This window comes from Epinephelus lanceolatus, chromosome 5 (genome assembly GCF_041903045.1).
Source record: "Epinephelus lanceolatus isolate andai-2023 chromosome 5, ASM4190304v1, whole genome shotgun sequence".
NCBI classification, from domain to species: Eukaryota; Metazoa; Chordata; class Actinopteri; order Perciformes; family Serranidae; genus Epinephelus; species Epinephelus lanceolatus.
Window position 1 is genome coordinate 19,523,538 of NC_135738.1, and position 117,228 is coordinate 19,640,765.

Sequence of the window (117,228 nt, forward strand, 5' to 3'; positions counted from 1 at the left end):
TGTAAGGGACAAAACATTTACTGGGAGCAAGCTTCTACAGACTCATGGGTGCCCATAGAACCCGTTTTCACTCAGAAACCCTGAGGTGAGAGTTCTAGAAACCCCTTCGAAGATGGCCATGCCAGTTGTTCACTGGCGTTATTTATCCCACTTTCTGACAAGCTATTCAGACATGGCTGGTACCATCAGATGTCTTAGGTTGTCTAGTTTTACCTCTACCATGGTGCTATCTTAAAAAATTAGCAGGCCACAACCTAATATCAGCCTCTAATTCATTTCTCCAGGCCAAGAGGGGGCATTTATGTCAAATTTCCACAGTTTTCTTCCCAGGGAGTTCACACACAACTCCTATATTAGCCCACGGGTAGCGCCCTTTTTTTAAAAACAATTTTTTCAACTTCTCTGCTTCGCACACTGGTCATTAGTGAGGAGTGACCCAAACCATGGGGTGAGGGGGCACAAACTGAAGGATCCAAAACAGCTTCAAACACTCGATGATTTATACTATGGTGAACACTTGACCCAGAATCCAGTAGAGCCACCACGTCACAATTTGCCCTTCTCAGAGTCTCTGCACACCACTGAACATTATCCACATGGCTCAACACTGATGAAAACACTGTCCTATTAGCTATCAGGGCATTAACCACAGTTTGTTGCGTTTTCATCTTTGCCGTGGGCAGTGATGATTTAGAACAGCTAATAAAAGCCACAGCGTTCATGCATTACATAGCTCATTAAACTGAAAGATGCTGGGCATGTTTGCTGGATTTCCCTAGAAAACAGTCACGCTCTCATTTCTTCAGTATGTGTCTGACCGCAGATGTTTCAGAACAAGATTACAATGTGCTTTCATGACATGTTGATGATAAAATAAACAGCACATACCAAAGAGACACATGAAGTGCACTATGTCATTTTTCTCAATTTAATCTACTTCCCATTCAAGGAAAAAGACATGAAGGAGGCACCCATGTGACACTTCATGAATTAATCAATTCTAGGGGATCAGTTGTCATCAAGTAGATTATAATACTGCATACTGAACTCTGCTGCTCTCATCACTTATACGTGTGGAATTTACAGTATAAATAATACAGTTATAATGGCAAAAGTGTACTTTTTCCTGCAAGTATGTCACTCAGTTACACTTAAACAAACCTACTAGGGTAAATGACATAGTAGTCCATACCCAGATGACAGATCTAATTCAATATTAGGCTAGTCTCATAGCTAGCTGCAGTTTTACTATCATACCTTTGATCATCTAACTCAGTGTGCCTCCTTCAGAAGTGAGTTAAACCTACCTGAGGAGCTGCCAAGACCCTGTGACACCTTGACTTCCATTGCATGAGCCTGCGCCTTCAGTGTAAGTCCCCCATCAATAAGTGTCTGAGTGACAACTTGGACAACTACAAAGGGCTGTGCAATCTCATGATCCTGCCATTCCCACTGTGCAGCACTTTGAGCTGTGAAGTAGCCCGGGCTGTGCAGCGAAGATGGATGGGTGGAGTTTAGAGTGTTGTCGGGTAAAGCGGGGTACAACATTAAAACTCTCAGGTCTATTGATTGTAGAGTATTGATTGGACGGAACTGCTGTGTGGAGAATCACTCACTTCACATGGGAGCTTTTTCTCGTTAGCCTAAAGTATGAGACTGACAACAAATAATAATCAGAGAAGACAGACACTCTCTTGGAGGGCATAATCACTTGCACAATCTGCTATGTGATTACACTTGTGACACTTAGCTTATAGTTTCGGTTATTTTGCGTATTTTTGTATTGTAATATTATTGGCAAGAAGTCTCACTTTAACTTCTATGCACTGTTTACCTTTTGTCTCGCACAATATAATATATGAATGCAGGACATCTCTATGATCAGCTATAATCTGATCTCTGCTGTAAGAATTGTGCTTGTTGTGAATGAATCGTACTTAAACCATCAGTATGTTGTAGTCATGGATGTATTATATTCTCATCGTTACCATGGTGATTATAACATTTGTTTCATCTTCCACACGGTGGTGGTGTTGGACCAGCTACTGAGGACCACAGTGGAGCATCCACCCATCACTTGTCACACTGAGCTACGTTCACAATCACGATACACAGACTAAAATTTAATTGCGTTAAAACAAATTTTAACGCGGTAAAGTTCCTTAAAGTGTGTTATTATTGAGTTAACCCCTGTTTAATGATTCATTAAAACTCAGTTGTAGCCTCGCAGCGTCTTTCTAGCTGACATGACAGGATACTTTAGTGTTTGTAGCGTGCTAGCTGAAAACCGTAACGTTCTTGAACGTACCCTGACAGATTTGTCAGCCAGTTGAACTCTGACCAAAACAAACTCAGGCGGATAAATATTTGTCTTTGACGTCTGACTTTAACACAGACACTTTCCAAATGCTTAGACGACTGAACAAGAGGTGTGAGGGGAATTAATGTATTAGCTGGCTTGGAGAAGTAACTGCGCTTGTAGCTAGTGGTAGCTGAAGCCGTTAGCCGTTAGCTAGAACGCCAACGTTACCGCAAGCTAACAGAAGCCGTTAGCTAACGGTAACGTTATGCCAGACGACCCAACAACCACAGCCGTTGGGAGAAGAAGCTGTTGCCTCCGTTGCCTTAACTATCAGCCCAGCAGATTGACACTGGCTTACCTGCTAGTTAGGTAGCTAGTTAGGCTAAACACTGATAACTAATTTTATACGTTGCCTTTTTTACTGCCTGGGATAACAGCTCCAGTATGGGGATGTGCTTACCGTGCCTTGGTGGAGCAGCGGACGACGTTGTTGTCACTCCAGATCCGGTAAATTAATTTACCAGAACTTTTATCAACAGCTGTGTCACTCGACAAATCACAATGTCGCACATGTGCTGCGACATTTAATGTGATTTGACGCAAATTAATTGAACCTAACGGGACGTGAATGTAATCAATCGTGTAGGACAGCAATAGGCCCTACTAGGTAATGTTCAGGAGGCGTTGCCTGTGTTTAGCTTCTGTAAACACTGGCATGTCAAGTATGCTCCAGGCCTCACACAGAGTACCAGCTAGCTTTATACTGAGACTGTCTGCTTACTGCTGGAGCTTACAGGCTTTCTGTTTTTTTCCAGGAGACAAGGAGACGACAATTAGCTGAGGCCGCAGAGAAGAGACAAAAAGAGGTAACTAACTTATATTTTAAACACCGTAAAGACTGTGTTGTAATACACGTTGTTTTCCAGGTTATTAGGTACATCTAGCTAAAACTAATGTATTGTCTTATAACATCTCTGCAATAAATCCTGTCATCACCAAGATGGGATTTATTGTAGGATGGACTTTGTACTGTTATGGAATTGTTTGTGTTATTTTATATTACTGCTCAATATAAGGCTGTCCAAATTCAAAATCAAAACACACCACAGCCTTCAAAATATCCAAAAGCAACCACTTACCTGAAACAGTTAATTCAAAAACTGATCATTAACCTTTACAAAGATAGGTTTTTTTTTAGATTGCATTGGCTTTAGCTATACATTCACTGGTCACTATATTAGGTACACCTGTTCAACTGCTCACTAACGCAAATAGCTAATCAGTCAATCACGTGGCAGCAGCTCAATGCATTTGATATGTAGACATGGTCAAGACGATTTAAGTGACTTTGAGGGTGGAATGGTTGATGGTGCCAGATGGGCTGGTCTGAGTATTTCAGATCTACTGGGATTTTCATGCACAACCATCTCTAACCAACAACATGTCCAACCTTGAAGCAGATGGGCTACAGCAGCAGGAGACCACACCAGGTACCACTCCTGTCAGCTAACAACAGGAAACTGAGGCTACAATTCACATAGGCTCACCAAAATTAGACAATAGCAGAGTGGAAAATCGTTGCCTGGTGTGATGAGTCTCGATTTCTGCTGCAACATTCAGATGGTAGGGTCAGAATTTGGTGTAAACAACATGACAGCATGGATCTGTCCTGCTTTGTGTCAACGGTTCAGGCTGGTGGTGGTGGTGTAATGGTGTGGGGGATATTTTCTTGGCACACTTTGGGCCCCTTAGTACCAACTGAGCATGGTTTAAACACCACAGCCTACCTGAGTATTGTTGCTGACCGTGTCCATCCCTTTATGACCACAGTGTACCCATCTTCTGATGGCTACTTTCAGCAGGATAAAGCACCACGTCACAAACCTCATATCATCTCAAACTGGTTTCTTGAACATGACAATGAGTTCACTGTACTCCAATGGCCTCCACAGTCACCAGATCTCAATCCAATAGAGCACCTTTGGGATGTGATGGAACGGGAGATTCACTTCATGGATGTGCAGCCGACAAATCTGCAGCAACTGTGTGATGCTGTCATGTTAATATGGACCAAAAACTCTGAGGAATGTTTCCAGCACCTTGTTGAATCTATGCTGCGAAGAATTAACTCAGTTCTGATGGCAAAATGGGTCCAACCTGTTACTAGCAAGGTGTAACTAATAAAGTGGCTGGTGAGTTTAGATGTACCTAATAATTTGGGAAGAAAATGTTTGTATGACTGTGTAGCCTTCTGTTACATACATACACCCCAATCAAGGTAGATGCACATGATAGTGTAGTGAGTGATTTTTTTATTACACAGAAAAGCCACTTGCAAACCCGTAAGAGTCGTGCTAAAGTTTTAGCAAGGTAAGTAGACATTGAATCAGAATTGAAACTCTTCTTGGCCAGGTGAATCTTTTGGATTGGCTGGTATCTCAACAACCACGTTTCTGCTCCAAGTCACTGTTTTCTCTTTTAAATCTCGCAGACACCCTTCACATTCACACATTCACTATGCAGATGAAAGCACTGAGCTGTAACCCACAGTCACATTTCAGCTAGCTACTTCATCCTTCATCTGAGTTGCCTTATTTGGCAGTTGAATGTCCTTTTGCTAATTTGGACTGAACATGGTTTGTGCTTTTTGAAAAGGTTGTGGTGTTGATTTTGAAACACATGCATGTTTTTAAGACTGTTTATATGTGTATTTTTTAACATATCAACAAGATAAAAACACTTTTATGAAACTATGGCTGTTGCTTTATCATATTCCACTCTGTTTTTCAGACAACATACAGGGGTGTTAAAAATCCAGAAGCGGTCGAAAGAAAAAAGAAAAAACAGGAAGAAATGGAAAAACAGGCAATGACCACCTCAGTGTCTGGTGGTGGTGGCGGCGGGTTGAAGGTTAGTGTTGTGTTTGTCCTCAAGATGTGTGACTCTAGAACAACAGGAGGATCTTGAATTCATGTCATTCATGAGGTTTAGTGCAAGTTGAACAATCTTTTCTTTGTGAAACTCACAAAAGCAGCTGTAATCTGCTTTAAACCCAATAAGCAGTCAGTAAGCATCAGAATATTACACCAACTTAAGAAGACTAAGGGTGTTAAGGGTGGGCCTGAGGATCATGTTTTTATTTTATCAGGCTGTTCTGGAGAGTGTTGTCAGGTATGGTATAGCAGTGTGGTTTGGGAATCTGAATGTGGAGTTAAAATCCAAACTTGCTCGTCTGGTTCAGACAGCCATGAAGGTCATGGGGAGGAAGGAACACCAATACTTCCAGACACTGTATGAACAGTCTGATCTCAGACAAGCACAGAGAATACTGTCTGGCTATTTCCACATTCTCCACGCTGAGTATGAGCTTTAGATTAAAGTATAAAGTACATCGTATCGTAACCAAAATTTTCAGGCAACATCTAGTCTAATATGTTGATAGGTATTATATTAATATATCAGTTAGAACAGTGTCTCAAAGACTAAAGATTGTTCTGATGATTTTCTCCTCTTTGTTCTCCAGTGGCAGGTGGGCTGAAGAACATGAAGGTAACACCTGAAGTCTTGACTCTGAAGTCCAAAACAACATGAAGTATTGTGACAAGATGACTTGAAAGATGTTTGAACTGCTGTCCAGTTTTGTTTTTTCTTTTCTTTTTTGCCTAATTTATGATGTTATGAGACAAACGACTACATGCTTTATGCAAAACAATCTGAAGCGACTACAAACCAGAACAGCAGGACTTACCCCCTTGTTGCCAAGTTATACAAGTCAGTTTGGACCTTTGGACACGTCAGGGATGAAACAGAAATGTGCGAGCATATACAGGTCCTGCTGTGTTAGTTTTATTTGACAGCTGATTAGACAGTTTTATGGCGACCAACATTATATAACACTAAATTAATATGATTATAAAGTCCAGCAGTATCTCTGCTGACTCGTCATATTAAGACAAAGCTGTCCTCAACACTTTTCACCTTTTACACTACACTGCTTTTGGTTTTCATTGTCGAAGGTCAATATTTACTGTAAATCCACATTGGCCACATTACTTTTTGTACGACTTCTCAAAAAATCCGTTATGCAAATGAAGTAAAAGCAGTTTATGTTTACAAAATGTAAGTGTGCTTATTAGTATACAGTGAAAAGCACAGAGTTAATACTCATTTCACTTTATTTCAGGCTCTATTTGTTGGCAACACAAAGACTCGTGCAAACAGTGCTTGTTGGTATTTACTGAACCTGTAATGCGCTTTGCCTGTCTCTGGGGTGTTTTCGTGACCAGTGCAGTGTGCACGCACATGGGAGTCCTTGTTGATGATGAAGGCAATGTGAGGTGTTGTTTCTTTGGCTCAACTGACCTGTTCTCGGTGCAGCGTCATTTAGTCACTAATTTGGTGATTGTCAAAATATGCAGCAGCTACAGATGCTGCTGAATAATGTAAAACAACACTTAAACATTCTTCAACCAGTAAAAAAAAAATTAAAAAGGAGGTGCACAAGGATACGCCGTTAATTCCTTTGTGCACAAGGCCTACTGTACTTTGCACTGGTTTTTGCCACTACTCCTTTAATAGAGTCGGGGTTTTTTTTTTTTTTATCTCTGCACAGTTAGAGTTTGTTCCATTTTATTACAACATATGCAAAACACTGATGTGATGCCTGCTTAAATTAAATCATATGAAATGTGTTTGTGAACTGCCATATTACATACAGAAGCTTTTGTTAGACATCTCTTTGCACGCAGTTTGTCAACATTTGGTGAACAGCAAACATGCCTGCTCACACTCCATGTTGGGAGAGATTCATGTAAACTATATAATGGAACCGGGAAGAAACTGAAGGAAGAGAGCAAGTGAAGTGTGTACAGTAGTGAAGTATTTACTTTGACTTGCTTAACTGAGTGCATTTCTTCACTTCAGCCTTCACTTGATCCTTAAATGCTTCTGGTGCTCTCGCCATTTTGTAGAAGAGGAAATCTAGCCAATGTTATTTGCTACAATAAATCACATTTCTGCTACTGATGTGTGGATTTCATTCGAACTACAGTTTTATAGAAAGATAATTCAAGTTTAGATGCAGCATGCTGCATTTGAGACATATTGTTAACCTGCTAAAACATGTTACACTTAGTTACAGACTGATCTGTCAAATAATAACCAATATTTTTAGTCTTGCATGTACTGAAAATCCAAAGCAGACTCCTCTTTAAGGTTTGGGCTTAAGGTCAGAAAATATACCCAGTCATTCGGAAAATATTGACAGACAAAGTAGATAATTCAATTTATGAAGATTGAAGTTTTGAGAATTTATTGAAAATATACATCTTTAACAGAAATTGGACGTATGTACTTCACATACAAGCCTGTTTGCATAGAAAGTGACCTCACACAAACTCACAACAGTCGCACAAATTAATACATTGAATGATAATGTGAATGTATTAAGTGTAAGAAACTGAACAGATGATCAAGTTTCAATGATTGCACTACCTCTAGAGGTCAGTAACATACAACAAATTGAAGAACTGCAGCATCTCAAGTGAGTAAATCTGCTCTACTATCAATCATAAATCAACAAGGTTCTGATTGTACTGCATCTTGTACAAGTGATTGTCCATGTTCTTACAGTAAAATCATATAAAACAGGAGCTGTCCTAATAATGAATAATTATAAAATGATAAGAGTATAAAAATGCGTTTGATAGAATAGTTATTCAATGTGTAAACAGTCTAAGCATTGCTTTAATTTGAATTAACCTAGTAAAAAAGTACAACGTAAAGAAAAAGCCATAACATGACTCATGTTTGGTTTCTAGGGGAGATTTGGCAGTTTTTCTAAGAATACTACACAGTGGACTATCATGTAAAGATTTGGTAAATGGCATTTCTTTGGACTTATTCTTCTAATGTTATAGTTAAAGTTTAATTTGCAACTTGAGTGTGGTGACTACAGGAGCCATCCATGTATTAAAAGCACTGTAACGCAGTTAGAGTAACAATATCAGATAAATGGCAAATTAAAATGGGAGGGAAACCAATACATTGCCTTCACTGAAAATATCTACTTGCTTTTTACTATCACAAAAACCAGGTTGCCATGAAGACTAGCTTCTTAAAGGCCCTGAAACCTCCACCACCTACTCAGTTTCATCCAGAAGTGTTTAACATACAACGTACAAATACAGCCAGGTCCGTAGCCACATACCTGATCCACTAAATTGTAATTATATTGTAATGATTGGCATACTCTTCAGTTCTGTAAACTGAATAAAGTATATTGTTAAGGTCTGCTAATGTGTTCACAAACACCTACTTGACTGAACTCTCTGCTTCCCATGTGTCTGTAGACATATTTTATGTAAGAACAGGGATATGTTATATTGCCACGTCCATTAGGGAGTAAACAATGTCCGTTAATTGATGGCACATTAGAGTCTGACCTCTTTACTTCTTGCTGCGGTAGTGGGCTGCCACCACCAGGTAGCTGTCAGGGGTGAGGTCCTTAATGTTGGGGGACTTGCTGCTGACAGGGGACGTCTTGCCCTCCACCCGGGAGATCTGGAGCATGCGGCACGGGTCGTGTTTCAGCAGGTAGCTCTCAAAGGTCTCCCAGCCTCCGCCAACACGCACCATCACGTGCTTGTTGTGCAGCATCTGCAGGGAGACACAGGATTATAGTGTCACTTGTGATGTCTGTGTGTCAAAGGAGAGCTTTAAACTGTTGTTGCTGAGCCCTTCCCTCTATAGGACTAATTTCACTGATTGAGGCTTTGGATTTCAGGCAGGAGCTGAATGAACATTTAAGCATGGCTTTGATGTCAAGGGTTGTCGATTGATGTTGAGGGGCTCAGACTGGTTGATGTCTCTGGAGGGAGGCTCTCTCCATCTTTTATCAGCCTATGTTTGACATCTCAAATTAGCAGGCTAGAATTTGTACTACACAGCTAAGGCTGGTGGGAATGTCATTAGTTCTGCAGGTATTTGATCATTACCGAAGTATCCTGGAGTACTGGACAACTTTTTTTTTTTTTTTTTTTAAACTGATAAGGGTGTTAGATAATGGCAGCACGGTGATGCAGTGGTTAGCATTGTAACCTCACACCAAAAGGGTTACTGGTCAAGCCTGGAGGTGAGAGGTTCGAACCTCGGGGTGGGGGAGCCCTTCTGTGCAGTTTGCATGTTCTCCCCGTGTCAGTGTGGGTTTTCTCTGGTAGTCTGGTGTCCCCCCACAGTCTAAAGACTTGCATGTCAGGTTAAATCGTGACTCGCAATTGCCCATAGGCATGAATGGTTGTCTGTCTCTACTATGTGTCAGCCCTGTGATAGTCTGGTGACCTGTCCAGGGTGTACCCCGCCTCTCGCCCAGTGTCAGCTGGGATAGGCTCCAGCACCCCTGTGACCCCCAACAGGATACGTAGTTACAAGTAAAGGAGTGACTGAATGAATAAATGCTAGATTAAAGGCAGAAATTCAACAAAGTTATTACAATTCATCTTGAGGAGGGCATGAATGTCTTTTCCAAAGGCCATGGTAATTCATCCAAAAGCTGTTGAGATATTTCACTCAAAAACCACAAATGCACTATAAGATCTTCAAGGTCATTCAGATTCTTCCTCTGGGGACCATGAGCATCTGTACAAAGTTTTGTGCCAATGAATTTTGCAGATGTTCAAAGTTTTCACTAGGTAAGTGAAAACTTTGAACATCTGATGTTGCTAGAGTTGACAGCGGTCACAAATGTTATCAATATTCATCCTCTGGGGAACATGAATGTCTCTACAAGATGTAACTTTCATCTTCCGTAACCACTTATCCTGTTAGGGGTCGCTGGAGGGCTGGAGCCTATCCCAGCTGACATTGGGCGAGAGACAGGTTACACCCTGGACAGGTCACCAGACTATCACAGGGCTGACACATAGAGACAGACAACCATTCATGCTCACATTCACACCTACGGGCAATTTAGAGTCACCAGTTAACCTGCATGTCTTTGGACTGTGGGAGGAAGCTGGAGTACCTGGAGAAAACCCATGGTGACACGAAAAGAACATGCAAACTCTGCACAGAAGGGCTCCCCCACCCTGGGGTTCGAACCAGGAACCCTCTTGCTGTTAGGTGACAATACGAAACAGTTTGTGTGCCACAAAATTTTAATGCTAACCATCAAAAGCTGTCAATGTTTTTTAAAAACCTTTTCAGGAACAAAAATGCCTCATGGTGGCAGCAGAGAAAAAGTCAGAGCATCAACACCGTCAGTAGGATTCATCATGAAATTCATTCATTCATGGGAACCAAGAATACTTGTACAAACTTTCATGGCAGTCCATCTGATAGTTGTTGAGATAATCTATTTATGACCAAAGAGGTGGACCAAGTGACTGACTGACTGACTACACCACAGACAGACCGATGTTGCCATCCCTGCAGTCAGGCTGTGAGCACGGCTAAAAAAAAATATTCAATGTCTATTTTAACATAAAAGTACAAAACAAAACAAAAATCACCATCTGCACTCTGTTTAACTAAGGAACTATATGCATATGCATGTTCCGTCTTTTTTCATCATTCAAACTGCAACATTTGCTTCAAAACGATGCCACCTGCCACACATTCTCAAGGTTGGGTACCATGGCAACATCGGCCATTATAATAAAGAGACGAAGAAATAAAAGGCTCTGATATATTGGATGCTCAGACACTCACATTCCCCAGAGGCTGTGCACATAAAACATGTCTGCCTCACTATGGAGCCTTATCACCCCCCTACCTCATTAACATGACATTACACCTCTACTAAAACAAGCTTGTTTACCAAATGCCTTCCCAGATAAAATACAAGATAAACAGGAAGTTGTTATTAAGACTATTTGGAAGCTGTATTTGCCTTTAAAAGCACAAACAGTAGGAGACAGAATCTGACAAATATGAAACTAAATCATTTGATAAAAAGGGTAAACTACCTCTTGAGATTGTCACCTCAGTCTGGCCTGATATGAGGCTTTCTGCCCTCCAGCAGCAAAACATGCAACATTTATAAGCTTCTTAAAAGAATCAATCAGGAGTGCACTGTTGGGGCAGTGCTTCCAATCACCAGCTTCAGGCCTTCAGGCTTTGTGACTGTGGATTTAATGGACCTGTGTGATGCAGAGGGGTTTCAATCACGCTGCTTTGGGACGAGACCCTTGCCTGAGCCCATTCCCTCCTCTCCAGCCCAGAGAAGGACAGGGGCCTGGGGCTCAGCTTGGACAACACTTCTCACAAACACTGTGATGTTGCTCTGCCCCCTCGTTGAGGCTACAACCACCTCATTTATTCCAGGAGTTGAGAAGGTCAGTCTCCCAGGCGTGTACAGATAATTGTGGAGTGGACTCTTATATGTGCTGCATGCCAGTGTTGTCCTCGCTCAAGGGCTGCCAACAGACAGAGACTTGGCCTTACTGTATTCATGCCTTTTCAGTGGAAGCAGCTGCTGCAAGGCAAAAACCATCCCAGGAATTTTAATTAAAGCATTTTGACTGTGACAAGCGCTGGCTGAGAGACAAAGGAAGAGAGGTTTAACACTTGTTTTGGCCCGATCAAATGATGGATCTCACATACTCCAACTGTGAGTACACGTGGTAATGCATGGAAATAAACATGTGTAATGTTCCTGTCGTTAACGCTGCCGGTTCTGTGCATACAACGGCTATTGCGGAAAAAAGTGATACCTCGATCTAATTTTTTCCCCATTAAAAGGTGTTTTGGGGGAGCTGTTTTTCTTATCCAAATCAAGGGTTTACACATAGAGGGAGTCATTTGCTGTACAGACTGTAAAGGCTAAAGGTTCAGCTCTATTGTTACTGCATTTACAATGCAGGATGGCACAATGAAATCAGTTTTAGCCCCCCCAATGATATACACACAGAAAATGTGAAGACAAATACAGATATTTTAAATTACAATTGATTCAACTGTAAAATATCCAATCAAATAAAACCAATTATGTTAAAAAAAAAACTCTAAAAGAAGAAATAAAAAAAAGGGAAACTATATTATATCAACAAGATTACAGCCCTTTGAGTCCTGTAAATAAAACTGCCTGGACTGGACATGTAAGGTGGTGTATACTAAATACTGTACAGCAGCCTGCAGTGGACCAACACTGTGATGCTCACCATTTGTCCTTGGTTGCTCAGCAACACAACGAAGACTGAATCATTCAGTCATTGAAAAGGCATCAAATGATGATAAATATTCAGATTTACACAGTATCTCGTCGTTTTCCTCAGTAATGTTTCAGAACAGCTGTGAATGAGATATAGATAGATAGATAGATAGATAGATAGATAGATAGATAAACTGGACTGACTGGACCAGTAAAACCATTGCATAATATCCTATGAATAACAAACACCTTCAAAATTTTTACATGAGCATTTTCTATACATGTCCACTCCTGAGTAGTAATCCTGACTTCACCACACCAAACTAAACTTAAGATAAAAGAACTGTATTGTGGTCCAGTGGGCCGGATTGGACCCTCTGGACGGCCAGTTCTGGCCCCCGGATCGTATGTTTGACACCCCTGCCCTATGTTCTCATAGAGGACACAATGATGGCTTCTGCAATTGCCACCTGTGATAAAGAGATATATGATACACTGCATCAAGGGGCTTAAGTTTACCGGCAGTAGCATGCATGTAAATTACACCTGCATAGTCAAGCATGTAAATTACACCTGCGTAGTCAAGCTGAACAAAGGTTGCCTGAACAATCTGCAGTCTACACTGCTGAAAGTGAGGCACTGATTATTTCTTTAAAAAAAAAAAAAAAAAAAAAAAAAAAAGAACCTAATTCAAATTTAAGCTTCTTCAACATGACTTTTAACAATATATTTTTCATCATTTGACATTAGTAGTTGCAGTTTAATGTACCGACAGCAGAGGACATCCAAGAGTAAATTCTCCGTTGAAGGTCTCCACATCTGAAACACACCGTCGGCATGAATCGCATTCTTAGAGGTGTGAATCCTGGCTGTGGGTTGCCAAGTAACCAGGATCCCAAGGGGGCCAGAGCTACTTCTCTAATCTGTGTTAGCCTCCATTTATCTCTCTCCAGTATCCTTTATCCCTCCACTCAGAGAGAGTCCGGTAACATTTCCTGGGCTGATGGATTCAGTGTGATTGTAATATGTAATTAATGCAGCTGGTCAGTACTGGGTGATAAAGGTTAGTTAAATATTTTCCAAGTAATAACTTCACATCATATGGAAATGTGTGGTTGTTAGTTTCCTTTTATAGCCAGTGAGCCACATTATGTTTGGCTGAAGATGGACATTGTCGGAATACCATTACCAGTAAATGAGACCTCGAAGCAAAGGCGGGCTCTGCAGACACAATGGGTTACTTTCATCCCCAAGCCAGCTCCAAGTATCAACACACTGCCATATGCTGTGTGAATGGAGAGGGGTTTGCACTGCAGTCTGAGACCTCATTGTTATCAACCCCAAACTAATGTGAAAAGTAATAGAATAGATGAAATTCGATTTGCTAAAATTGTCATAATTGTGTCATTTTTGTGAAGCTTTTCTTTGTCCTCATGTTATGTTGTAAAATAAATCAAACCAATAAAATACATAGAGTAATAAACCACCATTAACTCATATGTTTTCACTCACTGGTGTCACTTGTTTAACAGCAGAGATGCAGAGTAAATGTCCAGTCCAGTTCAGTTTATAGATAGTGGCACTTTGCTTGATCGTTACCAGCTTTTTACTCTTATTTCACTACATTTCAGAGAGAAATATATTATTTTTTTCCAGCATACATCTAAACCTTATTGTAATTAACTCACCCGGATAAAAAGCATCTTCTCCCCAACACGGTATCGACCCTGTGACTGTCTCTCTACACAGAATTTGTTCAGACATCTGCAGGGAGGATCATCAGCGATATGTCTTACCTGGAACACACACAAAGGAGATAAAAATATTAATCAGGTTTCCCACCTGATATTAAAAGCAGAGGCAGAGGTTAACTGCTGTGAACTTACAGCATCATCCAACAGCTTCCCTGTACTTTTCTTGCTGGAGCTGACTTTGGTAGGAGTCGGAGAAGGGGAAGGAGATGGGGAAGGAGACGGGGAGGGAGATACAGAGGGAGATGGAGGGAGGGGCTGAGCTGGGGACACAGGTGATGGAGGTGGTGGAGGTGCTGTTTCTTCTTGTTCAATCTCTTTCTCCAGTTTTATAAGGCCAGGAGGCTCCACATTGTACCTAGGCCAAGGAAATGAAGAGTAATATCAGTCAGTAATCCCAAAAAACATACAGGAAAATAGTCATGAGTGAATGACTTAAATAAAAAGAAAATATGAAAAAGAAAGACCATACCGTGATGCTATCCGTCCCAGCTCTAAAAGACAGAGGCACACCTCTCGTGGCTGCTTATGAAGAACTACAGGAAGAGATAAAATTTCAGCCATAGGAATAAAAATGGTTTCAGCATTGGGTGTTTCCAGTATAGTGACACTGTATGGTATCTGGAAAAAAGTAATGAGTGAAAATGAGCGGTTGTGTGATGGTAAGATGCACACAAAAATGAGCTCATGAACTTCATGCATTCAAATGTTTCCCTCCTCTGCAATCCTGTTTATCCCAAATCAAATGAAAAGGCATATTGTTCACACCTGGAGTGCATAATTAGGCTTGAGGCGTTTATTTTAAAGGAATAATTCACCTCTCAAATGATCATTTGTATGTCAGTTGATCACCCCATGTTATGCTGAATTTGGGATGAAAACTTTCTTTATCTCGCATGCCTCCACAACAAAGAAAGAATAAAAAAAAAATATATATATATATAACATTCTTGATGAATTGAAGTCAATGGGGGCCGCATGCAGTATAATCAGAGACCACTGATAAACCGAAACAGCCCACTTCCTGTATCTGCATCAAATGGGTTTTGCCTCTGCCCCTCCCTTTTAGAAGACTAATTGCAGCCTTGAGTTTATTCATTACAATGAGAAGTGAATGTGGCTACAGATAATGACCAATTCTTTCGCGATATAGTCATCAAAGTAAATATTGGACCCAGTTTTCACAAGCCGCATATCTTCCGAACATTCTAACACTAAAATCACATTTTTCAGAAAGACAAATCAGGAGAAATTTCAACGTGTTCAAGGCATTTCCCTGTCTCACCAATCTACTCTCACCAGATCTGACAACACAGAATGTCCGCTCTTTGACTCTGAACCATCGGTCTGGTTTCACTGCAGCGCTGCCGACATCACTTTCCAACCGTATAAACAGAAATTAAAACAGACTTAGACATGAAACCATGAATTAAAAGTCTTTGCTTAATAATATTATTTTTGTAATTATTTAACTGATTTTGAGGGGGAAAAGAGCCCTATTAGATATGAGCTTGCACTGGGTTGATATCAGACATTAAACCAGCAGATAAAAATGAGCGGCAAAATAAAGAACATTAAATTTGTACTGTATTGTTTTAAGTCTGCTTTCATCCATCCACAACACATTTACAGCACTTCAAAAGTGAGGTGGGGGGATAACACTGTAACACTTGATCAAGTAGTCCGCTTACAGTGTTCATTTTGAATCATTTAATCCTATTCATGACAACATGCTCCCATGATACTTGCTTCACAGTAACCTGTTGGCTACCTAAAGCTAGTACTGCATGTTAAAATCATGACAGGACAAATAATGTAATTTTCTCTCAATGAAAACACAGTTTCCTTGAAGCTTATGACAAACTACCAAAAATGAGCCGACGAGACGCAGCAATACTTAACAATACTCAATATTTAATATATTCATGTGATAAATATACAAATATCAATTAGACGTGATCACTATAAGCTGTTTCCACTGTGTCACAGTTTTAGCAAAAATACATGTGTTTGGGAGGTAGTGAGAGTACGATAAATGAGACTTGGATTATACTGCACAAGTTGTATGAGAGTTTGTAAACTGATGTTTTTATCTAGTTTTGCAGTTGTTAAATGTGGACCCCTTATACCTCAATTCAGCGAGAATGTTTTGATGATTCTTTATTCACTGTGGAGGCATGCCAGAAAAACAAAGATTCAAGGATTCAGCGTAACACAGGGTGAGTAATTGATATACAAATGATTATCTGGGAGGGTGAAGTATTCCTTTAATATAACCAAATATATGACCACAGAGTGAGACGAGATGTATGATACATGTGACACAGCACACCATGCATTAGAGACAAAATATCCACTGCATGATAGCAAACCTGGTGTTGTTACATCTACTGCTGAACTGATAAATCCATCCAGAGAAATAACACAAGAAAGAGAGAGAAAAAGAGAGAAAGAAGTAAAAGTTACTGTTTCCTAAAGTATTTTTACAGCATTTCATATCACAATGACACGTCCACTGCATGTGAATGTGCAGCGTTGATGAATTACTGTGTGTGTGATTTGGCCTGAGAAATGATTTGCATAGCTGAAATTGCTTAGCGATGGTCGAGCAGCCATTAGTCAGAAATTACTGGAATGTCTGACTATCCTTGGTATGTCAGTTACCGGCAGGGTCACATACTGTACATCTGATTGTAAGGACAATATTTCAGTCCAGGCATATCTTCACTGCATATTTTAGAGACATAACGCACAAAAAAATCTTTGCAATAGATTAGAGGGACATAGATAGCATAGTGAGTGTGTGAATGAGGAAGAAGAGAGAAGAATGTCCCTACTCTGTGCTCAGGAAAACATTTGCATAGCGTTGGCCTACTTTCACTAACTCACACCCTTCTGTCTTTGCTCCCTTTGTTTTGCTCCAAACATTTTGTGCATGAGCGCAGCATTCAAGATGCACACATCCTTATTGTCAGGTAGAGCTGCTCCCGGCAGACTGCTGTCCCTGTCAGCTTTGTGTGAATGTCAAAGGAGTTGAAGCGCAGCCTGGAGATGTGAGTCCTCTGAGCCTCAGAGGGGAGGAGAGGGAAGCCGTCCAACCTGCGTGATACTCTACCTGCATAATCACGCCATTCATGGGAGATGGAAATCTGAGTCCAGTGCCCTGGCAGTGTCAGTGACAGCCAAAGGCCGAGTGTGTTGTATCTGAGGTCTGTTTATACACTGCGCTGTTTGTCCAACATTCAGGTTTTCTGGTGTTCTGGTGTTTATGGCACAAGAAGAGTAAACTCACCTAAATCCTCTGACTCAAACAGGCATGTTTCTCCAACTCCAACCTTGCGACACCAGGCCAGGAAGTTAGCTGTGTTGTCCCGTGCAAAAAAAGAACCGGAGGGAGCGCTCTGCCGACATGGTATCCTCCGATGGGGAATACTCTGCTAGAGACACAGAGAGATAGAAGATGTCCTCATGCACACACAAATAAACCTGAAATAAAGAAACTCATTCATGAATGGCACAGAAGTTTAACACTGTGTTTGACAGAGAGAAAACAAATGTCTATCAGGGTGACTTGTCCAGCCCAACCCCCAGAGTTTCCATCAAAACACAGAGCCACACACTCTTTATCTACACTGATTTCTTCCCCATCTGCTGCTTTCAGCTCAGGATCAAGGTCCTTTTCCATACAGATCAATATGGGAGATGGCGGGCAAGAAAACCGGGCCTACTTTACCAGGCCTTCTATGATTCGGGATCAAATGACATGCTTATGGGTCTCAGCCCCCACACGGTCTGTTCGGGGAGATTTATGCGCCTCGCTGTGGTTTTATACAGGATATGTGTGTCTGTGCTATGAGAAAGGTGCAATGAGCTCATGCTGGAAATATGCAGGCTTTTGTGGGTATTTTTCTTTTCTTTTCCAGGCTCTGCTTCGGACTTTTTTTTCTGGGATCCTTTCTGTTGTTGAATTACTTTGCATTCCTGGAGAAATAATGTCGACCACATTGCCAGTGTCGTTTGATCTGACGATTAGAATGACGGGTTGTTATTTCTGTGGTGGCTCGCATTTGAATTATCTGCACCTTTACATGTCTAATGGCTGAGGCACAGTCCTTTTGGAAGTCATTACATTTAGAGGTAAAGGAAGTACTTTGCATAAAAAATCACATAATATTCTTTCTCTCAGGAAGATTACAAATTATTTGTGTAAATTCTCAACATCCCTACATTCACAGCTGTTTGTGCACACTTTAAAGGAATAGTTCCACATTTTGGGAGATGTGCTTATTTGCTTTTTGTGCTGAGAGTAAGATGAGAAGATTACACCACTGTCACATCTATTAGCAGTAGCCAGTTAGCTTAGCTTAGCTTAGCTTAGCAGAAAGACTGGAAACACTATGAAATAGCTAGCCTGCCCAAACACCCCCCCACCCCCCACAGTTACAAAATCTGCACACCAGCACCTCTGGTGCAGAGGGTTATGTGCCAAACTATTTCCAGCGCTGTCCCATAGATGTACAATAACAACTAAATACTGGATGCCAAGATGGCACCTATTTAGTCGAACGGAATTGCTCACCTGACATATACTGTATGTTTCAAGCTTACCCTTCTTCAGCAGTGTGTGGCCCATTAAATATGCACTTGTGTTTCTCCCGCTTGGTTCTCAGACTTTATATGGTGATGATGTCATGGATTTTTTAAATTGTTTTTCTTGACTCAATGAAAGTTTTACAAATATAAAACCTCCATGGATCAAAAATTCATGATTGAAAGAGTCATAATTGACCTTGTTTGCAGTTCAAAGTGTCCTGTCTTGTTTTACAGACGTCTCTTTTATAATCATGGCCTATCAGGAAAATGCTTTGTGGGCTGCAGAGGACTTTTTCGCTGCAATACTGCAAGTGGACACTGAGAATATTGGAAGCAACCCTGTGTAGCATTCCTAGGGGCGTTGCAGTAACTTCCTGGAGTCTCAGCTGGTTGCCTGTTCCAGCCAAGAAATAAGCAAGTCAGCAGAGAACCACTTTAAAATGCCAAATTGTCATTTTTAAACCCTGTTTTTTGTACATATTACAGATAACAGGTTAATTAGCAGGGATGGCCAAGAGTACTCGAGTACTCGATTTGGACATCAGTATTTGTTCGACACACTGTACTTGCTGCCCAACCTCCCACATGTGAACATGACTTTATTTTTTACTTTTCATTTTAACTCTTATGTCATTGTAGGGCTGCTTCGAGTGTACTGTGTACTGCTTCGCTCAGCGCCTCCCTACCCTGCTGCAGGAGTGTAAGCTCAGCACTGAGGGACAGTTGGTTAGAGTCTGCCTGTGCACACACAGTAACAGGGCTAACTGTAGGGGTGTACATTAGATCAGTTTGGACTGATAAATCAAGTCAGTGATCAACGATCCAATATCACTGATGCAAAGTGAAAACATTGATACATGTTGTCATCTTTACGATTCCCTTAATATGTCTCTGTCACCATTTCCATCCAAAATGGCAGACATTTAACTGACTGGGAGAGGGGTTTGGGACTCCAGAGACAATCATTCAGTCTGTGTTTGACCTATGTAATGGCAGCAACAGAAGGTTTGCTACTTTTTCTTATGTTAAATTTGAATTTATGGTATAATAGGGTTATTGAAGCCTGGTTGTTCAATAAAGGAATTACAAATTGCTCTTGTTTCGCTTGTTGGCAAATCTATATTCCTGCTCTTATGTTGAATTATTTATTTATCTATTTATTTATTTATTTATTGCAAGTACTCAATTACTCTATAATAATTTAGTACTGGTACTTGAAATTGGAAGTCACTTGAAGCGCCCATCCCTATTTATTAGTAAACACATGCTGGGAGGTAGAATTTGTTATCTTTGGATGAAGCCAAGAAACATAGCTGCTTCCCTGTTTCTGTTTTCCGTGCTTTGCTAAGGAAGTGCTGCTGTAGCTTCACATTTAATAGACAGATGTGAGAATGGTATCAATCTTCTCACGTAACTCTGCAAGGAAACAAACAAGGGTATTTCCTAAAATGCTGAACTTCTGCTTAATTTTCAGTAGTATGGTCATAAATTTTATCATTTAATGAGGGGGTGGTATTGATCTTGGCACATGGAAGTAATATGACAAGACTGAAATATCATCTTCAGTCATCTGCAGTTGATATTGATTGACGTGCGAGAGACAGCATCTACAAAGGGATTTATTGTTTCTCTGCTGGAATCACTTAGTCCCACTCCACACACGCAACTTATGATCAGCTTTAAAGCAGATGGAAGTTCTCTTTAAAGTGGTCCAATGTAACGGTAAACAACTACAGCTTATAAAGAGCCATGATGAGCTGATATAGCAACAATTGTTTGATACGAATTATAAACTTGACATGAGATGAGGTACAGACATGGAGAACGTGATTTATCTTTCATTGCTCATTAACTTGAAGGCCCTTAATGTGAGCTGTAAGAAGCTATTAACTTGATGTAACTTGGTTTGATTTTAAAGCTCGAGTTGCAGTTCAAGATAGAGCACTCTCTCTTTCTTTCTCTAGAGCTCCCATCTGCCTCAGGACTTTTGTCTGTCTGTTGGCATCCAACAATCAATAGGCTCCTCTATTTCAGTAGATCCTCTGCCGTCCCACGGTCACTGACCTCAAGCATTTCCTCACATCTGTGCTGCTGCACTCACACTGAGATCAGGAGACTCACCGTCATCAGCACAGTAATGCCTCAGTGCAAACATCAACAACTCACACTCAAGAGCCAACAAAAGAGTCTTTTGCTTCTTTTCCCTCTGAATAGAAACATGACCAAATAATCAGCGTTTCCCACTGTTAGAGCACCAGACGTCACCTCAGTGTGTACGTACAGAGACCCATAGTCAATATCAAAAAAATATGCATTTATGTCTGCAAGATAATTATTTTGTCAGATATTTAGCATTATTTCAAAGTTTTCGGTTTTAAGGCTTTTACAAAGTCAACACTCATTATTGTAGGATGTTTCTGTGGACGTTTATAGAGGTGCAGATATGAGTCCTAAATCCCAGAAATAAGTTAGCATTTCGGCACTCATGGTTCCCTCGTCTCAAAGTCACTGGGTTATGTGAATGTGTTTTTGATTAGATGCCTGAAATAAAGTCTTTGCTTAACAAAGCTTAAGAGACGTTTTGTTCTACGACATCAAATACAGCAGTAAATACCTAAATCATTACATTTGAGGCTTTTAGGCATTTAAAAAAAAAGATAGCTTAATGAGACTAAGGAATGTCACTACGCCAAATGCGGCTTTATGGCCTTTTTGTGGTCGTGACGTTAAGTCATGCGGTCACAATGTAGTTCATTTACAGTTTAACATTAGCTTTTTACTTCTAGCGATTGCATTTACACTCAAAAATCATAAAAGTGGTGGTCATCTGTGAAGATTATTTTGCTGAACAAAACATGCATGGATCATAAACTTTCATTTTTCACCGAGCTCTGCAATAATACAAAATCCAATGGAAAATCTTATTGACGAGGCAGCCAGGGTGACGCTTTTGCGTCAGCCTACAAAAAAAAGGTGACCCTGCTGCAGCCTATATGCTGCTTCAAATGAAACTCGTACGTTTGTGTTTATGACATGGGAAGCCATGTACATGAACTTGGAGCTCTCGGAAAATTTACACTTACAAAGTCAGAAATACCACAACGGGGGAAGTTCATATGAACTGTTCTTGTGAACAGAGTAAACACATCTGCATTTAAAGTCAACATTATACTAGCCACCACTAGCTCTCACCGAAAAAACAACCACAACAGTCGACTGAGCCAGCAGCTTTTAACGATTAATGCTCATGTTTATTGTAAGGTCATGCCCTCTAGTGACTGTAGTAATTATTACAGGAGGCAAACGTATGACTTAGCATTAAAAGCAACAAAGTCAGTATAAGGGTGTACAAATATCAAAGAAGCCCCTGTAGGATGGCGTGAGCGGTTGTTGATGGGTCAAACAAACTCAGGACTTTCACCCAAGAGACTGGTGTTCACGTCCCGGAGCAATAACAGTGTTGCCTACTATGTTGGTATGTGTAGCATGCTGCCCTTGTGACATATGTGATGTGTCATATGTGACGTATGCCATGTAAGATATATAATATGTGTAAAATACTTTTTATATGCCAAACCATGATGTTTTTCCTAAAACTTACCACACAGTTTTGTTGCCTAAACCTAACCAAATATGAGAGGAACTGCAACCGTTTCAAGACGTTAAGAACGTGTTTAAAACTGTTTCTTTTCCTTTGATTTGAAAGTAATAAATGGAAGACATCAAACCTTCTGCAGCAGCTCTGACGCTGATACAATCTAAGGCTTTGTACCCCAGTCCCTTTGTTTTCTTAAGCATTGACCCAGCAAAATATACGATTACAACTCACAAGGTTACCCTTAAATCTTGTAAAATTCATTAAAGCCTCCCACAAGGCTCACCAGAAATGAACATTTAACGTAGTTCTGCCAGTTCTCACAGGGGATGTGGGGCCCCATCAGTTAATGTGTCCTTGCCAGCCTTATTTTTTCTCTCTTTTTTTTTGCCCTGCTGAAGGCTGCAGGCCCCCATCCCCCACCCTGCCCTTTGTGCACTGCTTTCTGAAATTATGAGGCTCCTTGCAAAGTTGGGATTCATGGTTGCTGCTGAGCTGACAAAACCAATCAACAAGTAAGATCTAAGGACTTTGTTTCTGTGTGTCTGAGTGTCTTTCTCTCTCTCTGTTACTCTCCAAGGTTATGATAAAAAATTCTTTGAGATAGGAGGGACTCTGTAAGTGTAGCTTTTATTGATCTTGTTGAGGGAAACACAATATCAGGGTATAGCGGTTTCCTGTCTCTGGGAGAGTCAATAAAACTTCAACGCTGATGTCCTCACGCTGTCTGGTTGCAATAAATTATGCAAAAAACAGGATTTGAAGGGATAATTTATGGGGCAATACTGAAAACTGAACATGTATTTGAGTTTAAAACAAAACATGTATTCAGCAGGGGAGCAATCCAGGCACTAAGAAGAAATATATTACCCAAGAAGGAAATATAAAAAGTGTTTATTGTAGTGGCTAATCATTAAAAGAGCCAACATCTTTGGACCAGTGTAGGTCTTTGTTAGGCTTTTTAAACCTTTAATATTTTCCTCCTTGTTGATGTGTTTCTTTGCGGAGGTGGGACCAAGTCATTGTTTTGCAAGTCACAAGTAAGCCTCAAGTCTTTGCACTCAAATCCTGAGGCAAATCCCAAGTCCAGACCGACAAGTGCCAAGTCAAGTCCCAAGTCCTAAACTTTGAGTATCGAATCCTAAACAAGTCATAATGCGCTCTTCAGTCAATGTAATACCATTTGAACAATAGAGTAATTATATATTATGTGAACAAAAAATCATGATTGTTTTTTTAAATTATTATTTATTTGTTAAAACAAGTTTGTTACAAGTGCGACTTAATCAGAAAAAAAGTAGTACTAACAGTGCACTTTCATATAGCACAATTAACTAGAATGAATTTTGTATGTTTCTGCAGAAATCCGGCACTTGGGCAGTGAGTTGCGCCATCAGACATTGACGATAAAAGCCATCCTCTAACTTAGGCATGATATGCGGCCAGTTGCCATTATAGTTTAATGGCACGTGGCGGCGTCAGGGGGAAACGCAGTGGGACAAGAACGAAAGTTAAAGGGAAATTTCGGTTTATTTCAACCTGTCTCCTATCGTCCTAAATTTGTTTCAAGTGACTAGTGACATAAAAATAATAGTTAGCATGTTAGCCGTTAGCCTAGATACAGCCAGGGCGCATAGTAGCGTCAGACCTGTTAAAACGTAAGTGAACGGGCAACCTTCAAGTGCAAAGTTAATCCACTAAACAAGCTTTTTTTCCACAAAGACCGCCTTATATCGTTAGGATAAATGTCAGAGAACATATAGAAAACGACATGTAAACGTGTTGTCTTACCTTACCGGTGTGTTTGTTTACCATTTAGCTCTGCTTTCTAAAGCGTGGCCGAAATATCGCGAGAACAAGCAGCGATGTCATACCGTGCCTGAAATCTCGCGAGCTCTAGATAAAGCCCAGCCGGATACTACTCCAGGTGGAGGTGTCTCGTCCTCGGTCACATCCAGACCTTGAAAATAAGGCTGCAACCGGTCCCATTCCTTACAACAGAGGCATTCCTCTTCTGTGGGCACTGGGGCACAGCATTCACAGGTACACCACCAATCTCCAGAGCTACGCAGCCTTCCAGCAGCCATTCCTCCTCTCTCATCCTCTACCTGTTGCGCCTCTCTCTCTCCTCCTTCTCCGTTCTTCAGTTTCACGAAGCTCTTTGTTAGTGTATTTTGGTTCAAATAAATAAGGGCAGCCATAAAACTCTGCAAAATCAAATTCCTCGTCCAAAAAGTCGAAGTCTGGCAAAAAGTCAGCCATTATTCTATAAATCTTTCATAAAATAAATGAATGAACTTTTCAGGCTACTGTCCGGTTCTGCCTTCCAGCTGTTGCTGCTCGTTCTCGCGAGATTTCGGCCGCGCTTTGGAAAGCAGAGCTAAATGTAACCAAACATGGCAGCACACCGGTAAGGTAAGACAACACGTTTACATGTCGTTTTCTATATGTTCTCTGACATTTATCCTAACGATATGAGGCAGTCTTTGTGGAAAAAAAAGCTTGTTTAGTGGACTAACTTTGCACTTGAAGGTTGCCCGTTCACTTACGTTTTAACAAGTCTGACGCTACTATGCGCCCCGGCTGTATCTAGGCTAATGGCTAACGTGCTAACTATTATTTTTATGTCACTAGTCACTTGAAACAAATTTAGGACAATAGGAGACAGGTTGAAATAAACCGAAATTTCCCTTTAAGGCAGCGAAAGTCCAAGTAGGGTGGGCAGGAGAGGTGGTGGTTCCATCCAACAGACACCAACCTTCACCCACAACAGCAGTGTTTGTGTCCTGTGAGCTTATAAAGCCAAACCCTGTTCTTTTTTCCTAAACCCAACCATGTGTTTGTTGTTGGAGGAAAAACATCAATTTGCGTTGTTCTACTGACGTAGTGCGTTTATTTTGAATGTTACTGTGTGTAAATGTTAAATTTCCTGTGAAAATGGAGGTGTAGACAATGCATGTAACAGGCAGAACTTGACACGTTATCCTGGAATGTCAACATCCAATGCACCCAGGGTACCTTTCACATCCTATCTGGACGTGGAAGGTCCATGACCAAACATTGATATGTGATGAGGTCAGAGTGAAAATGTGTTGGTTTTGGTCCTGTCCTGTTGTATTTTTATCATCTCGAACTGGAAAAAATGTCTATAACTTTCCTCTTTCCAAATTGACTTTGGGTAAGGTATCAAGTATTTTCAAGTCTAAAGGCTCAAGTCCAAGTGAAATTACGAGTCACTGGTCTTAAAGTCATAGTCAAGCTGTAAGTCTTTTTTGACTCTGTTTAGTCTAAAGTCATCAAATGTGTGAATCGAGTCTGACTCAAGTCTAAGTCATATGACTCGAGACCACACCTCTGTTTCTTCTTATATTTTGCAGTGCCTGGATTTTTATTCTGTCTTGATCCTGTTTTCCAGGAGCACCTAACAAACTATTTTGATATATTTGATTATTCAGAGCAACCAGTCGTCTCTTTTTGTCAAAACAGGTTACTTGGTATGTCTGAATTTCTCTTCTAATCAAGCAGGAAGATTGTTCAAATAGTTGAGACCATTGCAATTGTCAGTCAGAAGAATCTAATAAGTTTCTCTCCCCTCTCAGAATCAATCATCTGTCGAATCACTCAACCTCAAAGTCAGTCCAAGAACACTTTCTGCCAAGACCTGGCTCCCAAATTAGTGTTTTCATTGTAACCGTTATCGCGCCAGACTACTGTAATCCTCAGGTTCCTCTGTACCTTGCTGTTGCCAGAGACAGGCAGGTCTCCGTTACTTTGCCTGAACTTCTCCTGTAGTGTCTCAGCCAGCTGGCACAACAGGAAGCCATTGTCTAAGCGATCCATGAAGCTCTCGGCGGTGATTTCCAGACCTGACCAGGGGACACATAAAGAAAGCAGAGAACCCAGCAATAAATTCAAGTAAAAAAAATGCTCATTTTAAAGAATGTGTACAGTATGAGGAAATACAATGTATTCTCCAGTCCATTCCCAGTCGAAGCTGAACCTGATGCAATGTTATTGACTCTCAGAAACCGCTTGGCTGATTGAGCTTGGCTTGTGCTGCTGGGTTTCGGCAGCTCTGCAGAAGCCAAATGTTCACATATTACAACATGACTTGGGGGAATCTGGGGGGGATTTTTCTGGTAGTACACCGTGGGGTGGCAAAGACTAGATCACATAAAAAGGGGGCATCTGATTGTGCACATTATGCCTCATTATCCTGCACGATTGCAGAGATAGATTGGTGATCAACATGTGGTGTCCAGTTGACTGACTTCCAGAGGACCATTCCTTCATAGTTAGATCATTGTGAAATAGGAGGTGGTGGCAGGGGGGTGTCTGTGGAAAGAAACCGGAGAGTTTTTTTTTTTTTAATCCCTTTCTGTTTCTTATAGGAGGAGGGGTCTGGGGGGTTCGGCGTTTAATGAGTTCCAAATGTTGTAATTGAGCCCAGAAAAGAGAGATTGAAATCTTGAGAAATACTCAGTGAGCGCCCGTCTTATATGCTCAAACTCTCCCTCGCTGTGTGAGGAAAAATATATTCCAGAGGGCTCTCAGAGCATTTCAACTCAAATACTCACTCCTATAAATTGCTCAGCTCCTCCAACCTCCCATCACAACAACAATATGACTCATCAGAGTAACCAAGCGTCCGCCTCCTACTCAATCAGTGGACTTGTTATGCCGGAATGCTCCTCCCACCTGAAACTGTAAACCCTACTAAGTATATCAGCAGTGTCTTTCCTAGATTTGTAAGGTGCTGCGTACACAAGACAACAGGACATGGCAAAAAAACCAACAAACTGGTTCGACACTTGGTATTTACTGGACACACACGGATGCTCGTCTTTTTCATCCTTGATCCCTCACTGCAGCAGACCAGCTGGTTCCAGAGCAAACACACAGACCGCCAGAGATAACAGGGGAGATACTGAAGTTGTTTCAAGTTGTTCACACACAGGCAGGAGTCAGTTTCAGGAACTTAACTGGCTTCCAGCTGATTTGTGAAATGATTGCTGGACTGTGCGCAGTGTGCAAGATGTCCCACGGAGTAACTTCCAGTCATTAGGCGGACAATTTTAACCACATTCAGTGCAGCTACACAGACTACAAAAGCAAGTCCTCAGATAACGAGGTTCATTAGCAGACTGCTTTACGTCTTAAACACTACATGTTCTTAAACAAATCTTAAAATTCTCATACATAAAACACAATATAACAGACTGTTAGCCTTGTGGAAATTCAGCAAACAATTGCTGAATTGTGACCTACTCTGGTGGAGGAATTGTAAGAATTTGTGTTTCGCTAACAAATGCATTTTTGTGCAGACACTGGTTGGTCACTGGTGCCACAGTTAAACCTGCAAATTTAAAACTGAGTCTATTATGTGTTAACCTGAAACTTAAAGACGTATTTCACTGCTGGAAAGATAGTCTTTTCATCAAACTAGGCTATGCAGCCGAGAGATATTATATTCTTTCGACACTGGTGCTATATGATCAGAGAAAACAGGGGAAAAGGGATTTGGAATTCGTGTTTACTCAAGAAAACCTAGAACTACCGGAATACACTGTGAGTCACCCCACCAATAAACACTCTCACTGGTGGGTGACATAATGCTAGCTTGCCAGTTTTTCCACAGGAGATAATATAGTGTCCAACTGGCCGAATTACAGTTAAACCATAATCTAAAATATGTTTCTGAAAACTGAAATAGGCAACACAGTAACAGAATCTTAGTTCATATTTGATCGGGACTCCTTAGTTTCACCTTTTGACCATTTTTTTCAGCCTCTGTTTTTATACGGGAAACAGTATGGCACCCACTTCCTGTTCGCAAACTCTCGTATTACAACCAAACAGTGCACTGCAATATGTTTCTGAGGACATCTTCAGCGAGAACTAACCAACACAGAAACAGAATCTTGGTTTATATTTGAGCTGCACTGCCTAGTTTACTGTTTGATCGGAGTTTGACCTGAGTTTGAGTGATAGAGGGGCGGTTCTCTCTCTCTCAATCCACTTTATACTCTTTGTGTCTACGGTGGGCATTCAAAACTGAAGAAGTACAATCTGTAATTTGAGCAACAGCCCTAGAGCCAGTGAAATCACATCATTCATTGGATTAGAGCTGAAAGATGAGCAGGGAGATCTGGATGCTGGTAAGATGGAGAGAAATTTACCACAGTTCATTTACACAAACTACCCTCATTGTATCCCTTTAACTAACTGCATACATGCCCCATTTAATTTGAGTCACTGAATTCAAATCAGATCCTCACAGTGTTTCATGCATTGGATTTGTGACTGCACTGTTAAGAAATCCACCACACAGGGGGATTCATTATGCAACAGCAACCTTGCACAAAACTTTTGCTGTTGTTCCCTCTGCTGCTCATTCTCCACCACTGGCTGCGCATTACTTCAGAACTCTTAATGACGGCCATTATTCAATTAAGGAAAATCTATGGGAAAGTGTGTGAACGGGGAAACTGATTCACACATTCTCATGACTTTAAAATTGTTGGTAATGAGGTTCAGATTGATTCCAGTCCCCTGCAGAGGTGTTTACATCAGCATAGCCAGTTCAATTAATGTTGAAGATGAAGGAAACTGCAGGATTTTTCAGAGCCAAGCCATTTTCTCGAACAGTGTTTTGAATTAATCAGCAACAGCACCTTGTATGTGTTAGCAAAGTTAGCAAGGTTTATGGGGAAATGAATGATTTAAGTGCTAGTGCAATGATATAAAGTAGACCTATTTAAAATCCTGTGCATTGCAAGATATTCTTCTAATACAACCTGTTCATGGCAACAAATACCAACACATTAAAATCAACATTTCAACAGGACATAGGTCCACTTTGTTGGTGTAACTCAATGATCTATTGCTAACTGGGCTGAGCTTAGTTCCTTTCATTTAATTTTACATTGATAGAGATTTATAAAAGTATGTAGAATGGCAGGATTATTAAGCATCATGCATTTTGCATTAATTATGTGTGTTTCCTACCAAGAATATTAGTGAGCCACAGAGCCAGGTCTTCCTTCATGGGCAGCAGGCTGGCTTCATGTCGACTGGCCAGCCACTGGTGATACTGCTGCATATCTGTGAGGCCGGGGCCACTGGGCTGTTTGGGGCTCAGGGAGCTGCACATTGTTCCCTACTGACGGCCTAAGGAAGGAGAAGAGGAGCATGAGACACACAAAGATGACACAGACAGTGACAGAGTGAGAACCTTGAATGGGAGTTTGCAAAGGGAACTTCAGACATGTCTAAAATGTTCCTCAGCGGTTCTTTGGCGTGGATCGAGGTGCTATAGCACTGCTGCCACACAAAGAACTTTTTGAGCTCCTGTATGTTTCTTTAGAGGTTCTCTACTGGTTCCTTCCCATCCATCCATTTTGAATCTCTTATTTGAAGCCGGGTTGTGGGGGCAGCAGGCTGAGGAAAGTATTCTAGATGCCCCTCCAGATGCGTTCCCAGGCTAGACAGGATATATAATCCCTCCAGTGTGTTCTGGGTCTGCCCCGGGGCCTCCTACCAGTGGGACATGTCCAGAACACCTCTAACGGGCGGTGCTTAGGAGGCATCCTGATCAAACCCCCAAGCTACCTCAACTGAGCCCTTTCGATGCGAAGGAGCAGCGGCTCTACTCTGATCTCCTTCCGGATGTCCGAGGTCCTCACGCTATCTCTAAGGCTGAGCCCAGCCACCATTCAGAAGAAGCTTATTTCTACCGCTTGTATCCGTGATCTTATTCTTTCAATCACTACCCAGAGGTCTTGACCATAGGTGAGGGATGGGACATAGATAAACCAGTAAATCAAAAGCTTCTCCTTCTGGCTCAGCTCTCTCTTCACCACGACAGTCCGGCACAGCGCTGACATCACTGCAGATGCCACACCAAACTGCCGATCCATCTCACGCTACATTTTACCCTCACTCATGAACAAGACCCTGAGATACTTGACCTCCCTCGCTTAGGGCAGTAACTCACTCCAAACCTGGACGAGGCAATCCATCATTTTCCGGCAGAGGACCGTGGCCTCAGATTTGGAGGTGCTGACCCGACAGCTTCACACTTGTTTTTTCCTCAGTAAACTAAACTAGTCTAAGCTGTAGAACCAGATAATTTTTTAAAGCCCCTGTATGGTTCTCTAGAGGTTCCCTGGTTTTTCATCTTGAGCATGGCCCACACTGAAAGACTTTTCAAATCTTTCCTGATGTTAAAGATGTGAGAGACTCCACACATAATGACATGTAATGATATATTTAACAATTCTGTTTTTAAAGTGTGGCGAGAGCAATGCTTTGCCCAAAAGAGCACACCACAAACTAACAGATCCCATTCATGAACAATCAGAGTCCCGACTCTCAAAACCAGAAATCCTGCGCGATCAACTGTGACTTTAGAGTAAAAAAACATGGCAAACGACAAACAGGAAGTACCAGACGTTAGTTTTTGCACTACTTTTTACAGGATATGAACAAAGCTAAAGGTCAAATGTGGATGAAGTCAAAGAGACAGCATGAACATGGACTGTACATGTTACAGCGTGAGCTGGAGGTGAGTAAGTTCTGAGCTGAATCCCATTAAATTGTATTAAAACCCTCTGAGACCTCAAGGATCACTGGAGAGCCTTGGGGTTCCCCACACACAACAGGATATCGAAAATACTGAACATGTTTGAAATCATTTTAAATCAGTGCAGGCAGGATGGACTTCCGAGGAGATCGGAGGATGTAAAAAAAACACTTTTTACATACCTAACACCACATAAAACTTAGGAAGATGATCTTTAGAACCACACAAAAAAAACTGAGGCTTTGGTTGTCAGAAGGGGGAAAATTCAGCCCTTAATTGGCCATATTCTTGTGCAGTGTGCCTGGCATTAGTTTAGTTTAGTAGGGAAAGATTAGAAACACTACATTAAAGTTGCCAACAAAAGTAATATTTGGGCAGCTGTGGCTCAGAAGACAGAGCAGGTTGTCAAGATCAGTGGTTCGATCCCCGGCTCCTCCAGCCCACATGTTTAAGTATCCTTGAGCAAGATATTGAACCCAAATTTCTCCCGATGGCTGTTCCATTGGTGCATGAGCGTGTTAAAAAAACTGAGTAGCAGGTGGCACCATGTATCCTCGGCCACCAGTGTATGAATGTGTGCATGAAAGGGTGAAAGTGACTCATAATGTAAAAAGCACAGGAGGACTAGAAAGGCACTATACACATGCAGGTCTATTTACCATTTATGAGAATAAAGCAGTGACTTTCAACCTTTTTGCCACCCTGGTGCACATAAATATTCCAGGTTTGAAAAGGTAATGTATTGAGTTCAGAATCCTTTAAGCCATTATTTCATTTGAAATGATCAACAATCATTCATATTTTAAGTAAAAGTGTCATTTAGAGGCATGTTAACTCATGCATGGTTTTATCTGTCCTCATTTAAGGGTACCCAAGTACAAAAAATCAAAAACAACATGGCACCTTTAATGGTTCTTTATAGCTCTATTAGATAAAGGCTCTGTTCAGCAACTTTAAATGATGGGTGCCATGTAGCGTCAAAGTAGGTTCCTCTATTATAACAAGTCAGAGAGCCACTTTTGGGTTGCTGTTAACACCATTTTTGTTGTATATAGGAAATCAATATGGAACACAATGAAAGTAACATCTGCGTAATAGAATCAGCAGATCTCAAATAAATACTTATGTGGATCTTATGTTCAAGGAGTTGATTCAACTCCATGGACATTTTAAGGCCATGCTTGTGTCGGTTAAATTTACTTTAAAGGTGTTACAGATGTTAAAAATCCTGGTGTCCAACCCTTGTATGCTTATGTTGGGGTATGTACATAGATGTATGATGTATACACTATACCTGAATACCTATAAGCGTATGTAAATACAGAAAATTCTACATACTACTATCACTGAGCTGTGGCTCTTAAGAAAACAATCAGTAGTTATAAAGATGATATATTATCATAACAGAAGGAAACACTCGTAAAATAAAGACCATCTGAAAATTTTGGTTTTACACTTATAATCTAAAATTTCATGACAGTATTCTTCAAAAGGAGCAGAGGCGGATCAGATGAACACAAGAGAAGAGAGCTTTTGTCCTCTTGGCCAAATCCTGGTTTGGTTTACAGTCCACCTGATGACATGCGACGGCCTCTTCACTGGACAAGAGACACTTTTATACCAGCCAGAATCATACAGTGGGACTTCTATTCAACAAACAGCGGACACAAACAAAGAGCTCCTTCAGATTACAGATTCAGTCTATCATCTACAGTACATCAGTGCGATCCAGCAGACGCTGCAGCCGGCCTTACATTACAGCCTGATGGAGAGGCTGCGTTTGAAATCAATATTCAGAGTGATATTTAACAGCTACTCACGGCCTGCAAACTGAAGTCAATGAGTAAATGAGACATTTCTCACAGTCTTTTCCAATATGGTGCTGCAGTGTGCCAAGCGCTCGCTGTCTGAGCTATAATGTGAAAATCTTTCACGTCTCAGTCCAGTGTCACTCCATTAGTGCCGGGACAAGTGAGTAACTGACAAAACAACTGGGCACCAGATGTAAGCCCTGACATGGAAAGAGCATATGTGCGGACATCATTTCACGAATTGAGAAGAAAGAAATAGAAATAAAATGGGCTTGATTGCTTGATTGTTTGAAAAAGGGGGCTCTTACAATAGAGAGGTTTTTAATGTAATAAGTTTGAAGAGACAGCAGAACTTTTCTATTGTTATAGATAACTTAATAACATAGATGACTGATTTTTGTTCCACAGCATGCTCTTTGTTCAGGCTTCATTACAGAAACAGAAAGTGGGTCGAGTCCAATACCAACTCTGACAATGACATCAAGTTGCTGCACCTAAAAAAGTTTTGCCTCCAGCTTGGACACAAGCAGGAACATCTTCCATGGTACACAGTAGGCAAATAGCACCAGGACATATGATGCAAATCACAAGAAGAGCTTATTCAAACAAGGAAGCGAAGCTGCCATGAACAATTAGTTCACAGTCTGTGATGGCTGAAAATTTCCTCTGAATGCCGAGGGAGTGTAACACAATCTGAAGAATCTGACCTTTAAAGCTGTGTAACATTTCAAGGTCCCTCTGGAGGTGGCCCCAACCAGATCACACTGTGGTGTCACGCCGGACATCGGGACCTTGATGTCCGACCAAGGTCGTGTTATCTTCCTGAATGCAAGAGCTCCTTGCTGCGTACACAGTAAACTTTGGAGCTCAGCACTCACACACAGGTGCTACATTCCCACATCCACTGTGGGGCAGGCTGACAGACAGAACAAGGGCACTGGGACAACTTCTCATGTCTCAGTAGAAAGCTCATTCACTGCTGTCAATAAAAACATTTGTATTTGACATATCTGTCATGGACATTGTTTTTGATATGCTGTATTTAGATATTATTGCTGCCCAATGAAAGCCATATAACTCCAACTTTCTCCTACTCCTTAAGCTAAATAAATCATTTTAAATTATTCAGATTAGCTGAAAGATGCATTGGAGTTATGGGTAAACATCTGCCAATAAGCAACAAAGCAAAATACTTCACCTTATCTTGAAAAACCTGTATTGTTCCCGACAGGATCATTAATAAACACATGGGTTCCCCTGTTTTTCCCAGGAAAGAGTCCTAAAGAAACAACCAGCTGTTGTTAAACATACCTGGCTCCTCTCACCACACTGCAGCCTGACCTCTTCCACTGCAGGCCAAAAACACAGCCCACACCACCACCACCCTGCCTGGCTTTATGTAGCTTGCACCATCTGCTGAACTTGGTGCTCCATCTATGTCATGTAATTTTCCAGAATAAGATTCACAATCTGACACCATACAGACTCAAGACTGAGATCAGGAAAACATTAATTTATAGCTCAAAGGTATTACAATACACAGAGATGAACATACACATTTCCTTGTACGAAAAGTCTCATGACTTCAGTGAAAAAAGTCATAACCTGCCACAGTTGGCTGCAGATTGCTCCAGGAAAGGCATATGGATGGGAACTTGGACACATCAATTAGAAAAAAACAAGAGTGGCTCTGTCCTCCTCACCCTCGCCGCCCTTTGTGCCTTTCTCCTCCACAACAGTAAACTGATCTGGAGGCTGATTTGTCCACTTAAACGAGGGAACTCAGCATGTTTCCACTGCAGATAAGTACTGTGAGTGTTGTGAGTCAGTGTCATATTCAAGTATCAGATAGTGTCATCAGCTGCGGTCGCTTAAGTACAAAGTCTGGTTGCAAATGTCAACAAAAGCAGAATATTCCCCTGTAAGATCAAACATCAAACAACAAGCAAACAGCACGATGCTTGTTTACATATCCACAATATCATATTCCAGCAATACTGCTCTTGTGTTTATTAGTACACCACATGGTGTCATAAATCCTGCACTGATTTATTCTAGACTATATAATTTTTCAAATCTAACAGGCACCCTCAGGCCTGCATTTCTTTGTTGTAAACATTTTCACCATCAACAAACTGCATTCCAGACAGACAGCACATCAACATACTTATCCCTGCAGCATACAGATCTTTTGTTACTATTTCTAAATTTAGTCCAATAAGTTGGTTTGTTTTTTTTGACTGGTAAAACACTCGGCAGCACATTTCATTTACAGCCGCTCTAATATTTTAAAGCTGTCTCCTCCTTTACAACTGTCACAAATAAAAACAACCACAACAGACATATAACCACTCTGGAAATAGGATCAAGGGAGAACGCCTGATGAGTTATGACTGAAATCCAGCAGAGCAGCCACTAATTAAAACCAATGAAAAACTGAGAGCTGCAACTGAAGAAAATAAGTCAGATTCTGTGTAATTAAATATGCCTGGCATTACATTTGTGAGGAATATAAAAAATAATTACCAGTTTTTTTAACTATCAAGAAGTAACTGAGCCCCAACTTTTAAATATAGAGCATGACATTACTCTGCAATGAGAAGAGAAAGAGACTATAAAGTACAAGTTACACCCCACAGCTTAAAACTGAATATGCATAAAGACATTCAAAAGTCAGACATTTATTTGGCAGCAGTAAAGCAGCAAACATTTCTTGCATGAGTCCCCAAAAAAGCTTCTTATCTGTGCTCACCCTCAGGGTTCAGCTCGTTGGTGCGCACCTTCCTCTCACTCGTCCTGAGAGCTGCTGGATCCCAGCGTTCATGCTTTTTCACCGCGGTGCAGCGACCCACAGGTTAGGCTCCAAAACACTGAACCAATGTGGACCGGGGAGGTCTTTCTCACTGCGCATTTGCACAAGGATCTGACTGCACACACACACATGCACACACACATGTAGGCTACACTCACAACACGCTGCTGCTGCTGCTGATGGGAGGGAAGTTTGGTCCTACTGGCAGTGCCTCCCACCTCTCTCCGCTTTGTGTTGCCTCAATGTGACATTTCTGGACTGAATTCAGCAGGTCAACCCGAGAAATTCAATACGCCGATACATTTGATTTAATGGATTTTTTTTTTACTGTGTGCCCGCATGTAATGCAGTCTGATCCAACTGGTAAACCCTGGCAATGTCACATCTACAGTTACGTTTGTAGTGAGAACTAATTTTAACAGTTTGGTGGTTGTAAATAAATATCTTGAAGCAGACACAATCACAAATACATACATTGCGAATTGCTCTCTTGTCAAAAATGCATGTTTTTTCTCTAATCCCAGTTAAATAGACTTTGTTTTAAGAATATTTTTAACTATATAATAAAAAAGAATGTATCACATACATTTGTATAAATAGTCAGAAAATAAACATTAGAAATAAAATAAGAAAATGCAAATGTTTTATCATCATCATTATTATTATTATTATTATTATTATTATTATTATTATTATTATTATTATTATTATTATTATTATTATTTTATCATTATTATTATTGGCAATAAGTTACTCGGCTTTTATTTTGAAGGGAAAAAAGTTGGCTGCACTCCGGCACACATGCGCAGTAGTAAAAGCGGCGCAAACAGGCAGTCGGACGAGAGAAAATGAAAAAACAAGTGAGTAAAACGATGTTTATTTCTCCTAAATATCCCTTAACTAGTGTGTTATACTGTGTTTTATGCATAACGCTGGATATTACCTTAAACATAATTCGTTAAAAATGATTTTGTTTTGAAACGGGCCACAGGAAGTACTGTTGTTAGCTAACCTGTTGCTAACTGCTAGCTAGTTCAATAAGGTTAGCAGCAGTTTGTCGGCGGCAGAGGACAGTTTAAGTGAATGTCTTTCCTCCGCAGTGAGCGACCACCACCGGCGCTCAGGAGCTGAAGTCTGAACGCGGAGAGCGCCACATGGAGGCGGTGCTGAAAAACTTGGCGAGCACGGTGGAGCTGCTGGCTGTGGCGGCGCACAGCAGTGTGGTGGAGCAGTGGGATAAACAAACTCTATCCAGAGCTTTTCACTGGACCCAGTACTGCGAACACCTCTTCACCAGGTTCCACAATAACCCCTCGATAAGGAGGATCATGGAGAAGCAGCTGCAGGTCACAAGTGAAAGTTTGCGAGCTGCCTTCCCTGGATACACACAGGTTTCCTTCTCGGACCTCTCCCGGTGTCAGCACCTGTTGCTTGTTGGGCTGCTAAAAAATCCTGAGCTGCCCATCTCCATCATGAAGCAACTCTTTGACACGACAAGTCCTGTAAACAACCAGCAGAGTGAGTATCAGGATGTCACTGGCCACTGCAGCCACATCATTCAGTGTAAATCTGCCTGTAAAGTCCTGAGTCCTCTCACCGACCTGTCAGCTGTTGGTGCTGATGCTGAGGTGCAGGGGTCGATGCTGATGGAGAGGCTGGGTGCTGGCAGTGAAGCCTGCTGGACAGAGCACATTTTAGACTCCGTCCTCCAGGGATGTGGAGGAGCGACACAACATTTCTGTCAGGTCATCGCAGCAGCTCTGCTGACAACAAAAAACTCCGCTGCACAAACTGCTTCACAGGATTTTCTGTTGGACTGGCTGCAGAAAGAACACAGTGTGCTGCAGCACATGTGCTCTGCACTGCCTACTACACTTATTATAGACCTGGTCACACCACACCTGAAATTTAGAGATGCATATTGTGATGTGCTGAAAAAGTTGGCCTCTGATATGGAGTACAGCATAAGTGAGGGTGAATGGGTTCAAAGTGGCACAAAGCAAACAGTGTCCTTCCAGAGACTGACGGAGCACTTTCTGGCCTTGTTTGAGGCCTGTCCCTCTCTGAGGGAGGATGTAGAGAAAGAGCTAAATGCTTTGAAAATTTCTGATGGGGACTTTGATGTCAGAGGTCTGAGTGTGTGGGGAGACCTCCTGTCAGCATTTAATAAGTGACTGCCAGCCTTGCGGATTCTTAAGAGCTGGAAGAAATGTCAAATGTATATTTCTGTCTTTGTCTTTATGCAATGTTTGACTGTGGCTGGGTATTAAACCTCAGCACCACACATAATGTGTTCATAGCACAGATTTTTGGAAGTTGCCAATAACTAAAAGCTGGTATCCAATTTTCGCTCAGATTCATATTCCTCCTTACTTCTGATCAGACTGTTTTAATCATAACTTTGTTGATTTTGTTCATATTTTAATAGGCAGAGTTCTTATATGGCTGCTTGGGTTATGACACCATTCAAAAACTTTGGTTTCCTCTTAAATGAAAAATCTGATTTTGTAGGTAAACATGTCCATAACTGGGGAAGATGTCAAAAAGTACTATTGGTGTCTGTACCGATCTCAGATATCAAAACACAGTCTTCTAGTTAAAAAAAATACACATAATGAATGTTGACCAGTCGTTTACAGAGGTTTCTTTTCCATTTCTGTCACAGAATCAGAAACACAACTGGATAAATGAATAGGATAAAAAACAAACAATTAAAACACAATTGATGACAACATTTTAGAACTGCTCATTTTAGTGGATTTGGGAGCCTTAAAATTTGTTGCAGTAGCCCTTTTCCAGCATAAACATTTTTGTTGAAGCTTATCCATGCAGCTTGTAATAATGGAATTAATTAATTTATTTTTTTCATCTCAGTGCAACCGGATGTTAAAAATACCCAGCTTACAAGGTTTGGACAGATGGTACCCTCACATGCTGCCTTGTAATAAGTAGCAGCAGCACGTGATTTGACTGAATTAAATTGACAGTAATTGTCAGGCAGTGAATAGTTTACACTTTATAAATTGGTCTCCGGAGATTCAAGGCTTCATTAAGCATCATAAATCCAACCTTACTCCCAAATTACATTTTAAAAAATAAATCTGTAGCTGCTGATTTATGAGGTCCTGACAAATTAGTTTTAAAGGACAAGGGGCCATAAAGACACTGCAGACATCAAAGAAAGCAAATCCTTTGCAATCCAATTTTCCCTTTTCTAACTGTACACACCTAAAAATCATTTTCTCACACACCATCTGTCAATATCGCCTCTTCGCCACAAAGCTGCGTTTGTCTGAATCTAAAAATTCTGATTGGCTTAATGCCAGTCACGTGACTCGACTGCCCATTCACACATCTCAGACCTCGCCCATGTGTCAGAGCACCTCTGTGGCGAGGGATCAGTTAGTCAGATCAGGCGTCTTCAATCAAACGCTCCACAATAGCTAGTGTGTGACATAACTCTGGCAGACAGCGGATTAGAGAGCCGGCCGCTGTGCACAGGAAAACACCAACACGACCACGGCTCGTTTAACACGCCGTGAAAGCAATTCACGTTGAGACAGACAAGGGTCACTGAGTAAGGGGCTGCATGTACACAACCAATTTATTTCCATCCAATGAAGAACATATGCATCTGACTGGAGGGAAACCAACAATGATTGAAGGGATCTCACCTGCTCCAAGGTTACAAATATATGCACATTCATTTCATTTACATCTTCATCATGTCAGATCAGATTGTAGGTTGGATTTAGAAATGATTTAAGGACAAATTTCTGGAGTTAATTCAGCAAATGGATGAGAATCTTCCTCCTCTACATGTTACCAAGCAGCATGTTAGCATTCAGCCTCTGGGATTGAACACTGACAGATTTTTTTTTTTTTTTTTAGATTTTGTGTTTCTCACTCTTCTTCACAGCCTTACACATAAGTGGCAGAGTGAGTTAGCAGCCATGGTGATGATTCAGATGTGTTAGTCTGACTCCGAATGAGAAGCCTACAATTTAGTCCTCTGGCTGTGTCTATCTACACTAAATGAAAACATGTTTTACCCATTATTTATGTAGGATAAATACCCACATGTCTGAGAACTGATTAAAAAACAAGAGGTAATTGCTGTCAATCTTTTATGCCAACAAATGTTTAGTTTTCTTTGACACAGAGCTGTTATTTGACTATAATAGAGGGTGTCATTTGCTACATCTTAAGACCACCCTTCTGATATAAAGCAGCTATTTAGTTTTTGTCCTGTAAGTGTGAACAAATTGCACCCCGCTCTTAACCTGCGAGGTAAAATTACAGGGTTGTCTAATTGTATCACTATAGACATCAGGAGGTCGACACATCCCCATAATATCCACCACCAGCCTGATTTAAACGCGTTAGCTTTGCTTAAATCTGCTCACTGAAGTAGCAGCCAATCTCTTCAACAGTGAGTTGAGTGTTTGTGGGAATATGAAGCATCACTCTCTTTTATAAAACCACTTTATTCAAATATGGATGTGAAATTAGAAATGAAACGCACATTATTCTCTGCTCTCTTTTATTCTATCCTGTGTATTATTGCTGTGTGTCAGCGTGGGGTAACAAGCTGCAGTGAGACGTGCTGAGGGCGACTTGTTCTGCGGCTCTCAGAGGGGTCGTGAGGGATAGCATTCATTAAAACTCAGATCCAGCCCCCATCTGGTGGTGTGAATAGGGAGTCCTCCGAGGGGCGGGTGGAACGGGGGATGGAGGGGGAGTAGAGCCCTCCCTCGGCACGTGCCTAAGCCGCTGCAGCCTGGCCCTTGTCTGGCCTCGGTGACGGATCACAGAGGCAGGAGGGCCCCGCCGCACACCTGTGTCCCACTCAGAGGATGCTGATGATCGGTGGCCAACATCATCAAGCGAGGAAGCGGGATTGATTCTTTCATTTGGGTTTCTCGCAGTGAGGAAAAGATGGATGCTTTATTAAGACAGGAGGAGTGTTGGGTTTTTACTGAGTCATATGAAATGTCGGTGCAGACTGTGAAGAATGGGATCATAGAAGTTCACATCGTCCTCTACAGGACATCTCATAAAAACTGCACTGTCAGACACTCCAGTGAGATGCTGTCGTTGCAGAAACAGTGTTGTATTGTGGCACATAAGGAGAAGGTAGGGGTTGATTTGTCGAAAAACAGCCAGTGACTAAAAAGGCAAAAGAAAGTAGAGCTCTATCAATTATGTTTAGATGCTGCCCTAATAGAAAAAAAAAGATGCACTATAGGCTGTAAAATATGTTCCCATATCATCTGAAAATCCATCATCATCATCATTTCATCCAGATTTCAAAGCAAAGCACTGGCAGCAACAAGAATATTGTGTAAAATCTTATCAGCCTCTCATCCTTTGTCTGCGTGTGATCCGACGATATGAGCATGCTGTAGAGAGGAGGGTATGAAGCCGTCAACGTAATGTGATATGGGGGAGGGGAGCTGGAAGGACCTGTGATAGATTACCTCACATGCAACTGTAGGAAACCAGTTTTGTGGAGGAGAAACAATTGGATGTAGCAATCTGCCTCCTCTTCCTCTGATCGTGGAAGATGCAATCCTCACTGCGAATAAGGCGGGTCACCGTTTCCTGTCTCAGTACTGTGCTGGTAGTTTGGTGCTAATAAATGTTTCAGTGCACAGATGAAAATAATGATAGCACACAGTTCCTGTTGCTTTTGGGAGCTAAACAAGATGGAGATGTTTAAGAGTGGGTTCCATTTGCATATCACAAAAAACAGAGGAGGGTTTTTCAGTTTCAAAGTGAGCATCTTAAGCAGGAGCTCACTGCAAAAACATGAGCTTCTTAAAAAAAAAAAAAAAAAAAAAATCAAGTGGGGGAGATTCAGAAATCCTTTTAAAAATATTTGTTTCAGTGTGCACATGTGTGGCAGTGGGAGGAGAGCAGAGACATATAACATGTCTGGTGAGACAGACTGATTTGAGGTGCCAAGCTCTCCATTAATAAAGCAATTAGGGAGGAGAGAGAGGCGTTTATAAATTCAATTGCCCTGGGGTAGTGTAATGTCATGCTGGAGGGTGCCATAAAACAGTAATTACTCCAATGCTGCTTTGAAATTTTGGTTTATAATCGCTTGATCTTTCTGCATATGAGGGAGTTGAATTTTAGATAAGTTAAAGGATATTCAGGGAGCAGGGTGAAGAGATGGCTGTGTACAATTTGGACTGCAGACTAGAGAAGAGAGAAGGGATCAGGAGGATAATTGCATGCAGGCAGAGTCCCAGGGGAGGAGTGCAACCCCGTCATCAAACACTCATTCTGGCTGGGCCTCATCCCATTACAGTCCCTCAGGAGCCAAACTGCACCTGCCCCACAGACTGTCAACTACTCAATCCTCCTTCGCTCGCCCTCACCGTTACAAACAGCACCAGCAACATCACAATGAAAGTCTGGGATGCAGCAGAGGGTGGAGGTTAGAGGCAGGTGAACGCTGACAGAATCCCCACCTATGAATGAAATGTCGACAGATTTTGTCCAATTACGGCACACCCCAGCAGGCACGTCACCAGTGCAACAGCCGTGACCACCCCGGCTGGTTAGGCATGAGAAAACATGTTCCACGTGGCTGGTGACACAATTGTGTTTTCTGTCAAATTAACATGTGCACTGAGGAGCAGGCGGTGCTGAGCGTTAATGGTTTCCCTCCACAGCCGAGCAGATTATCGGAGGAGAAGCTGAGATTTATTGTAATTGCTGCCACTGCTGCTGCTGCTGGTTTTAGACATGAAGCTGCTTCCTGTGATCGAAGCATCAGTTGACACAGACAAGGCTACTGTAGACTGCACATTGAACTGATTCAAACTGTCCGTCATGTGCATAAAGCCCATGGTCAACACCTTAACCCCCACCCCCACAAACTTCTCGCCTGTCAATCATTTCTTCTCAGGAGAGAGCAGAGCTGCAAAGGCTTCATTTGCAAACGGCTGCAGAGATTTTTCCTGCATATATTCACCCCGGGCCTACAGTCAGAGGGAGGTGGAAACCTACCACATTTAATAACTACCAGTTGGTCACACTGACATCATGCGTAATGAGGACCTTCAGGGAGCCGGTCAGACCTCTGATGATGGACTGCTCTCATATTCTGTATCTGCTCCATATGACTCATCCCCACCTGCAGAGGCTGGAAGGTGCCGTCAGAATCCCAGACTTTGATTTATCCAGACTCGAACACACCACGAGCCCTTCCTGCTGTAAGAAAAAGCTGAGAGACGCATGTGAATGGATGGACGCCATGTTTTCTTGAATTATTCACCACCTCACTAACAGGCTGCAGTTTGTGGGCCTCCAGAGCGGCGTGTTTGACACACTGCAGAGCAGCACAGAGGCGCCACAGATTGTAATATCACCTTTGTTGTTGGCTGTGTGCATCTCTGACTTCAGATTTAACTGTGAATCATAAGACCGCCATCCAAGGGCGTAGGTTTTGTTTCACCATTGGGGGCGGACATATATGACTCAGAGGTACTGGGGGTTCAAGCATCAAACACTTTATTTCCTGCATTGTGGTGAATTTTTATGCATCAGTTCATGGTGTAAATGTCTTCAATTTTGTCAAAATAAAAGCCCCCCACTACTGAATGTTGTTATTGGAGGAGACAAATGCACATGTTCTAAATATTGAGGAAATATTGTGTCCCCTGCATCCCCCCCAAAATCTGCAACTATGCCTCCATCATCTCCCTCACAACTGCAATGATTACACAGTGAGGGCAGTATTGGTGAATTCTGTTTTCTTTTCAAAATAATTTCTTTGGTCAAATAAGTATTATAAAACCTTAACAAACTCACCCTGATGTGAAGCCAGTGGAGTAGAAGCATTGCCCAGGTATTTGCGTCAGGTCTCATGGTTCAGAGAGAAGACCCAAATGCACAACACCTTGCAAGCAGGTTTAAGGAGCAAAAGACAAACTAAAATAAATTGAGGCTGATATCAAAACCCAAACAGGGAAAACCTGAGGGAGCTGGCTGGAGTTAAACAAACTACAAATGTAATCCGGAAACACAGGTAAGGAATCTAACAAGGAGCACAGAAGACCAACACGGATGAACTGACAAAACACAAAGGGAGCACAAACACTAAACACATAAGGAAAGGAGAGTGATAATGAGGGACAGGTGACAGCAGGGTAGATGAACAGGTGAAACAAATCAGGGCGGGGCAGAAGTCACACTAAAGACAGGAAGCAGAACCCCCATGAGGAGTGAACCTACAAAATCAAAACAGGAAATAGACTAAACATAAATGTCCTCAACGTAAGTGATGATCCGTAACACAGCCCAGTCTGAAACAAAAACTCAGAGGGCAATGAGAGCCAAACTGTGATCACATCCAGGTTCTCTTTGGATACTTCAGGTGTACTGCATTTATTCCATCTTGTGAACACCTCCTGCATGTCTCCTTCAAAACTGTAGGATTTGTGCAAAATTAAAAGGCCTTTACCTAACATGGCAGTATGTGTTTAAAATTACCAACATGTTGCGACCATCATATGCTTTCATCAGGTTCATCGTCAGCAGTGACTCACACACCTGCAATCCTATTATGTGTCACACTGATGAGCAGAGTGAGAGGGTGGTACTCCGTCCAGGAAGTGATACATCATTAATAGAAGGGAGAAAGAAAGAGAAGGGAGGAGAGGAAGAGGGGGGGCGGATGAGGTGTTGGACGCAATGCGTTGGTCATTTTAAAGGTGCAGTGTGCAGGATTTAGAGGGATATATGGGCAGAAATGGAATATAATATAATAAGTATGTTTTCTTCAGTGTATAATCACCTGAAAATAAGAATCTTTGTGTTTTTGTTGTCTCAGAATGAGCTGTTTATATCATGCAGAGTGAGTCGTTGTCCACGAATTCTGCCATGTTATTTCTACAGTAGCCCAGAATGGACAAACCAAACACTGGCTTTAGATAGGGCGACATTTTCTCGTCAGCCACTGTAGTTCTACATGCCTGGCACAAGGGAGAAGTTTCAGTTGATTCCAGATGCCATTAAATCCTACACACTACACCCATAAATACATGCTGCCATGTAAAATAAGGTCTTTTTAATTTTGCACAAATCCAACAGTGTGCCCTGGATATTTTTTGGAGGAGGCTTGCATTTCATATTTTTTATTGAGACCATATTCCACCCATGCTAAGAGCCTCTCACAAGACGGAACAAACTTATCTTAGTATTAAAAATAAAGTAAATGCTGTTGCTGATTTTCATTGGATGGCGTCATCAAAGACCAAAGCTACAAGGAACTAATGTTGCATTCAGGTTTCACCTTGTAACGTCAGCATTTCAATTGTGCATCATCTAACGGTTGCTTGTAACATTAATAATGTAGGAATCAAACCATATTCTACAGCTGCACTCATTGTAAGTTAAATTGAGGATTTTATTAAAATGTAAATTAATGCAATGTAATGAGCACTGATGTTTTATATGTGTTTAGTGTCGACTGTAAAGGCAGCATGACCTTTCTTGTCACCAGCATTTATTCTGAATTCAGACTTTCATTAGAGGCATTTTGGTTTTAAAAGTCCAATCTGCTCTGGAGTTAAACAGTATTGATTTGTCACGATTTAATGCAGGAGCTGGGTCAATAGTGGAATATGTTCATGTAACACTGGTGACCTCAGTCGTGTAGCGGAGGACACACTGAGGAAACGGTGTGCCACAAGTATAATATTTCACATTACATTCTCATAATGTGTTTCTTCTTTTTCAGTTACGCCTCTGATCTTTTTCCTGTACGTTCCAGAGAAGTGTGAGATGCTGCTGAGAGGTTTAATTAGTTTATCACACTTTCATGCACCTACACTGACACCTCATGTACACTGCATATTTAAGTCTGTGGGGAGACAGACAGTGATACTGGTTTGTTGGGATCTTAAACTCCAGTAATAGCATTAACATTGCTGCTTTCCTTTTATCAGTTACTGAGCTCTGGGGTCCGATACTCTCCCTTGGACTCCAGAGACCTCGGTCATTGATTTACTAATGAGAAAACGTGGAGGGAATTGTAGATGCACGACACTGATTGGAGAAGGTGGTTCATACTGGTTAGTAGTCTGGCTCCAGTCTCTGAGGACCAGTAACCTTCAGATAAACAGCTGGATATGCTGCAGTACAGTATGGTGCAAAGATGGCAAAGAACGACAAAAAACATGACTTTTGGTTGGTTTTTTTTATAAAATGATATGAGTATTTTTTATAACACTTTTTGACATCAACATACCTCTTCATTAAACACAATATTAGAAGCCATAAAATCACATTAATCTGTTTTACATAAACTTCAGGCACAAAGCCGTAATAGCATCTTTTGGTCATCTTAAAACATTCTTAAATATTCATATATTTTTAAACATCCTTGCAGATTTCATACAGCAAATGAATAAAGTGTTCAAATAACAAATAAAGTCAGGTGGAAGAGCTGTCTATTAACTCATGTGCTCCACTCCAAACGTGACAATATCAAAGTGTCAACAAGGTGACGATGAGAACAACCAAGAAACACCAAGAAGATCACAACAGCCTGGTTGTTCACATACATTACTGCATTCCCCGCTGTCAAAATGTAACATGTCCTGCATCATGAGCACTAAAGCTGGATTTTCCAGACTAGTAATTTGTTAAAACACACACCTTAATGTTGAGCATCACATGACTCCAAAACAATTACAGTTAGATACAGCAAGCCAGTGTTACATTACAGAACAGAATGTGATGGGTGGTGGCCGGTACACAGAATTTATTGCAGTGCACACCAAACATCAATAAACAATGTCTTCTGAACAATCGCCTTCAAAACTTCTTTTTTTTTTTTTGATTTGTCTCACATCACGACTGGCACCTGAAAGTTCGTTTTATTATTCATTATGGCAGAAGACGCTTATCTAAGAACAAAGCAGTGAGCCGTATGAGGACTATCCATGACTGTGAGGCGGCTGCATCTGAAACATTGATCTGAGCAAATTCATGCAAACAAACACACACTAAAACTCTACGGTTCAACTTCACTCACGCTATTTTTGTCTTATAGTGTATTACAGGCCTTGCTCTGGGCAGAGGAGACCTTTTTTGCAAGCAGACATCTCCCTGAAAAGGTACTGTCCATGAAAAATATGGCCTTTTATATTAATGTTAACACAGATCAACGACCCAAAATCCACAATAGTCTCACAGAAACAGTATACAGGTATATACAGTACATAAAACACATTTGAGAAACAGAATAGAATCTTGTTTTTAGAATACTTATAGTTTCAGTGCAATCAGAGTGGTATTAGAAAGACCCTATATGATGGTCAACTGCAGTGTCATCTGGCTCATGTTGTTCAAGTAGATTGATGAGGTTTGGGTGTCTAAGAAGGACAACATATGCCTGCAGTGTTCTTTGCTCTCTGTATAGTGAAGCCCTACAGTAGGTAGATGTGATGAGAGACGTGTGAGAATCTAATGAGGATTGTTCTGCATTGCAATTAACTATTTCTTTACATTGGCTTTTTGAAACTAGTAACCGTTTTACTTGAATACACAGAATGGATTTAAATATCTAAGATAATGTTGTGCAATCCATGATGGAGAGTCTTCGAGCAGACTCACCACCACTGTCTGGTTTAAGAGTAGCCACGCTCAGAATACATCTTTCCGGCCGGCTCCTGTACATACTCCTCTGTCTTATCCCAGTCCTGCACCCAACCTCCGTTGAGCTGCGCAGTGGCCCCGTAGCTCTTAGCTGGGCCGCCCATTGCACCGTAACCCTGCGTGATGTCACCGGTCTCCTCGGCCAGCTCATCCTCATCAATGAAGCCGCACTTCTCTTCGCTGGTTTCTTCAGGGTCAGCCCATGGCTGTTTCTCCCCAGATGCAAAGATCCCATAAAACACCACTCCCCCATAATGCACCAGGGAAGCAATGAGGAAGACATACTGCCACTCTTCCCGAGTCTAGGGACAGAAAACAGTTGCATCAGGCTGAGTCACTTCTTTGAAGAAGTTTTTCATTGCTGGAAACGTGGTCTTTTTACAAAACTAGGCTGTCTGTGCAGCAGAAAGATGCAAATACTTCTGAAAATGGTGCTACATGACCAGAGAAAACAGAAGAAAAGGGCTGCGGCATTAGCTTTTGTTCAAGAGGTAGAAAACCTACAACTACCAAAATGCACTGCGCTGCACTGAACCAATAAACACCCCCACTGGTAGGGGGTATAGTGTGAGCTACTTATCCGAAAAAACATGGCGGCCTGCTGTTAACCAAGCCTCCAGGAAGTGCCGGTCTGTGAAGCCAATTTTACATAGTGACCAAATGTGGAATTACTCCTTCCAAGGCTGTCAAGTGAAGCCACTGGGCCCAAAAAGACTTTTCCCATAGACTAACATTGTGATAGAGACTTCTGTAAATCAGTTGATACATTTTTTTGAGCATCTCATCCCTGCAAAATGACTCATTTTACTATCAGTATTTGTGCATTGGGTACGATAACATTTTGAAAGGTTAGATGAGCTGCAAGATTAAATCTTTCTACTCCCATTCAAGTTAGCGGAGCACTTAACCCAAAGTTGCCGGCTTGGCTGGCAGAAGTCTCTAGTGGGTTTGCTCTATGGGCCTGATGAAGTGGAAGCAGTGCCAGTCATCCGGGTAATTTTATAGGTGGCAGTTGAACTTTTTGGCTTCATACACCGCTGAGCAGCATTCATAAGAGTGAACAGGATCCCACCTCCAATGCTGCATTCAAAAAATTGAAAATTTGCAAAGTATCCCTTTAAGTCCCTGATGATGTATTGTCATAACTGACTTCTTAGCATGAGCAATTTTCCACCAAACAGCTTTGGTTTCACATGACAGATTCCTGTATTGGTGTCTGTATAGTTGGACAAAAGTGAAGTCATGTGTCCCCAGCCCAGTCTTCAAAATAAAATGTTGGCATTGCACATTATTGCAAACCACTGTTATGCCACATTTGTATGTTTTATCATGTTTTAGTATCATATCAACATCAACAGCTACGTCTAAACTGACGTAGCTCAGATTACATGTATATGAGCTGTGGCTCTCATCAGGAGGAAGATAAAATATAAAATGTGCAAATGTAACATATCTGTTATTTGCAGGGAAAAAATAATGCCAGCATTTACACTGTTGATTGGGTTGGCATCTCTTTGTATCTATTGGTACCACACTATTGTTCCAACAGCCCATAATTATAGAGCCTTAATAGTCCGAAAAATGTCCCTTTGGACCGAAAGCCTATTTGTACGACAGTCTGTTATCCCCCAAAAAAATGTGCACTGCTCCGAAGGGCCATTTCTTCAAAGGTGTGTTATTCACTCCAAAAAAAGAAGCACACTGCTAACAAGTCACCGGATCATCCTACAATGGCAAAGGCATGACCTGTACTACTCTGCCAGTGACTGACTCACTCTGATATTCTTACCCTAACCCTAACAAATCTCACTCCTCATGCCTGAACCTATCAACCCAAGGCAATGGGTACTTGCCAATCAGAGGAAGAGTAGGGTGGGTCATGCCTTCACCATGGAGACAAAGTGCATTTCAGTCCCAGCCCCACTAGAGGGGAAAACAATCCATCACTCTCCAGTAACTTTGTATTGCTAACGGTGCTTCCTTTTCATTAACATCTGCTAGCAAACAACATAAAAAGCTACATTGTGGTGGGATGCACAAGATCATGGTAAAGACTCCATAACTAAGTTTTTACAAGCTGGCAAACCAAAAAACGGAGCTTTGAAGCAATACAACTTGAGGCATCAGCAGGAGGATAAGGGAAAACTGTAAGATCCTGACACTCAGTACATCTCCATGTAGCAAGCATTTGCTAACTTGGCCAGAAAAACTGTGAAGGTTGAAGCTAACTAGTGAGGCCTGGTTTTGATCTTTGTTAGCTTCAATGCAACACATTCTCACTCTGACCTCGTCACATGTCGACAGTTGATCATGGACTTTCCATGTCCAGATACGACGTGAAAGGTACCCTGGGTGTGTTGGATGTTGACGTTCTGGGACGCTGTGTCAAGTTCTGCCTGTTACATGCATTGTCTTCTTTCTAAATACACTTCCAGTTTCACAGGCAATGCACTTCTTACATACTGTCTCTTTCAAATCTCTTTTGAATGATGATCTTACCCGCTGATTTGATCAAATATTTGTAAATATCAAAGTATGCCACCACTGGCCATTCAGTGGGATCATTTTTCCAGGATAAGCAAAGTAAAGCGAAAGGACGCTGAGACAGATACACCGACAATATTGAATTAGTCAGTGTAACTTTCTTCTCTGGTAGACATAAGGTGCTAAAATAATCCCAATAAAAATAATGAGAAACAGTGTTATGGAAGATTTAAAAACACTTTTCAGAGCCTTTTAAAGTTCCTATCTGCATTAACATTCAAATTACTGTATGAATAGCAATGACTCACCTTGTGCTTAGTCATGGCTCCCACTATTAGAGGGCAAACCATCCCTGACAGGGTACCAACACCGTTGGATATACCCATGAGGATGCTGGCATAGCGAGGAGCAATGTCTAGATGGTTGACATTGAAACCTGCAACAACAAAGAGTGAATACTTAGAGTTTTATGCTCTTATGAACAACACAAAAGGACATGAACTAGAATCCACTGTGTTGAGACTCACCTGATATTGCAAAGCCGCTAAATCCCACCGCCAGAACTAAGAAAGAGATGGCCACCCCCTTACTGTGAGAATAACCCACCACTAACAAGAGGGTGGCCTCCATGCCGAACCCTGAAAACAACAGGACAAGAGTTCTGTGGTGAGGCATACTTTTACAACATCAAGGAAACCGACAGAGAGCTGATTATCAAAGTCTCACCTCCGCAGTTCATGATTTTCCGGACCATGGTGGTGGACAAGATGTTGTGGGTCCGCAGGTAGTCCGCTAACTGGCCTCCTAAGGGCACGATGATGGTCATGACCAAGTGAGGGAGCGCCGACACTATTCCAACCTGAGAAAGCATCAAACACTTGTCTGAAGCAAATGTGACAACTCCAAAGAAGCTGTCAAAACAAAAGTGATTCTTCTTCTCTTCTGGGACCCAATCTTTGTGTCTGTTTCAACCTCTGACTGCAGCGTCACATCTGAGCCATAATTCAGCTGCAGTAATCACAGCAGCCCATCCTGAAGCCGAATTACACCTGCCAAACCAGCTTGATTCATGCTTCACACTCTCCAGCGAGGGTTAAGAGTATGATTTTTTAAGATTAACTAGAATCTTTGTCTGACACATTCACTCATGGACAGCAGGATCAGAAAATGACCAAACCACAGCACCTTCAGAAGCAATCTTTGCAAAATACACTCAATTTGTTTTAAATCAGTTTTCTTAAAAGAGGTGACAAATTATGCCAAATGAGTAAGATTATTCCAATTAATGTTTTGTGAAAGGGCTCAGTAGAAGAATTTTAAGCTTGATTCAACTGAACAATTAAAGTAATGATTCCCACAGCTGAGGAAAACCATTTAAGACAGTTAAGCAAAGTATTTGAATTTTAAAATGTCTGCCTCTTCACTATATGTCCTGAGCATGTCATCATCCTCACAGTCTAACCACAGTTTGCACCTAATAACTAACAACAATGGAAGCAGTGGAGCCATTGTTCACCACAATTGGAAACACAGTAACACAGGCTACAAAGCAGGAACAAACATAAAATGAGAATCATGTCTGTGAGTCTATTGTCTCGGGGCATGCTAAGACCAAACTTAATTTTCAGCCCAGTCGCCGGAAGAAAATGTTTTAAGTGTGTTTGTGCAAACCACAAATATGTTACATTTATACATTTCATTTGTATCATATTGTTTCTAAAGTGACATAGTATATGAGCCATCTTTGAGATTAGGAGGTGGAGGGGATGGTGGATGACGAGACACCAGCCAAGTTCAAGACCAACAAACGAAAACCCTGGTTGATTTTTAGTGACCCATCACTGTTTGTCCTGCCTCTTTTTAGCAGACAAACGTGGGTGTTTGTAACGACCCGTCACTGTTTTTCTATGAGTAATAGTGCCACAAAAAGCAGTTGTATTTTACAGTGACATCGCTGTGTTTCCAGCTGTTATTGTGCCCAGGGGATTTAAAGCCAAAATATGATCTTTTCCCAACCATAACCAAGTGTTTTTTGTACCACTAGCCTACATAATAACATACAAATGTAAAGTATCCACGGTTTGCAGAAGTGCACAATGGCAATATTTTTTTGTGGTGACTGGATTGCCATTTCAGTCAGGAACATTTTATTTTGATTTGCAGTATTATATTTGGCGGTATTGCTCTGTACTGGGGCCTTTTCAGCCTTTCCTAGGCCTACACAGAAAGCCTCCTCCACGCACCTACGTGGAAAGCCTAAACCGGAGAGAGCACATTCTCCACCTTTCCACATGCAAACGAAGAAAGCCTGAGGCAGAGAGAGCACACCTCTCTGCCCTTCCATGCGCCTACATGGAAAGCCTTAAGCATGGGAGCAGCAGCAAAGAACCCTTCCCGGGAACAGAACAGCGCAAACATCAATGACAAACAAATGACATTGATAAGTCATACACAACATGAAAAGGAGGAGCTGGTGTGGCGGTTGGTTGCAAAACGGCTTGCAGAGGAAGCAGCAACAGTAGGCAGGCCAGAGCAGTTTAAATAGGGCGCCCTGAATGAGGTTTGCCAATTGGTTGCATAGAAAGGAATCATGTGATCTATCAGCTGACTCCCTTCCATAAATCAGCTGCTCCATCAGTTGATGGGGATGTTTGAGATTAGCTGATGTAGCTGTGAGCTGAGCTTGACTTCGTGTCCTGTCTGAACTTACGCTATGCTCAATTTTAGTTCGACTCTAACACTGGTAGCAATTTTTTGTGAAAGCAACACATTATAAAATGAGCAACAGCACTGTGATACTTCTGACAGTGACAGTTCATAGCACTAGTATCAAGAAGGTTTTTAATTTACAATTCATATCTGGGAAAATCACAGCTTGTAATCTTAATCACATGACATTAAAGGATATTTTTAGGGCTGACACCAGGGATTATAAGGGATTCATTTACCTTGCTGATTTCAAAACCAAACACCTCCTCAAAGTATGCAGGCTGGCTGATGAGGAGCAGATAAAAGGTCCAGCTCCTGCAGAAGTTGGCCACGATGATTGCATAGACGGGCATGGAGGAGAAGAACTTCCTCCAGGGGGTCTTAAATTTCTGTTACGACAAACAGAGAATCAGCTGAATGCACAGCAATCGTCATGATGCACACATCAGTGGATACATACTGAGAACTCACCTCCATTGCACCCATCAGCTGGGCACTTTCACCGATGCTCTCCTCGATGTAACGGCGCTCCTCGTCAGTGATGGTCGGGTGCTCCGCTGGGCTCTCATAGGACACAAAGATCCAGAACATGTACCAAAATATCCCAAAGCATCCTGAACAGATCGACACAGTGATGAGCATGTTAGTCATAACAAACTCAGGCTGTGCAGCCAAACATTTATCAGACCCCCAGAACGTGACCTTAAATATAGTGGAGATTCCAAAGTTTCCAAAGATACCAAACATGTCAGACTGAAATTTGGTAAAATGTGTATAAAACGAGGCAAATTATATCTAGAATATTTCTATATGATAGAATGGTGCAGCCATAACAAACACAGAGTCTTATATTTGAATATTTCACTCAGTTTAAACGTCATATAACAGCTCTGATGATGAGCTGATACAGACTATGATGCTGTCAGTGACTAATAAGATGATTTTTCCAATCTTTGCCACCTTTTATGTGGATGTCCAATCAGTGCTGATAGTATATGTAGTTAGCTGAAGCAATAAATCCTCACTCGTGACCAAGAAAGCTGAGTTCTCCTGCTCACTGAGTCAGGCCGGCAGAGCCTACATGTACCAGGATGTATTGACGCAAGCTTTGTTGACCAGAACGTAGCATTAGGTGTCAAAAGTCCTCACTCACAGTGGCCATCTGCCCTCAGCCCTGCTGGACTTGGTTGTCTTTTCAGTTTATCTTTGGGATCCTGAAGAAGGTCTCCAGCACAGCTCTGTCCAAGTGAGGAGTAAACTTTCATGCATAGTAACACACACATGGGCTCTCTTTGGGTTGGTATTGGCAACAGCATCCAACAAAAAAGGCCCATGCTAAAATTCATTGCAGGAGAATTATTCCCTCCTGGTAGCTCAGATTCTGGAGGGTCCCTGCCGACCATATCCTCTTGCACAGCTCATGCAGCTACAGCCACTGTAGCTCGCTGCATTTCTTCCTTTCTTCCATTTCTGCCTTGAACAAATATGGCTGAATATGTGAGTCAGCCAAAACACTGTCAACTGTATCCTCATTCTCTGCACTCATATTTTGGGATGCTATTTCCGCTGCTGTAAACACAGCTAGGTTGCAATACAAGCAAAGAGAACAGGGAAATCCTGTTTTTGAACGATATCTAGAGGATGCCCCCTGGGTACCTGAGGCGAAGTAGAAATCCAAGATAAAAGAGCCTGTAGTTCTCCCTTATCTCCAAATGCGTCACTGATGCATCAGATGACGGCACTGGGTGCAGGAAGAACAAAAGATATCAGAGCTGCAGCCTTCTCAGTCAGTATAGCAAACACTGAGGAAATTATTGCTTCAGTCAGCTTCATTTAACATCACCAGTGGTTGGTCATCAACATAAAAGTGAGAATTTTCCCCGTAATGGTACTTCAGAAGAACTAAAAGGTGGAAATGGTGTGTTAAAGCTAATCAATTGAACAGCAGCCACACACAATAATAGTACCTGCTAAAACTCAGTGTAACAGTGGCAAAGAGAAGACTCACAAAGACAGTAAACTGACTCAGTAATGTCAGTCAGCCCCTACAGATGTTGGGATCACAACAGTTAATAAAAATTCAACCAATTCCTGTGAATACTGCGCAGCCATGCAATTTTGTCCAATCACCGCAAACATTTTTGATAAACTGACCAATCATCATAGTTTGCCATTAGGTTCACTGATCATAGCAGTCCCCCCACACAACATCACCAAACTCACTTCCTTGTTTCTGGTTGTGAAGATGCAGACATGAGCAACATGAACGTCTCATGACAAAATTACTGCTCAAGACCATGCAAGGCAATTTCCAGATGTTCTGCATAAAAGCAGGGGTAATCTGTTTTACACACAACATTGTGCTGGAACACAAACAACACTGGTTGATGAACACTTTACTAAGGTTACTGCATGACAGAGGCTGTTGCAAGTGCTGAAAACATTTTAGGTGAGTTAGATTAAGTATGGATAATTAGTGGCAACATTAGTGTAGTATAAATCACAAACTCTCAATTGATGCCTTCAATTTTTTGATTAATTATTCATCTTATTGCTTTCTTTGCAAAAAAAAATAATAAGAAGAAGCCTAACACCCACAGACTGTAAAAATCATGGATGTAGCTACCATGACGTCACCCATTGGGTTGTGGACACCCTTTTCAAGCCTCAAATTCAGCATTTTAGCTGTCGCCATTATGGTTTTTTGGAGCCAGAAATGACCATATTAGGGCAAAAGTAGATCTGACTGAGAAGCTGAGGACGCAGACAACCTGTCACTTAAAGCAGTCTGCTGTAAAAATATGTAACTTTAAGCCTTAATAAAATACAAACAGGTGAGTTACATATAAAAATTCACCTCCCGTACAGTTGTTGTGAATGTTTAAAAAACTAAAGTTGGACAAATTAAAGGGCCAGTGTGTAAAATGGAAAACTGTTGGAAACATTGACATCCATAGACATATATGTCTATGGTGACATCAGTGGTCAAATTCTAGATTGCAGGGCTCACTCGCTCACCCCTCCCGTCGGGTAAATGACGGTGGCCTCGTAGGGACAAAAAGCCTTGCGCACGACTTTTTCAGGAGTAGGTCTATCTAGCGACGAGGTGAATGTTTATTTAGAAATCTAAACCATGTTATGATATTGTAATGAATCCCTCACGAGCAGGAGACCAGAGGAGCGTTCGGGGAAAAGGCCAGTTTATTTGAGCACTCCAAAAACTCCGGTAACACTCCACTCCGTCCCAAAATCTGACTCTTCTGGCGTAACAGACACACTTCATAACTTTACACACATACTCGTTTACGATACCGAGTGGGCACCCCCCTCCCCTCTCTGCTCCACCAATCTCCAGCCCGCACACTGACTGACAGCGTAGCCGGTAAACAGAGCTCAGCTGTTTATTTAGCCTAGCAATATCTCCGGACTATAGTAGCTGCAATGGACGACTTTGAACGCGATTTTGAAGAGTTTCTTGTAGCAGACACAGATCCAGAGCCATACCTGTTTGAGCCGGAGCATACAGATGAGGAACTCCATGTGTTTGATGCTGAGTGGGCGAGAAGAGAGGCTGAATGCACAGAATGGGATTCGGTGCTACCATTGTTGGGGAGATATCACCAAGAGGAAAAGCGCCACAGAGAATGCATCACAAGGAGTGAAGTTGCGTCTTCTTTTCCTCGCAGATGACGGTTCGGGTTCATTCTCTCCTGTTGCGTGGTAAGTGTGGTCCATTCGCAAATTTTATAACTAAAAAAACTTCTCACTACTCTCTATCGACGAACTACTAACACTCTCTGCTGTTTCTTCCTCCTTCTTCCTTCCTTCCGCTGTCTTCGTTGGTTCATTTATACACACGAAACGCGTTCTCTGGCTGGCTGGATTGTCCACTCAGTCTGCCGTACATACATGGCGGCGCAAGATGGCGACCTCTCTAAAGCAAGGCCCTTGCTATATATATATATATATATAAAAGCATAATTATAAGGCTACGAAAACCAAACGAATTTTATTTTATAGCGATCATACACTTGTATAAACATATTAATGGGTAGAATATTCAGATTCAGATTCAGATTGACAACAAACCATGCCAAATATTACACACTGGCCCTTTAACATGGGAGTCTGTGGGGACTGACTCGCTCCTGGAGCCAGCCTCAAGTGGCCGCTCAAACAACTGCAGTTTTGGGCACTTCCTGTTGACTTCCTTTTTCTCACCAGAGGTTGCTGCTTGCTACAAGCCTAGCAACATGCATGGCAACTTTTTTAAAAGACTACCATCTGTCTGGAGCCGCAAAACATATTTGAGTTTTATCTGAAGATAACACAGCCTATTAAGTCTGTATTAGCCTATCAGCATTATTAAAAGGTCTAAATGAGCATTCATTATATGTTTTACCACAAGGTGGCTACTGGGCTCTTAAGGACTATTCAGTACTTTAACTTTGCAGCATTGGCGGTAAAAGCATACAAACCTGTCCACACCCTATTGAATACTTTACTCCAAGACTTTTCCTCTTTTGGATTTGGAATCCATAGCTAGTCTAGCTAGGGAGACTCAAGACGAGCTACTGCCATTGAGATTTGGCAAAATTTAGAGGAAAAGGTGCTAGTCCACAGATGATGCACATTTTAGTTGATGAAATGTAAAAATATTTTTCTTACTTGGTGTATAGGCTACACATTTTTACAGCTGACGAATGTAAGAACTTCTTAAGGTTTATACGGATGATAAATGGAAATTAAAATGTTAAAAAATAATCATTATTATTAGCAACTGGAGAGAGGCAAAAGAACCGCATGTGGCTCTGGAGCCTAAAGTTTGCAAACGTTAGCCACCAGAAGCTATTGGTCGAACCAGTCCATTTAAGGCTGCAGCAGCAAAACTCCTGAGTGTGTTGAATTTTGAAAAAGGGTGCGATTAATTGCTTAGGAACTAAGAAACTGTGTCAATACTTTTTTCAAAAGTTACATAGTCTCCCTTTAAGGTGTTACAGTCAAAGTGATACTCACCATACACGTAGAAGACAGAGGACCATCCAGTGTACTGCACCAGGATCCCAGCCAGAGGCATGGCTATCACTGCACCAGCATAGGATCCTGGACAAGATAGAAATATTTTGACCAGGCAGAATTTGATCCCAGCTGCTTATTCAGAGAACTGCTCCGGTGTTTCATGTCAGATGTGTTCAGCACACATTTACACACATTTTAGGAGCAATATTGTGTCACTCTAAACCTGTAGTTCAGTGTGTGAAGTAATATGATGATGAAATCAACACAGAAAGGTGACAGTGTGTGTGTAGATGTTGTACCACAGAAGGAGATGGTTGCCAGACGACTTCTCTCCAGCGGTGGAGCCCATTTACTCCAGATCCCGTGGCAGGCTGGATAAGTCACTCCCTGCATGGTGACAGATGACATTACACTCACAGTCTGAATACACGAGTATCATTTTCTGTTAAGATGTATTTTCTCAATATGACACAAATAACTTCTATTTTACTCCTATTGTTCCGCTTTCAGTCAACAGAATTTACATAATGTAACTGATTCTGCCTGATTGACGTAGTCTGTTCTTATTTGCCGACGACATTCAAGACAAATTGTAGTTAATAACAAACAAACTGACGTGCATTGTAGCTGACCTTTCTAATAGAGACTAATGAGTTAGGTGTGAGTCGGTGCAGATTCAGCCTGACTACCCACTTCATGAGGAAAAAAAACTGAACTGCTCCTATTAAATCTTCATTACGCACTAAGTGGCATACAATCAACTATTGATAGACATAAATTGCTGGGGCTTGCAATGGGAGACACCCTGAAATGCTAATGTTTAATTTGCAGTAATAAGTCGGTGGGTGCTGAACACAGGCGGCTTGCTCTCTCTGCGGTCATGAGCTGCTATTGAAATGGCAGCAAAACAAAATCACAAAGGAGGATGACCTTCAGTTTGATAATAGCATCTCTCGCTCTGAAATCTCTTCTGTTGGGCTGAGGGAGCCGCCCGCATCAAGTGGGCTTTATCTCTTTTGTTCTGTGTTTCTATGTGAACATGGAGCTGTTTCAGCCAGGTAAACCAACATACATGAGCCCTGCTATTCAAGGATTTCATGCTGTGTGTTATTTGTAGGCTAATCTGACAATTGTATACAGTATAATGAATGGAGCCTCTCAATAATGGGCTTCATTTTCCTGTGCCAATTCAAACAGAAAGCCAGGGAGTTCAGCACAAGAGGATTTCTGTAAATTGTGGTCAAATACAGAATGTCAGGACAATTTCATTAGGGGTTGAGTTTAGCTCTCAGCTTGATAATGAGGCATCAATTTTGAGGCTTTTTAAAGGTCAGGATCTGACGTGCAAACTGTGCATCCGTACCTCCACCAGCCCTTGTAATATCCTCACAAAGATGACACATCCGTAGTGCGCCCGGGCGGCGGTGGGAATGAACATGTTCAGGGTGGATGTCAGCAAGATGGCAGCACCAAAAACTCTGGATAAACAGTGTGGAGTATTTGTCAGAATATTATCAGAGTGAGATCATCTTATTCAGCAAGATAAACGGCAGTGATATTGATTCAAGCACTTCAGATAGACTACAGCATCAGATAAGTAATAAAATATCAATACAGTGTGACAAAAGTGTAGGTTTCTTTGGGGGGGGACATATGATCCAGGGTTTGGGGGTCTTATGCCAGAAAATTGTGAGCATCAAACACCTTATTTCCTGCATTCTGAATTTGTATGTACCATTTTGTGCATTTTCTGCATCAATTTATGGTGTAAACGTCTTTAATTTTGTCAGAATACATGTCCCCCTTTACAGTCATGTTTTATTAGAGGGGGAAATGCACAATTTAAATATTAAGGGGGACATGTCTTCTACACCCCCCCTGAAATCTACGCCTATGCAAGTTTATACTGTATGTTTCTTTGAAGGAATAAACTCTGATACAGATTTGGACACGCACACACATTCACACACAACAGGCAGTTATTCAGTTTCTATTGAAGTGAGGACAGGAGGTGTTTGGAGCAGAAGGCCTCAGTGGGCTCAGCTGACTTGGCATGATGAAGCTCTTCAAAGATTTGCATCTTATTTAGCCTCCATTTCCCTCATGAGAAATCTAACAATCCCATAACATGGATGGTCACTGCAACATTATACTTTGATTGCTCTTTATTGTATCACTATTAGCCTATATTTATTTTCTATAAAAGATTTTGCAGGTTTTGTTGTTATAATTTGATGTTCTCCAGTTTTTACATATTTGTTGCACATTTGTTCTGCTTCTTTAGTCTATTTGTAGCTGACTAATTTGTTAGTGTAATAATGTGATATATAGAGGCAGGATGGTCATTGAAATCGCGCTACAATCATCACTTAGAACCGCATTTCACACATACACACACACAAGGCTTTGGCTAGTGTGGTTGCCATGCCTCTGAATATAAAGGATTAGACACGGTGGTCCCTCGGGAGCTCATTAACATGAGGAGGCACGCCTGGTGGGCATCAGCCAAATCCCCAGTTTATCTGCTGTAAGGTCAGCCTCCACTCTTCATCCAAACATCACACCTACATCACAATTATAGATTAAAAATATCAGCATATCTACAACAGATCTCTTCATACCCCCACCCACTATTTATCGGCGGAGAATTGGGAGAGATGATCACGTGCACAAGGGCGTAAGTTTCAACACCGAAAATTTTGAGCATCAAACACTTAATTTCCTGCATTCTGATGAATTTTACGCACCGTGTTGTGCCTTTAACGCATCATTTTTTGTTGTATTTTTAACTTTTATCATAATAAAAGTCACATTTTTATTAGCACATGCACGTTTTAAATAATGAGGGGCACGTGTCCCCTGCACCCCCCACCAAAATCTATACCTGTGCGCGTGCAGTTACCTGTTAGCAGCCAGTCTTGAAGAGATATACCCTCCTGGAATCTGAGTAACTATGTAGCCCCAGAAGAAGGAGCCATGAATCATCCCCACGGTCTCTGGGTCCCAGTTGAATTTCGCTTTCTTTCAGACAAAAATAAAAAATATAAATCATCTTAAATGCCTTTAAAACGATACAAAATGGTTAAAGATGAGATCAAAATGCTTCTTAGAATAAAAATATTATCAGAAAGATGTCGGATCTATTTTTCATTTGATGCTTTAATACCTTTGCAGCCACACTAATGGATGTATATCATGATTGTTTGAGTAACTAAAGCAAAAAAAAAGCAGATTTGTAGGAAAATTAGAATTAAGAATCAAGGAACCTACATGTATTTGCTTCTATGTTATATAATAAAGGCCCAACAAAATTTAAAAGTACACGCAGGCTCAATTGAGGTTCTCCAGGTGTGTTAAATGGATCAATCTATTGGCTTTGGCCCTCATCACTTATTAAATATGTGTGTCTCGTGCGGGGGGCGGGGTTTAACAAGCACCTCTTTGATGATGATCTTGCCGTTTTGATGGATCGTGTGGTTATTGACCATGCTGACGATGGCCACACCCAAGTTACACCGGATACCGAAGGAGATGCAGAAGCCAATCCCGCTCAGCATAGCGATGATGTATCTGCGCGGGAGCCCGAAGCACGTGCAGTCCACCAGGGGCTTCTTCCGCTCCGGGTCCGCCGTGGGTCTCCCATCCTCCGTCAGCTCGATCGCCTCACCTGTCTGCTGCCGCTTCTCTAGCCTCCTGCACGACACATCCGATCATATGCTCTTTTTTAGGGTTGAATTTAATGTGTATACTTGGGTGTGTGAAATCCAACACAGGCAGATTAAGGTGCATTAAAAGGGCGAGGAATTAAGTGGGAAATGTGTGATTTTCTGCACATAAAACTGCATATACACATATATTTCTGTTCATATTATAGTCTGTTTGCAGCTCATGCTACAAAGGAAAATAGCTTGCATCTTTACTAAATGTCCTTTCAAACACAGGCCTTCAATATCTTTAATTTCTTCTTTCATTTTTGGCTCAGGCCCTTTAAACCCTGCTCCCTTTTAGTTAAAATCAAACTGCTTTTTTCGTTCCCTGCCATGTTTCTGCAAAAGAAAGACACGCTGGCAAACGAGGAAAGAATTGCCTTCATACCGCATTGCAGCACTATCAGCAGCATCATTGTTTAGACTTATTTTTTTACCCTTTCCATTTTTAATTAGCCTTTAAAATATGGCGTCGACATTTTGCTTTGGCTTTCATTTCAAATTCGTGCAAAGGAATTTAAGGTTCATTTAGAAAAAAAAATGTGAAGGCCTCATACCAGGCCTTCAACAGATTTTTTTTTCATGCATAGCTTTGAGTCACGTTTCTGTGTTGCAGCCTGAAATCAAGTTCAACAACTGAAAGACATTAAAGGTGCAAAAAATAAATGTGTGCCTGCATTAATAGTGATCTAAAATATGTGTTTTTAAGATGATTTGTGCGAAAATTCGTTTTTCACTGGATTAATATTCAACAAAATTAGATTTTATTCGCATTTTAAATCAGGAATAATAAATAATTCAATTTAATACATAAGAAAATCTGCTCCTCTACGTCCTCATCCCTTCCTCTGCTTTTAAAATGAAGATGTGTTTGATTTTCTGTGATCAGCTTTCCTTAGGACCACATTTCATTTATGTCCCTCTGACAGTAAGAAGAATAAAGGAAGTCAATTGATATGAAGTCCATCGATCTTGGATTAATACAGATGGATACATAAGGTAATAGATATCCTCCGACCTTGTGTCACGACTCGTTCTGTTTCATTAATTATTAAAAAACACCCACAGCAGCTGGTGGAGGGGGATCATCCTCCAGGGAAATATCTGATCCTTAAATATTCGGGCCACACGACTCTCTGCTTTCAGCATCCTGTCCGTGATCCATCCCATAAAGAACAGATTTACCCATTTGATTTATTTGTGATTTAGTCATAAGGATATTTAAAGCCAGTGTGTGATCTTAACACCTGGATGTTTTCTATTTTTAATTTCTCATAATTCTCTGATTAAAAAAAATCATGCAGAAAAAGGGGGTTTCTTCTCCTTACCTGTAAATACCCCCGAGGGCCTTTCCTGCGAGTTGTTTTAGCCCCTCTTTAGAGTAAGGGGCAGCTTTCTCCGCGCCTGGCTCCATATCCAAAATATCTTTACAAATTCTATAACACTATAACAAATGGAAGCACTGCAGTAATGAGCATATTGTTAAGATATTAATCCAAATAACGCACGTCTGTCTTTTTTTGAGCAGAAAACGCCTCGATGCCCGGCAAAAGATGAGCCAGGAAAATGGAGAAAGAGGAGAGAAAAGACGTTCAGTCTGAAAGGGCTGGTTTCACAGTCACAAAACAGCAGTCAAATAAGTCCGCTTTTGCCTTGCGCAATGTTAATCCATGCAGTGCCATCTTAAGATCCAGGCTGCGATTAGAAAACAGCAACGCAGGAAACAGAAAGTTGGATATTTTTTTTTTTAGTTTTCTTTAAGGAAATCAAAGGTGGGAAAAAAAGTGTAAATGTGGAGCCGGTGCAGGTCAGAGGAGCTCCGGTCTAATCTGAGGTGAGGATCTCCGGTGAGGCAGCAGCCGGAGGAGGTTTCAGCACCGCGGACAGCGCACAGCTCATCTACCTGTCAGCAGCTCCGAGCAGCGCCCCTCCTCCCTCCGCTCCTCTCCTCTAATTCAATTACTACCTAAAAATCTGTTAACAGCGACATTTGCCAATTGCATAACCTCTCTCCTTCACTCATATGTAACTGAATAAAAAAGAGGGATTTCAGGAGGAGCTCCGACCAATTATAAATCACTTGCTGCAGCGGGCACAAAGCAGTGATCCCCCTCCTCCTCCTCCTCCTCCTCCTCCTTTACCCTCCCTACATCCGGTTATTTCTGGGTTTTAGTCTGACCTGCAGCCTTTATAGACAGTGTTTAAACCCCAGGGATGCATTTGTTGAAATATTTGTTTTTACTAAAATGAATAAACTGGTGATTATAATATTTTTCATTGAATAAAAGAAGACGTGTAGCCAGACTGTAAAGTACAGTATGCAGTCAACCACGCAGAGGCAGTGTTGTGTAAGAGACCAAACCTCAGCTGATGGGAGATAAAGGAGACTGGAAACCAACACACAGTCATGTACAGTGTATTTATCTTATTCCACCAATCAAATAAAATTAAACAAATGACATTAAAATCGTTTCTATACAGTTTTATGAATATTAGACACAGCAGTATTGATGCACACCTCTACAGCTCATTGGGGTCCAGGTACAGGCAGTGCGCACACAGGTGTGACAGTAGACAGGCCCTGCCGCCTCTTCACCGTCATCCGGGTCCTCTTAGATATCACTGAGGCCAGCCGAGTGCCAGGACACAGGGAAAACATGGCAGCAAAAGTGCCGTGAAACTCCCTCCTGAACTGGCGGCCCATGAAGCAGCTGAACATTGGGTTGATGCAGGTGATGAAGCTGCACAGGCACATCTCCAGGGAGAAGGCCAGGTCTGCTTGCCGCCAGGAGGCGGGGCTGTCAGGGTACACCACCCGCATCACGATGGCAGCGTTGCGGCTCAGGTGGTAGGGCAGGTAGAACAAGGCGAAGAAAACTAGGGCTGCGCACAGCACCCGCCGGAGCCGCCGCTGCTGGTTGTGCGGGTCGGCGCGGCGCGGCCGGAGGCGCAGCTCTCTGACGCTGCGCAGGCCGCAGTAGCAGATGGAGAACAGCGGGAAAAGGAAGCCGATGGCGGAGCAGACGAGGGAAAAAGGGAGGCTCTCACCGGTCTCACTCAGCAGTATATACAGGGTACAGACGGTGCGGTTGCTCCCGGGGCAGGTCTGGATTAGAGTCATACCGGCAACAGGTATGCTGAGGAGCAGGGTGCCCACCCAGACCACCACACACAGCAGGCAGGTCTGCCTCCGGCCCAGCAGCACCAGGGAGCGCAGCGGGTGCACGATGGCCAGGTATCTGTCCACACTGATGCAGGTGACGAAGAAGATGCTGAGGTAGAAGTAGTTATGGTAGAACATCCTCACGCCCATGCAGAGCGGCAGCCCCAGCTTCCAGTACAGATCGTCCAGGTGGTAGTTGATGAGGTAAGGCAGGGCCAGCAGCCACGAGGTGTCAGCCAGGGTCAGGTTGAAGAGGAACACCGTGCTGCGGGTCCAGCGCCGCAGGCGGTGGAAGAAAACCCAGAGGGAGAGCAGGTTGAGGGGAAGCCCGAGGATCAGCACTGCCAGGAAGAAGGACGGCATCACGTAGAGCTGGACCACCGGTAGAGCTCCTGTGTTCAGGTCACAGAAGGTTGCCTCTGGAAGCTGGATGGTCATGACCACAGAGGTTCAACTTGGAGTTCACAAAATAGCTTCTATCCTCTCTGTCTTCATCTAAAGCTTCATCTAATCAATACTTACGCTTCAGTACACAACTTTAAAGATGTGAACAGGATATCTGCCCTCACAGAAAACACTCTTAGCTCATAACAGGCACAATCTCTCTCTTGAAAATCTAGTTTAACCTGCTAGATAAAATGCTTAAAACTACAATAAATCTGTCCAGCCTACCTGATGAACCTGAGTGTTGCCCATGTCTTTGTTGCAGTGGCTTCGCAGTGTGCCAAGTGAAACAACCATGCCAACATATTTTGGTGTAAAACACACCCACCAGTGTGAACAAACACTGAATAGTTATCAGTGTGCTCTTGGGCCATCTGTTAGGTGAACAGCAACTTTTGTGCCCTCAGCAGAGGAGCTGATGGGCTATAGTATTTAACATAGATCCAAACAACCACTCAAGTTGAACTGGTACTTTATTTTGGACATTTGTCTTTGTTTGGATACAGGACAATTACAAAAATGACGAATGAAAACATGGAACTTTAAGCATACAGTAAACAGGTTGACCTCTTTTTTCAAAGCATGTTAACAGTATAAAATAAAATATTACTAGAGCATAACAAGAAGAAAACATAAAAAGAGATATACAAGGAAATAAAAATAGAAAACACAAAGTATTAGATGGTTAAAGGCATCAACAGGCAATAGTTTAGCTTAGCGCAGGGCATGAAAAAGGCAAACTGGATCAGTCCGACGTTGCTCTGGGCTACGTGGTCACATCTACATGCATCTCAAACAAACAGATTTAGTCGCCTGAGTTTGCAGCACAGCCAGCCTGCTATTTTGCATAAAATTTAAATACTTCAACAACAGATACGTCTCACATATTTCTATGTACGCAGTCGAATAAACATTTAATGTCCTTCATATAATTTTTAAACAAAAAGCTACATCTTTCTCTTTGTGTTATTTAAGTTTGATATACAAATTCAGACTCCTCATCTACAGTACAACTCTTGTTCCATTTAAATGAACAAAGTTTATCACACGTCGCTGCTTCAAAACACTGATTATGAATACGTAGTGTCACAACAATTAAACTGACATGTTTACGTCTCGGTAGTCACGTTTCATTAAGTGCTTTGTGCAAAACAAAAAAAACTAAGAATGTCTATCTTTCCTTCTCTACGCAGACACAGCTGAGGAAAACAGGAGCGCGAGAACTGGGCGATGGCTGACGTGCTTTGTGTAATGGAGCAAACATAGTTCAGTAGGTAGGGGTAGGCTTTCATTAGCGCCGACATGTTGGTAAACAGAGGCACATTAAAAAGGGATCTCTTCACTCTCTCTGGGCTTTTTCGCTTCTCATCTCCAGGAACAGGACTGTCAACAGTCAACATGCACCAGCTGCTGCTGCTGCTCAACAACTGGCCTTTGCAGGACAAAATCTGCCCTTACTCACAGTAATAACAGCTGCACAGATATGTCTTCAAAAAGCTACTTCACGTGTCAGATTCTGGCCTGAAGAAAGTGTTTGGCTGTTGTTAGATTAAAGTAAAATGTTACCAGCCAATTAACTGACAGTGGAGTGAAAACAATTATTTGGTGATGTTGTGTTGCGTCTGTGCTGTGACCTCAATGCAAATAAACAATGCTCACATTTGTTGCAGTAACTGTAAAAATAAAAAGTTGATTATTAACATACAGTATGACACTGGAGCCCTTCATACAGCTGCATATAAGGGAAACACTCATAATAAGCATGCTCCCAGTTTCTGAATGATACCAGCTGTTATTCTAGTGGCAGAAAGAACCAACGGTAAGTGTGTGATATATTAAGGCATCCAGTCTTTGGTTACTCGTAGTGGCACTTAAATAAATAGTCTTATATTCAAACAAGAGGAAGTTGTCTGGTTTAGACACAGTGTATAAGATATTCTCTTTCTTTCTTTCTTTACAGCAAATGTTGATTATCATCAGCACTTTGTTTACAACATAGAGAACTAAGAGCCGTATATATTAGACAGAGGTTTAAATACACGTTTCAGCATGCACGGAAACTTGGTCTTTCACCTGTGTGCATTTTAACTATCAGCAGATTAGTGGAAGAAGGATGGCTGTGAATTGAGGAAACCTCTAGCTCTTTAAATTCTGTGTGTGAGTGTGTGTGTGTGTGTGTGTGTGTGTGTATGTACTGCAAAATCAACAGGCACTACAGCAAAGTGGTGGTCAGTATCATAATACACAAGCAGGGAAATCTACATCACCATGTCCTCCCATCATGCCCAGCTGATTGACCAGCAGCTCGCTGGGCTAGAGACACTCTGACAGCACCTCATGTTTGATAGATGGATAGATCATGGGCGTGCAGGTACAGTCGTTTTGGCCGTTTTGGCTGAGTTGCATTTTCAGCTTCTCCACCTCGTAGTTATGGAGATACTCCTGGACCAGGTAGCGCTCTCTCTTAACTCGGGCCCGCACGTCTGAAGGAACGTCGGGGATCATCCAGGCCACAAAGAATTTGACCGAGAACACGACGTGCTGTGGAGGAAGAAGGCTCACCAGGTTAGTTTCACCTCAAGACGGAGTCAGCAAGAGCTGCAGATAAAGAAAAACTGTATGGGTTTGTATTATATCTGAAAAATATGTGTGTGTGGGAGAACGGGGGTTACTATTAATGTAACAATCATTTACTGTCCAAAGTAAGAATGTGATGTGGTCATTAAGTATTGGTGGAAGCACTGCGGCCTGGTTTTACCTCCATGATGATGATGAAAGCCAGCTTGGCAGCCAGAATATGCCAGAACTGCATGGTGTGGGAGTACCGCTTGTCATGGCCAGGAGGGTAGCGATAATCACGATACCTACAAAAGAGGAACATTTTTAAAGGCTTTGATTCAAGATAGTTTAATGTCATTCTTCAGTCCATTGAGCGAAGGCAAATTAAGTAATAATTACTCCAGTGTTATCTATAAAAATGTATTAAAATTATGAAAAGGCAGTGGTGGAATGTAACTATGTACATGTTCAGTTACTAGTTACTTTGCAGATTCAAATTATCAATACAAACATAATCAACAAATGAATTTTGATGTATTATGTGGATAAAGATAAAACTTACCCAGTAGCATATATCATAAAAAATCAGCTCACTTTTACCAGCTGCAAAATTAAAGTGATGTTCACATGAAATCATCAATAATTCTAATTCATAATACAGTAGCTGATATAATAATCTGAAATTGGTCATTCTGCATAATGAGTACTTTTAATTTTTGTTCTTTGAGTATATTTTGGTGCCAATATTTTAATACTTGTAGTTAAGTGAGATTCTATACTCAGGATGTGTACTAGCACAGTATTTTGTTAGTGTTGTATTTCTACCTTTACTGAGTAAAAGATCTGAATACTTCCTCCACCACTGTGAAGTAGTAAACACAATTTTAACAACACAACATTTAAACTTTTGTGGAGTTAAACACTGAGTTGAGTAAAGTGGTTGTGACACAAGTTCATCTGAGTTGTATTTATGAGGCTTTACTACATTAAAATTCTGAGCTAAAATATAAAAATCTCTATCTTGCAAAAATGTGTCTAGAAGGCACTGGACTATTCTTACCATCATGACCTGACATATCATGTATCAGTGGTGAAAAGTAACAAAGCACATTTACTCAAATACTGTGCTTAAAAGGTTTAACACCACATACATTTGGAATTTTAAATATGTTACGTTCATGGCCAAGGAAAGATAAATAAATATTTGTGAGCATGAACTGCTCTCACAAAGAGAAGTGAATTTCAAACTTATGATGTCCTGGGGCATAAATTCTGGAGCTGCTCCATAGTCAGTGAATGGGAGATTGACCTTGATTACCCACAGAATGTTTCTTTTTTATACCCAAATGATCTTTATCATGTTGTAGTGTTCTCAATTCTGAAACAGGAAATCATATACTCATATACTCAGAACATTCCCCTGGGTGCTCTCAGTGTCATCTATAACATCTTTCACCATTCATTGTCTATAGATCAGCTCCAGACTTTATACCCTATGACATCATAAATTTGAGTTTAACACTTCAGTTTTTGTTCATTTTTACTAACATTTTGGACTATCTTAGACCAAAGTAATAATGCATGAATGTTGAAAATGAGCATAGTTCAGTACAACCTTGAGGTACTTGCATTTTACCTGAGAATTTTATGTTACTTCAGGGCCCGTACACATGCCGCGTCTTTAACTGCCTGTAAAACGCGAGGTCAGATGCTGGGTGCTACTCTTGTGCTGAGTCAGTGCCAACTTACAAGAGCGCAGAGGCAGTTTGTGCCTGACGTTGCTAAGCGACCACATCATAGCCTACTTACCAGAAATCCTGAGTGCAGAGCTGATTTTCTTCCAGACACTGTTTCTTAAGTGTGTTTTAGGCCTAAAATATTGTCCATGGGACAGATGTAGTAAAGCTCTAGGTAGACCTGCACTAAAATGATCAACTTTTCCATACTTCCCACAGACTGATATTTACTGAAGAAGGGAAAGGTATCTGCTGGCTGTGATTGGTTGTTCCTTGTCATATAACATGCGGTGCAAGCTGATGTGTTCCAAAAGTTGAACTCTGTTTATATCAGGGTGCAGCCTTCACACCCTGAAAATCAGGTACTTTGGAACGCTTGTTTGTTACAACAGTGTTGGTCTCACTTTTGAGTGCGCCTTCTGTGCCTCTACTTTGAAAACAATGAATTTGGAGGGTGCAAAAATTGCAGCATGTGTACAGTCCCTTATACTTCAGCTCCACCACATTTCAGAGGGAAGTGTTATGCTTTTTACTCTGGTACTACATTTATTCAACAGCTTAATTTATCAGTTACTTTGATTTTACATACAAAACACATAATCAGTTTATATAAAATGATACATTATAATGGATTAAAGGACCTACACACCCACATAGGTGTTTTCAATATTGTGTCTCATTAGAACTGAGTTTTAGAGTTTTGCAAAACTGAGATTTACATGCAATCACCAAAGTCTGTGTACTAATAAGAGTGATACAATTTTAAAGTATGTGGACCATGGGTGTACAGACTGTGTTTGAACTACTTAACCCAAATTAATAAAACAGTTTGAATTAGCTTCACTCATCCCGCTGCATTTAAGTGTTGCTTACAGTTTAAAGCACCCATGATAATAATTAAGCTAATGTTACATATTTAACACTCTGAGAGGGGGCATTCTCAAAATGAATACTAACATGCTGGTAATAATTCTGTACTTTTTATCTAGTAGACTTTTGACTGGAGGACTTGGTTGAAACAGATTGTTTTTACATGATGGTATTTCTGCTCTAACTTAAGTAAAGAATCTGTGTACTTCCTCCAACACAGTCATATATTAAGATAGAAGTGCAAACATGCCCTACATCTACAATCTGTCTCTCTCATACAGAGTCTTACAGTCACACATACCTGCAGGTAGTGATGGAGTTGTTGAACCAGGATGGACTCTCCCCCTCATCAGGCCTGCTGACTAGTGGTATCTCAGAGATATTAAACACCGACAGGCTGTTGTTTATGTAGCCTTTCATATTCATCTCACTGTCTGGCTGGTAGGCATATATGTACACCAGCCGAGGCATCATGTCAGAGGTGAAGGCCACAATAAACGCCTGAAGAGCAGGGAGAGAAATGAGGAAAACTAGAGATAAAACTGGGAGGATAAGGAGCAGACACAAAGCACACAGATGGAGTCCAGTGCAGCACTCACATTTGTGACCACAGAGAGTATGGCCATCCCATTGAGGATCTCCTGCCAGGCCCCGATGCTGTGGGCCTTTGCTGCCACAGGACGTCTGAACTGTGTGGTGAGCTTCCAGGCATCCACTCTAACCTCGATGATGTTGTTGATTAGTGCCAGCAGGGGTGCCAGGGGGAAGGAGGCGACGAACAGAGTGATGAAACCAAACTGGATCACTAGGACACAGAGAGGAGAGAGGTTAGTGACAGATGGTAGGATGGAAACAGCACCATCTGCAGACTCTAAGAGGACATTGCATCTTTCTAATCTGCCTACACATCTATCCTCAACTATGCTGCAGAATTTTAACAGAAAGTTTGTCTTGGTTTTGCTCTAGGCCTTATCTGAATGAAAATGAGATTCTCTAAAATGGGCTTGACTGGGTGGACAGCAGCCAGGCTTTCAAGAGTCTCTAAATGTTTTTGTTTCGTGTAATGGTTTGACTATGTACTGAATGTTTACCCATTTCCAGGTACTCGTAGAAGAGACCCAGCTGTCCAAAGCCCTGCAAGTCGTGGTCCTGCTCCCAGCGGCTGTACAGACTCTCTGGGTGGTTTCGTGCCTTCCTGCTGCCCCACCAGTTCATCAGCCACCTGAAGGACACAAGGGGGCAATAAAGAGCCATGTAGAAACACAATTCATCCTCCGATAGCCTCATTGGAGGCTGTACTGAATTCTAAACAATAGCTGTAGAGAGCTTCAAAACAAAGCTCAAGCGTTACTAGTAACAATAATGATGGCTCTGTTCTGTTTAAGTTTCCCAGTAAGCTATGACAGGGTGACAAATGACTATGTTTACATGCAGACTAATATTCCACGTTTTTCTGAATATGAAAATATTCCTGAATTTAATACAGGTCATGTAAACAGCATGCTCTATTTTGATATTCCAAATTAGGCCTTATTCTGAAGGTAGCATTTTCAGATTAAGACATGGGATATGTCGGCATTATTCACGTTTGAAGAGCATAATTTAGACATGCATATATCAGGGTTTGCGTCTCAGTTGAGGTTTGTACTGCAGTTTGCGACACAAGGCCTCCTGCCTGTTTACGGTCAGCTCTGAGCAACAAACCGACTAGCCAACAGTTTACAAGGCTGGTGTAAAAATGCATGCTCAAAGGAAAAGCCCACAATTCTTTTCAGAAGGAGAAACACGTACATTAACACATTATGAAAGAGTGGCATATTAACAGGATTCTGGATTTTCAATAAGGCACTGAAGGAATAAAAGAGGGAGGCTGTGTTCACACAAGTCTGCCACCATTTTTGATGTGATAAAAGACATGTTTCAGCTGCGTGTAAACAGGAATATTAGCAGAATATATATTTTCATAAGACATGTAAACAGCTTGGTAGGAATATTGTTTTTTTGGAATAAGGGCAAAAACCAAAACATTCTGTGTATGTAAACGTAGTCAATGAGTAGTCAGCCAACATGCACAAGACCAGCAGCCTGAAACCAAGGCAGCTAAATCAACTTAGCCATAATTAATTGTACTATTTATGCTCCTGCTTTTCCTTCTGTTGCATTTTAAATGTCTTCCTGTCTTTCTTTGAATGTCTAAATCTCATTGATTTGGTGTCTGAATAATGCCATAATACATAATAACTGTTTTTCTGAATTATCTTGCAGGAACTGACAATTAAAAAAAACAAAACCTTACTTTAGCAGAGATTACTAAACATTTATACTATATCCGGAAAAAGATCAGTGATATCATAGTACAAAACAAGGCCCCAGCCCAGGCTGATATATCTGTGAGTCATGTGATGTAGCTGCAAAGCCTGTAAAGAGTGTGTCTATTTAATCTCACTGTATCTTCTCTGTATGCAGATGAATTGTGCTTTGAGTGGTCGGTTCAGTTTGAGTACTCACGGGACCAGAGCCTCCTGGATGTTGCCCCACACTTGTTTACCAGTCATCACAATCACCAGCTGGGTGGTCAACTCAATCAAACAGCCACCAGGGTCACACTGAATGTAAATAGGTTGAGATCAAGGAGAGGTGGGAAGGAAAAACATTAACTCAAATACAGACTCAGTACTTATCTTAAAGAATGTAATGTAGTGTAGTTATATCTAGTACCTCTTCATTCCTCAGCTTGCTGCCAAACATATACTCATATTTTCCAGGATAGCCGACAAACTTGCCCTTAAAGAAAGCCACATAGAAGCAGGAGGAGTAGTAGTTGACAAACTGGAAGAGGAACATCTTCACCGTCAGTTTGTTCTCATACTCCATGTGGGTCTTGGGGATTTCTGCCACGTAGTGAAAGATAATAAAATATATTTAAATGACATAATCCAAAAAAGGAACATATTTGCACACTCATGGATCAATACAAAATGTAAAATGGACATATAAAGACACAGAAGTTTAATAATCTGGCATTCGCTCTCTCGCTCTGACCCTTACCCATGTCAGTGATCCAAACAGCCACTTTCTCATACATGAGGTTGAGGATCATGATGATGACAAAGTTGATGCAGGAGGCGGTGACAGAGGTGGCCAGCTGTGGCGTGATGTAGGGGCCGACCACCTGCAGATGGGAGGTGGGGTTGTCCTTCATGATGCTGGCGAAGGCTGCGTATACCGCCAGGCGGTACGCTATCACCCCAATGATGCAGGCAATGATCAATGAGATCTTCAGGACAGAGACAACAGAGACAACATGAAAGACAAATGCATGGCACAAGACAAAAGTACAGTGAGCGCGTTTACATGGAAGTGAATGACCCAAAGAAACTGGGATACTGTTGCTTGTATATAATTTAAACTAGTTATTGAGGGCCACTGAATACCTGCACAGGTGCAGCTTCAGCCAAGTGATATAACAGAGAAAAAAAAAAAAAAGGCATGAGCGACAGCCTCTCATTTCTGGAGCAATGACGAAACAGACTTTTGTCTTTCAGTAATAAAAGAGGCTGTGTGTCTTCAACCACTGCTCCCGGCTTACAGACACAGTGACAGGCTGGCACCAGTGTGGACGACAGTTTTATAAGAGTAGTGTAGCTGCTTTCAGGAATGACGGGAAGTGAGTAACTATGTAGTGCGTCTGTGTGCAGTTGAGAAAAAAAAAGAAAAGAGGCAGCTGCTCAGGGCAGACAGCTGTTTCCGATCAGAGCAGAGAAGAAATTAGCAATGTAGTGTTCAAGTGTTAGCCTAGTAAATGTACTGTACAGCGTGGTGTTTAATATTTCATGTCGCTCTCATCTCCTATTGTTGATTTGTTTTTGTAAACATCGCAGTGCCTGTGCAAATGGACTGCAGTAATTAGCAACCGAGTTACTGGTATTGTTCATGTATGTGGGAAATATAAATAACCCGATTTTTCTGTCCTCATGTAAATACAGTATCCTGAATTTGATCATAACCTCGATAAGTCTCATAAATGGGTTATTCATGTCCATGTAACCACACTCAATGAGAACACAACACCAATCCTGATGCAAGTGCAAAAACCAAAACACATAGACACATGTATAAAGCATGGTGAATTATTGCCAACAAAGATGTTAGGAGTAACTGTTATGTTTGAAGTGTGCACACACGCCACCTTTAACAGAAATATACCTTAATCCTTACATTAGCTCTTTCACATGTTGCATATTTTTAAAAACAACAGTCCACAGCAGTTATTAAATCTGGGCCAGTATGTTTAAAGCTGCGACTCTTTGGTCTTAAATGGGTCACATTTCTGAGAATGACATGATTTTGTCCGTATTTTTAGGATTTAGTGCCACGAATAAACAAGTATTCTGACTTGGTCTCAGCTCCAAATTATTTAAGAAAGCTCAGTCTCTTAAAAGTTTTAAACATAATGGCCCTGGTGACATGATATTAGTGATTATGGTGGACAGTTTGATGGGAAAGACAAAAAGACACAAGGTGGAGGAACAGGTGGAGGATGATAGCCATTTAGATTCATCAAGTGTACCAAAAATTCAAATGCTCACCCATAACAGGACGGTGGCTCCAGACAGACATGAGCGTGCACACTTGCTTGTTATAGGTAAGTATGGCTCCATTTCCTACATCATGAGCAAGCAAAGCATGAACACAGGAGTCAGTCACCCTTTGTTATATCCTGAAAAGACAGATCTAAAAGGCCAGGTTCCTTTAATTATCACTGGCCTCAGATGCGAGGCAGAGGGAGGTCGCCCAATCACAGCTCTATGTGCATAGGTGTTCCAGATCGAGTCCAATTCTTTCATCTAGTGGTCTCCTAGTGAAGCCAGCCTTTCAAGAGACTGATCTACCAGACAAACAGTAATGCAGTACAGAGAGAAACTCATGCCTCTGAGTCTTTCCAGAAATGTCTATTATCCACACAAACTGCACCACACCAAAAACCTCTTTCCAACCAATGTGGCATTCCATGTTAAGTGCCACCCTTACCCAGAGTAAGACGGTGGCCCAGCAGAGCAACAACTTCCCCATTATATCTGAAGGAGTCCTGTCAAGAACCCACTCCATTTCCTAAAGACGGGGGATGTGGTCAAGGTAAATTACAGCACCCTGTTTCTGTTAATATCACACATCTGTGTCTGTCACTATCACTAACATGTATTCCAGATTCCCTGAAAACACAGTTGGTCAATTTTACTCAGTAATATTGTTCTTAATCAAAGAGCCTCCATTCAAACCTGTTATTAGTCCAGGAACTGGCCTAATGAATGACTGCAACCAACTCAGTTATCCAGTAATACAACAGATAATGTAGTCTGTCCGATCCTGCCATACAGTATGTGTCTGGCAAAGCCTCATGGAAGCTACACAGACTTGAAGCAGTATATTGGAACAGTATTATACAGCATATTAGTATTTCATGAGCACACAAACACCTGAGTGATGCGGTTCAGCTTGCGGTTGGTGCACTTGGTCTCGTACTCTGGCCGAAGCTGCAGTTGCTGTTGCTCTTCCTCAAAGTCGACCAGATCCCACTCGTATTCGAGACGAGCCTGCCGCCTCTTCCAGAACTCCAGAAACAGCGTCACTGCAGAGCACACGACCCATGAATTTATTTTTTCAGTGCTCTGACCCCCACAGTTCACCACAATTACATAGGTGTGGTGGCAGAAGTGTCAGATTTCAGCACCTCAATGAACAAAAGCAAGTGAGAAAATATTTTTTTCTGATTTGGGTGAATAGGTTGTTTGAATACAGAGTGAGCAACAATGAATTTAAATGACATAACAGCTCATCAGCTCCCACTAGGTGGTGCACTGTGTTAGAAAATACAAAAGGCAGAAAGCAGACATTTTTACTCACCCCAAATCCCCATAAATATGGCAAAAAACACTGTTGCCACGTTGTCAAACAGGTGTGATTGCTGAAAAAAGAACACATTTGAGAAATAAAGTGAGACAATGAAAAACGAACACCCTTTCCATAGATTGTTTGCAATCATGCAATCTGGAAATCCATCGGTAAAAAAAAAAAAAAATCTTCCAGAACCTGTCTTGAGAGATTAGCAATCATGTGACTATTACAATGCTTGAAATTCAGATGGTGGGCAGGAAGTGAAGTGTTGGATGTGATCCATACAAAATGAAAAAAATTGATTTCTCCCACAACTTGACGAGTTTGCCCAGTGTGGACATGATTGTTGTTACAAATTACCTCGTCCTCCAGAGGTCCTAATGTTACTAATGTTACATGGTGGAAGTCTACAAGAATTTAGTAGACTATAACTGTTTTGTGTGCAGTTGGGTCCATAAAGTTTTGGCCAGGTGCATAAATGTGCTTCAGTATAACTGTCTTTCATATTTCAACTCTGCACATGGATGCACCACTGTCAGGTGCAGTTCTGTTTTCTACCCACGACGTCAACTGTTTCCCTGGTAAATGCCATTAAAATCTGGGTCGTGGCTAAAAACACAGAGAAACTGTCACAGCACATTGTAATTGCATCCAACTCGAGGTGTGTTTAACACAATGCTTTAACGTTAGTGTCTCACATTAGTTGACTTCACTCCTCCAGAATGACAGCTGCTGTTTCTCAGTGAGCACTGTTTTTTGCTTCTCCCCTTTACATCCTACTATTTTCGTCTCTTAAAGTGGCCCTTGTTTTTTCCCAATTTTCTGGATTCTAACAGCTGTAAACAGCACAAACTGTAGGCATTTGTGCAGTGTTAGTAGTCTTTGCCTTCAGTTGCCTGCCCTTCATCTCCATCCATCATTCACAAAGCCCGGATGTCTCACCCATGAGGAGTTGCACGTTGAGTTGAGTTTCCAGTAGCCACATTTCTTGTCACACAGTGGGCACATGACGATATTGCCTCCAATATCCGGACTACATATTTCTTTACTGAAGAGAAGCAAGAGTAATTTATTAACAACAGGAACAATACCTGATATTATAGTGACATTCAACAAAACGGGCTAGTATTCTTGATTTAAAAATCACCTCCACTCATTGTCATCGTAGGTGAGGAATCCGTAGATGAAACAAATTGTTCCAACTATTGCAGCAAACAACAGCATCTCAGTGTAAAAGCCCAGCCAGGCAAAATAAATACCTATCTTCTCTCCATAATACTTCCTGTTAAAGGGAAAAACAACATTTTTTAATTAAATTCTTTTAGTCCATGTTAAATAAACACATCAGGTATGTTAACTTTGTCTTCGAGTCTTGCCTTATAAGATTGAGGGGCTGCTCCTTGAAGAAACAGAAGAATCTGGCCCAGTGTTTGTAGAGACTGTATCTCTCACTTTCGCAGTTTGCATCTCTTGATCTTGTCCAGTATCTACACTGCACGCACACAGAAGACACAGTCACATTCATAGCGTTACTGCAAAATTATTAATCCATGCGATGCAACATGCAACGCTGCTTCAAACACGATGAGTGCACCTTCCATTATAGGCTTTTCCAATGAGAAAAAAGTGCAAAAAGTTCACTAAGAGAAACTCACATCGTGCAGGGGGAAGGCAGCAGTGTAGGTGCCATTGTTGAGTAACCTCTTGATCCCTTTTTTGTCTTTATCTCCACATTCATCCCTGTAGTACGAGCAGCGAGACAGGATGTAGTTGACCTGGGCAGAAGGAGAAATGGAATGATGTAGTTTCGCTGGATAAAAACAGAATGATGAAATTGCTTCTGTATCACAAGAGTTTAAGATAATGGACATTCAATTCCTCACAATAGACATAACCTACTAAATCTGAAGGTTAGTCATTTAATAAGCCTTTTTAAAAATGTAACATGAGAAGGCTTTCACACAGAACTACAGCATACCGCAGCATTTAATATAGCAAATTCAGATTTGATCTAAATTTTGATTAAATGTTTTAATTTGATGGTCACAAACAAGATAAAAAAAGTCACAGTCAAAGCATCCTTACTATCCTGTTGCGAGTAGAAGGCGGGAAGAATGTGTCCTTGTCGTCGATAAGGAAGAAGTCAGACTTGCTCTTGTCGAAGGAAGCTGTGAAATAGTCTGGCTCAGGGTGCATGATGTGCTCCGGCAGACGAAAGGGGGTGGACAGCCAGTTCATGGGCATCTCACTGTTCTCTGGGATGTCGTTGGCCTTGAATGGCACCTTGATCTTCAGCACATCTGCGTAGGTGGCCAACACTTCCCATGGAGCGTGGATCTTCACAAAATAAGTCTTTCCATCCTCTGACTCCTGATGATAATGGCAGTGAGACAGGTATCACAGATAATGAGTGTGGGGCTACTGATGCATGAACAAAAGAACATTATTCAGTGTTAAAAGGAGATCCATGTGTTTCATGTAAAAGACCCACAGACACTTCTGTACTGGTTTATTGTTTTACCATTGTTTTATCTTTGTAAAAACAAGAAAAAAACTAAATCAACACAACACAGATATGTAATATGATATACACACTCATACTGTATACACTTAATTTCCCTTTACATTAGACATAACCAAATCAATAAGTGGACGCTCTTACCGATTTATCTTCTGTCTCCAGCTCCAGGCCGACATTCACTAGATTGGCTTCGTACACCTTCCTCCTCTCCTTTAGAAGAAAACAAAGCATATATACATATTAGCTTTATAAAAGTTTAACTTCTATACTGCCATTGTACAACAGTTAAATCTACTGTACAAAAAAATTAAGTACACACAGACTTTGTGAGGAAAAAATTATCCACAAAAGCTTGAAAGAAAAGCGCATAAATACTGGGAAAACTACACATAAAAAAGGTGAGTAGCAAATATTTAAGACTGTTAAATGTAGAGTCACATTTAGTGCAGCAGGTGTAAAAACATTCACACAACTACTGTTTTAACCAGTGTGGCAGGGTATGAAATAAACACCAAGTGCCAAATGCGAACAGATTCTCCATTTTGCACATAAATCTTGAAAGGCTATCTTCCACAGTGGCTGGTAAATGTTTGTACCAAATGAGTAAATAACTACGCTGACAGTTTCTCCTGCATTTTTTCCAGCTACTCCACTAAACTATGATTTGCTGCTGGTCAGGACTCTGTCAGGAGCAGGAGGCCAGACTTCACAGACCGTGCAAAGAAGAGGGGGATTGCGGTCAAGCATGAGGAGCCTGATGAGGAGGTTTAAGTTCATTGACTGGAAAAGCATCAGAGAGATTAACAAATACTCAAGCACATTTAAAAGCAAATACTTTAATAGAATTTTGAGATCAAGGCTTGTTGAGTTGTATTCAGGCTTTAAATGATAAACCGTTCATCAATATAATTAAATGATTTTGCTTCAAATTTTGCTCTGGCCTCTTCTTCGAATTTGTATTCAATAAAATATCTTCTTATTGAACATGACAATTATATTATCATGTGACACAAAAAGGCAATGATGTGGGCCAGTACAAAATATGTTTTGCCAGTGGATTTTTTCATCTACCAGTCCCCTTGCCCAGTATTGCAGCAAAAAAAAAAATCTCTGTGGCCCCAAAAAGCATTTACCCATAGACCACCAATATAAAAGAGACGTCTGTAAAGCTGTTGACAGGACCCCTCTAACTGCAAACAAGGTCAATCATGACCCTTTGTACTACTATGAATCGAACTATGAGAAAAACGTCTTAAAAATCTGTGATGTCACCACAATGTAAAGTCTATAAGCTGAGTGAGAACTTGCGGGCGGGGCCAGTGGGAGTAACACTACTGTGCATGTTCAGTGAGCCGCATACCTTGGAAGTAAACCCAAAAGTTTTTTGCCGTATGCTCCTGGCAAGCAACTCCATTGGAACAAATAGGCACCATCTTGAGATCCAGTATTTAGGTGTTATTATACATCCATGGGATAAAGCCCTGTCAGTTAGCTCAGTACGTTAAATAGCAGCACTCACTAAATGCAACATGTAACATTCCCACATAGCACTTGGAATTAGGTTTATTGTTTTCAGAAATAAGCACATAGGAAAGTTTTGTCTATATCAAAAATTGACAGCCCAAAAAAAATACTCCTTGTTAGAGCTGAAATTTACGGTCGCATTTTACAACACGTGTGGATAAAACACAGGAAGTAGCCACCTGTTTGCCCTTCCTCATACAGTGGAAAAAATTCTGATTTCCTGACCAGGCCAGAGGTCTGAGTGTTGACTCACGGATGAGGCTGGGGGTAAAAAGTGAGTCAGCTGTGACAAACTGCCTCATACCCAAATGCTAACACAGACATGTGAAGACTAACAGCTCAGTATCAAACACTGGTCTTCCAGCACTCCACAGCTGATAAAGAGACGAGCTTGAAAAACAAATCTGGCCAACAACAGTATGGAAATGTACTTCAAGGTTGATTTACTTAAGAAAAAGAGCTGGAAAGCCTGAGTGACCTTCTTAGAAAATTCCTTGAGAGGATTACAGAACAAGCTGAGCTGAACAGTTTATCTAACTTTATCAGTGTTGTGGCATTTAGGGTATGCTGGTGACACTCACTGCGAACTCCAAGGATATCCTGTGAGAATCCGTTCTTATTGTTTAAATAAAGAAGTGGAAATAACACCAGCTGCTCTTTTGTGTTATATTTTAGGATTTCAATATATTTAGTTCTGTGAATACAACATTAACGACGAAAAACATTCATCAAGAACATCAGTTAATACAAACACACACAGCACTTGCAGTTAGTGACTTTGGGAAATATACTGAACATACAGTACCTATAAAGTTGTTTCTTACCTGTTTCCTTTCATCATCTTTATCGTCAACATAGGACAGGACAAAGTCAATCCTGCGCAATCCATCACGAAAGAACACAGAGTCTTTACTGTGTTGTTGTTTGTCAATCTATAACGAGATAAAACAAAGATCACAACATTTAGAAACACATATACATGGGTACAGGATCAGATCAGCACGCCTTTAGATGCACTCAGCACAGCAGAAAAGACAGTCAAACTATGTCAGTGGCAGCAAAAACCCAAAGAACAAGGCTTCAACATCACATCACACTTGACTGCTTGTCTAAAACAACAAAAATACTGATTGGCATATTTTCACTCCAAACACAAATATCATGCTACTGTAAATGGAGGGCATCTTCTAAGGCTAAGATGTTTCATACGCTTGTGTCCACTTATAGGATTTACCAAAGATGAGAACATGCTTTTGAAGGGATCTTTGTCGCATCACAGACTTAAATCCTGAAAGATATCCATGATATAAATGCTTTAATTTCAGGCATCTGTCAACTCATTTCACACAACCTTCAGGGTACATAATATAGCAGAGGATATGTGAAGAGGACTACAAATTCAACACCATTCTCTACACAACAGGAACATCCAACAACTAAATCAGGCTTAACACTCCAACATTATTGGAGTTTATATGGTTTTCTGCAAATTTTGTAAATCCATATTGTCTGAAAACATCCACATTGGTGGCTAAGGAAATTCCAAACATGTGCTTGCCAGCAAATGCTAGCTCTTCAGTGTCTGTCTCCTGAGCAGCCACAGGGCTGCATTTAAATGAACTACACAGGAATGCTTTAAGGGAGGAAAGGAAGGCATGACTGCTTGCTGCTAGTGCCGCTTCAGCTGTTCAGAAAGCTAAAAATAACCATGTACCAGTTACTTCTGTCATCACTACAGTAGCTTCCTACACTGGACTGCAGACAATTCAGAGAACTCATTAACATGTAGCACCACAAAAACTACAACATAGCACTGGTCTCTGTAGTTCCCACAAAGCTGGCCCTCTCCGTAAGCACAGCACTGTGGGGGTAGGGAGGAAAGGAAGAGCACTTTACCTCCATGGTACACTCCCTTTATGGTTATGATGCATCAGCAGAAAGGCCGGCTGCCTGGTTGAGCAAAATTGACTTTCTCCAGGGAGCACAGTCCAGCCCTGAATTCACTGCTTCTCATACATAGAGAGGACGCCTAGAGATGACATCAGCATGGGGAGACATAGCGGCTGCCAGCTAGCTAGCTAATGTAATAAGAGCACAGCATCAGGGGAGGTGGTATCACTGTACTGCACAACACTGACCATCAGTGTCCCTCAGACATGTTGTCTAATATTTCAGATAACCAGTGAAGTATCAGCTGAAAAGATGACTGACCACATGAAGAAATCTGCACTGATAAGAGTGAGCTACAGAAAACCAAAACTGATGACTGGTGCATAATCCCCTCAGTCTGACTTGACTGTTTGAAGCTAATCAATAAACAAATCTGGACAGGTTACCACAATGGCGAACAAAGTGCAGATGGGACACTATCTATGTAAATTGCCTCAGGCATATAGTGATATACTGTAAGTAAGACAGCTGTTTTTAGCTCTACAGCTGGACCTACCTCCCTGGTTCCTACTGTACTAACTGCGTCTACACTTTTTTACGGTTTTCTCATCTCAAATTATGCATACGTTCTAACCACTGGTCTGCATTACCTCCCAGACTAGGTTGGACCATGTTGACCATGGCAGGGTGGTTGCTTTCTTTAACCGGGACGTCGCTGGAAAAGCTCTCTAATTTGCTGTAATTACAGATCAGCCATATGGAATCAGTGCATCTGCTGGGAGCTCCTTCTGCTTAGTGAAGCTGGTAGAGGCCACAGAGCTCTATACATTTACCAGCTTAGCCCTAACTACCGGGTGTTTGAACATGCGTATGTCTTTCATCTTAATTAAGGAGGGTAAATGTAGAACATAGAGTTAGATAAATAGGCTACTAGTTTAAGGGAGGAGTTTCTTTTTAAATATTATTTTCAAAGCATTTCGTTTTTTGTGGGCCAAAAGGGTTTTGAACAGAACTTCTAGGAAACTGGTCATCTCTTTTAAATACACTACAGCTGCTAAACTGTGTCATAATGAATAATCATCTCTCCACCCTAGGCCTCTCACGTCTAGCATCATCTTCTACACTTTAACATCATGTTAAGTCTTAAATGCAATCTGATATTAGTGCCAGAAAAACCCTGTGGCAAGGGTGCAATTCTCTTCTCCCCTGCTGCCCCATATTACTTGAACAATATCAAGGATTGTTTTTCCAAAGAACATAGTTCTGTGGTTGTTAGTAAATGGATGCCTCTATATCTCTGGATTATAGCTTTATTTCATTGTTGCAATCCTCAGGCTTGTTTTAAGCACAGAGAAAATTGTGTTTTTCTTCAGAGCTAAAAATGGAAAAATGAATACTCCGATTCCCAGATCTGCAGAAAGAACTGTGTCTAGTTCAGCCTCCGAAAAAGTTCAGAGTGATAACCCTGCTGGAAGGCTGCACAGCTGAAACTGCAGGACTGTAGGAGGAGAACCATACACTCAGCTTTTATCTCCCTTCCTCATTATAGAGGCAAGTCATAGATGTAGTGCAGCTGCCTCCCCTCTAAAACGGCTTGATGTGATCTTCAACTTGGCTAAATCGTAGCCTTTAGTTCGAGGGAGCCATTAAGCTTATTGCAGGGTTATTTTTCCTTTAAGATTAGCCACCATTAACAAGCAATGATTAGCAATAATTCCACTTTCCATTAAAATGGGTTACACAATAATAAAGACCACGTTTTAGAGGTTTCGAAAGTAGAAGCCTACAGTACATTACTGTATATGGTTAGCCACAGCAAAGTTCAGCCCTGTCATAAGCAAAGGGCAGGGTCATGATTACAGTATTGACTGTATACCTTTAAAGCATATGAACACACATAAATGCAGACACACAAAAACAGCGAGGCAAATGACAAATACGATGTACAGTGCATGTGCAAGTCTGCATGTGTGAGTGCAAGTGTGCACTTTCTAATTATGCTGTAACACCACCAGGCTGTTGATTTCTCTTCAGTGAAGCGGACGATAATCGCAGGTGAGCAAAGCAAAGTGAAAAGACCTTTTCCATTTTTAATGAACTCGTACGATGCATCAACACATAGCTCATGCCAGCATATTTCCATTACTCTCTGCAGAAAAAAAAACATGCTCTCCAGAAGAAAACATCAGCTCTCTACCAGGAAGAGTATATTGATTTCAACTCTGATGTCCAAGCCTCACTGAACATCTAATGTCGGTGGAGAAACTCAATACTGTATAGACATTTCTCAAGAAGGAAATAAAGGCTGGCAGACAGACATATGCATAAAGTTGCATCACATCACAAGCCTGTTTTACCATGCCATACCCTGGAACGAAACTTCAGGAATAGTGCCCTCTTTCTCGCCAGCTGTGGAGGAACCGAGTGGATAGTGAGGGAAAGCCTAACAACACGACAGATTAAAGAACATACAGCTAAAACTGTAGCAGCACCCTTACAGAAGGGATCAAAATGTCACTCCACACTTACAGATTATGTCAAGAAACACTTCACAGCACTCTGAAAACCACTAAATGTTATAAGTCAGGCAAAGTCAGAGTCAGGTCTTGCTCAGTTACAGACTTGAGTTTGAAGATGATGTGAGATGACACAAACACGCAGACACTGACACTGCAGCATGCATCTGTGTCCTTGACTGGCGTCTTACCCCAGTTAAAGCATTAATTCGCTCTAAGGTCTGATCCTCAAACTTTGGACTGTCGCTGTGGTCAGAGGCGGCCAAGGAGGCCAGGCTGGTGTTGAGAGACTCACAGGTCTCAACACACACATCAGGCCTTAAAGGAGACTTTAAGTACAGTGTGAGAGTAGGGAGAGAATAGACAGGAGTATAAGGGTTATCTCTGACTCCCTCATGGCATTTACAGGTTGTAAACTATTAAGATTGTATTGGAAACATGCATGTAATCTCAAAACTGAGTCTATGAGTTTTGTCCTCCATTAAAACCCACAAGATTAACTCTTCAACCACATATTGGCTGTTGATGACTGGTGGTGGTATTTACAAAAAGAAAATCAGTGTGACTGATGGGGAAATCTCAAGCATTTTACTTGTGCACACATTTCCTGCCACCACGCTTAGAGGTGGTAAGCTGGGGGTGAAGATATGCTAGTGTCAAAAAGAAATCTTTCATGTATCGGTCTTGGAAAGCTAAATATTAACAAAAAAGAGGGGTACATCTTCATATATTTAAATAGCTGGTACAAATTCAAATCATTCATATATTTACAATATATTCCGAGGCATTTGAAATGTATGTATGTATGATGTATGTATGATGTGTATGTATGATGACATGGGATGTGAAGAAATTACTATTTGGAATTTGTATGTAAAGAAACTCTCTCAGACTGTCCACAATCAAGGCAAAAGAAGTTCCTTTACAGAAACATCTGTATGAATGTGCTGTGTGAGTGTAAGCATGTGGTGGCGAGTTTGGTGTTTACCTCTGACTGTCCCTGCTGGAAGGATCCTGTGCTGGATGAGGGGTGTTGGTTGTAGCCATTGATATCGTCTGCAAAACAGTAACCATTGTAAAAATAACGATTAGTGAATCTCAGACAGGCAGGTTGGTGGCAGTAAAGTTAAGTTTCAGGCATATGAACAGCTGCCTCAGTTAGGAGAGGCGCACTGACAGGCGGCCAATGTTGTGGTCTATATTTGTACAGCATTTTGTGGCAGCGCTCCCACAGGCCAGACAGCATGACTTAACTGGATCACTGGGAGAGAATACAACCAGCCATGTTGCTGGGCTGTGACTCTACCGCTACAGGAGGGACGGCAGGATATGAGACCAAGAAGTTTGGTAAACCCCCTCAACGTGATTGAAGCTGCATGCGTTATGACACATGGGTTTAACCATGCTGAAGTTCTGCTTTCACCTGCTATTTATTGTCTCTCAAATGCAATTACAGCCTCCCATTCATTGTGATAAAGAGATTTACATAAACAAATAGCAGGGCAGATGGAAAAGCAGGGAAAACATGAAGCGCTGCTGGCACTAGTACCGTCAAAAAAATGAAGCAAAAGGTTTCAGTCTCTTTGTCTGTGTTTAAACAGAAATGCAACCGTCCTAATTGATGGTCTCTCTGGGGTTATATTTAGTCTGGACTCAACACAGAAAATGTGCTTACACTGACCTGAAACAAGCTTTCGAACCTTGTAATATGTAAACCTTCTCTGTCTCGATGTTATTACACTCCAAGTCAGCAAAGTATAAGTTAGTGGTTCAAAACTAAAATAAATTACATTTTCCATAACTGGAAGCCAACAGCTTTCCCCACTGGTGACTTTTGCTTTTTTACTTTGTTGGACTAAATCACTGTTCTTCACTTTTTTCACTTCTCTTAAATCACAAGGCTCTAGATAGTGGCTCACAGTAACAATGCAGCAACTAAAATAAATGTAATTGGTAGTTATTTGTTATCTAGACTATGAAAATCAAGCTTGCTGTTAACATTTGCATACACCCCATGCTTATTTTTTTACCAATGTATTGAGTTAAGGCAGGATGTGGAAGAATAGGGGCTGTAATTCACCAGCAGTGACCTCTTGAAGAATCCTTAACAATCAGTTGAGGCCATACAGTACAAACTGCAGCAGATTTAAAGCTATAACACATAGCTACTCTTTTATGACAGACTTTTATGGTGTTTTTAACAACTTCATATCCAACTTCTTGTTTCATCTTCCTTAAAAACAGTTATGATATTGACTGACTACACTGCTGTCATTTATTCCAAAATATATTTCTATCACAACACATGAGAATGCCTCTCAAACAGCTGAACATATTTTTGCACAGTAGGACGTAGTATTAGAGCACTCAGTGTTCACCACTCAGCTAAGCCAACAGTCTTTTCCCACCTAGCTAAGAAGCCTCCACAGTTAAGGCTTTGTTCAAGACAGAGCAGCTGATCACAGTGGAAATGCCACAAGGCAGCTTCTGTCTCTTTATTTTATTACCGCAGCAACCCAACAGACTACAGATTCCAGTCCTTGTATACATCAATTATTTACACAAGGAAAGTTATCTGCAACTCAGCTGTACTGATAATAAAGGGGAAATCCTGCTGAATCCTAAAACAGCGAAGCAAAGCTGTAACTGTAATTTCAGCAGCCCCACTTTTAACTTTGTTATTTGTATATAAACACAGTGGGTGGATTTATCTGGCTTCCTGTAACAGGGAAACCTTTGGTCGCCTTTCACATTTAGTGTTTTTTTTCGGGGAGCTGTGAGTGTGATTTGTGGTATACACTGCTTGCGTTGTCATCTCAGCACACCATAAATACACAACACCTATCCAACTGTAACTATAGTTCATGATCCTGCTGTAATCTGCTATAATACCAGTATGATTCTTTGTATGCTGCAGATGAAACACAACAGGGTTACATTGACTCATACAGATAAGGGTCCTGGAGAGCATCCAGGGTGAATCATCAGCCATTCACTGACACCATAAATGGCTAAAAAACACAATCCACTGAGCGTTGCTTAAAATTCACATTTAGCCAGGAGCAGAGCAGGGTTTGGGGTTTGTGCTGGTGGATGAAGTGGCGCCTGAAAGTGACAAAGTGTTTCCAGTAAGCAGGCCAGCTGTCAGAGGCTGGCTGGCTGGCTATAAGTCACTGCTGCTCCAATAGAAAGTACAGAGACGAAGGGAAAATGTGCAGGGAGGGTACATTTTAAAATAGTTCAGCAAATGTTACTCAGATTATTATCAAAAAATCCTGTGTATAGGTGAAGATGGTAAAGATTGTTATTAGTGGCACAATGACTTGCAAGTTGTCCAGGAAGGACATGTCAACATACACCTGTCAGAGACATGAATCTAATTTTAAATGTGCTGTTTACCTTTGTTGTTACCTGAGGAACGCTATGGTAATGTTATGTTGTTATATGTAAGGTTTCAGTTCCTGTAAGCTATTTGTACACTATGTTTATATAGAGTAATGTTTCAAAGATTGGAGTTTTAGTGTTTCACATGTTTAGTAGTCCTCGAAAAGTTTAACCTATTTTTAAAGGCTTCACAGACTGGGGAACACCAGCCTCAGTTTAGTCCTAATTGATTTCCCAGTAGGAAGGTTTCTCAGCACTAATGAAGCACAACACATTAACTTCATAGCAACATTTTGAGTGTATGCAGCTTGAAGGCAGACTGGCTGGCGTTTAGCTACTCACCATTGAAAGAGTCTGTCGGGCTCATCTCAATCAAACTGTCCCCTCCCGCTTTCCCCGTTATTCGGTGCATGTTGAGTCTCTAGTGTACCCAAGACGTGTTTATCGGTCCTCATGTACGCCGAGATATCCCCAGCCAGACGGTTTCTGTCCTGCCTTCCCACGCTTGAACTCCGACCCGTCCTCCTTCACAGTCGTCCTCTTCAGAGACGCCTCAGCTAGTCCACCAGGCTGCTCACCAGGCTGCCCTGCTTCACCCTCTGACCGCCGACTGCTGCATCACCTCAGCATGGAGGGAGGGTACAGGAGGGGAGTGGCTCCACACACCACAAGCCAATGAGCCTGGGGGTAAACAAATACTGTAATTACACAAAGGTCGACATTCTAGGTACGTAAAACTAAACGAACACAAATGGATAGTCTCAATTTAAAACATTAACCTACTTAACAGAAGCTAAATTATACAGAAGCTAACGTTAGCTAACGGACAAGTTGAAGGCTCTCCTCTATGAACTTCATTAGTCTTCAAAACAACTAGGAGTCTATGTTTACACTTCAGTGGCCTATATTTACCTTGACAGTTAGGAAAGGAAACAAATACCTCGTCTGGGCTTGAAAAGTCGTATTTTTTTTAAGTCAGTTTAACACCGAAGTTCATTTTTACTGAAAGAGAGCCGTCCTTAAAAGGGTTGTTGCCACGGTAACCAACCGTTTAATTGAAGTCCTAGAACTTTATTGAGATGTGACACGTGTCAGCCAATCAGAACGAGTATTCTTCAACCGAGCTTTCCTAAAGTGAACTCTACAGAGTGTGGGTTACTTTGTGACACTGCTTTATGCGGGATCTTCTTTTGTCAGTGGATGGTTAAAAAGTGGGAAGTGAAAGCCAGTGGGTGAACTATGGGAAATAACAACCTAACAACCTAGCAACAATTACCTAGGCCCTGTGATAACATCTGCATTCCAACTCTCAGCATTTGTTAGTATGGAAACGAGGCTACATTAAACAAGACAGACTACAAGGCTACAAGGATTTGTGCTGCTGTAGCTATTCTCCTTTAGATCATTCATTTGCTTAGATATTAATTTAATTTGTTTGGCAAAATTTCCAGAGTGAGTGCTTCCAGGAACTCCTTCACAACCAACCACACATTAACTCATGCCTATCCAAAGGTGTCTCATAAAAAGAGATCTCAATCTCCCACTAGACACGTTCAGACAGTTAAAGGTCCAGTGTGGGGGATTTAGGAGCATCTTCAAATGGTAATCAATAATCATTGCTATGATTTCATTGCTTTATAGTCACTTGAAAATAAGAATCACTGTGTTTTTGTTACCTTATAATGAGCACATATGGAGCATAGACTATTATACGGATTGGGTCCTCTTCCACCCAGGGCCCCAGGAAGTGCGCTGGGCTTTGAAGCCAACTGTGCGTTCCAATACACATACTGCAAGACAAAGATTTAGTATGTCCCAGTACATAGTACATCAAATGCAGTATGCCAGAAATACCAGGATGTTCTACTGCATTGGGTCAAATTTTGTAGTGTGCAAGCCGGCATGTTTTTCTGGCTATTCTGACCCACAATCCTCTGCACAGCGGATGATATGTCACATCGACTGAGCCGCAAACAGATGTCAGCTTGACAGCTGTTTTACAGGTGTCAGAAGTCGCAGTGATAGACAACAGTGCTTTTAAGTAACTGATGATCAGTGAAATAGTAATCATAGGAATATTGATTAAGTAAACAAAATGATCATAAAAATTACAAACAACAAAAGGCTATAACTGTAAAAAAAAATTACAATAAAAGAGAAATGCAGATGTAATTTAGCTAATTTAATATGTTAGATCTACAATCTATGCAGTTAGAATGTTTGAGTTAAACTAAATACATTGCAAAGTAATATTAGCAGAGTTCTCCAGGTTGATCGCCGTCTCTGGCAAATTCGTTGAGTGGCATTTGTTTCATCTCCAAGGTAATGGATACAAAAGCAAGAAGGTAAAAGTTCAGGGTGTAATGTTATGAGAAAGTAGTCTGTCCTGATTGTGTGCATACTGCATGCAACAGTACATACTTCTTAAGGGCAGCTGCAGTACCTACTAAAAGTAAAAAGAAAAAGTATGCGATTTAGATTGCACCTTAATTTTCTTGGTGGTTAAACAGTGGAATTACAACTTCAGAGTCTGTCACATGATGCCATTAGGTCCATAAAGACTTTTCCTATAGATTTACATTGTAAAAGAGACCTCAGCAAATCAGTGGTTAAATTTTTTTGAGGGGCACACCCCGTGCGAAATGATTCATTTTTTACCAACAGAATTTGATTCATTTGATCCATAACATTTGGAGGGCAAGGCAGCTTTCTTTGTATAGCACATGTCATATACAAGGGCAATTCAAATTGCTTTCCAGAGCAAAAAAATTATGATAAAGGATACAGAAAAGAGTCAAGATAAAAAAGATATAGAGGGTAAAATTAATTACTAAATGATTTACAATTTTAAAGAAAATCACCATTAGAAATAGCACAAGTGCAGAAAAGAGGTGCAAAAATAAAAAGATTATTTAAAATGAATTAAAATTGAGTTTACAAAGAAGGTTGCAGTCATTACAGGGTGGAGTAGGCAGTGTGAAAAAGGAAAGTTTTTAGCTTTGACCTAAAAGTGTTCAGAGTCAGGGCTTGTCTTTCATCATCTGGGAGGTTATTCCAGGTTTGTGCTGCATGATGGCAAAATGCTGCTTCACCATGTTTTGTTCTGACTCTCTGGACAGTCAGTGGGCCGGCCCCAGATGTCCTCAGGGTCCTAAAAGTTTCATATGTCACAAGCATGTCAGAGATATATTTAGGTGCTGAGCCACAAAGTGGTTTATACACAAGCAGCAAGATTTTGAAATCAGTTTTCTGAGTGACAGGTGTAAGGATTTTAGAACTGGAGTAATGAGGTCATATTTCCTGGTTTTTGTCAGGACCCTAGCAGCAGCATTCTGAATAAGTTGAAGTGGCAAACATTTTGTCTCGAAAGTCCTACCAACAGACCACTGCAGTAATCTTGAATGTTACTGGTGTCAAGTGCCGCTGAGCACCTCCAACGCTGTATCCAGATCTCTTTACATCCATGCTTCCACTGAGTCGGCCATGTTGCTCTACAGTAACCCAGTACTGCCAAATTTAGACAGTGGCTCTAATACAGGGCCATTCATGTTTTTGTGCACCCCCAACATAGTTCTCCTACATGTCCTGCACATGGGAGTAATTTCAGTTCTGCAACCTCTCTGCCACTAAACACTACACACTGGACCTTTTCAGTTAAACGTATATTCCCATATATATAATAAAACAGATGTTCAGTTCTTTGCTGAGGAGACATCGGGTTGTGGAATCTATCTTTCAGCAGTCATGTAGATATTTAGTTTGGCGTATTGTTTTGTTGTGTTTAAAGCAGCATTCTGTTTAGCTTATCTTCCCAGTCATTCACCTCATTAGTATATTTGTTTCCTTTATGACAGGGAACTCAGGAAGGAGTCTATCAGCAGCCTTTCCCTGCTCCTCCCAGCCACCTCTCTACCCTGTACTTCCACTCCGGGCAAATTTAGCCGCAGTGGCCCCCTCTGTCACCCTTCAAGTGGTTTACACAGTCCTGTACTGGTGTAATTATGTGATCCTCCTCTGTGGGGTGTGGCCGTGTACAGAAATACAGCTGCTTATTTTCGCAACCACTTTTTCTTTAACCTCGTATCGCCTCTGCTGCTTGACATGTCGGTCCTCCTGGGTGTGCACTGCTTTCCAAGGTTTCTAAGACTAATGGTGAAACTCATATTTAATAACAAGGCACAGAGGGCCACCCGTTTGACATGTTAGTCTTTCTTTTTTTACAATCAGAGAGAAAAGATGGGGAACAGAAATAGGTCCTGGGGACTGTGCAATGGGAATCATATGTGAGACATTTAAAAAACACACACACAAGCACATCATAAGCTCACAAACACTGACTACTGTATAGAGAAGACTCCTAGTGTCAGTAGTCTATAATTTAAAACACATAGAGATTTTTAAAAATATATTTTAGAAATATGGAAATATACAGACAAGTTCAAACACAGCAAGACACCAATGTGAAACAGCCTAAATATTTATATACGTAAGTAAAAGTAGTAACACTAAAATATACTGTAAATATTACAAGAAAGAGTATCCATCAAGAGAATCAGATATTATTTATGTTAGGCTACCGTGTTGGATACTATTTATGTGTTCAGTAACATTTCAGTGTGGTGGTAAAGTGGAGTAGGCTAAAGTTTAATAGTTTTACATGCTATTGGGTCATTTTCTCATTCACACTGCATCATATTCTATACATTTAGTCATATATTTTGTATTTCAAATAATACAGTAATAAAACAGCCTATATCAGAAAAGCATCTATCGCTCAAATAAAAGAGGGAGTAAAATTAAGTGCTATATAGTGTATAAAATGGAAATTCTACGAAGGCTAAAGTACTACCTTTGAAATTGTACCTAACTTTCCACCACTAAAAACTTACACTTACACTGGGCAAATATTGTGTATTTTTCATTGATTCATTTAAATGATTGTTTAAAAACTTCCTGTAAGTGTTAAAGCGTGGGCATGTTTTGTCTCCTAAATGACGGGAACTTGCAGTTGAAGTAAAAGTGCTGAAGCATCAACTTGAAAAGCTGGTGTAACATTGTGTAACCTCTATAAATAAGTCAGGTTTAGCCCACATTTGTTACATCATCCACAGATCACCAAGGAACGTCTAATGAGGTGAGTTCATTTTGAACATGTATTAGATAGCCTACTTGCATTAATTTAGCTTCTATTTGCAGCTAAACTGATGGTAACATGATGGCTATAAAGGAATTAAGTAACACTAAAGCTAAGATTTATGATGAATTTAGGTTTTGGTTTGTTTGTTTGTTTGTTTGTTGTGTTTTGTTTGTTCTGCATTTTTGTGCTTTTATTGATAGTGACGGAGAGACATGAATGGGGCCAGAGAAGGAGAGACATTCAGCAAAGACTTGGAGCAGAGCCACTTCAGACTTCACCCATTTTCAAAATTCATACATTTTATTCCTATGGTCTAGTACAGTCCAAAAATATTAGTTAAAATGAATAACTGTCTCCCAAATCCAAAATCTAGAGTGCTAAAAGACAAATTTGTGATGTTTGAGGGGTAAAAATGTGTCGCCACTCAATAGGCAATGAATTGGGAAAGGTGTTCCAGATGACACTGAGAGCACCCAGGAAAATGTTCTGAGTATATGGGTACATTTTCTCTTTCAGAACTGAGATCACAATATCTACAATAAATAAAGCTCATTTGGGTATAAAAAAGAAACTTTCAATGGTTCCACAAAATCAGTCTCCCATTCATTGTCAATGGAGCAGTTCCAGATTCTATACTTGATGACATTACAAGTTTAAGACCTATCGTTAAACTTCAAATATTAGCCCGGGCTATTATTTGCTTAAATCACTTAAATCAACAGGCCGATATTCGTGACAGGCGTCTATATAGTACAGGCCTTTAATTCCTTTCATACAAAACTGTTGCTCAGCAAATACTGGGAAATAAATTGTTTATTTAACTGTGATTATTACTTGTATAAAAATAGCGCTTCAGAGAAATATATTATGAATCAGAGGGAGAGTGAATTACAACACTCATGGATTACGCACCCAGCATACTGATGCAACACCACTTTCTCCTGTTAAAACAGTAGGCTACTCACAACTTGGATTAAAAAAAACCTTTTGATTCTTTTGATCTGAGGACCCTTACAGACAAAAGGAATATGAATAACTTACAGGATAATCGAGGAACGGACACATAATTTGAGGTAGCCAGCAATCCAGTTTTATATATTTGTGTGGGACTTTGTGAAGGGTCAATTAAGACAGGCTTTTATTTGTCAAAATGTGTAGCTACAGCGAACGTGAGATGGATCAGTGGTTTGGTGCAGCTTTTGTAGTGATGCAGGCACTGCGCCAGACCGTCATGGCGGAGCAGAGTGGAGCGGAGCTGGAAGGCAAAGCTTTCGATTTACTCTTCCACTGACGTCCCAACCCTCACCCATGGTCATAAGCTCTGGGTAGTGACCAAAAGATACAGTGGCTGAAATGAGTTTCCTCCGTGGAGTGTCTGGGCTCAGCCTTAGAGATAGGATAAGAAGCTTGGACATGCGGAGGGAGCTCGGAGTAGAGCCGCTGCTCCTTCATGTCCAGAGGGGGCAACTGAGGTAGTTCGGGCATCTGATCAGGATGCCTCCTGGGCGCGTCCTATTGGAGGTGGTCCAGGCACGTCCCGCTGGTAGGAGGCCCCGGGATAGGCTTTGCTTGGCCTGCTGCCCCCTAAGCGGATGAAAATGGATGGATGGGAAGGTACTAGGGGACTAGGTGTTTAATTGGGACCAGGCTTTTAATTTAAGTTTAAGGGGTACTTGCTGGTTTCTAGCTTTGAAAGAGAGAAGCTTATGTTCATAAATATTTATTTCACTCTCCTTGGCCATGGAAATAACATATTGGAATTCTTCATTTAGGTGGTGTTCCCCTTTAATGCTATGCAACATAGTGACAATGAATTTATTTCAATTCTGTTTTCATGTTGGTTTGCTCAGTCACGACTTAATAGCCTGCTCTGCTGTGAATAGTAATGGACCTGCTCAGCCTCCATTATGGACCTCGAGATGCTTTCACGGTGTCATTTCATGACTCAAAGTGTCGAAGTGTTAATGTCTTTTTCAACAAATGTCACAGTCAGTGCTGCTGACTGGGGAGTGTGTAGGATGAGTCAATCACAGCTCGGGCATGAACAGAGGTCACTGCTGCCATCTAACGGCGGATCCTGTCATGTTGCATCAGTGAGGAGGAGGCAGACAGAAATATGCCATTCCAAAGCACCTGACAAGCCATATCGACATTATCTCTGTTCTCTCTCACACACACAGCAGACCCTGTTTGTGTGTGTGTGTGTTTGTGGACCGCACCGTTCAACTGACCGGGCTGAGAGTAAAAGGTGGAGGCGATAGAGATAAATGCTGTGACACCAGCAACAGGTAGAGTCGCTTTTACATTCTTCAGCTTATAATACAACAATACGTTTGTTTCTGGAGGAAGTATGGAAGTTGCCTACTGCCTGCTCAACAGCATTCATGTCATTTTATAGTGGGGCATATCGGTGAGCTGACAGAGAGGATCCGGGATCATTGAATGGTGACTTAAGCTTTTTATTTTTTTTAAAATCCGGGAAGCTGCATTCAGCTCATACTCATCATGCCTGTCCACAGGAGGCAGGTAGGTGATCTTATTCACACATACAGAGATTACATCAAATTGGAGCTGTCCTGAAGCCAGCTCCTACTGTAAGCCTTTGTTGTGTTGATCATAGACAGGCCTGCTGTCTTTAATCCTGCACTTGTCAGACTAAACAGATGCAACACAAGCTCATCCCAGTGCAGGTTACACAAATCAACACCACATGTTTTAATCATATTTAGTATTAAATAGGATGTTTATGTGCTTCCTCTGCTATCACAGTGCTCTGATTGTATATTTAAGTATGCCACACCTTCCTTGTGTTGGCTTACATGTACAGTATCAGTGTTTAGACTGCCCTGTAAGTGAATAGCCTGGATCGGCATGAGGGTGAGAGTATGTCCACATGCCATGCTGTTCAGTCAGGTTAGACAAACCATCTGCTCTGACAGTCAGGATCACCCCAGTGGCATTCACTGACACACCCCCTACGTCACAGTTAAACAGGATTCTTTTGTAGTCTTCATCATGATAACCTTTCTGCAGATTTTCACAAGCTTGTAATCAAATACCAGGGGAAACCTAATTATATACTTAAATAGACTCATTATGTGCCACTCAGGCCTTTTAGATTATTTAAGGTGAGATACTACAGGTGAATAACATACTCTATTGTTGTAAAACTGGGCCCAGTGAGTAACCCCGAACTGAATCATTAACTGAATTGTTAAAATTGTGGTTACTGTAATTTTAAGCATTTTCTGGTGCAAGAATTTCCTTCTGGATTAAATAAAGTCTATTGAATTTAATTGAACTGAATAGATGTTACCATGAAGCTCCCCCAGGTGATTACATACATGAGGACAATTACTATACCACCAGTTTTCCGAATTTTATGTTTAAACATGCAAAGGAGGCCAGTAATGACCTAATGATATACGCTCTTTTTGTGTACACTGCTAGAACAGAAACCGGAACTAAAATAAACAACTACAGGTGTATTTTTGAGTGCTCAGGTGTTTTCGCCTGGGGTGTCTCGCTTTAAAACACTACAATTTATCCATAATGTGTAGAATGTAACATTTTTTAACTTCTCCTTTTAATATTTTTACTGTTCTGTCATGTAGCCCAGTATTGAATTGCTGGAACTAATGGGAGTGGTCAGAGAGAATGGCAATGATCAGACAGCACTCCCACCTGTGGTAAGACTTTAATGTGTCCACTCTAACCACACACCAGCTAGTCCTTGCTGCCTTAATTCACAGAGCCCTATAATGTCTGAAAGTCTGACTTTGCCATATGATCTTTGCCACACAGCACACGCCTCTATCATATGACTACGTCCTGGTTGCCAAAACAAATGACAAACAGGACAGAGAGACATTCAAGAAGCAAACTGAATACATTGAAGAACTGAAGAAAAAGAACTTGAAAGTTACCGTAAGTCTCTCAACACCGAATAAAAATGTGTCCTCACTGTTGGAAAGGTTGAAAGGTTCTTTCATTCATTTCATCTTTATTCACCTCTGTTAGAAAATTATAGATGACGATCTCATCTTCTATGGGATTCAAGCGCCTAAAGAGATTTTTGAGAAGTACAGGTACCTGCTCAAAGTGTCTGATGCTTGTAACTGGAGCTCGGATCAGAACATTGTGCCTCTCAGCACCAGGTAAAACATGTTGCTGTTTTTGGCTGTTTTTAAAAGTATCTGTGACTGTTTATGTGCTCAACATGATCTTTAAACAGTTATTTTTTCTAAATATGTGGTTTGGAGATTAGGCATGGGACGATTTCATGTGACGATTATCCTTGCCAAAATGATTGTGATTCATGATATCCTGATAACGATCAACGTGTACTTACCACTCTTAAAATGCTACCAAAACATACTGGAATCACTTCACAGTTTGTTAAGAAACACATACCTTTATTGCCTCACAGGTAGTATTACAAAATTTTTAATTTTGCTGCCCATCTTGGCTAGGACTCCCTCACAGACGAGATACTGTGACTCAGGGGGATAAAATAAAGAATAGATCTGAAAAATAGGACACACATTTTTATTGAACATCCTTTTAAGATCTTGTGCATTTTTTGAGGTTGGTGTGTGTGCAGCCTGTTTTTCTCTTTGGGGGCTGCTGGACACAGTATTCATGATTATCCCGATAATGGAAATTCACCACGATCAGCTTATTGCAAGCATTATTTATTGTGATTCATGATAAAATCATGTATCGTCCCATTACTAATACAAATTATATCGTATTTTATGTGTTTGTATGAATGTGATATTTTAAAGCCCAACTCTTCTTCATCGTTACATAAAGCCAAAATCTCAAAGTCTCCGTGAAAATTTCTTGACTTAATGAACTTTTTATCATCTCTTGTTGCAAGTTCAGTTTTCTCACTGATACTTGTCCTTGTTTCAGGATAAGGATTGTCCACTTCATCTTGAATCACACCCCTATACGTTCAGGAGGTGAGACAGACTAACTGTATTTACAATCCTGATCCTCCTCAGGTAACCTCATATTTCATGTTATTCCTCTCGCCTGTTGTTCTTCGCAGAGGGTTTGCGGGATCTTATGAAGATGAAGGTTTTTGAGGCAAGGTTCTGCTTGCACGAGGTAAATATTCTAACATACCGTACGAACCTTGTTGTTGTTGTGCGGCATCTGTGATTCATCACTGCTACAGGTTGCAATATTGTCACCGTGTCTGGTCTGATAATTGAATTATTATTTTGGACAGGAACTGCAGATCAAACAGATTGTATGAATAAAAAAATGAAAACAGTGGACTGAATCAGGGTGTGAATGATACAATTAAAGCAGTATCTTTTCACCGTGTGGATCCGCACATAATCATACTAAAGATAGTGACACTATTATGTACTGACAAAGCTCTTTTCTTCACATGGCCGCCGAAGTGTTTTCTTTTTCTTAAAGAGCATCTAAAATTATGACGTGAAACTTGGCAGCGGCATTCCAAAACAATGCATTGCTGCCAATAAAGTATTTGTTCACAGAGACTCCATGGGAGTCATATTAATGCAGTGAGTCATTCATTGCTGGAAGTATGTGGGCTCGTGTGCATGTGAATATACATTGACACTAACTGTGTGTGCGCATGTAAGCATGTACATGTGTGTCCTTGTGTTTACGTTACAGCGCTGTGGGAGGTGAGGACATTTCCTCCAGATTAAATGTCCATGAAATTTGAATGTAAATAAATGTCCAAAGCTTATTCAAAATATAAAGCAGCATTAACTGTGGATGTTTTACAATTGTATAAATAAGCTAGTAAAATCTGATCATATTTTTAGATTGTGAGCTTCTGTTTTCAGTATGACTGTATGTTGTGTTTATGCATGTGCACAAAGCTCCTCTTCATGTCGATTTCCTTTGATATTTCTTGTTTGTTTGTTTTGTGCTTCTGCTTTCAGAAAAAGAAACAGAGAGAGCTGAAGGAGAGCTGGGCACGATGGACAGCCTGTCTCCAAGGGCAACCCATTACTGCCGTCAGGTTTGGACTGCAACACAACAGCCTATTCATAATCCTGCCCTTTGTTTTTGTTTATTTGTTTGGTTTTTTTCCTTCTTTTATCTTCGGTTATTGCAGCATTATTGTTTTCCATGTCAAGCATGTTATCACCCACACATGTCGCAGGCATTGTCTGGACCCACTGTTTAAAATCATGCACAGCACAAAATGCAGGTGCAGATTAGAGCTGCAGTCTTTAGATCCACTTGAGTCCAAGCAGAAGAACACAATGCAAACATGTCTCCAGTTCTGCTTCATGTGAATATGTGGGCTGTGTGATTTCAATTTCAGCCTTTTATTATACCACCCACATTATCAGCAAACCATAGCGACAAGATACACTGTACATCATTATACTGCATTGGGCCAAAATCAGTCAAGTACTCGCAGTCCTTTTAAGTGTAATTATTTTAAATACCAAGAAGCAAAAACACTCCCGTATGAAAAATCTTTGAGAACTTATGTTGGAAGTTTTACATTTTATAAACCTTATGAACATACAGTGTTTCTGTCATGTAATGAAAGTACATTTTTTACAGATTTTATACACTGATAAATGTGTGCCTTAAACAGCATGACATTTATGTGAAATGTTGTATAAAATCTGTATGAAATTGGTTGCCAACATCATTTTATTGTTATGTTTATAAATTGCAAAAGGCAAGAAAGGCATTGTTAGACGCAAGAGGTCATGTCGCCTCCCAGCATTGGGCACTTGATGGCTGTGTGACTAGGTACGTGGGTTGTCTGCTCCAAGACTTAAAACCGGATCAGCACAGCAATTGTCTTTTATATCACGAAAACCGTTCACTGAAATGTGTTTCTGAAAACACCTGAGGCGAGAAATAAGCCATACAGTTACTGAATCTGTCTTCATTTAAGATCAACAAGGGTCGTTTAAATTTGTTTAAGAGTTTCCAGAGGTGTGCAAGTTGCACTGGATTGCCTTGATTTGCATAAAGCGGACTGAGTTTTAACTTAATGCAGACAGGAGTGGACTACCTGTCTCTCGAAACACAGCACAGCACTACCAGATTGCACTGCACAGCTGCTTATATAGACAATGAACGGGAAGCATGGAAATGACAAATCTAGTGGACAAGTACCTTAAAGTGACAGTTATTACCTTTAATGAAAATAACTTTGTGTTATATTTTCTGAAAGAAGTAGATGAGATAGATAGTCTGCAAAAAGAATCATGTCCCTCCTGCCCTCCTACCGCTTCTAATGGCATTAGCTAGAATAAGACTGCAACACTGTCAGCAACAACCAACCAGAGCTGAGGAGTCTCTAACGCAGCTGTCAGTCATGCCAGTCCCTTCATGAACTGCAGTCAAACTACCAAACTAGGCAGTGCTGATCAAATATGAACATATTTTAGTGTACTCTTTAGCTGTAAAATCAGAAACTTGGTCCAGCTGGTGGGTGGTGTTTGGTACTCCTGTTTAAACTGTATCCAACATGGTGGCCGGGTCACAAACTCTCATTTTACAGCTAAACAGTCACTAAAATATGTTTCTGAAAACATCTGAGACAAGAAATAGGCCATGCAGTAACAGAATCTTGATTCATATTTGATCAGCGCTGTCTAGTTTGACAGTTTGACTGTAGTTCACGAGCTGTAATTGACATGATTGACAGCTGCGTTTGAGACTCCTCGGCTCTGACTGGGCGTTTTTGTCCATTAGAAGCACTACAAGACAAGAGAGTAGGCAGAGGACTATGATTTCTCCTACAGATTATCTGTCTCATTTGTGTGAATAGTGACAGTTTCAGCAAATATGAAAAGAAAATGATAAAGGTTACCAACAGTAGCTTTAAATGCTTATCCTTACCTTTTGAGTTTAGTCATTTTCTCCTTCTGTGTATGTGTTCTCATATCAGGAACTACTTTGGGGAGAAGGTGGCCTTGTACTACCTGTGGTTGGGCTGGTACACGTATCTCCTCATCCCGCCAGCTCTCATCGGGGTCATTGTCTTCCTCTATGGCCTTGCGTTCTTTAACAGCTCACCCCTCATGTAAGTTTCTCCACAACTCCACAGTATCGGCATCGTAACACTGTGATAAATAAAGAGCTTTTTATTGTGCCATAGAAAGGAGGTTTGTGAGGCTGACACAGTCATGTGCCCCCTTTGTGACAAGAGATGCAAAGTGTGGCTTCTCTCTGACACCTGCACATACGCCAAGGTACCTCAGTGCATTTACAGTGGGCAGCTGAATGATGTGCTTGTCTCTTTGCGCTCACTGCTGCTCTCGTCTGCCTACAGGTGAGCCAGCTGTTTGATAATAATGGCACAGTGCTCTTCGCAATGTTCATGGCAGTGTGGGGTGAGTTTTGTGTGTTTATATGACATAATTATTCTTGTGTTGATTGACATAATCGTGTTTTTCTTTTAGTATTCAGATCCCTGTTTTAGATAGATTAGTGTGACTTATCACAATCATACTTCCTGCAGATGCAATTTTGTTTCATAGCCATTAAGACCCATGCAATAGGCACATTTAATACAAGCAATTGACAATCAGGCTGCAGATCTCCTCCCCAATGCTCTTGTTTATTTGCCTAAACAATTTTGGCTTCACAGGACGACTTATACAAACCAGTCTTTTATCTGCCTCACATTGATTTTATCCAACTGGATGTTTTATGATCACTGAGATATGCACTGCCAATGAGATGCCACATCACTGACAGAACCTACTCGTCCTGGCTTCTCACATCTTAATCAGCCCAGGCCATCTGGCCGTGGGGGTGGTCAAGCAGTCATCTATAAGAACATATAAATGCTCTTTTCTGCTTTTAGTCCCTCTGCTTTTTGTGAGTTTTTAATGTCTTTAAAGTCTGTTGTCACTCAGACTGTCGCTCACATCAAATTCATACCTGCTGTAGAGAATACGGATTCAGGCACAGTGATGGTTAGATTATTTGTTTGAGTGAAGTCTGTTAGCAACTGTGAGAAAAGTACAGTTAACTGGAACAGCTACTGCAGTCTTCTGAAAATAAGTGTATAAGAGGAAGTGTGTCAAGGAGGGGTGATATACAGAGAGAGAAATGCATCAAGGACAGCATAATGCTGATGTTGCAGGACAAATGGAAGTCCCCTCATAATACCAGTGTAAAAGGTTGTTTTTAAAAAAATATTTAGAATTTTGCAGTTTAGTCAAAGTTAGTTTACTGTAAGACCGCAGAAGTAGGGATCGTTTCCTGAATTTTCTTCTGCTTTCTAGTTTTTGTGACAAAGCCTTGTGCCAGTATGCTACAACCAAAAACCAAAGATGTGTGTATGTGGCAAATTGAGAACATTTTTCATTAGATGTTAAACCCTGAAAAAATGTCAGTATCTTTCATACATTTAGATTGATTTTTAGATGTAGAATGATTGATCTATATTGGCAAGAATCTGGTGATACGATAAATATCACGATACAGGGGTTACGATTTGATATATTGCAGTATATTACGATACTTGAAACAAGGTGATATATTGCAGCTTTTTATGACCCTGCCTGTTTGATAGGCCTGTGTTCTTTGGGTTTATGCACGTTATATGTTACTACGTCCGAGTGGAAGAGTCAAACGACCAAGGATAGATTGCAACACTGGTATCTAGCGGTCCATGAACCATTGCCACAAACTTTGCATGTAAATTATTGATTAAAAATCAATAGTGTTTTTGAGAATCAATACAATATCACAGAACATAATATCACAATACTGAAATGTATTTATATTTTTGTATACCCTTATACCAAATATCCCAAAACTGGCAAAATGCCTTACCACCACAGTGAATCTGATTTTAAAAACTGTCACTGTTCAGTTCTCATACTGTTTTTTCGAGTTGGCTTTATGAACTTTATGAAATCCTTCATCTTCACAGCAACATTGTTTTTGGAGTTTTGGAAGAGACATCGAGCATCCTATGTGTGTGAATGGAAAGTGTCCGATTGGTGTGAGGAGGAGGTATGATCACTTTTATATGTTAAATCTCGTTCAGTAATACTCGTTAATGAGTGATCATTGGAAGTCATTACTGTGTGTTTTTTTCCTTCCCTTTTTCCTGTTTTTTTTTTTTTAATCATATTTAACTGTAGGAGGAACTGATCCTGGAAATTGTGAACGACGTCAACTGTGCACCAAAAGAATATAAACACTCATATCTGCGCAGCACTCTGGTTTTAATCTGTGTCACCGTTATGGTGGGTCTTACGCTCTTCACGTGTGTTATTTATTAAACAGCTTTTACATCTTTACAGTTCAGGTTAAGATAAGAATCATGTTGAGGTTGGGTGAGATTCAGGTTTCGGCATGGACAGTAGTGGAGGGTATTTGTGTTCATCATGGAGGCCCTCACCACTATAGTGACACAAATAAGTGTTTTGTGTCTTTTCCGCAGATACTGGTGATCATCGGTCTGACACATGCCTTGGTGGTGTTCAGGGTGATCGCAGCAGTGCTCTTGGCTGAGGGATCATGGGAGTTTCTGAGCAACCACTCCAACAGCGGGGCAATGATGCTGGGGGCCGTCCTCCATTACGTCATCATCACCGTCATGACACGGGTATGCGGGTCTCTAAATGTGCATCTCTGTTAACTTTTAGAGATACTTTCTGTGACTCTGATGATGTCTTTGTCTTTGCAGGTCAACAGGATTGTGGCCATGAAGCTCTGTGAAATAGGTACGTTTACTATTCTAATCACATTTTAAAAAGAGATACTGGGAGATTTAAATGTTAGCTTGAAGAGCCAGTGTGTGGGATTTAGGGGGATCAATTGGCAGAAATGGCATATGATATTTATAATTATGTTTTCATGAGTGTATCATCACCTGAAACTAAGAATCTTTGTGTTACCTTAGAATAAGCTGTTTATATCTAATAGGGAGCATAGGGGTATAAAGAGACCTGGATATAGTGTTGGAGGCAAGGGCCTGTTTATTCCTTTGATAGTTGCTCAGTGGCACATGAAGCCAAAAAAGTTTGTCTTCCTTGGGTTTAAAAGTACCAGATCTTCTGCATCGTTTTGCCCATAGAGCAAGCACACTAGAGACTTCCATGCCAGTTTGGCCATCTGCTAACTTGAATAAGGTTAAAATAATTTAATTGTGCAGCTTATCAAGACTTTAGAAATGGTATCTGACTAATGGATGAACTTCTGATAGTGAGAAGAGTCATTTCATGAGGGATTGTGACCAGGCCCCAGGAAAGCATTTCAGCCTTGCTTCAATTCCTCCCAGTGGCCGCTCACAGTATCACAGTGCTCCGATTATGACTCTTTTTATTATGAATTTTTGATCCATGGAGATTTTATATTTATAAAATTTTCCTGGAGCTGAGAAAAGTGTGTTAAAAACCACACTGTTAGTCTACTAGAAAAAGTCTTTTGGGGCCCAATAGCATCACATGATGAACACGTCATTGTAAGTCCCCTGTTGGACCACTATGTCAACTTGCCCTCAAAGCCTGGGGCTGTTCCTGGGGGCTTGAGTCCTAACCTTTCCTTTACTGCCATGTTTCTACACTAGTCCAGAATGGTTAAACCAAAAACTGGCTCCAGAGAGGGCCTGTTTTTACTATAAATTGAGGGATACTGTAGGTTATACTACACGCCTGGAAAGGGAGGGCTATTCATTTGCTTGCAATCTGCAACCTCACCCCTAGATGCCTCTAAAACTGACACACTGGTCCTCTCACAGGTTTACAGTTGGTTTACAGCAGAGAGAACAGGCAAACAAATGCAGGGGGGACGAAGCAGGGAGGTGGGTAATCAGACGGGAAGAAGGTCAAGACAGAGATAACAGACAGATAACAAGTAGTGTCTGGAACACTAGATGATGTGGCAGAGAGAGACAGAGAGCCGTCCTGTATACGGTGGCCCAAATCCGAAGCCCACTCTTACAGACTCATAGACTTACCTGCATGTTTTTTAAAGGCTGTGAGGGCTCAAGGCTGTCTCACTGAGAAACTGTTTAAGGGCTCTCGTGGACTTTCTGCAAACCTTTCCCCAATTTCTCTTGCGAAATTTAGCCACAAATTAGCATCCCTGTGATAAAAACTATGCAGCCAACCAAAAACCATTTCAAAAGTTCTGCCGACAACATATTCACACATACACACTGTAGCAGCAAGTACAGTATCTTTATTATATATGAAGTACATGAGCAAACATCACCTCACAGGGTGGACATTGGAACTGGGCCAACATGTACACTGATTGGGAAAATGCTGTAAAGATGTATGACAGTGATAATCAGAGGAAGGAAACTTACAGAGGCAATAAGAGGGAAGGTGAGTTATGCAGGAAGTAAACTGCCTGAGAACATACAGTACACAGGGAACAGAAAGAGAGAGTCTAAAGAAGAAGGAGATTATCATGAAGCGGTACACTGTATGAGGGTCTTTGCAATCAGATCTAGTCTGCTGGCCCTTTCATGTAGAGCAAAGCCAAAACCCCCGTCAGTGGTCATAAAACAAATCTGAAGTTTCACAAGATGAATAATAAGGAAAAGCTTCAAATTTATACTGGAGAGTATTTTCTCCGCACACCTCTAAGAATTACCCAAATGAAACCATCTGAGAAGGGAACATCACCCTTTGCAACACAGCAGCATGTGACAAGAGGTCATGAGTAGAAGTCCTTTGATTTATGGATCACAAGCCAGACAACAGCATGACCCAGTGGTGTGGTCTACATCTGAGCCCCGCTACATATCATTTGTTTACTATATACCACAAGTTTTTTTCTTTGGATACATATATGACACAGAAGTCCTTCTTCACAACAGATTTTTTTTGACTTGTCATGGCAGGAGAAACACTGGTGTAATGTAACATTAATTTACAGGGTGTGTGCGGGTCCTTGAAAAGTCTTTATTGTCTTAAATTCGATTTCATAAATATTAGGCATTAAAAGTAATTAAATAATCTTAAATTTAAATTTGTGAGGTCTGAAGTGCCACAAACATTTTATCTAATTTATCCATCATTTAATTTGTCAAAATCTGTGTGAAAATCCACATTTGTGATACCGCTGAACCTAAAACTGTCTTATTACTTTGTACTTAAAATTAACCTAACTCACTTTAATACCCATATTCCTACATAAAACCTGCCTCTGCATGGGAGTATATACTTACCTTTATACTTATCTGCAATGCTTGAATGAGAAGAAGAATATTTGTCCAAAAATCAGCCTTAAATTTGATGGAAAATTATACCTCCCACAATACAGGAATGGATAGATATAGTAAATGACATTTATGTTATTGAAAAAATGACTTTATATCTTCATGCTCAGAAAAATTTATTCATTAAATTCTGGACCATGTGGGTGAAATTCGTTAGAAAGACCCTTACGGCCAGATTTTGTGGAGGTGTTGGATAGATGACCCCATTATGTTGTTTTATTCTAGCTGTTTTATTCAAGTCTCCCCCTGACTTATTTTTATAGCTCTTATGTGAACATTTTATCACTTTTAAAATTTTGAAAAAATCTGAACAACAGGACGAAATATACTGCATCTGCCCCAGTGTATGTTTTGTAATATAAACTGCTGTCTTAAAGGCATTACTGTACATTAAAGTCTGATATCTGTCGACACCCTGGTTTATGATTGCTCTATCGTTTTGCTGAGTCCCATGTCAGTGAGGCAGCATGTCTGATGTCAGGATCCTTGAACTGGCACACCTAATAAGAGCACAGCCATCATGATGTTTTTAATTACACCTGTGCTTTACCTGTTATGACATGTACACCAGATTGTCCTTGTAAAAACGGTCTTTTTGGCCATTGTGTAGCGCAGGCAGCCTGTCAGGTTCAGCTGTGGTGTGTTGAATACAGCGTCTTTAAGCTGCCTGTAGAAATGGAAGACTAAAGGACAATAACTTTATATTTAAACACATAACAATATATCTCAGTTTTATGTGCACCAGAATAGAACTATTTAGATAAATGAAATGTAAATAGAGGTAATAATATAATAGATGTAAGGTTGAAATGCTATGTGTGAGATTGTGCCATCCATTGACCAAACAATGAACTGCATAAACACTGACATGAAATCTGTCTGTACCAGAGAAAACAAGATCATTTGCTGCCACTGAGAAGAGTTTCACAGTCAAGATGTTCACCTTCCAGTTCTTCACCTACTTCTCCTCCCTCTTCTACGTGGCCTTTTTTCTCGGCAGGTAAGAACTGGTGGACTCTGTTAGGGCTGGCCAATGATTCAGTGCTCACATTAGGGTTGGGCAGTATGATGGTATATATCAAGCAACAGTGTAGAGTAGAGATCTGTTTGAGCAAATAATGGCTGGATTCTCTTGTGATCTTGGGAATCAGCTGCCTCGCAAGGTAATGGGATTTGAGCAGACATGTAGGAAGTGAGTGAGGTTTGAATACGGAAAACTGTAACACTTGAAATTATTGTTCTCGGGAACCTTTAAGCTTCCACTCGGAAAGAATTTTAGTCTTACTGTTCACGAGCAAGGAACAGGCAACCAATCAGATACGTTTTAGAAGATTTATTGGACAATAATGAATTGGATGGATGGATGGTGGATGGATGGATGGATGGATGGATGGATGGATGGATGGATGGATGGATGGATTATTGAGTGCGGTGTGGGGAGATTTGGAGGTCCGTAGTGGCGCCCGGGCATCGATGAACCCCCAAAAACTCCATTTAATGAAGTAGTGCTTGTGCGGCTCTGAGGTCGCTAAGGTCTGAACGAATGTAACAGTGGTAGGTTAGCGAGGTCCAGCGACCCATGATTTGGATTAGGCAGTGCCTATGCGGAATGAATGGCCTGAGTAGTGAGTGGGAGATATGCCGGATTGTATAAGTATTTGGCGGAGGTGATAGTGGAACCAGAAACGGGTGACGACTTGGCCAGATTTGGAGAGGAAGAGAGGGTCGGAAAGCGACGAGCTGTTGGATTTCCTGTAGTTTAGATAGTTTGAGAGAGTACGGAACGGGTCCAGAGGGGATAGATTTTTGAAATAGAAGATTGGTGTAGGATGACCTGATTGATTAGTTTTTGATTTCTTGAGGTAGAATACCATGATGTCATTGGAGTATTGAGATAAGTCTGAGATGCAAGCATGGCGGGAAGGAATGAAGTTTGATGAGGACGCGGTGAATTCTGAACATCTAAGGAAGCCAAAGAATGCTAGTGTGAATATTGCCTCGAGGGTAAGAGCGACGTGGGGAGTATTGTAACCGGAGCGAAGATTACTAATACAGATGAGAAGTAGGTCGGTGGTAAGTGGAAGGCGACGAGGGGTTTTTGCTGGTTCTTGTCGGAGAAGGCCTTTGAAAAGAGATGTTACTTGAGGATGGCTGAAGGCTGGGCTAGGGTAACCGGTGAGTAGTTTGGAGAAAAAGCTGATGCCACTGAGGTATGATTTGATTGTGTGAGTTCTAACGTTTAGAACTGAATGAGCATGGTTAATAAAGCAGACCACGGTAGTTAGATCGAATGATGGAAAACAAATGTTATGTTTATCATGGAAGTTATGGAAATGATTCCAAGCGGTCCAGTATGATGACAAGGTTGAGGATGATAAACTATTTATGATGTGAATTTGAGAATCAATGATCAGGGGTACTAGGGATGAGTTTACAGATTGAAGGTCAGTGCAGAATATGGAGGAACTGGAGTCGGGAGAGTGTCGGCGTGTGGAGCTAAGCTTCTGAATTTCTGAAACAGAAACCGAGAGAGAGAGTCAGCGATGGCGTTAGTTTTACCGGGAACGTGGGCTGCGCAAAGTATGTATTGGTGGGTGACGGAGTGCCAGGTGAGACGACGCATGAATGGCATGATGGAAGGAGAGTTAGAGCAACCTTTGTTAATGATGTTGACTACTGCAAGGTTATCAGAGTATATAAGGATTGACTTGCAGGACCATTCGTGTCCCCAGAGAATTGCTGCGACTACTATGGGGTAGATTTCGAAGAGTGCAGAAGAAGCTACTTGGCATTGGTTTGCGAGTTCTGGGGGCCACTCTGCGGCGAACCATCTCCCATTGTAGAAACCCCCAAAACCGGCAGAAGGAGCTGCATCGGTGTACAGCTGGATGTCGAGGGAGTTGGTCAGGTGGTCTTCGTAAAAGAAGGAGACGCCATTCCAGTTTGTGAGAAGGTGGAGCCACAAACGAAGCTCAGTACGGCAAGAATGGTTCAGGGAGATGGTGGAGAGAAGCGATGGGACGGAAGAAGCGATGGACAACAAGTGGGAGATGAATGCGCGACCTTGAGGAATGATGCGCGAAGTTGAGGTGGCCGAGGAGGGAGAGTAGTTGACGCTTAGTGCAAGAAGGGGCCTGGAGAAAGTTTGAGATGATGAGGCATATACGATTGAGCTTCTCAGCGGGAAGAGATGCTTGAAACAGGTTTGTATCGAGTGTGATTCCCAGAAACTCAAGGGAGGTGGACGGGCCCTCAGTTTTTTCTTTTGACAGAGGAACCCCAAGGTCAGAAAACACTGAGGATAAAGTGGCCAGACCTGATGCGGGTGGTGAAAAGGGAGGTGTGATGAGGAGAAAATCATCCAGAAGATGGACGAGGAATGGGATGCAGTGGTTGTTGGACAGTATCCAGCAGAGGGCTTCGGACAAGGTGTCGAACAGCTTTGGACTGCTTTTGCAACCAAAAGTAAGTTGCACTGCAAAGTAATAGCTACCTCACCAGCAAACGCCAAAGAACCGCCAGAAGTCTGGGTGAATGGGGAGTACCTTGAACGTGCTGATGATGTCAGCTTTTGAGAGCCATGATCCTTTGCCAGCAAGTTTGATGAGGGATATGGCGTGGTTAATGGAGGCATAATGAAGGGAATAGTCCTCGCTAGGAATGAGACTGTTGACACTGGGAACATGGCTACCGTGCGGTGCCCAGAGATCAATAATGATTCTCTTCTTTCCTGAATATTTTCTGGTGGCGATGCCGAGTGGGCTTATTCGGAAAGTAGGAAAAGGGGGTTGAGCAAAAGGGCCGATCATGAAGCCTTGTTCGACTTCAGCAGCGAGTAATCGGTCGATGGATTCAGGATCGTTAATGGCTGACTGTAGGTTTTTGCAAGTAAAGGAGACAGATGGCTCCACTGCAATGCCAGGGTGGAAACCCTCCGTGAAGCCGGTGGTGAGGAACTCTACAAAAGTAGGATCGGGGTGGTTACGGAGTGCGGCCCTCAGTGCTGAAACATTTACTGGCGTAAAGGGGTGCTTACCTATCTTCTGGGATGTAGGATTATGTGGGCATGCTGGTTGGGCGTGGCCACCGCCACAGAAAGAGCAGGCATGGAGGTAATGACACTGGGACATCTGGCAGCCATTGTCGTTAAAGTTGTTGCAGATGGTACGGCCACCTTGGTGCAAGATGGGCCGTCCTCTTTTATCCACTCCGCTGGGGTTGAGGGAAAAATTAGAGACAGAAGGAGCAGGTTTGGGAATAAGTGTGACCGGAGGGGCGGTGGGTGCCACGGGGGAGGGAGCAGGAGTCCTATAGGCGATATGTGGTTGAGTGAACTTGGCGGGGACCGAGCAGGAAGATGCTGGATGGGAAGGTGCACCGCACAAGGGACAAGGTTGGGCGAGACGGGCAGCGAAGATGCGACAATAAGTCTCTGTGTCAAGGGTGCCCCAGTAAGCGCTCTCGTTAAACTGGTTTAGGTGAGCTGCGGCTTCAGAAGCGAAATGAATGTGGTATTGGTAGAAGCCAGAACCACCAAAAGGGAGTGCCAAGTTGAGGATAATGGACAAGTCATCATCCAGTTCCTGGCAGCGGGCAGGAAACTGGGAGCAAAGTACGTCCCTATAGAGTGAAAAAGCATAAGCAAATTCTGTGGGATTGAGAACCCTAGAACGAGAGGACGTCTGTTTTTTATAATGGGGGCACCTATCTGTGTCGTCGAGGTCTCTGGCGACGGGAGGTTGGTGGAGGGAAGGAAGGAGTAGAATAGCTAGATCAATGTAATTACCGTCTAGTATCTGCTTGCGGATGTTGGTGGGAACGGGAGAAGGGCGGGAAACAAAAGAAGTGGGGTGACGCGCTGCCGGATTAGCTGTGGATAAAGTGAAGTTAGCATTAGCTATGGACGGTTGAGAAAGTGGTAGGGTGGAGCGGACTTGTAAGCCGGTGCCGGGGACGATGGGTGGTGGAAGATGCTGCAAATAGGAGTGAGCAGCCTGGGAACCTGGCAGCCCGGTGCCATTAGCTCCGGCCAAAGCGGATGGCCATTGGGCTGAGGAAAAGGCTACGGGGGGCACAGGCTGGTGGGTGATTTCGGTGGAGCGAGGTGGCGTTGCGGCCGGCTGCGAGTGGAGACGCCGGTGACCTGATGACTGCGGCCGGCTGTCATCCTCGCAGGTGATGGGGAAGAATGACCGCGGTGCCCGCTGGAAAAACCCCTCGAAGCAGGCCTACCTCGACCTCTTTTGGCTGATGGGGGTGGTGTACCGGGAGGTGTGGAGGAGTCTTCAGAGGAGTTATAATTTTGCAGATCCAGGAGGGAGGAACCAGGTGGAATGTGGATTGTGGACGATACGGTGCGTGCTGAGGTCCCCTTCCTCCGCTGCTGAGCTCGGAGCACAGGAGAAGGGGTCTCGGGCACAGAGATCGCTGGAGATGTCAGGGCTTTTTCGGATGGTCTTTGTGGTGATGGACCTCTATGTTGGTGGTGTTGAATGCCTCTGAAGATGTCGTCGTCAGAAGGAGATAAGGATAAGAAATCCATGATCTCGGTAAGTTAAGTTTTCTTTTTTTTTCTGTAGTTGCTTCACTGATTCAAACGCACGAATGCAGGAGCGAGAGACTGAGGAAAGGGTTAGCTCCGCTTATATAGTAGGCTAGAAGGCTGTGATTGGTGTGCGTTCCCGCTCCTGAAATTGTGCTTTAACAAGCTTCGATTCTGAGTCTGCGGCAAGATGCTGCAGTGGTTAGCACTGTCGCCTCACAGCAAGAGGGTTCCTGGTTTGAACGCAGGGTGGGGGAGCCCTTCTGTGCAGAGTGTACATGTTCTCCCCGTGTCAGCTTGGGTTTTCTCCGGGTACTCCAGCTTCCTCCCACAGTCCAAAGACATGCAGGTTAATTGATGACGCTAAATTGGCCGTAGGTGTGAATGTGAGTGTGAATGGTTGTCTGTCTCTATGTGTCAGCCCTGTGCGACCTGTCCAGGGTGTACACCGCCTCTCGCCCAATGTCAGCTGGGATAGGCTCCAGCAACCAGGAACTCATTGTCCTCACCCGACACCCCTCTGTCTCTAACATGACCAATGATAATGTGTCTTTTTTTCTAACACACCCGGCAGGATAAACGGCCATCCTGGTGGTTATGTCCGAATTTCAGGGAAATGGCGGTTGGAGGAGGTGGGTAACATGAATATCTAATTTAGAAGGATTAAATGTCCATTTTTAAGTAAAAACTGCTGCTTTATATTTGAATATTGTATCTCCCTGTGCAGTGTCATCCCAGTGGATGTCTCACTGACCTGTTCATCCAAATGGCAATTATCATGGTACTCAAGCAAACCATCAGCAATGTCTTTGAGTTCACTGGCCCGTAAGTAGAAATCAGATTTGTGTTTGGATACTGCACATGTGCACTGTATCATCCACTTGACTCACATCAGATCTGGGATTTTGAAAGCTGTGTCCTGTTTGCATCAGCTGGTTCTGCAGGTGGTTGAAGAGAAGAAGAACCCACAAGCTACAGAGGAAATGCGCCCACTGCTACCTGAAAGACGAATCAGAGGCCAGACACGGAGCTGAACTGTGTGATAACTGCAAGCTCCGAGACTGGCTCAGCAACTACCGTCTCAACGATGTCGACTCCTTCAGCCTGTTCCATGAGTTCCTGGAGATGGGTACGTACCCTGCTGAATGCTACAAAAACAGTGGACAGTTCCTGGTCTGGTTTGGTGAATAATATTCTTCTTTGCTCTCTGTTCAGTGATCCAGTTCAGCTTTACAACCATATTTGTGGCAGCATTTCCTCTCGCTCCTCTGCTGGCCCTCATTAATAATGTCATTGAGATCCGCCTGGATGCCATTAAAATGGTCACTTTGGAGCGCAGATTGGTTCCCAAGAAAACCAATGATATTGGTGAGCATTACTTTTAATGGAGTACTTCACCCCCCAAATTAGCATTTGTATATGAATTACTCACCTCATGTTACTTTGAATTCCTTGCCTCCTCTGTGACCGAAGAATCCAAAAAATGAGAAAATTCTTGAAGTCATAGGGGGACGATTCAGCAAAGTCACACAATAACACAAACAAACTACAGATCAAGGCAGCGGATAAACTAAAAATGAGACCTGGGCCATATTCACAAACACTCAGAGAACTCCTAACTTTTTAGGAAATTCTAAATTCTAGCAAGGAGTCCTCGCTTAGGAGTGATTTAGGAAATATCTCAGAGCAACTCCAGGCAAGAACAGGCCAGAAATGTTTAACTTACTAAGGAGGTGTGGTTGACCCCGTTGCTAGGTATGATGCAGTCTTTTAAAAGGTGTGATTGGTTGTCCTTTAGTGAGCATGACAGGAGTGGACACCCAGTGGACGTTTAATGAACTGCATCACAATATGAGACTGAAAGAGCTGTTATTGATACAGTGATCACTCTGCTGATGGAAGGTCGAGACAGTTGCCAAATATCTTAGTGTTGTGATCACTTTATTTCTGGCTTTATTGTGCTGGGTGGGAGATGTAAGTGCATCTGTAACGAGATCAACCACAAACATTTTCCTTGGATGATTGAAGCTGTAGTGTTTTAACCTGCTGTTATTTTCATTTTCTCTTCTGCTTCAGAAACTCTTAATCCCCTTAAAAGTCCTCCTCCCTACTTCTAACAGTTCTTACCTGAGGAGCTCCTTTAAGGGCTAAGGATCTTGTTTTAACTTTAAGGGAAAAATTCTTAAAAAATGTCAGATTTTCGTAACATTTCATTACCAGTCACTAGGTAGCGCTTTGTACTAGAGAGCTTTGTGAATACAGCCCCCCAAATTATATTGCATAAATTGTGTGAACATTTGTCAACGGATGGTCTGATATAGTTTTGGTGTTGTTAAACATGGAGCCCTCAATATCTCAAGAATTTTCTCAATTTTTGGTTTCTTCATTCATCGTGGAGGTATGCGAGAAAAACATTTTCTTCATGAATTCAACAAAATACAAGCTGAGCAACTGACATACAGATAACCTTTTGTGAGGGGAGGTATTTCTTTAAAACTTTTTTAAAAACTTCTAAGGATTAAAATGCTGTTTTCTTGTTTATGCTGTAGATTAAGTTCTCCTCATATCATCGTTTCTCCTAAGGTGTGTGGATAGACGTGTTGGAGGCTATTGGTGTCTTAGCTGTCATTGCAAACGGGCTGGTCATCGGTGTGTCTTCAGACTTCATCCCTCGATTGGTGTACCGTTACCGCTATGGCCCATGTGCCAATGGCACAGTGACAGATACTGAGTGAGGACTCGTCTTGAAAATGTTTATGTTCTGTCAGGTTGTGTGCAGCACTCATTTTAATTGGAAATTCTTCTGTTTTACAAGCTGCATGCTCGGATACATCAGCAACACTCTCTCCATTGCACGCATAGATGACCAGAACATAAACAACGAGTTTTCAAAGGATCAGATGATCACTCCTAATGGCATCAATGTGACTTCATGCAGGTTTGTCCTCTTTTTATCTTGTCTTCTACAACTGAGGAGTAATTCTGATGTTTAGGTCAAGAGAAATCAAAGTCAAAACATATAATTTGAGTAACAACAGAGTCAAAAGCACTGATCCTGCTCATCAGCGTTAATAACTGCTCAGTGTTCGCTGTGCACTCAGATGTCCTGGTAGTACTGCACTGTGATTGTTACTGTAAGGACTGTGTAACCTCAGGTGATAGAAGTGCTATGTAAAATTTGGGGCCATCAGTGCAGATGGTACCCATAATAATCCACTGTGTGATTGATTTCTAAACAACTAATCAGGGAGATAATGTCTGCTTTCTGGTCTGCTGTCCTTCACAGTTATAAAGACTACAGGAGCAATGAGGACTACAGTTTAACCCCACAGTTCTGGCTAATTTTAGCTGTCCGCTTTGCTTTTGTCATCCTGTTTGAGGTAAGCCTCACCCATGACCAAACAAAACCACCAGCCACTTCTTCTCTGATTTCTTTCAGCAGTTTCTTGTACTATATCACCCACCGGAACGTGCACATTGTCCTCCCAGCTCACTGTTTGTTTATTTTAATCTTTCACCACATTGATCTACACTATGACAAAATCTGGGAGTGTAATCTTTAATGAAACCACATTTTCACAGATAACATTCCTAACATTTTCTTTCTTTGTTTGCAGCACGTTGTCGTCATATTCAAGTTCATTGCAGCTTGGTTTGTGCCGAGCGCTCCGATGCAGGTCAAGAATGATCGACTCTTCGATAAACTCAACAGACTAAAAGAGGAACTCAGGTGAGTCTCAAGTAATGTGTGATGACACTGATGTGGCAGCTGGATGCCAAACAAAGTACAATTGTGCTCATTCATTTTCAATCATTAAGATAGATAGATAGATAGATAGATAGGTTTTCTTATCTGATTGTGTAATCCTGATTACACATTACCTGTTACTACCCAACTGGGTGTCGGCCATGACTTGTGATCTCAGGAGCAAGATGGACTTGAATTGAATTGATGAATTTGACTGATGTGATTGGTTGATTTGCATCACAACTGTGCTCATCTCCCTGTTAAAAGTCTGTCTGTCATGTGCTGTACATGTCGTTTTACTGTCTGAATAAATCTAGCTACGCTGAATCAGATCAAATTAATCAGATATACAGAGGTTTTCTGGGAAGCACTAAATTAAAAATGTGGAGGAACTTCTCTCTGACCTTGAAACTGTAATCCCAGTGTATTAGCACTTGTTAATGGTACTTTAGTTTTAATTTTTAACTTAATCCTAATCGCCTACATGATGCCACATAAATACAAATTTGGCATTTGTTGTCTGTAGCTCTCATTATATTAATTATATACTACATATTTTTAAGATGTGTTTTGCAGTGCTCTCAGATTCCTTGAAATAGATGCTGTAACTAACCAACCCTTTCTTTTCTTTCTTACAGTTCATTTGAAGCGTGAGCAGATTCAGACACTTGAAGTTTACACATTTATCCCTGAGGACATGAGCTCAGTGTTGCCTTGTGCATTAAAGTGTCCAGACTATCACAGTGTTGAGTCAACTTCAAAGTCATCAATCGTCTCTCTGAAGAGTTCAGACCGAGGGCTCTCACTCTCTTTCATTGTTTGCAGTCAAATGTTAAGTGCTGGCTATCTGGATTCTCATGTATGAAACAGACTTTGAAGGCAGACTAATTTTTTCTTGGACGAAACACGTGTACAGCAACTGATTTTACTGACCATGAGATTGTTCTTATTCTATTGTCAGAATGCACTGATCGCTTACTGTTGGATCTCTATATTTGTGAGACGTATGTGAGTGTTTTTATTGAAAGCCTACAGATAATTTATACTGCTGCTGCACATACAGTACTGATTGTGTGTTACGATGTTGCCTTATATTGTTAAAAAGCGCTGTGATGATTGTCATTACTGCAGACCGAATCTGATGGTGTCTTTTGTAAACATGACACAGGAATGTTTTGCATTATAATATTTTATATTATTGAATAAAAGAGGAAAACTTTCACCTCATGTAATGTCTTTTGAATTTAAGCTTGACATGTAAAAGGTATGTCATATGTGACATTTTAAGGTGAGAAAACCCACACATTTTTCACCTACAGTTTTTTTTTTACATCATGTACTGGTCAAGTTTGAGATTTTGGGCTGTTTTGTCTCCATAACATGTCTTCTTTCAGACCAATGGAAAGAAAACATCCAAAATACACATTTAGGTTATATTTTAGTATTTATTTATTTTATCATCTTAATGTTAGTAATCAGCTGGGGCAGTTTCATATGTGTTAGTTCAAATTTTTTACCCTATTCATGAAACATGTAGCCATGTCTAAGAATTGATGAAATTTTACAAAAAACTCCACTGCAGCAGCAGTAAAATACACCAGACTAACCAGTTTGATTCTTATCAATATTCTGAAGGGTTTGGCAGAGAGTTATTTTTCCATATCTCATTTATAGCCCAATTTATAGCACATTTGATCACTAAAAACATGGCGAAAATTTTTCTTTCTTTCTTTCTTTTTTTTTCTTTTTTTTTTTTTTTACAGCTGTTGACAGTATTCTCTGATTTGTGGAGGGATAAAAAGAGAAAAGAAAATTTGACTTTCTTGTGTCAACAAAAAACAAGAATGCTGGACTTGGCTTTACTCAATGCTTTACTTTCTGCTCTGG

The 117,228-nt window shown here is 41.4% G+C and overlaps 7 protein-coding genes across 13 annotated transcripts; 3 read left to right on the forward strand and 4 right to left on the reverse strand.

The window, feature by feature from the left end:
- Window positions 1–2,310: 2,310 nt before the first annotated feature.
- Window positions 2,311–8,960, forward strand: svip (small VCP interacting protein). The gene is made up of 4 exons (XM_033634327.2): window positions 2,311–2,809; window positions 3,118–3,168; window positions 5,093–5,212; window positions 5,826–8,960. The coding sequence occupies exons 1-4, from the start codon at window positions 2,747–2,749 to the stop codon at window positions 5,838–5,840; spliced, it is 249 nt and encodes an 82-aa protein (XP_033490218.1). The 5' UTR covers window positions 2,311–2,746; the 3' UTR covers window positions 5,841–8,960.
- gas2a (growth arrest-specific 2a) lies at window positions 7,587–35,797 on the reverse strand. 4 transcript variants are annotated; one of them, XM_033634314.2, is made up of 8 exons: window positions 35,536–35,797; window positions 29,397–29,558; window positions 26,124–26,254; window positions 17,493–17,634; window positions 14,673–14,736; window positions 14,336–14,558; window positions 14,138–14,245; window positions 7,587–8,959 (listed from the first exon to the last, which is right to left on the reverse strand). In XM_033634314.2, the coding sequence occupies exons 2-8, from the start codon at window positions 29,539–29,541 to the stop codon at window positions 8,750–8,752; spliced, it is 1,023 nt and encodes a 340-aa protein (XP_033490205.1). In that variant the 5' UTR covers window positions 29,542–29,558; window positions 35,536–35,797; the 3' UTR covers window positions 7,587–8,749. The 4 variants fall into 4 exon arrangements, with proteins under 4 accessions (XP_033490205.1, XP_033490203.1, XP_078023965.1 ...); XM_033634312.2 differs by having other exon boundaries at window positions 17,493–17,637; XM_078167839.1 differs by lacking the exon at window positions 35,536–35,797 and adding an exon at window positions 34,487–34,572 and having other exon boundaries at window positions 17,493–17,637.
- Window positions 35,798–36,385: 588 nt separating this feature from the next.
- On the forward strand, window positions 36,386–43,207 carry fancf (FA complementation group F). Its single transcript, XM_033634315.2, has 2 exons — window positions 36,386–36,455; window positions 36,696–43,207. Exon 2 carries the CDS (start codon window positions 36,750–36,752, stop codon window positions 37,767–37,769), a length of 1,020 nt encoding a protein of 339 aa, XP_033490206.1. The 5' UTR covers window positions 36,386–36,455; window positions 36,696–36,749; the 3' UTR covers window positions 37,770–43,207.
- Window positions 43,208–45,796: 2,589 nt separating this feature from the next.
- On the reverse strand, window positions 45,797–63,318 carry slc17a6a (solute carrier family 17 member 6a). The gene is made up of 12 exons (XM_033634299.2): window positions 62,522–63,318; window positions 60,924–61,179; window positions 60,389–60,507; window positions 58,850–58,964; window positions 57,786–57,873; window positions 57,484–57,570; window positions 52,939–53,081; window positions 52,707–52,856; window positions 50,485–50,617; window positions 50,286–50,396; window positions 50,067–50,194; window positions 45,797–47,576 (listed from the first exon to the last, which is right to left on the reverse strand). Exons 1-12 carry the CDS (start codon window positions 62,605–62,607, stop codon window positions 47,247–47,249), a joined length of 1,746 nt encoding a protein of 581 aa, XP_033490190.1. The 5' UTR covers window positions 62,608–63,318; the 3' UTR covers window positions 45,797–47,246.
- Window positions 63,319–63,629: 311 nt separating this feature from the next.
- Window positions 63,630–65,069, reverse strand: LOC117261802 (succinate receptor 1-like). Its single transcript, XM_033634311.2, has 2 exons — window positions 65,029–65,069; window positions 63,630–64,782 (listed from the first exon to the last, which is right to left on the reverse strand). Exons 1-2 carry the CDS (start codon window positions 65,050–65,052, stop codon window positions 63,721–63,723), a joined length of 1,086 nt encoding a protein of 361 aa, XP_033490202.1. The 5' UTR covers window positions 65,053–65,069; the 3' UTR covers window positions 63,630–63,720.
- Window positions 65,070–65,255: 186 nt separating this feature from the next.
- On the reverse strand, window positions 65,256–88,319 carry ano5a (anoctamin 5a). Of its 4 annotated transcripts, none has more exons than XM_033634280.2 (22): window positions 88,038–88,318; window positions 85,300–85,367; window positions 84,503–84,640; window positions 84,163–84,204; window positions 80,730–80,837; window positions 78,523–78,591; window positions 77,946–78,230; window positions 77,516–77,635; window positions 77,237–77,352; window positions 77,008–77,142; window positions 76,803–76,908; window positions 75,870–75,930; window positions 75,443–75,594; window positions 74,555–74,629; window positions 73,014–73,242; window positions 72,684–72,856; window positions 72,474–72,571; window positions 71,057–71,187; window positions 70,565–70,770; window positions 70,267–70,466; window positions 67,559–67,664; window positions 65,256–67,341 (listed from the first exon to the last, which is right to left on the reverse strand). In XM_033634280.2, the coding sequence occupies exons 1-22, from the start codon at window positions 88,105–88,107 to the stop codon at window positions 67,114–67,116; spliced, it is 2,916 nt and encodes a 971-aa protein (XP_033490171.1). In that variant the 5' UTR covers window positions 88,108–88,318; the 3' UTR covers window positions 65,256–67,113. The 4 variants fall into 4 exon arrangements, with proteins under 4 accessions (XP_033490171.1, XP_033490170.1, XP_078023963.1 ...); XM_033634279.2 differs by lacking the exon at window positions 74,555–74,629 and adding an exon at window positions 74,997–75,077; XM_078167837.1 differs by lacking the exons at window positions 74,555–74,629; window positions 84,163–84,204 and adding an exon at window positions 74,997–75,077 and having other exon boundaries at window positions 88,038–88,319.
- A 6,496-nt stretch (window positions 88,320–94,815) lies between these two features.
- On the forward strand, window positions 94,816–116,562 carry LOC117261788 (anoctamin-9). Its single transcript, XM_033634288.2, has 25 exons — window positions 94,816–95,120; window positions 95,231–95,358; window positions 96,447–96,521; window positions 96,637–96,759; window positions 96,853–96,989; window positions 97,750–97,799; window positions 97,889–97,947; window positions 98,766–98,845; window positions 100,748–100,882; window positions 100,958–101,051; window positions 101,132–101,192; window positions 102,746–102,828; window positions 102,960–103,064; window positions 103,262–103,426; window positions 103,508–103,544; window positions 106,940–107,051; window positions 112,168–112,225; window positions 112,321–112,418; window positions 112,526–112,722; window positions 112,809–112,961; window positions 114,177–114,324; window positions 114,409–114,531; window positions 114,880–114,973; window positions 115,211–115,323; window positions 115,980–116,562. The coding sequence occupies exons 2-25, from the start codon at window positions 95,338–95,340 to the stop codon at window positions 115,993–115,995; spliced, it is 2,337 nt and encodes a 778-aa protein (XP_033490179.1). The 5' UTR covers window positions 94,816–95,120; window positions 95,231–95,337; the 3' UTR covers window positions 115,996–116,562.
- Window positions 116,563–117,228: the final 666 nt, after the last annotated feature.

Coding starts and splice junctions, on each gene's coding strand:
- svip (XM_033634327.2), top strand. CDS start 2,747: ATGGGGATGTGCTTACCGTGCCTTGGTGGAGCAGCGGACGACGTTGTT. Junction 2,810..3,117: donor TTGTTGTCACTCCAGATCCG/GTAAATTAATTT, acceptor GTTTTTTTCCAG/GAGACAAGGAGACGACAATT. Junction 3,169..5,092: donor CAGAGAAGAGACAAAAAGAG/GTAACTAACTTA, acceptor TCTGTTTTTCAG/ACAACATACAGGGGTGTTAA.
- gas2a (XM_033634312.2), bottom strand. CDS start 29,541: ATGTGCAGCTCCCTGAGCCCCAAACAGCCCAGTGGCCCCGGCCTCACA. Junction 17,638..26,123: donor CTGTCTCTGGCAACAGCAAG/GTACAGAGGAAC, acceptor CTGTGTCTCTAG/CAGAGTATTCCCCATCGGAG. Junction 14,737..17,492: donor GTTTGAGTCAGAGGATTTAG/GTGAGTTTACTC, acceptor CTCTTCCTGTAG/TTCTTCATAAGCAGCCACGA.
- fancf (XM_033634315.2), top strand. CDS start 36,750: ATGGAGGCGGTGCTGAAAAACTTGGCGAGCACGGTGGAGCTGCTGGCT.
- slc17a6a (XM_033634299.2), bottom strand. CDS start 62,607: ATGGAGCCAGGCGCGGAGAAAGCTGCCCCTTACTCTAAAGAGGGGCTA. Junction 52,857..52,938: donor AGCTGATGGGTGCAATGGAG/GTGAGTTCTCAG, acceptor TTGTCGTAACAG/AAATTTAAGACCCCCTGGAG. Junction 50,397..50,484: donor GAAAATCATGAACTGCGGAG/GTGAGACTTTGA, acceptor TGTTGTTTTCAG/GGTTCGGCATGGAGGCCACC.
- LOC117261802 (XM_033634311.2), bottom strand. CDS start 65,052: ATGGGCAACACTCAGGTTCATCAG. Junction 64,783..65,028: donor GCAACACTCAGGTTCATCAG/GTAGGCTGGACA, acceptor ATGACCATCCAG/CTTCCAGAGGCAACCTTCTG.
- ano5a (XM_033634279.2), bottom strand. CDS start 88,107: ATGCACCGAATAACGGGGAAAGCGGGAGGGGACAGTTTGATTGAGATG. Junction 75,595..75,869: donor CATATTTATGGGGATTTGGG/GTGAGTAAAAAT, acceptor TGTGCTCTGCAG/TGACGCTGTTTCTGGAGTTC. Junction 70,467..70,564: donor TACTCTCTGTGGTCACAAAT/GTGAGTGCTGCA, acceptor CCTGCTCTTCAG/GCGTTTATTGTGGCCTTCAC.
- LOC117261788 (XM_033634288.2), top strand. CDS start 95,338: ATGCCTGTCCACAGGAGGCAG. Junction 96,522..96,636: donor AGACAGCACTCCCACCTGTG/GTAAGACTTTAA, acceptor TTTGCCACACAG/CACACGCCTCTATCATATGA. Junction 96,760..96,852: donor AAAAGAACTTGAAAGTTACC/GTAAGTCTCTCA, acceptor CACCTCTGTTAG/AAAATTATAGATGACGATCT.